This window comes from Canis lupus, chromosome 6 (assembly GCF_048164855.1).
Source record: "Canis lupus baileyi chromosome 6, mCanLup2.hap1, whole genome shotgun sequence".
Taxonomy (NCBI): domain Eukaryota; kingdom Metazoa; phylum Chordata; class Mammalia; order Carnivora; family Canidae; genus Canis; species Canis lupus.
Genome location: NC_132843.1, coordinates 3,719,859 through 3,826,553, shown reverse-complemented (window position 1 = coordinate 3,826,553; position 106,695 = coordinate 3,719,859). Strand labels below are relative to the sequence as shown.

Here is a 106,695-nt window from a genome sequence, read left to right as displayed (position 1 = left end):
CCTGGGGTCTGGACCCTTCTCCCTGGCTACTGAACCGGGGCAGCCTAGGCCAGGGGGAAGGCAGACAGGGTTAGGGGCCTTTTTTGGCTCACGTACAGAACCTTCCAGCACCTCTCCCTCCCTCCCCCCACCCAGCCATCATACAGACGTCAGAAAGTCTGATTGAAAACTCATTGGTTCGGGTAGTTCAGTGGGTTAAGCCTCTGCCTTCCACTCAGATTATGATCTCAGGGTCCTGGCTGGTGGAGCTCCCTGCTCAGTGGGAAGACTGCTCCTCCCTCTCCCTCTGCCCCTCCTCCCTGCTCATACTCTCATGCTTTCTCTCAAATACATAAAATACTAAAGAAAAAAAAAAACCCAAAACTCATAAAAACAGACTCTTAACTATAGAGAACATACTGATGGTTGTCAGAGGAGAGATGGGGGAGGGGGTGTAAATGTGTGAAATTGGTGAAGGTGATTAAGAGGACACTTAGGATGAGCACTGAGCAATATATAGAATTATTGAATCGCTATATTGTACACCTGCAACTAATATAATACTGTATGTTAACTATACTGGAATTAAAATGTTTTATTTTTTTTCAGGTGAAATTAAAATGTTTTAAAGATAGACAAAAAGCATTGATAAGAAACTACTAACAATGCTTTTTCTCTAGGAAGGAGAACTGGGGTGGGAGGGAGGTTCATTTCCTACATATCCCTTTTGATCTTTGGAATTTTATTCATCTGCAAAATTGTTTATATTATTAAAATAAAACCTTACTTTTTAAATGCAGCTGGTTGCAAAGGTATGTTCAGTTGGTGAAAATTCAGTGTGTTCTATGTTTAAGAGAGATGTATTTTTTTGAATATATATACATATACCTCAATAAAAAGGTTTTAAAAAACAAATAAAATCTGTAGGCAAAGAGCAGAGCACAGACCACCATGTCCCTCAGGCCTGTGTGTACTTGGGAAACTATCTAGATGTGTTTGGACGCAGACCAGCTCCTGGCCCCCTCTGCCCCTCCTCTTTGTTGTCTGCCTTCTCTCAATCTTGAAGTCCTCCTGTGTGCACATTCTCAGTACATTCCTACTTTCTAATCTCTCCGCGAAGCCAGCGAAGGCTGGAATGTTAACATTTATATATGTTTTTAAAATGTATTTATTTATTCATGAAAGACACAGAGAGAGGCAAAGACACAGGCAGAGGGAGAAGCAGGCTCCCTGCAGGGAGCCGGATTCAGGACTGGACTCCAGGACCCCGGGATCACACCCTGAGCAAGGCAGACACTCAACCGCTGAGACACCCAGGCATCATCCCTAACATTTATATTTCAATGGAAAATCATTCGTAGCAATTCAGGGACTCAAAATGTAACTGTGTCCCAGATTCCTGCCTTGTAGTCAGAAGGCATTGTTCTCTGTTAAAAACGTTCCACGCTATAGCACTTCAATTAGAGAGAGCATATGTTGGGAGTCATAGCATCCTTAAATCAGGTTTCAAAAGCAAATATGCTTTACTCAATATAGAGAATTTGCTGGTAATAGAATGTCATTCCCACAAAGGCAGGGATCCTGGGACTTAGAACAGGGTACTGCACATAGTAGGAACTCACATGCTTGTTGGATTAATATTTGTAAGTGAACTGAGCCCAAAGTAACTGAAAGAGCCTGTCCCCTCTCTTTTCTCTGCTTCTGCCACTCCCAGGCACAGACACTAAGGTAACAAAATGCAGTCAAAAATCGAAGTGTGGGGATGCCTGGGTGGCTCAGCGGTTGACTGCCTTCGGCTCAGGGCATGATCCAAGGGTCCTGGGATCAAGTCTCGCATGGGGCTCCCCACAAGGAGCCTGCTTCTCCCTCTACCTGTGTCTCTGCCTCTGTGTGTGTGTGTGTCTCTGCCTCTCTGTGTGTGTGTTTCTCAGGAATAAATAAATAAATAAAACCTTTAAAAAAGAGCAGCTCCGGGTGGCTCGGTGATTTGGCGCTGCCTTCGGCCCAGGGCATTATCCTGGAGACCCGGGATCGAATCCCACGTCGGGCTCCCTGCATGGAGCCTGCTTCTCCCTCTGCCTGTGTCTCTGCCTCTCTCTCTCTCTCTCTGTGTGTCTCATGAATAAATAAATAAAATCTTAAAAAAAAAAAACCTTTAAAAAAATCAAAGTGTAGTTTGGTATATAAATATGAGTCGTTCATTTGTAAACAGTTTAATATCAATGCCTGATAGTCACGAAGCATCTTACTGGTTTTGATGTTGGGAGAGATATTAAAGCATATTTACATCTCAGTCTTCTATCTCTAACCCCCTGGGCTCTGGCTCCAAATAGAGTATGGTGATTGTCTAACAAATCCAGAACAATGGCCAAGGAGATGGAGCAGGATTTTAAAAGAGCAAGCAGTCCACAAAAGGGCTCCAGAATCTAAATAGGTACTTGTGTAACAGAAAGGTTAGATGGTGTGATTTAATCAAGTGGTGGGGGGAAATAACTTCTAGTATGATGCATTAAAGTTGGCAAGAGAAGCAAGAGGAGCAATGCCTGGGTGATTCAGTCGGTTGAGTGTCAGGCTCTTGATCTCAGGGTCGTGATTTCAAGCCCTGTTTTGAGCTCCACACTTAGCATTAAGCCTCTTCTTAAAAGAAAAAAAAGTTGGCGAGAGGATATGGATATGTCAGATGAGAGAAGTGGGTGGCTCAGGGAAGGACACATTGAAAATACTATTTTACATCAGACTGCTTTAAATAAAAAGAGAACTCAGTAAAGATGGTGGTAAAATTAGAAACAAAATGTGAACTCATGACATTTACTAAAGTGGCCTAAATCAGTGTCATTTCCCCAGGGCTCCACAGCTGCTTTCACTCAGAGCAGCTGACTCTGTTGTGAGAGAAGGAAAATAAAACCCCACCCAACACAACTTCCTTGCTCTCAAAGATACAGGGGATTTCAAGACAACCAAGGAGCCGGTTTAAATAAGGGGCTCCCGTGGGCTACACTGTGACAATTTGAGCATTAAAAAGAAAATGATCAGGTCGCCTGGGTGGCTCAGTGGTTGAGTGTCTGCCTTTGGCTCAGGGTGTGATCCAGGTTCCAGGGATGGAGTCCCACATCCAGCTCCCGGGAGCTCGCTTCTCCTCAATCTGTGTCTCTGCCTCCCTTTGTCTGTCATGAATAAATAAAAATCTTAAAAAAAAATTAAAGAAAATGATCATTCTGTAAAAAACCAAGAGCCCACTGCGACCTCAAAAGAAGCAAAGAGTATGTGGTGTGCTTCAGGAAAGCTGTACGTACAGTTCTAATACCAGGTTCAGAAAATGGTATGTATTGATAACCCCTAATTATATACCAGGTTTGTATTTTGTTTGACTGCTAATATCAGGCAGTGTGAATCAAGGCATGGAGAGTCGATCTGCAGGTGCAGGACTGACTCTGGGCTCCTCTGATGGGGGTGAGGGGACAGGGGATCAGGGAGAAGGTGGTAGGGACCAGGCAGGGGTTAACTGTAATCAGAGGAAAAAACATTCAGAATAAAAAAAATCCATAAAGGCAAAGAAGCGAGTTACCAGGTGGCACGGGGGTCCTTGGGAGTGAGGGTAGCAGCCCGACTCGCTGGGCCTCTGCTCTGGTCCTGAGACCCCACACCTACTCTCCTGCCTGGGATATGGGATCCCATCCCTTAGCTGAGAAGCATATTTTTAACTGGGATAAAAAAGGAAATCAAGCCCATATTATATGGGACTTGTTTAAGTGGTGTTTATACACTTGCAGTAGTAAGTTTGGGAATCATGACACTATTTTACATGTACTTAGACTGCGGTTAGGATGTTTTATCGGGTTAGGGAACCTGATTTATAGGGTTCTGAAGTCTGATTTATTAGATGGACAAGCACACTTAAGTACACAGGGTGATTTTGTCCCTGAGAAATATAAAAACTCTCAGTTGAAATGGTTGAACAAATTAGATATTATATTAATAATTATAACTTGAACTAAGATAATTCAGTCAAGTTTGGAAATACTGTTGTTTAGGGGAATTTATTTATTTATATCAAAGATTTTATTTATTTATTTATTCATGAGATACACAGATAGGCAGAGACACAGGCAGAGGGAGAAGCAGGCTCCATGCAGGGAGCCAGATGCGGAACTCGATCCCGGGACCCTGGGATCACCCCCTGAGCTGAAGGCAGCCACTCAACCACTGAGCCCCCCAGGTGCCCCTAGGGGAATTTAATCTGTCAAATTTATATACAAATTGAGCATTGATTAAAAAACAAGGAAAAGTTGTCTTTTGACTTTGTAACATTATTAGGTGAATAGCTGAGCAAGACTTATCCACAGACGGTAAAGTTTGAAGAACATTTAGTCTTCAATTTTACAATTTTAGTTCATTAAGTATTGATAAAAAACACATTCTTCTTTTCTTTTTGAAGAATAATGCTACCTCCCCATCAAACAACTCACCTGACAGCTCTACCACAGTTTAGAAAAGGAGAAGACATGCAGTTGCCCATGCCACAGAGAAGGACGAGTCTCTTTTCTCCTAACAATCACGTGATTTTTTCCTCAGCTTAATACAATTTTTGGAATATTTATATAACAATGGTGTTTTCCAGTGGGCTATCTTTATTTTATTTTTTCCCTGAAAGGGCATTTTGTGAAAGATAGAGAAAGCCAGAGAGAGAGGAAGGGAGGGAGAGGAGAGAGAGAAAGAAAGAGAGAAAGAAAGAGAGAAAGAGAGATTCCTGTTTGGTACTTCTCAGCCTGGGAAGTTTTAGGTATTCTTACCAAGGATTTGTTTCTCTGCTCTTCCAGGAGCCACGATGAGGAGCCACCCTGTTGAAACCCCCTGCCCCCAACTCTTCCCCTCTTGGTTAAGACTCATGCGTGGGAGGGGGTGCCGCTGGGAGGGGGGGGGATGCCTTTTATTATGGTTTCCAGACTTCTAGATTCCACACCAGCAATGTCTCAAAAAAATTTTTTTTGGTGACCTGCATAGATCAGTCAGTCATTTATGTGGCCACGTGAGAAGGAAAAGCAGAAATAAAACCCTGCCATTTCCTATCACAACATTTTATAACAGAAACGGCATTTAAAACCCAAATGCAGAAAGGACTTGACTTGGGCCAAAGACAATTTTTTCACACGAAATACACTTAGTTGAATGGAAATCTCACGGGGCTGTCCCTGTCACTCTTCTGTGGCTATAACTGTCACCAGGGGTGGATGGGGCCCACCTGGGAATCACGCCCAGAGAATAGGCTGAGCCGGCTGGGCCCCCCTCCCCCCCACACCACCTCCCACACACCTCTCCCCCCACCCCCCACGCCTCCCCCCACATCCCCTCCCCCCACATCTCCCTCCCCCGCCCCCACCACCTCCTGCACTCCTCCCCCCACACCCTCCCCCACACCCCTCCCCCACACCCCTCCCCCACACCCCTCCCCCCACATGCCTCCCCACACACACACCTCCCCCCACACATACCTCCCACACACACATCCTCTCCCCCTCGTACATCTCCCTCCCCCAGCACCTCCCGCACCCCTTCCCCCCGCACCTCTCCCCCCTCCCCCCCCACATCCCCTCCCTCCCATCACGCATGGGCAAGGACCGGCTGGGGGGCTTGTGGGTCTGATTCTGAGCTCCAAGGCCTTTACTTCCTCTTACTGGACACTTGAAAGTGTCGGTGCTTCCTGATTCATGAGTTATTGTCAGCGTTATTTGAGCCTCCAAAGCTGTCACCTGGGCCGGTGGTGCCCCTCCTTCTGGGGCGGGGGGGGGGGGGGGGGGGGGGGGGGGGGGGGGACCCTGCGGGACTGTTGCAGGCCTCAGAACCCAGAAGCTCCTCCTAGGGCCAACGTGCTTTCCTGGGAGGAAATTTAGGATTGTTTTGCTGTTTCTACCGTCTTCCGTAAAAGAATAACCAACCATCTTTCCCAAAGAAGGTGGAAAAAGAAAAAAACACCATATATGAAAACACCTCAGACCACAAGTATTGTCCATGTGTGTTACCCATCTCATGCAGAGATGAAGGATTTTAAACGCTTTCCAAAAAGCTCCTAATACGTTTGATTACTAAAAGAAGTTATATTAGAGTTTTAGAGGCTCCTGAAAAGCTACCTAATACATGTAATTACTAAATGGATGTTATATTAGAGTTTTCTATAAGCTAAGAAAAATTAAAAAATTATTTTTAAAGTCCAGTATGCTTCCCTTTCCTTCAAAGACTTCCAATCTGTATATTAATGTTGTATATGACCTCTTCCAATCAGAATATCCATGCCACGATTGGGCAAACATCTGAGACCTAGTCATTGACTCAACAAATGTTTTTAAAGTACCAACCCTGTGCCAACCATAGCTTTGGCTTTGGAGATGCAATAATGAAAACTCATCCTTTTCCACCAAGGGGCTCAGGAATTTTAATACGGAGAATCAGGCATGTTGACCAATACATGGGAGGCGTTCCCAGGGCTTTCTCAATGACCTGGGCAGGTACAGTGGAGCATAAGGGAGGTGGGCCTCAACAGTTCTCCCTGAGAAATGGCCAGGAGGGACAGCAACCCTGCATCAGGGTGGGAAGGAGCCAGAGAGAAGGCAGGTCTGCCCAGCGGGCCGGTTGATGAGGGTCTGGGTGCTCTCCTGCAGGTAGGGGAGGCGGTGCTGGTTATTAAGCTATTGCCTCCCGGCTCAGCACCACCCTTCTCTGCTCTGCACTTAGATGCCAAAGCGAAGGCTCTGCGACTACATTTCCCTTTGCCAGCTGGCTCCCCAGTAGGATCTACCAGTGGGAGTGCGGAGAGGAAACTGGGAGGCTGGAGGAGGCAAAGGGCACCTGGTCACCTGCTATTCTTGTCACCATCACACTGGCAAACTCCCAGCTCTCTTCCAGACCCCACACCAGGCCATCCTGCAGAGGGGCAGCACCACTAAGCAGCAGCCCTGCCTCAAGGCTCCTTGTCCAAGCCTCTGTCCTGCCTGCTTAGCAGCCTTCTGAGGAGGCCCAGCTCCCAGCCCCAGGGCACTCCTCCCAACTGGCAGGTTCCAGCCCATCCCAGCCTCTGCCTTGTTTCCCTAACTAGCCCTAAGGTTGGGAGCTGCTTCCTGCCCCTACTATCTTTGCTGACTAAACAATTTTGTTTTTGCCTTTTTACCTGTTTAGCCAATTTCTTGCATTCAGTTCTTCCTACTGAAATGCCTAGGGTTGCGTCTGTTGTTCTGAGAACCATGATCATATTGGGTGTGAGGGGTCCAGGAAAACAGACTTTTGAAGACCAGAATTGGGATTGATACAGATGTGTTTGGCTTGGAATGCAGTGCCAAGCTTTTTCCTGATGAAAATGGGACACTAGTAAGCCACAGCACGTGGTGGTGTCACTATTAGTGAAATTATGGCCAGTGGTTCATTGTGAGGAGTGTCTACTGATGTGCCTTGAAGGACCAGGGGCCACTGCACTTGAATGTTCAGCAGCAACAAACATTATTGGGATGGCGAGGTGCTTGCTACTTCTCTCTGCACTGGAGAGCTTTCAAAAAGAAGATGACCATGTTTCTAGCTGATTTTGAACAAGGAATCCAGGATCTGAGAGCATGGCTAGAGGAGCGGGAGACTAGGAGCCATAGATTAGGAGTCTATTGCAAACTAAATTCACTAACCTTTCCTGGTTTGAATATGTTTGAGAAAGTCCATCCTGAAATACTGAATGCTTTTGAATATTTTTATTACTTTATTATAATACAGCGACTTAAAGCTAGCAAACGAATACGTGTCTGGACTTGGGATACCTGCTATTAATACGCAGCCAAACAAATGCTCTCCCAGTGCTCAGTCGTTTATCTCAGAGATTTTGATTCCTAGAATTGGAAGAGATCATCAGCCCGGCTTACAACACTCCTGCCTCATTCACCTCTACCCAAAGCATCCAGTGACGCACTCTCTGGCTTTCTGCAGCCCATCCCAATTTTTAATAGCTCTAACTGGGAGAATTTCCAGATCTTGAGCAATGTTTGCCTCACTGTAACTTTCTACTATTAATCCTAGTTTTGTCCCAAGGAATCACATTACACTAATTCTAGCTCAGGGGTGGATCCAGAATTAGTGGAGCTAATCTTGTTCAATTTAGGGGCTGAGGGGAGCTCTCTTTCAGGAAAAAAGACTACCAACTATGCACATGATATTAGGTTGAAGGCTTCAGAGAAGCCAGTGCAAGAAGCCCAGGAGCTTCTGTCCCAAAGGAGCCATAGCAAATACACTTCTGTTCCAATCTCTTTTCTTGAGGATTCTTCACGTCACCTTATTCTCCACCATGCTGAAAAGTTTTTCCTTCCCCAAGATGAGCATCCTGAATTTACCCAGTTGGTTCCTTGGACATATTTGGGTTTGTCATAACCCTTCTAAAGAACGGCGTGTAAACAGTACTTGCCTTTGGAGAAGGAAAGAGGGAGGCAGGTGCCCCCGACGAAAGGAGAGCTGTTAGTACCTGCGTTCATGAAGTTTTTGTGTCCTGTACATGCCTGGCTGCACACTGAAATGCCTTTAATAATGAATTTCAGCAGAAAACTTTTTAGAGCATGCCAAAAACTGCACAAGATTCTCCTGGATGACCTACTCAGCCAGAGTATAATTGGATGCTAACGTGCAAGGCTCTAAACATCAGGGAAGCCTCACACTCCCGCATGCTGTCCCTCCAGCCGCTAGGTGACCCTAGGCTCTCACTCCACCTTTGCAGTTACTCTTTGAGACCTAAATAGAGGAGTTTCTATTGGTTTCAGTTAAACTTTCCTTTGCCAAGCTGTCCACGAAATTCCTTGAAGCCTTTTTCTATCATCTGCTGTGAATTGCCTCTCTTAGGTTTGCCATTGTTCATTCAGTTCTAAAATCATTAAGTGCAGGATCCCTGGGTGGCGCAGCGGTTTGGCGCCTGCCTTTGGCCCAGGGCGCAATCCTGGAGACCCGGGATCGAATCCCACGTCGGGCTCCCGGGGCATGGAGCCTGCTTCTCTCTGTGTGTGTGTGTGTGTGTGACTATCATAAATAAATAATTTATTAAAAAATTAAAATAAAAAAAATAAAATCATTAAGTGCCTACTGGATTCAAAGACAAAAAAAGCCAAACATTTTCGTAATGTGACTAGGTCTACTGCCAGCGCAGAGAGACTTGAGCTGCCAGGACCTGGTTCCGTGGGGAGGGAAAGCAGGCAAGGCTAAGAGTGGGAAAGTACTGAATGCTGAGTCCGAGTGGAGAGAAATGTCTTCAAGGCCCCCCAGACCAGGTGGTCTTGGCAGCGTCCTGAGAAAGGCCTCATCGGAGGCACCTCCCCCACAAAAAGAGGCCAGAGAATGGAGGTGCTTGGGCCAGGCTTGCAGATGTACCTGGGAGCATGGCTGGAGGTGGGAGAGCTTACCTCTGAGTCCCTCCGTGCTCCATGGACTCTGCAGTGCCCTGGAGGAGCACCAGGTCTAGCACATGGGGCACAGAGCCCACCCCTCGAGAGACCTGCCAGGTACGCCTTTGTAATTGCCTCTGGTCTGGTCTGAAAAATCACAATAGAAGTTTGGCCCAGAGCCAGACTCCTCAGACTAAAGTTAAAATAAAACATGATGTCTCAGCCTCAGCATTATTAACATTTTGGGCTGGAAAATTCTTTGTTGGGGGGCGGCGGGTGCTGTCTTGTGCATCATGGGCAGTATCCTTGGCCCCTATCTGCTAGATCCTGGTAGCACTCCCCACATTGTGACAACCAAACCTGTTCCCAGACTTTGCCAGATGTCCCCTGAAGGCCCAAATCACACTGTTGAGAACACCGAGAAGGAGGAACGTAAGTCCTCTTGAGACACAAGTAGCTCAGAATCTTACTTGTGTAAATCTCCTTCTGCCTACCTTTTTGGCATTGCCCTAGTAATGCTTCCTCTGCCTGAAATAACCTTTCTCCCCTTTCCTATTTATGGACACTTACTCTTCCTCTTACCTCTCTGTGAAGCCTTCCAAGACCACGCTCTTGCCTTATTGACAGTGAACCCTGTCGCTGCACCACTTCTGAACTACACACATGCTTCTTTGTCTTGGTCTCTCAGCAACACCTCCATCCACACAGGTCTTGCAGTCAGCAGGCACCCAATAAATGCTGGAGAGAGTGGACCTAGACAAGAGGAACCAAGAGTTTTCAAAGGAGACTGAAAAAGTTGTAGTCAGAGTTATGCAAAAAACATACCAGCAGATACAGAGGTCCTGAAAACAAAGAGAAGAGCGTCCCAAGGAGACGTAGCCCCCAGAGTGAAATGCTGTTGAGAATTGAAGTAGGAAAAGGATTAAATGCAGTATCTTATATGCGGGACTCAGGAGGGCACTGGTGACGTTCAAGTGGTGATGGGGAAGGGTGCACAGCCAACAGAAGACATTGAAGAAGACACAGACATCAGATGTCTCTGGGGTGGGCAAGAAAGAAGAGATGGTCAGTGGAAATGATGTTGGGAGTAAACATACCAGAGGAGGTAATTGATGAGGTGAGATCCAGAGGGAGGATGGAGGGAGCGGGTCCAGAGCACAGCAGGGAGGAAACAGAGGAGAGGTGCCTCTTCCTTTGACTCAGGAGGGAATAGGTACAGGAGAAGGGTGTCGTGTGTCACCAGGGTGAATTACCTCCTAGTGACATAGACAATAGGGCATTTGAACAGAGAGCAGAGAAGGTTTGGAAATGTCAGTGAAGTGGGGGAGGAAAAGCACTGCTGAGCAACACCGATGTTGAGGAAATGCGAAGGAGCAGCCAACACTTACTGAGCACCTACTATGTGCCAGGTCTTTTAGACGTTACTTCATTTACTTCTCAAGACTGCCTTCTGAAGTTGGTATGATATCCACTTTATAGATGACCAAGTGAAGACTGAAAGAGGTTAGGTTGTCAGGTAAAGAAAAGCCTCCCCTGATGTCCTAGCCAGTGGCACACCTGGAATTTGAACTCAGGTTGGTCTGAAGTCGTATCCTTTCCAGTCTTCCACTCCTGGAGGTATCGGGACAGTTAAGGCAGTGTGAACAGGTGCAGGAGAGAAAGAAGTATGGACAGTTGAGACAGGGAGTGGAATATGGGAATGGATTGCAGAGGGGCCTAAGAGCCAGGCCAAGATGGCATGCGCGGGAGCCTGGGGAGCTGGGTGGGGATGGGCAGTAAAACACATTGGAGGCAGGAGATCAAGAACCTCTGAGTCTAGGGCGTGCAGTCATTCTTTAAAGGTTGACAAAATCAGGGCACCTGGGTGGCTCAGCAGTTGAGGGTCTGCCTTTGGCTCAGGGCGTGATCCCGGGGTCCCAGGATCTAGTCCCACATCGGGCTCCCCACAGGGAGCCTGCTTCTCTCTCTGCCTCTCTCTCTGCCTCTCTCTGTGTGTGTCTCTCATGAATAAATAAATAAAATAGTAAAAAAAAAAAAAATAAAGGTTGGCAAAATCTAGAGAACTGGGAAAGGTAGAGGTGGGGTTAAATGACTGTCATCCTGGAGACAGACTCTGAGGACAGTGAAGTGAACACTCCAAGGTTGGTGAAGTTGCTGTGTGGCAAAGATCTCCCAGGAGTTGGGGTCTGGCCTGAAGTCAGAAGAGTGAGGTGTGAAATGTGAAGGGATGAGGGAACACTAACTCCTTCTCCCCACTCCCATCCCTCCATCCTCACATGCCTCAGGCCCTGGGGATGTAGAAGATCTTCCAGAAGGGGTGCTTTATTGCTAGAGACAGCCAGGTTCCATTTGGGACCAAAAGAGAGAGGAAGAGCTTTCTGTGAAGATGTTGAGTATGTGTGTGTTGGGGGCAGGGATCTAACAGAGGAGTGGGTATGGGGAGCCTGGTACCCTATCAGCAATGGGAGGGGGTGCATGAGAAACGAGGATGGGCTCAAAGTGCAGAAAGCAAACAGCCTTCTACTGTGTTTTTGCTCTCAGGGCTGCTCTAAGCCTTGGACAGTACTGACCGTGAGGAGCTCAGACACAAAGCACCTCGTCCACACCCTTGTCTTCCTTTCATATGTACATGCACCATTTTTACCACTAATTGCTCTACCTAAGAACAAACATACTAAAGAGAAGTTACCCAAGCCCCATCCAAATACTTTGAAGTTTTAGAATAATTTATCACATTTATATCCAATTCGTCAACATCCTGAATCACTCTAAGAGGAACAATACTGTTTGCTGGATAAATCACATCTCTAGAAAGATTCTTTACGTTCTCTTCCCCCTCCCAGGCTTCATAGGGTATTTCTTCTAAAGACATTTGATTCTTAGTGATCTTAGAAGGTAGGGAAGCTATGAACCATTTTTGCTGCTGCCGTGTTCTGAGTACTGAGCAAATATTTCTCTCCCTGCCTCAGCCTTTTCCACAGAGACAATGTGGCAACAACTGAACAGAAAGACAAGCTGCCTGCACTGAGGGGAGCTAGGAATCACTCAAAGGGTCTCTTGTGCCATGAAGAGCCTGGATCATGATTTGAGTTCCTGGAAGTTGATAAGCAAGTCTGAGTTGACCCTGCTGTCCCATTTACCTTCCTTTCTTGCCTTCCTCTCCTGACAGTAAGCAAACCCACTGGAAGTCCCATTAGCCTTAGGGCAAGGTTGAGATCACACTTTCATAAAAAATCTGATCCTATCCTCTATCCTTGCTCTGTATACTTCCTTCATCTGCATTTTGCGCAGCACACCATTTGATCCAGAATACTTTGGTTAAAAACTAGTTAATCCAAAACAGTAATTTCATTTACACAAAAAAATATCATCTAATATTTTTTTTCAGTTTACTGAGGTATAATTGACAAAATTGTAGGATATTTAGAGGATACAACGTGATAGTTTGATACATGTACACATTGCGAAAGAGTTCCTCTTATTGAGTTAATTAACACATACATCACCTCATATACTTATCCCATTCCTTTTTTTTTTTTTTTGGTGAGAATATTGAAATTTTACTCTCTTAACAAACTTCATTTCTTTCTTTCTTTCTTTTTCTTTTTTCTTTTTTTTTTTAAGTAGGCTTCATGGCCAGTGTAGAGCCTAACATGGGGCTTGAACTCATGATCAGAGCTGAGATCAAGAGTCAGATGCTCAGGGACACCTGGGTGGATCAGCAGTTGAGCTTCTGCCTTCGACTCAGGGCGTGATCTCCAGTCCAGGGATCAAGTCCCACATCGGATTCCCTGCATGGGGCCTGCTTCTCCCTCTGCCTGTGTCTCTGCCTCTCTCTCTGTGCCTCTCATAAATAAATAAATAAAATCTTAAAAAAAAAAAAAAAAGTCAGATGCTCAACCAACTGAACCCAGGCACCCCTTAACAAACTTCACTCCTATAATATAGTCTCATTAGCTATATTCACCACCTTATATATTAGATCCTCTGATCTTATTCATTTTATAGCTGAAAGCTTGTAACCTTTTACCAACGTCGCCCTATTTCTCCCAACCCCCAGTCCCCTGGCACCACTTTATCACTCTCTGTTTCTATGAGTTCAACTTTATTTTTTAGGTTCCACATATAAGTGATACCATGCTTTCTCTTTCTGGCTTATTTCACTTAGCATAATACCCTCCAGGTTCATCCATGTTATCAGAAATGACAGGATTTCCTTCATTTTAAAAGCTGAACAATATTCCATTCTGTGTGTGGCTATATATATATATATATATCCACATTTCTTTATCACATTTTCTTTATCCATTCATCTGTCAATAGCGCTTAGGTTATTCACGCACTATTGTGAATAATGCTGCATTATTTTTAAAATTTCTTATTTGGATTCTTTTTTACCATTTTAAGCTAATTAGAATCTATGTTTTTGATAGTGTCTTCACAAATCTTTTAATTTTGAAAATCTGTTGAAAACAAATGTTTCTAATCATCTGTTCATGTTTGCATAATTTTTTTCTGCACAGTGGGGAGAGGAGTATTATATTTAGAAATGTTTATTTTTTTTGAAGATTTATTTATTTATTTGTTCATGACAGACATAGAGAGAGAGAGAGAGAGAGAGAGAGAGACAGAAGCAGGCTCCATGCCAGGAGCCCGACGTGGGACTCGATCCCGGGACTCCAGGACCATGCCCTGGGCCAAAGGCAGGCGCTAAACCACTGAGCCACCCAGGGATCCTGTATTCAGAAATGTTTAAAGCCATTGTGACAAAGACAGGTGGCGCAGGCTTAAGTTGACAGTCCAGTAAAGCCAAGAAAAGGAGATAGAAACTCCTTGACCCAGTTGGACTTCTGCTTATCCTGTGCTGGGCAAATTTCAGAATCCTTTTGGGTTACTTATTTTCTATGTGCTCACATTGCAAAATTAGGAATGTGCTCTCCTTGGCCCTGCTTGAATCTGGAGCCTGCCACAAACATGTACATTCTTCCAGAGGGTAGCTCAAGAGTGGCTGCCCAGGAGCCTGTGCTCTGCAGTAGCTCTGAGACCGGAGGCTTCAGGTTGGCCCTAACATCGCCCTTACTGTGGGTGGGATCCTGCAAAACCTAGGTAGTCAAAACCTGGCTTAACCTTAACAATGTGGCCTCAGAATGTGTCTCCTTGTTTCTGATTCTAAGACTTAGGGAGCAGTGGGTGGTCCCTCTTTCTCTTTTTTTGCACTATTTCCAGAAGACTTCCTCTTTAATCACAAAACTATTTGGAATCCTGCAGAAATACACTCTCATGTTAAATAAACCCATTTTATAGGACACAAAGTTAATACAACAGTCCACTGATGTGAAATAAGAAGCCTAGAACCCTAGTAACATGAGATTTGAAGTATGTCACTTGTTACAAATGTTAGAAAGCATTGCAAATAGCAAACAAAAGGCCAATTAAGTTCTGGAATGCGGATGACATGAGAACAATGTTCATGATATAAATATGAACACTTTTTTCCCCCCTAAGTAATGAAAAGTAGGATTGTCTTTGTAGAAGTTAACTTTAACAACTCCACGAGAGCTCTCTAATATGGGAATAAAAGAAATACCTTTGTTTTACTTTGTTTTCTGTGTCTGGTCTCAGTGATGGTCCTCCCACAACCATCACCACCTCCAAGAGAAATATGCTTGGAAGAGAGAATCATATGAGTCAGTGAATTCTTTAGTGTCCTCGAGGATGGTATTTGTGCAGATGAAAGGGGTGGCTTTGGTCCTAAGAATTAATATTTATTATGAAGTTTCTAGTTCAGCATAATTCATTTTCTGTTCAGCAACTTTAAACAATCACTTTTAAAAGAGCTTTTTATTATAATATTGTTGTTTTATTAAGTGCATTTAGTCATATTAGATTACATTTATGCATACAATACACACATATTCACAGATAATCCCTTAGTATGGAGATACTGCTGTTATGAGTTTGGTTCTCTTGAGTATTTCTTCACTTGATTCTACATCCTGCTACAGCTAATAGATGTTCATCCACTGAGGAACAATTCTCAACCCAACTCTAGGAAGACAAGGTGTCCACTTCAGGCTTTTGAACCTGATGGAATTCTGCATCATCTTCACATTCTTCCTACTGCTGGGACCACAGCTCTCACTGATGACAGTGACAATGACAGCTGATTGAATTCTGCATCTGCCTCCTGGATTTTTGTATGATGCTACAAACCAAGTTCCAAAGACAATCTAATGACAATCTGTTGCTACATTCATCCACCAGTCCTGCCATCCTCTCTTGAACCCTCCTTAATGTATTTTCCCCCATGCAAAGACATTCCCAACTCAGTTCTAGACCCTCAGTCTGTTCTAGACCCCCGGTCTAGGGAGTCTAGAACCTTCCATGTGCTGCCTTCCATGTGCAAGGCCACCAACTGAAATAACTGGTAATACAGAACCCTAAATCACCCTCTCTTCTCATTGCCCCAACCCTCAAGAGCCCATACGCAATGCAGAAATACCTGTTGAATAAATGAATGCATGAATGAATAAACAAATGTATATGAGGATAAATCCACAGAAAAATATGAAATTTACCTTTGTTTTGCTTCCCCCTTAAATTGGTTTCCTCTCTTGGCAGAAAAGATTCAAATGTTAATGCTGATCAACATTCCTTTTTGTGACAGACAAGTAGAATGCATGTGTCTTATTTAGATCCCATATTCATCCTTCCAGGTTAAAAATATTCTAGTTTAATAGCAGTGGCTGCCTTAGAAATGGAAATTATTTTTTTTTAAGATTTTATTTATTTATTCATGAGAGACACAGGGAGAGAGAGAGAGAGGCAGAGACATAGGCAGAGTGAGAAGTCGGTTCCATGCAGGGAGCCCGATGTGGGACTTGATCCCTGGTCTCCAGGATCAGATCCCAGGTCTCCAGGATCACTCCCTGGGTTAAAGGCGGTGCTAAACTGCTGAGCCACCCAGGCTGCCCAGAAATGGAATTCTTAGTGCAATGCTATATTATTTTTTTTAATTTTTATTTATTTATGATAGTCACAGAGAGAGAGAGAGGCAGAGACACAGGCAGAGGGAGAAGCAGGCTCCATGCACCGGGAGCCCGACTGGGATTCGATCCCGGGTCTCCAGGATCGCGCCCTGGGCTAAAGGCAGGCACCAAACCGCTGTGCCACCCAGGGATCCCTGCAATGCTATGTCAGCTAGCTTTCTTCTGTCAGCTATATATTATTCCCCAAAGGTGATGTGCTCTCTCTGTCTTCATGTGTGTATACACAAACACATATAAAGACACACATATATTCATCTATACTAAAAAGTGCTTTCTATGTTTAAGTTCCAAATAGACTTCTTTTTCTCCGAATAGATTTCTTAAAGCCTAAAATAAAACATTGCCTTAATGAAAACATGACTGATTTTGATAATTGCCAGAAACTCCATCTGCTTTCCAAAGGCTTGTGAACTTCTTAAAGGGCTCCTTGCAACAGAGCTGGTTCAGGAAGCTTGTTTGTTTATTGTTTGTTTAACTCTAAGGATGGGAGTTGATGCAGACTATTAGGACTAAAGAGGGAGTATTTTAAACGAAGAAGGGGCACCTGGGTGGCTCATGGTTGAGCCTCTGCCTTTCGCTCAGGTCGTGATCCTGGGGTCCTGGGATCCAGTCCTGCTCGGGCTCCCCACGGGGGAGCCTGCTTCTCCCTCCGCCTATGTCTCTGTGTCTCTCAGGAGTAAATAAATAAAATCTTTTTAAAAAATAAACAAAGAAGAAGGATATGTGAAAAAATGGAGAACTGTCAGGTGAAGAAAGGTCTGGGAGGACTGAGCACATTCATTGACTTCCCCCTTTCTGCAGTTATCAAAACAACCTGAAAAAGAAAGTGCAAGTATCAACACTTTCAAAAGCCAGTGTCTGTGTAATGAAGACATAAAGCTTCAAGATGAATTTCCTTCATTCGGGGCTGGTCATTGTTCCATCCACTTCAAAATGTCAAGTGTCTCAATAATTGAATTAAAGGCAGCAGAATCTCACTGTATCTTCCTCTCAAATGCTATTAATAACTTTGTAGCATTTTGTATGAACCAACAAACAAACTTTCTCCACCATAATGTAACAATGCTTTCTTAGGTTTAAAAAAAAACAAAACTTTGCAAATGGAACATAAGCTTTCAATAAAAAGGCAGAGAAACGTTTCCCTTAAAGCAATCCAGTTTTAAAATATAGGCAGATGGAAGAGTTTTTAGTAAGGTCTCCTCTCCATCCATTTTCAACCCCAAGAACCTCCCCCATCCAGCAGTGAGATCTGAGGGTGAATTACCCTAAGCCAAGAGTGGGGGGTATTCTCAGGAGAGCTCAGAACAAAGCTTACCCATTTGGTCAGTGAGGACAAAAAATAAATAAAATTTTTGAAAAAGATATGATAAGGCCGAGGCTGTGTCCCTCCCAACCCCAGTAGATGGAGATGGGGGAGGAGCGCTGTAAAGAAAGAGTTAATGTTTTAAGGCCACCCACTCTGCCCCCTCCTGCAGAAAGGCGGAGCTGGGGGTAGTTGGAGAGGAGGTCTTTTCCTGGAAAACTTTAGGAAGCTTGGGCCTCTTCCTGGCAAGACCTGGGAAGCAAGCACGACCTGATTTCCTTCCATAGGACACCAGCTTGGGGGAGGGTGAGCCAGCAAAGGAGAAAACGCCCAAGCTGGAAATACCAGGCTGGGAACCTCCCCTGGGGAGCATTCACTATCTGCAGTGCCCCAGAGAGGGGGTGCCCGAGCCCCGAGGGGGCCTTGGGGTTAAGGCGAAAGCCAGCAGGGCCTATTAGTACTCCATATCAGGATGGCCAAGGCTGTCAAAGGAAGGAATGACCATAGTGGCCTGGACGGGGCAGGTCCCACGTCAGCATCCTGCAGGTATAAGACAGACCAAGGATCAAGGGGCAGGTGTCTTCCCCCGGGGCTGAGCTCCCTTTGATTGGACCTACCTAGGGAAAAGGGCGACAACCCAAAGCCGAATTAATTGAATTTTGAACTTGAAAAGTCTGAAAACTCACTGACATATCTGAGTTGTCCTAGAAGGAAGTTTTCTGCCACTGGCAGGAGGGGAAGCTAGAAAGAGAATCCAGTTATGGGGAAATAGAGAGAGTTGCAAGTAGTACCTCAGAGTCTATGGATTGCAAAATACGATCTGCTCTGCTAGTATCATTAATTTCATGACCTTCCTCATGAAGAATTTCTGATGCATGGAACTAGAAATATTGGGAATTTATTTTACAGAACTGAGGTCTTGCAGGTTACGTTAACAGAATGAATCATCAATGATTGAAGTATAATTTCCTTGTCTCCAGGATCTACGATGGTGGAATCCACAGACATAGAATCCAGGTAAGCAGTGAGTGAAGAAAATAGGAAAGAAGAAATAGAGTCCCAGGAGAACTTTGAAAAATTCTGAATGCCAGGGACGCCTGGGTGGCTCAGCGGTTGAGCCTCTTGTCTTCGGTTCAGGGCGTGATCCCAGGGTCCCGGATCCCTCTCTCAATCCCTCATCATACTCCCTGAGGGGAGCCTGCTTCTCCCTCTGCCTGTGTCTCTCTCTGCCTCTCTCTCAGCATCTCTCATGAATAAATAAATAAAATCTTAAAAAAAAAATTCTGAAAGCACACCAGGTGAATTCTAGGGAATTATCTGGTACAAGGTCATACTCAGCAGGAGGCATAATGCCCACCACTTTGCATTAACCCCTTCCTCAATGAGAATAACGACTTGGGAGGTTTTTCCAGAGTAGGAAAAAGCATCTCTAGTTTTACAGTGGAAGTAAATGAGGAGAAATAACCTTTGGAGAATTTTTTTTATAGAGAATTCCACTGGAGCAGAGCTTTGCAAGGACTCCTAGAATTGTTGTTTGTTGGGTGATCTTTAAATACAGAGCATTTTTTGGTAATCACCTGTCTGACTTAATTTAGTGAGAATGTGGTGATGTCTGACTCGATTATTGCATAAGTGATCCCCCCCACACACACACACACAGCTTGGCAGGGAGCTGGGTGGTGGGCAGAAGGGTTGGCTCTGTTGTTCCATCCTGGAGACCCAGGCTCCCTACTGCCTGCTACAAGGCCTCTTGGCTGAGAAAAGCTCCTTATAACCCTAAGTGTAGTGATGCACAGGCAACCCTCTTTGGCTCCCAACTGTATCAGTTTGCCAAAGCTGCTATGATAAAGTACCCCAGACTGGGTGGCTTAAAAACAGAAATGTATTTTCTCACAGTTCTGGAGGCAAGAAATCAAAGGTCAACGTATCCAAAAGTTTGGTTTCCTGTGAGGCCTCTCTTCTTTCTTTGTAGCTGACCTTCTCCCTCTTTATGCGTGTGCCCAAATTCCTTTTCTCTTTTTCTTTCTTTTTTAAGATTTATTTATTTGAGAGAGAGAGAGAGAGTGTGTGTGCACAAGAGGAGAGGGGAGGGAGAGAATCTCAAATAGACTGCCCACTGAGCACTGAGCCCTGAGGCTCCATCTCATGACCCTGAGATCATGATCTGAGCCAAAACCAAGTCAGACGCTCAGCTGAGTCACCCAGGCACCCCCAAATTCCCTTTTCTTAAAAAGACATCAGTCATATTCGATTAGGGCTCACCCTAAGAACCTCATTTTAGCATAATTACCTATTTAAAGGCCCTATCTCTGGTTACAGTCACATTCTGAGGTCTAGAAGTTAGGACTTCAACATAAGAACTTCAAGGGCAACAGAATTCAGCCCGTAAGACCAACTTTCCACACCTGAGGCTAAGAATGGTCAAATGTTACCTGGGGCCTACTTCTGGGGATTCAGATGAGATGAAACAACAAAGCTCTTCAAATGTCCCAATCAGTGAGTCTTGGCCCTGGAGAATAAGATCAGATTTCAGGGTAATCTGGGAAGCTAGAAAAGTGGGTAGAATAGAAAAACTTTGTTGACGATTTATTTAGACTTTGCTTTTTCCAGAAAGGATATGAGAAGGGACTCCCAGATTAATAAGGATATAAAGGGCAAGGCAAAAAGGAGATAATCTGTCCTTAATGCCCTTCTACCTTCTCACTGACTCCGACCCCACCCTCTCTTCTTTGGCCCCCTGTGCAGTCACCTTACATTCTACCTCCTGGTGACCAGAGCGCCCACTGAGGCTGTACCCTCAGGGTGGGGTATATGGGACAGTGAAGAAGTAGTTTTTCAAGACAGAACACTGTATTCTAGGGGCTTACCAAAGCAAATGTGATTTCCCAGGGCCTCTGAAAGAGATAACAACCAGAGTAGCATACAGGTCATCATGGTGAAGAACTATGTTGTTTCCATGGAGGATTGTCAGTAAAGCATGAGAAACTTGGATGATCTGTTAGACAAAGTTGATTTCAATATTGAATGATTAACAGGTAATTATTAAACACCTATTACGTGCCAAGCAATATGCTGATCACTTCAGGGTACACGAATAAGTCAGTCATTAATAATACTAGCAAACACAAAACTGCCAAACACATGTATACTAACCCATATAATACTTAACAAAAAACAAAAATAAAAATTAAAAAAAACACCATTTTTTGAGGAACAATTAAAACTGAAGCAAAGAAGGTTATTTGTAAGTTGCTCAAATCCACACAGCAAGGAAGAAATGAGGCCAATATTCTCACTTAGGAAAATCTGGCTGGCTCTAAACTTTGTACTGGCAAAAACCACATGATTCTACCTTAAGATACTTGAGAGTTAAGCAATGAAGTTATGAAGTCTTTTTCTCTAGATATTTAGATAAGCTAAACACAAGAGCTTATCTAAATATATAATTGAGCTCCTAGATGGATCCAGGACAGGGAGTAGGGGGGAGATATGTTCAGAAAGGGAAGCTAAGAAGGCACCAAAGAGAAATGTTCTAACTTCCTAATCTTGCTTGGTGTTGGAAGGGACCTCTAATGAAAACCTGCCATGAAGGTCAACAATTGGCTGCATTTAATTTTAAAGTGAAGCATTCAGAACATAGTCTTAAGTATGGAGTCTGAAGTCCAACTCCATAGCCTGAAAACCAAAAAGAATAGGAACAGAAAAGATGGAGCAGAGCATGTCTTTAACTGCCCCCAAATGGCCCTTGTGGGAGATGGGGCAATTCTTGGCCTAGTTTTCTGAGGGCAAGGCTAGAGTGCGAGACTAAAGCCCTGCCCAGCTCTGGCTTCCTAATTCCTCCTTATTGTTTGCAATTTTCATCTCTTACACCGTAGACCTAAATTTTCTTTACAAGATATTTCAACATTGAGCGCTCACAGATACAAAATCTAAAAACATTTAACCCCATCGTTAGGTTAACTGTGTAAAGGACGTCCCAAAGTTCTGGTACAAACTCCCACTGTTCTCCCAGACTAAGAAGTGACACTCCAGAATCAGTTTATATGGGTCAGCATATTTTGTAAAGGAGCAGGCACAACAGCTTATGAAATTAAACTCCTGGACACTAGAGACACCCTCTCAGGAAGAGCCTTGTATTTGTGTTTAGGCGGTTGGTGCCAGTGTGCAGCAGCTCTAAAGAATCCAAGGTCTAAAAGGTCACGCCTCCTGACAAAGAGTAGTCACAGTTTGGGCTGCACATCGGAGTTCTGAGCACAGGCAGTTTGCAAGACCAACTGTCATCGTAGCGTGTGGTTTTTGCTGGGGTGAAGGCTTCTTTTTTTTGTTTGTTTTTTCTTGTGGGGGGGTGAAGGCTTCTCCTTTGCATCCGGACTTTCAGGAACACAGGCGCTTTGTGAAGACGGGCCCCCGCGGGCGTCCGAGCAGGCCCGCAGCCCCCGCGAGCAACCCGAGCAACCCGAGCAACCCGTCAGCCGCTGAAGGCAGCTCCTCGGCCCCGCCACACCCGGCCCTGTGCGCGCCGACCGCCTGGCTGGGGCGAGAGGGCCGGGGGCACCCCCAGCTGGGGCAGATCCGGTGCCCGCTGGAGCCGGGGCCACGGCCGCGCACCGCCCCCGCCCCGGGGCCTTGCTCCAGTCCCGTTCCAGGCTTCCGTCCCAGGCCCACAGTCCCCAGCACTCCTTTCTCGTCCCGGGAGAGCGCAGGGCCGGGTCAGCGCGGAGCAGGCGGGGCGGGGGGGGCCGGACGGGAGCTGGGCTCCGCGCGCGCCGGAGTCCTCGCCGGGAGGGGCGGGGCCTGGGAGGGCGGTGGGGGCGGGGCTCGGGGCGGGGGCGGGGCCCTGAGGGGCGGGGCCAACCTCAGGGGTGGTCTGGAGGAGCGAGAGGCGCGGCTCGGAGGGGGCGGGGCCAGAGGCCGGGAGCTGGGCTCCGCGCGCGCGCGAGTCCTCGCCGGGAGGGGCGGGGCCTGGGAGGGCGGTGGGGGCGGGGCTCGGGGCGGGGCGGGGCCCTGAGGGGCGGGGCCAACTTCAGGGGGGATCTGGAGGAGCGAGAGGCGCGGCTCGGAGGGGGGCGGGGCCAGAAGCCGGGAGCTGAGCTCCGCGCGCGCGCGAGTCCTCGCCGGGAGGGGCGAGGCCTGGGAGGGCGGTGGGGGCGGGGCTCGGGGCGGGGCGGGGCCCTGCGGGGCGGGGCCAACCTCAGGGGGGATCTGGAGGAGCGAGAGGCGCGGCTCGGAGGGGGCGGGGCCAGAGGCCGGGAGCTGGGCTCCGCGCGCGCGAGTCCTCGCCGGGAGGGGCGGGGCCTGGGAGGGCGGTGGGGGCGGGGCTCGGGGCGGGGGCGGGGCCCTGCGGGGCGGGGCCAACCTCAGGGGTGGTCTGGAGGAGCGAGGAGCGAGAGGCGCGGCTCGGAGGGGGCGGGGCCAGAGGCCGGGAGCTGGGCTCCGCGCGCGCCCGAGTCCTCGCCGGGAGGGGCGGGGCCCCGGAGGGGTGGGGGCGGGCCCGGGGCGGGGCCGGGGCGGGGCGCGGGCAGGGCCGGGGCGGGGGGCGGGGCGCGGGACACACCGCGCGGCTCCCGGGGCCACGGCCCGCTCCCTGCCCTTCCCGCGGGCGCAGCTGTGGGGCGGGCGGAGGCCGAGACGCCGAGTGGCGGGACGAGGAGAAAGCGGTGCGGAGCCTGGCGTCCGGGCGGCGGGAGCCGGTGGGGGCCCGGCGAGCAGGGCCGGAGGTGGCGGGGCCCGGCGAGGCCACGATGAAGCCGAACGGCGAGGACGAGGCGCCGCCCGCCGGGGGCCCCTGGGAGGAGTGCTTCGAGGCGGCGGTGCAGCTGGCGCTGCGGGCGGGACAGGTGAGCCCGCGGGCCCCTCCCGGACGGCGCGGTCCTGCGAGCGCAGCCCCGGAGGGCCGGGCCGGGCGCCCCTCGAAACTTGGCAGAGTCCGCGCAGACTCCCGTGGACGGAGGAAGCCCTCCGGGGCTGGGGGAGCGAGCAGCTAGACGCGCGGGGCTGCGGACCGGGCGGGGCGGCCCGGGGTGCGGGGAGGCCCCCGTCCGGGGTCGGCGGCTGGGGGTGAACGAAGCCGTTGTTGGTGCGGCGCAGGAGCCGTCCAGGAGCCGGGGGCTGAGCGGGGCCGCCACCCCGGAAGCACGCCCCACGCGGCCCCTGTCCTGTGTCGGTGCGATGTCTAACTGTGGGTGACTTGACCCTTGGTCGGAGGCCGGAGGCCCGAGGTTAGAGCGCATTGGCTGCGCGGACCAGTGCCGGGATTTAAAAAGCCCCCCGGGCTTGAATGCCGCGGCTGCTGTTTGTGTTTAAGGACCTTTGAGAAGAGCCTGCGGCCGGGACGTGGGTGCGCTTCCCCCACGTTGACACCCCTGGCGCAGGAGCTCTTGGCCCGCTTGCTGTTTGATGGTCTTCCCTCCAGCATCCTGAATCTGGACCTGGAGGGACTTGTTACACTGACCAGAGGAAGGATGAAAATCAAGCAGCAGAGCGAGAACGTGTGACTCGAGTTTGAAAAGGGAGTGCAGTTCGACTTTTCTCACTTTCAGTTTTGCGTGTGGTTACCCACCTTCTCCTCAGTACCCCAGTCAGTGCCTGGCGCATTGTAGGCTCCAAGTCCTTGCAGTGAAGGAGCCCTGGTGGTTGTCCCAGGACCATCATGGCCCGTTGGACTGGGAAGATGGCTTACTCCTGCCTGGCTTGTCAAGGCATACGATGCTTCCGGTGATTTGGAGGGTCGGAAGGACAGAAGCAGCACTGTGAGCAGATTGACTTTTTCTATCCAAGCATCATTTTCTTCTTCAGGTCTAGCAGTATGAAAATGCTCTGCAGGTTTTCCCGGGGTGTTCAAGTCAGGCTCTTACCCACCCTGAATTTGTCACGTGCTCAGGGGACAGTGCTTCACCTTGGTGTGAATCCTCTAATCCCCTTTAGAAGTTCATTTCGACACTGAGCAGACCCATTTTGTGTTGGAGGGCCCTCCTTCTGTGGTTTTAAAGATGCAAGATTCAGCCTGTAGGGAAGGCATGACTGAAAAGGTGGGTTGTGAAACTTCATCCTGTGGCTCTGTCACCTTTCCTTCCTATGGGAGGAGGACTCCAAACTTTGAGAGCTAGAATGCTGAGGTTTGTAGTTACGGGGCAAACATTCCTACTGGAAAGCAGATCCACTACGTGCAGGGAGCACTTGCTCTCGCCCTCCTCCCTCGCTCTGAGGCCCCTCACTTCCTTTCCAGAGTGAGCATCATCAGGATATTTAGTAACTTTTAGGTTCCACCATAAAACTCTTCTTCCTTGAGACTTTAAGGAGAAGCCAGCTTAGGATTCTGATACTACACTGTAAACCCTGGTGAGTTGTGATGGCTTTCTATGGTTTTTCAAATTGAAATCCTTGAAGACACAGAAGTGTCTTTAAAACCTTTATTTTATTGAACAGATGCTTATACAGAACTTGTAATATGGCAGGCACAATTCTAAAGGCCTTATTAAGAGATATCTTAAGTTTTCTCAACTTGCCAACAACAAAAAAACTTTTTGAGAGTGGGAGAGGGATAAAATAAAGATTCTGCTATTAGGAGTCCGATCAGGGAGCCCAGGACTCTGGGCTCCCTCTTGGGCATTATGTGATGCTTCCTGCCTGCTGGGCAGTGGAGGGAAGAGTGGCCGGAATGGTCTATGCCTGGAACAAACAGAAGCCACACAAGGTCATTGCAACCTGTGTAAAAGTGGGACAGATCGTCTTAATAATGTTCTCACAGGAATCGAGTGCTGATTGGAAAAAAATCTGGTCTTTAGCCAGATACCCCAAAGAGGGATGAAAAGGTAGTTAGTGCTGATCCATTTCTGAATCCTCCTTAGCTAAGGAGTATTTGGCAGAGTTACAGTGGCCCTGTGGCCCAACATGCCCACCCCCTCACCAGTACCCAAAGTTCTATTTTATTAAGTTTGTTCCTCTCAGCTGCTCCTGGGACAGTTGTGTGTGCTGAATTCCTGAGTCTGGGTTCTATATGCTGAAAGTAGTGTTGTGGGTCTGGGGGGGGTGGGGAGAGACCTCCGAAGAGATGAATGTCTCTGCCCTTCACCTTTCAGACATAGGTTTGGGATCAGGGCAGCCCTGCACACTTTGCTGCCACCTCCCCTTTACCCCATCCTGAGAGGTCTCTCTAAAAGCCACTTGCCCCAAAGTGCTGCCCTGTCCACAGTGGCTGCCCGGCTCCTCCTCCCTTCTTCCTCGCGTCTCCCCAACCCATTCCTTTTTTTTTTTTTAAGATTTTATTATTTATTCATGAGACACACACACACACACACACACACAGAGGCAGAGACACGGGCAGAGGGAGAAGCAGGCTTCACACAGGGAGCCCGATGTGGGACTCCATCCTGGGACGCAGGGATCACACCCTGTGCTGAAGGCAGGCACTAAACCTCTGAGCCACCCAGGGATTCCCCCCCACCGCAACCCATTCCTGCAGGGCCCAACCACTCATGCTGGTGCTACGCAGCAGTGCGTCCCTGGCTGTGGGGCTTCAGGGGGAAGACAGTGGCTTTAGTTCCACCGCTGTCACCACCACAAATACAAATAGTAATATTCACTGAAATGGGTGCTTATTATCTTTGATGTATGAACAGAAGTATCTCAGAAAACTACTTCTTTTAATTGTCCCATAGAGTAGATCCAGGTTTTGTTGGACCTGAAGCTTAGACAATTTAGGAGCCTTCTTTAAGAAAAAAAATGCAAAATTAAATTGAAAATTAGGTATAAACATTGTTTAGAATAAGAAAAATCACAACAGTATACATTTTTTAAAAAAAGATCTTATTTATTTGACAGAGCACACAAGCAGGGGGAGTGGCAGGCAGAGGGAGGGGGAGACAGAAGGCAGAGAGAGGCAGAGGGAGAAGCAGGGTCCCTGGTGAGCAGGGAACCCAATGTGGGGTTTGATCCCAAGACCCTGGGACCTGAACTAAAGACAGGTACTTAATTGACTGAGCCACTCAGGTGCCCCACAACAGTATAAATTTTAAGATGCTAACAAATATAACAAAATGCATAAAAATAATTCTTTTTTTAAAAAAAGGTTGTATTTATTCATGAGATACACATAGAGAAGCAGGCTCCCTGTGGAGAGCCGGATGCAGGACTTGCTCCTAGGACCCCAGGATCATGACTTGAGCCAAAGGCAGAGGTTCAACCACTGAGCCACCCAGGCACCGCATAAAAATAATTCTTTAGCTGCTTCTCAATCTTCTGTAATACTTTTTTCTCACATTTTTGGCTTCATATTTATGCCTTTGAATGACAAGGATTTTGTGGTATTTTTAAAAATATTTTATTTATTTATTCATGAGAGACACAAAGAGAGAGTCAGAGACACAGGCAGAGGGAGAAGCAGGCTCCATGCCGGGAGCCCAATGCGGGACTCAATCCCAGGACCCCGGGATCATGACCTGAGCTGAAGGCAGAGGCTCAACCATGGAACCACCCAGGCACCCCGATTTTGTGGTATTTTAAATGGAGCCAATAGATAAGTCCAGGTTTTCCTGTAGCATGACTAATTGAAATTGATTACTGATAGTCTAAACAAGTTTATTTAGGCTTCAAACTTATTATTGGTAGGATTATTGGTAGGATCCTATAAATTTTTAGGATTGCCGTCAAATTTGAGAATCCCGTCAATTTTCTTCTATATGTTAGTTGTAAGACATGGAAGAATTTTCTGCAGACTTCTAGTTCCATGTGGTTGCCTGTTTCTTTCCACCATCCCACGTGCCAGTTTGCACAGCACACACGCGCATGCTCCTCTGGCCCTGCCTGCCAGGTCCCCAGGCCAAGTCAGTCAGCGTGGTGGACAGTAGAAGCATTTCTGGAAGCCATTCCTCCACAGGATGGCTAATAATAACTTACAGACAGGTGTGCTGCAAACCCCACAGATCGTTCCAGTCAGGCCCAAAGTAAATTTCATGTCCACTCAACTTGCCTTTAGCCAAGTACGCCAGGACCCACTCCAGTGCCACCTGACACACAATTATAATGGAGGTCACGGCGGAAAGAGACAGTGCTTCCATCTGCAGTTAGAAAGCTGACTTTTGCAAACTTGCAAAAGGTGTTCATGTGCGCCCTGGTGAAGGCTGTGCTAAGGGCCCTCACTGAGCCTCAGGGTGGGCCCGAGCCTTGGAGCCTCAGCTTCATTAGCCTCACAGTAAATTCACCTCTGTTTGCGGTAATAGAATTTCGGGACAAGGCAGAAAAAGCAAAGCGCAGGACCCACCCTTGCTCAGTGCTGCAGGCCTCCGGCTCTCCGGCGGCCTCGTGTAGCTGCGGGTGCTGCTTCCCGAAGCCCAGTCCCGGGAAGCCGGGCTGCTGTCCCCACGGCCCCTGGGTGGAGCAGCCCTTTGGCTGTCCAGACTGAACTATCTGGCATTTTCAAAACACACATTGCATTTTCCTGCCTCTCTCATGCTCCTTGAAATCTATACTCTCCTTCCAGGGTTTGGTTCCGGACCCTTTCCTTCACACACCTCCCCGTGTGACCTTCCCGGTCATTCCTGCGCTTCCTCCCAGCCTTGTTTGTCCCCGGTCTGGTCAGGACCAGAAGGTGCTCTTCTGCCCACGTGCCTCCCCAGGGCAGGGAAAGCACGTCAGCAGGCTCTGGCTCCAGGGAACCCCCTTGTCTGGCTGGCCTTGCCACCACCGCGAGGTTTTTGATTCGTGATTTTAATTTTTATCAGTGATTCACACAGGGAATGTGACTGAGGGAATACTCCTGAGAGGACTGTGATGAAAACAGCAATGCCCCGTCCCACAACATCCTCATCCTGCTCCCTAGACATCTCTTTTTTTTCTGATCGTTGTGCCTGTCTTCTAAATCACAGGCTTCCACTGCTCATTCTGGAGCCTGTTGTAGACGTTGTGCTTGTTATGTTGTTGTTATGTTGTGTGGCTGCATTACCTGATTGGTCCCATCCCTGTCTGTGCTCACTTTCCAGTGACCGTACAGTTGTAATGCACGGTCGAGCCAGGTATATGGTGGTATTACATATTTTCTTTCTTACGCAACTTGTATTTTCCTTTAAAAAAAAAAGGCATTTTTTTTTTTAATTTGCTTATTAGCTTTCTGTGTACCCATCAACAGTCATCAGCCCAACTTCCTGACAGAATTTTTCACAATCTCCTCAGTGTGGTCAAACTCATTGGGTCCATTGCTGCGGGGATGGGGTCCTCACACACTCACATGCATCCGAAGTACCTGGAATGCTTGTTAGGGTAGACTCTGTCCCATCCCCAGGGTTTCCAATCCACTAGGTAAGGAGTGGGCTGCGAACTGGTGTTCCTACCAAGTTCCCAGCTGATGCTTCTGATCTGGAGACGGCACACTTTGAGAACCACTGCTGTATTTTGTTATGTGTTAAATGACTGTTTATCCAGCTCTTGAGGAGAGGTTGGATCATGTCCAGTTTGGAGTTAACATGGACAATGTTGCTATGAAGATTCTTGCACGTGTCTTTTGGTTATGTATGTGTGCGTTTCTGCTGGGAATATTTTAATAATAGGAGTGGAGTTATTGCTGTGTCATCAGGTGTGAAAAGCTGCCAGGTAGTGTTCTAAGTGCATGTAACAATTCCCACTGCTACCAGCGTGTAGGCTTAGGGTTCCTGTTGCTCCACATCTTGGACAACACTTGGTGTTGTCTGTCTTTTCCATTGTAGACGGTTTTATGGGTTTGAGGTGTTGTTCTCATTTGCTTGTCCCATATGATTAAGGAACCTAAGGGCCTTTTTGTGTGTTCCTTGGCTTGGCTATCCCTGTTTTTATGATGGTGGTACTAAAACATCGATTAGAAATGTATTCATCCACTGAACAAATACTGAGTAACTCTGGAAAGGACTGTACCTTTACTCAGTGTGATAATGAGGCCCGGGCCATCCTATCTGGGGCCCTACAGGGCAGTAGGGAGCCCGCCCTGGCTGCTGTGTGGGGCCCTGCAGCTCCACAGGGGACCAGAACTGGATATCTGAAAGGAAGCTGTTCACGTGGTACAATGAAAAATGAGGGTGAATTGACTGGGCTGTGGTGAAGAAGGTGGTAGAAAAGCTGCATTTCCAGGGCTAGGCTGCCAAGCTTGCTGTTGGCTGGGAGGCGGGGGGCGGTGTGGGGAGAGCAGGGATGCCTTCCAGGGTGTGCGCCTGCAAAACTGGTTGAATGGACTTGCCATCTCCCAAGGCGGGGAAACGGCAGGAGGAACAGGTTTGGAGGTGGAAATCAAGTGTGTTTCCAGCACATCAGGCTTGACTTGCCAGTGGGTTTCTCGTGGATGTGTAGAGTTTGCATCCACAGTTCAGGGGAGAGGTTGATGGTGGCCACACCAATTTGGGAGCCCTTGGCCTGGGGTGGGACTTAAGGCCAGGTCCTTGGACCAGGAGAGAGCCAGTTTGTCCACCTATGGGCTCCACTTTAGTATGATCCCAAGCCAAGCTCCTGGATGTTCTCTGGGAGATTCCCAGATGTCAGTATGTGGAGGCCTCAGGTCACTCATTTCCTTCCGAAGAGACTTCCTGTTCCTCTCCCACCTGGGCTCAGTGTGCCCAGCTGCTGGAGGAAGGGAGGTGGTGGGTGGCTTCCTCGCCTCCGCTGGCCCCATGCTGCATTTTGTGCCCCAGGTCCAGGCCTTCTGTGTCTGCTTAGCTCCGCAGTGGTGGGGCGGGGGGGCGGGGGAGGCAGCCAGCACTTACAGTTGTAAAACCTTTGCCAACATTTGAAACCTCAGCCAAGAGAGGACTCCCGAGAGACAACTGGCAAGCGCAGAGTAGCAGCTGCCCTTGGTAGGGCACACGTGGTCCCAATGTCCAGGGCCCACCCCTCCCTGACCTGTGTTTGAGGCCAACTGCCATTTTCCTGTATGCCACTGTAAGGAGAGAGGCTTGTTTCTTATGCCCACTCTTTGAACAGGAGCTGGGGTAGGGGGTGAGAAGGAGCGCTTTGTTTCAGGGGCATTTGCATCTGCACTGGCAGCAGGAGCTGTGAAATCCTGCACCGGACTAAAGGGCTTGAAGCAAAGGCTGGTGTCACTCCCACACGGAGGCGAATCGGCCCCTGCAGCCCTGAGAGATTTCCTTGCTAACCTAAACACAGCGCTCATTCGCGGAGGTTCCAGTCATTAATGGGGGCTGAGGGGAGAGTAGGCTGAAATCTTGCCACTTAGCTAGAGAATGGAAGTGATGCTACTGAGTTCCAGCACCCCCCCACTTCCCCAACCCCCGGCCTAGCCCTAGAAGTTGCAGGGGGCTGGCTGGAGGAGCTCCGCCCTGAGACCCTGAGGGGCAGAGAGAGAAGGGGACTTTTTTCCCCCAAGAAACTGTTAAAGAAAACTTTTAATATTAAAATAATTATAAATTCACAGGTAATTGGAGAAATAGTACAGAAAGGTCTAGTTTCTGATTTCATCCAGTTTCTCCTGATGGTTATATTTTTACATCATGGAATATTACATAAGACTAAAAAAGGAGGAACTATTGATGCACCCAACAACGTGGATGGCTCTCTGAGTGAAAAAAAATCAGGTTTCAAAAGGTTGACTAATGTCATAGAAAATTCATATAACATTCCCCAAACAACATAATTACGAAGATGGAAAAGTGGTTATAAAGTGGTTGCTGGTGATTAGGGATCCCATGAGGAAGGTGGCAGGGTGAGGAGTGTGACTATAGCAGGAGGGAGATCTTTGTGTTGATGGAATGAATGGAATGGTTCTCAGTCTTGCTTGGGTGGTGGTTACATGAATCAACACATGCAGTAAAATGGTGTCCAGCTACAACACCCATTTTACCAACGGCAGTTTTTAAATTCTGTTATACTATGGTTATCTAAAGTAACTTCTCCATGAGAAGGGAACTTGAGCACCCAGGCTCCTCTCTCTCTTGGCCTCATGAGGCTGGAACCGAAGGCTGGCTGCTTACATTTTTCTCCTATGGGAGGTGAGGGAAGAATTCAGCTGAGGGGCAGTGATGTACCCAGGTGTTAAGCCAGTTTCAGGGTCTCCTTATCCACTGTCCCAGCTCCCAACCCCAGGGGGCCAGGCCAGTGCTTGGGCTACCTTCTGGTGCACTCAGCATGAAGCAGGGATCGCAGCCCCATCCCCCACCTTGGCCTCTTGGGACAGAAGCCTAAGCCATTAATCACCATAGAACATGGGGTGGCTGTGGCAGCCAACTTCCCGGAGCCACCTTCCTGGGAGGATCCATACCTGCACCATGACTCTCAAAGGAAAAGCAGGATTCACTGGAGAAGTTGGGGGACACGCTGGGGAGGGGAAGGGGAGGTAAGGGGCTCAGGGCAGAGAGAGAAGATGGACACCCTGAGGGGAGAAAGCCAAGGGCATCACTCAGGAATGCCAAGAAAGGCATCTTGGCTAAAGCTGAAGATAGAAGAGGAAAGTCAGGCCAGTGGGTGGGTGGGCTTGGGGGGCACAAGGAGGCCCTCAGTGGGGGGTAAGGTTTCAGGGGGGTCTCATGCTCAGACTGACCAAGGTGAGTCTCAATGGTGTGCTGGGCAGCCTTGGCCATGGACTGTCAGGTGACGGAGACCTTGTTGTGGAGAGCCCCTGGCTTCCTGGCTCCAGCTGGGTGAATTCCAGTGCTGGAGAACTCCACACCATGAGGGAACTAGGGAGTCCTAGGGTGCTGCCTCCAGGCAACAAGGCAAGATTTGGAGTGCTTGTTGTGGAACCTCTTTACCTGTACTCACAGCTGTGACCATGGGTCACTTTCCTCATTTCTTTGTGCCTCATTGTCCTCATCCTTCACATGAGAAGATCATTATTACCGTCAGTTATTGTGAGAGTCACTGGTTGGTATGTGTGACTGCTTGGAATGGTGCCGGGACAGAGTGAGCCCTCAGCAGGTGTGAGTGCCAGCAGGGTGATGGCCCGGCCATGGGCCAGTAGGTGGGGGCCAGGGACCAGTGAGCTCTTGGACACTTGTAGGGAACGGTCTGAAGTGGAGAGAGTCAGACAACACAGAAAAGGCCGCTGAGGCATGGGTGAGGGTGTCCTCAGGATATGACACACGAGGTGGCCAGGTGCCTGATGGAGCTTGTTCAGAGTCATGATGGGGTGCAAGGAGGACCATGGACAGCGGGGTGACGGGAGTGTAGAAAGTAGAAATGGCAAGTTGCAGGAAACTTAGCCGTGAAGCTAGAGAGGGAGGCAGTTACATGGAGAGCTTTGAGATTCGCTGGCCTGGGACCCCAGGAGAATCTGATGTCCATGGCCCTCCTCTGCTTTAACCAGCTCCTCCTCCTTCCCATGGCTAAAGGTCATTTGTGAGGTATTAGCAGATGTTACCTGCTGCCCCCTGTACCATGTGATAGCCAGGCAGGATTCACTTTGTAGGTTTTACTGATTGTCCTGTGTGTTAGGGTTCTCCAGGGGAACCGATGTTGCAGATGAAGTCCAACGGCATTTGGCGGGAGAGTTCTCTCGCAGAGCAGCAGCATCAGTCTCCCTCTGCTCAGGCCTGCAACCGATTGCATGAGACCTACCCACATTACAAAGGTCAATCAGCTTTACTGGTTAAGATGTTAACCTACCCAAAAACACCCTTGCAGAAAAACCCAGACAACCATTTGACAGAATACTTTGGGTACCCTGTGGCCCAGTCAAGTTGACGCACAAAATGAGCCATCACATCACACTCACTTGTGCTCAGATCTGTCTAGAACCTGAAGTGTAGGGACACCTGGGTGGCTCAGTGGTTGAGCATCTGCCTTGGGCCAGGACCCTGGGATCAAGTCCCAGGCTGGGCTCCCTGCATGGAGCCTGCTTCTCCCTCTGCCTGTGTCTCTGCCTCTCTCTGTCATGTGTCTCTCATGAAGAAGTAAATAAAATCTTAAAAAAAAAAAAAAGAACCTGAAGTGTACAGTCAGTATCACTAGGACTACGCCTCCAGTAGCTGCCTTTTCCCAGCCCAGCAAAGGAAAGACCCGTTGCATGTTAGAAGCCCCACTTCCGGCAGAGTTCTTCAGGGGTGCTGTTCTGTGGCTTCTGGAGCACACACAGGTTGCTCTGTAGTTCTGGGTACTTGCTGTACTGGGTACTTGTGTTACTGCTGGGGGCAGTAATACAAAGTCAGGACGGAGTGCAGGCAAGAAGGAGGATCAGGACAGGACCGTGTGTGATGCCTCTGACACTGTAGCTGGGGGCGACCCTTCCTTTAGTTTTGAAATGCAGGTGTCAGTGACTAAAGGCCCGTATTTTATGTATTACACAGTAATGGAATGTTATCTGGAGGGAAAGACCCAGGCCAGGAGGTCTATGAAGCATGCTTCATTAGTGAGCTGCTGAAAAAACATTAATTAAATAACAGCACATGCTGACTTACTGCTGGCAGAGTGAGAAAGTTTAAGTTCCCTAAGAGCAAAAATAGCTGTAGTAAAGGGCTTTAGCAGGGCCTGTCCCAGCAGCCCCGTGGGCCTTCCCCGGCAGATGGGCCTGTGGCCAGAGGCCCGACCGCTTGAGTCTACTGGTGATTTATTGAGAAAGCACAGCACTCTCTCACCACCATTCCTTGCAGTGTAGAAACGTTCATGAATTACACTTTTCTTAACCCAGCATTTTGTCATCCCACCTGAGATCTGTACATTGTGCACAGGCTTTTGTTTTTTTTGTTGTAAGTCATGAAGGTCTGGCAGGATTTGCTCTCAGGAACATCAGGGCGGCACAGAACTTTGCAGGTGTGTATGTCATTTTGTGTTCGAGACCATTACCTAGGAGTCCTCTTTTCCTGCCTGCAACCTCCTGGTGTCTGAGGTGAGGCTGTTACTGCAGAGGAGGGCACTAGGGCTCCCAGGAGCTCAGTGACAATTCCCCGCCTTGGTCTCCCGAGTGGAGCTGGAATTCAGACCTGCGTGATTCCAAACTGTAGGGGCACCGTCTGTTCTCCCTACTGATGTTATGAGATGGGCCCAAGTAGGAATTGCATTCCATACAGGAATTTCTCACGTGCAGTTCCTCCCCGAAGAACTAGAGCTTCCGAGTCCTGGGCCACTGAAAGGAGGCTAGTTTACACAGCTTCCCCACACCTGGGAATCCGCTTGAGTGTAGAAGTCCCATTACGATGCCTTTTGCCTTGTTGGGCCTGGGGCCTGAGGGGCGGGGCAGGACCTGTCCGGTGTCCCCAGGGGCGCTCAGGTGGTAGGCAGAGCCCTCCTGCCCTCCAGAAGTGTCCAGTGGATGAGCCTCGGCAGTGCCTCCCCGTGATGGTGTGTGTGGTGACTGGGATGTGTCAGGTGCTGCGGGAACCCCTGAGCTGAGCAGAAGGGCCTCACCCGGGCTGAGAGGGTTGAGGGCTCCAGGGGCGGCTTCCTGGAGTAGTGGGCTGCGAGCAGGTCCTCAGGAAAGACGGGGTCAGCCACTACAGGAGGAAGGGACATCGCGTCCAAAGACAAAACTGTGGAAGGGAGAACTAAGAGTGACAAGGGGGATGAGTGCTGTGCAGACTGGCCACAGAGGTTCTCCCCAAAGGACACGGGCCTGCCGTCCTCTTGGGGGGCCCAACAACGCGCAGGGGGTTCCAGGACATAGAGCTGCTGTGCTTGAGGTGGACAGCGCTTCAAAGGAGCAAGACAGAGAAGGTGGGGAAGCAGAGCAACGTGGGCAGGTGATACAGGCAGTGCGGGAAGGTCAGCATAGTTTGGGGATGTCACTCAGAAATGGGATCTCGGGGCTCAGTCGGTGAAGCATCTGCTTCATCTCTGGTCATGATCTCAGGGTGCTGGGATGGAGCCCCACGTCGGGCTCCCTGCTCAGCGGGGCATCTGCTTCTCCCTCTCTCCTCACCCTGCTCGTGCTCTCTCTCTCTCTCACACTCACAGTCCTTCTCTCTCTGTCTCAAATAAATAAACAAACAAATACATAAATAAATCTTTTTTAAAAAAAATGGAATCTACATCCTTGAGTGTGTAACTGGATGAGAGGGAGGAATTAAGGTGTCCCAGTGGGTGGGATCCAGGCCCTGAAGGAGCAGCAGCCAGTGCGACAGGGCTGGCCCCAGCACCTGCAAGTTGCCGGGGAGCAGGGTAGGCGGTGTGGCCTGCTGTGCTGTGAGGGGACATGGGCGTATGGAAGCTCCGTGACACGTGCCCACATTGAAACAATCAGAGCACAGGAGTAGTAAACATTAATAGACCTGATCCTGGAGACCCAGGATCGAGTCCCACGTCGGGCTCCCTGCATGGAGCCTGCTTCTCCCTCTGCCTGTGTCTCTGCCTCTCTCCGTGTCTCTCATGAATAAGTAAATAAAATCTTAAAAAAAAAAAAAAAAAAAGAACATGATTAGAGACTCTCCTCCCAAATGCATAAATCTCCCCTTCCCCGATGTGATCTGTAGTGAGGGGCCTGGGTCCGCCGTGCCCAGATGACATCGGACACTGCCCACACTGCCTACACAGGCCCCTGAGCACGTGTCTCCTCCACACAACAGAGCCGGGTGTCTTCAGGATGGGGAAGACCAAATGCGTAAACACCAAGGCCGTTAGATACGGCTTCTAGAGCGCACTTGCTGAAGTCTTCAGCTTTCCTTACCTGTGAGCTCAGTGTGTAGCAGCTGAGAAATCGTCATTCAGATGTTTCCCAAGACCTAGCCCCTCCCTAGGCTGCAAAATCTACTTGGGGGAGGTGGATACAGGGGCCAGGCGGGGCTCCTTCACCCGTGTGGACGGCTGCGGAGTCTCAGAGGCCAGCTGTGTGGTTTACACACTTGGAGGGCGAATGCCCTGCTCTGCCTGCAGGAGTCGGAGGCTTGTCATAGAGGAGGTGATATCTGAGCTGAGTCACAGAGAACACACGGGCAAGGAGGAGGCTGGCGGTTCTGTGGGGGCAGGCTTGAGGGTGAGTGATTACTTGGGCTGGGGCATAGCAGTCATGGAGTGAGGAGGGGCAGGACAGGAGAACGCAGAGCTTAGGTGAGACCCGTGTGGTAAGTTGGTGCTTTGGCTTCCTTCACAGACTGGTGACAGAAGCAAGGCTGGTTCCTTTCTCTTCCCCACAGCAGCCCAGTTAGAAGCCTGGGAATGGGGCTCTGCTTCTCCAAGTCACTCAGGTGACTGTCAGGTCCCTGCCAGGTTCCCTGTCACTTGTTGCCTTAAGGAGTTGCTCTCTTCCCATGTGACCAAAGCTGACCTCTCACCACACATCATCAGCTGGTGGCAAGGGGGGAAGGACAGGAGGGAGTAGTGTGCAAATAGTGGCCTTTTAAGGATGTGACTCAGAAGTTGCACATATCCCTTCTGTTCACATCCTCCTGGGCAGAACCCGGGGCCGGGCCTACCTGCACAAGAGGCAGACAGATGTGGACTGTTGACCTTGCTCAACCTGGGGCTTCTGTTCCTGAAAGGAAGAAGAGGATACTGGCTATTTGGGATCAAATAGTCTCTGCTAGGAGGTCAAGTCTCAGGAAGCTGTGGTTATACCACCATTGGGAGGGTTTTTTTGTTGTTGTTGTTGTTGTTTTCCATTGGGAGTTTTGTATCCTCAGAATGCTAGGGAGCCGCTAAGTGCTTTATGCTGGGGAGATCCGTGATAACGGGCAGGGGTTTAGCAAGCCCTTCTGGCTGCTGTGCAGTGAGTGGACAGGAGTGCCTAACGCAGATTTGGGCTGGCTCCAGGAGGTGGGGCTCGTGGATGGAGGCTGGAGGAGGAGATGCCAAACACATGTTAACTCTCACAGGGTAACCAAAAAGCCTTAGTAAGACAAAACAGAGACTGAGGTGGTCCGTGTTCATACAAACTAGTGGTCCAGTCGGGAAAAATGTGCAGTCTATTCAAGCAGGCTGAAGTGTATTTTCTTCACAATCCAAAAAAATTTTGTGCACCTGCTCTATGCCAGGTACGATTCTAGAGGCAAGGAGTATGTGATAGGGAACCAAAGGGAACAGCCTGCTCCCTGGGGAGACGTACTACCAACAGAGGGACAAACAAGATGACTTCAGATGGCATGAAATTTTGGATAGACTAGAAAATATGAAGTCCCTGGAACAAAAAGAAATTTGGTTAGCATCAGCCAGAAAACCGGAGTGGCCGAAGGATAGTGAACATGGGGGTGGCCTGTGGGAGGGGAGATTTGTAGGTCTGGGGTTTTTCCTAAAAGCCATGGAGGTCGTTGGGCAGCTCTAAGCATTAAAGTGTTAGGAGCTGACGTATGTTTAAAGATCACTGTTGCTTCGCCACAGAGACTACAGGGCGCGTGGTTGGAATTGTAACATTGAACTCTACATACAATACATGTGGAGAGGGGCAAGGGCAAGAGGAAACCCGTGTCCTCTCAGGGCAGAGGTCCCAGGACACCCCAGCTCCTGAGGACCTGTCCTCATTCTGGGGTTTGAGAACCTGCTCTCAGCCCAGCAACTCCTGTGTGGCCCACAGGTCCGGTGTCACCACAGAACTTGTCAGAAATGCAGACGTCAGACCTCAAACCCCACACCTTCTTAACCAGTTTTCACTTCAGCAAGATCTCTGATGACTCATGCACAGTGAACTTTGAGAAACTGGTGGCATGTCCTCTGGTCTTCCTCTCTCCTTCCCTAGAACTATATGCATACATACCCCACACACAACCTTACACACTCCCTTCACACCTCCCTACACACATGTCGCACAGGTATCACACACATACACATATACAGACCACGCACATCACATGCACACGTACAAACCACACATATATCACAAATGTGCACGTACAAACACACCACAGACACCCCGACATGCCACACTGAATTGTCATACAAGATACAAGCTCACTGCCACATGACCTGTGGAACCAAGGTCTGGACTAACCCAAGATTTAGGGATCCTTGGAGGACAAGGCCATGATACAGGGGTTAGATTTGAAGAGTTTCAAATTTATAAGCAAGGAACTTGTGGAGATTCCTTTGGTGGGAACTTACTGTGTGCAAATTGATGTTTAAGAAGATTAGCCTGACAGTACTAAGCAGGATGTTGCGAATAGAAGGGACAGGAAGGGGATCCCGGGGCGGCTCAGTGATTTGGTGCCTGCCTTCGGCCCAGGGGGGTGATCCCGGGGTCCTGGGATCAAGTCCCACACATTGGGCTCCCTGCGTGGAGCCTGCTTCTCTCTCTGCCTGTGTCTCTGCCTCTGTGTGTGTGTGTGTGTCTCATGAATAAATAAATAAAATCGTTAAAAAAGGGAGGGGGGGACAGGAAGGCCACAGTGGCAGTGTGGGGACTGGCACAGAAATATTCACAGATTTTGCAGGAGTGCTATATGCTTTGTCTTTTGCATTATTTACAAAATTACCCTTTAGATTTTCTGTCGTATGTGTCTGTGTGCCATCAAGATGAACAAGAGGAGCCCCCTGTCTAGGCCTAGCGCTTCTGGGGGCTGGCATTAGAAGGGGGACATAATGTGAGCCGCATAAAAACAGGGATCGCTCCATGTCTCGGGGTCTCTTGCACAGTCTTTAAATTCCATGGGCAGCCCTCATCTCTACAGACTAGGGGGTCGTCTCCTCCTGCCATCATCCTCTTCGACAAGTGGGACGTGAAACAGGCACTCAGGAGACATTACCTAACATGGAGTCTAGGTTGCTGAGTGAGTGATGGTGCTCTGGAAGGAAAGGCGGGGTCTTGGGGTAGCAGCCAGTTTGGAAGGCAAGGTCTGAAGTCTTTTTAGGTGTCCTGACTTTGTCATCGTGCTGAGGGAAACACTGGGTCGTGACAAGGCCTGGGCTGGAGAAGGCGTAATTTTTATTACATAGAGTAGACCTGGTCCTTCTCAGGGTGCCCTGTGACTGATTAACCACTCCAGCTGCCCTCCCATCTGGGCCTTCCCGGGGTCCCTGGGGAGGCCCCCTCTTCCCTGTGCCTCTATACTTGCCCGCAACAGGTCTGGCCCAGGAGTGCCGGGGCTCGCACACCCACAGTCTACCTGTGAGCCCAGACCTGGGGTCAGAGAGGCCCTGGCACCTGCGCCAGCCCACGTGTACATCCGCTTTGGCCGCTCAGTGGTACCCTGACTGAAGCAGCAGGGAGAGTGCCTTTCTCTTGGTGGAGTACCCCTTACTCTCTCCGAAGGCTCCCCATTTGAACGTTTATAATCTGGATGCAAGAGCATGGTCCACTCCACATGATGCAAGATACTTTTTTTTATTATTTTTATTTTTTAAAGATTTTAATTTATTCATGAGAGACACACACACAGAGAGAGGCAGAGACACAAGAAGAGGGAGGAGAAGCAGGTTCCATGCAGGAGCCTGACGTGGGACTCGATCCCAGGTCCCCAGGATCACATACTGGGCTGAAGACAGTGCTAAACCACTGAGCCACCCAGGCTGCCCAAGATAATGTTTTTATAATGAAATCAAATTCTTGGGACTCTGAGGGCAAAGGTTTGTCAGCGACATCATCTTTCATTGAGAGGAGCTTCATGCTCTTTAGAACCACTGTTTTTCTTTTCCTTCAGAGAAAAATTGCTCCACAGGTAGGACAAGTGAGCCTCTTTCTGGTGAAAGAATAGTGGATAGTTAGGCTTGCTAGATGCCCCGAGAGACGTTCTGGGGTGTGATGTAAGGCCCCGGCGGCCGCCGTGATGGAAGCAGCCCATGGCCCTCAGACCCACACCCACCGCCTACTTCGGTTCAGAGCTTGGGTGCAGGAGGTGAGAGCACATGTGTTGGGGGACCCGGGTGCTCGTCAGGTAACTGCCTCCTGTACTCTTCTGTACTTTTATTTCAGATCATCAGAAAAGCCCTTTCTGAGGAAAAACGCGTCTCAACAAAAACATCAGCTGCTGACCTCGTGACAGAAACAGATCACCTCGTGGAAGGTTTAATTATTTCTGAGCTGCAGAAGAGGTTTCCTTCACACAGGTAGGTGTGTCCCTCGGGAGGGGACTCAGTAACATGCTGCCTGCGGCTAACTCAGGGTGCCACGCCACTGGTTGCAGGGGGCAGGCGTGAAACAGGGGGCCTCACAGTCTGCCTCCCCTGTGTTGATTGCCATGGAAAACACAATGTTTTCATCCACCCTACTGTCATCTTGACAACACTCACGTCAATATGTTACCTTATAAATACCGAGAAGCCTCCAGTTCTGTAACATGCTCAGGGGAAGTGTTTTAGAGTGTTGCGCAAGTGTCCCCTCTGCTAGGCCACTTGGCTTATTTCTGGAGGGACTTGTAGCCAGTTCTATTCTGTTCCCTGTCTGAGTCAGCCTGGTGGCCCCAGGTCTACCACCTGTTGGTGCGCCCCCGCTGGTGCTCTGTGAGGCCTTCTTCCCGGCAGGCTGGCGTCTGCCATAGGGAAGGCTGCTCTCCAACCCTAGCAGGTCCTCATGAGGACTCCACCTTCTCCAGAGCAGAAGTGCTTAACCCTTTTGGGGTCACCGTGTGGAGACTCCAATGCAAACCATTAATGTCTTCCCCAGAAAAACTGAAATATGTATGCAGTATTTTGCATCTAGTTCCAAGGGAACCCTGGACCTCAGCGGAGGACTTCCCTTGAGCTCTCAGGTGGAGATGGGGGCTTCTCAGGCCCTCCCTCATCCCTGGAGCTCTACAGAAGAGAGTTGGAAAACCACTGCCTGGGTGGGAGGGCTCCCTGTCCTCACGGAGGAGGCTGGATAGGGACTCTTGGATTTCTAGGTATGTATCGCTGATGGGCTTACAGAGCAGAGACATGGAAGGCAGTCTCCCTCAGCATCCATCTGACACAGGGTGGACACAGTAAAGTTTTTCCCTGTGAATGATTAAATGAAAGAAGGGTCAAGCCAGTGTTCAAACATACCTCCTTTCTTCCCTGTTGTTTCCTCCTAACTGGTTAGGTCATCTCAGGGTCACCAGCTCTCCCTTCAAAATTCTCTCTGCCAATGGGTCGTGTTTGTTTTGTTTTGTCCACAACCTTTGTGTGTGAGCGTCTGTTATTTCCTATTTCCTTATTCAGTGTGAAGTCAGGATTCCTGACATCTGTTGTAATATTTTAGAAGCTCGGAAATGTTTATGATTTTTTAACTTTTTGAAACATGAAGTTAAATGGGAATGTCAAGCGAATTCTATAGATTGCTTTTATTCTTTGAGAGGGAAAGGCCGCAGTAACCAAGGAACTGTTTCTAGTTGAGGAGCTATTTTGGTACTTGAGGTTTCTGTGGTACTGGCCCAGGTGGCTGTGGCGGAGGCAAGGGCTGGCTCAGCTCTGTGGAGTCCTAGTAAAGCCCTGGAGGTCGCCGCAAGACCAGACGTAGTCATCGGGCTCCCGGCAGGTTTCATTTAGATCACTCTGGACAAACCAAATTCTGAAACGACATACACATTGTGTGTGTTGGCAGCAGTGGTTTGGGTCCACTCTTGTGTCAATATGGGACATGGATTCCATTTGACAAAGTGTATTTAAATATTCATTGCTGCATATCCCGGGACAAATATGTTCTATGAGTGATCGAAACACCTCCCCCAGCAACGCCGCTCCACCCTGCAGCCTGGATTCCCCAGAGGATCACCAAACTTTGAAGCTCCTTTGGAAAACCATTGACCCAGAGCACTGGCCCTCACCCAGGGTGTGTGCCAGGCCCACCTGGGCTTCTGTAGTCGGCTAATGCCAGGCCTCCATCTCTGAAAGAGCCCTGGGAGAGTCAGATGCACACACCTGACCAGGTATCTGTGATTTAGAGTGGTACTTCCCAAAGTGCCAGTCGGGCTGTGAGGGATGAGATGCGGCTGCCCCATGGTCACCCCTGGCTCTTTGCCACTTGCTTCTCAGCTCTGAGGGCAACACCAGGACCCAGAGAAAGGCTGGATGTCCTTCTTCTACTCTGTTCAGTTTGCCTAGAAAACTCAAATAGATAAAATAATTTTTCAACATATCTATGCCAAGTGTGGTGTGGTTTTTTTTGCCAATGACTAGGATTCAAAAGAATTTGGGAGGATTTAATTATGATTTAAATCATAGACAAATTGATGAATTTGCGATGAGAAAACTGCATACACATTGTAAAATAGCATACTGTAAGCTTTCTGTATTCAAAGTATTTACATATATCCCTTAAACAATGAATTAGCATAAATTTGCCTATCATCCTTTTTTTAGGAAGGACTCCGTGTTATTCTGAGCTTATGCCAGTCCCCATTTTTAGTCATTTATGAAATAATATTAACGATTGCGACTGTTTTATTTTGAATAAAATAAGAAATAACCTGGTGTAGGCTTCCTGTTATTTATTTGTTTGTTTGTTTGTTTGTTTGTTTATAAATATTTTATTTATTCATTCATGAGAGACACAGAGAGAGAGGCAGAGGGAGAAGCAGGCTCCATGCAGGGACCCTGATGTGGGACTTGATCCCTGGACTCCAGGATCACACCCTGGGCCGAAGGCAGGTACTCAACCACTGAGCCACCCAGGTGTCCCTGCTCCCTGTTTTATTATCTTATTGTACTCATTTGTGAAATCCAAAGTCTGGGTCCCCAATCTGGGAGACAGGAGTATGCTAAACCAAGGAACTGTAAGATTTCCATTTACTACTGCCCACAGCTTTGGCAATTCACCCTGGTTCCTGGGATCTCAGCCTCCTCCTCTAGGACTGAGGCACCCAGCCAAGGTCATCCTGTGGTGGTAAAGACATAAAACAAACGAGCAGGTCCAGGTTGACAGTTAAAACCCAGTATTGGCATTGACCACATTAGCCCGGTCTCCATCCAGGCCTGCCTTTGTGGGGTGCCTGAACCTGTTTCTAGTTGATGATTTTGACTCAGATCCAAGTTCTGCAACTTTGGGAATGTTCAGTAGTATCACCAAACCATATTTATATACACGTTGTCCATGTCCCTTTTGTCTGGGTTAGCAGAGGCAAAGGGAGGAACTAACTGCCCAGGACACCTAGCTGCCTCCTCTGTCCTGGCCTGGGCTCCCCTTTGCAGGCACGGCCTTGTCTATCGTGGTGACTCCTATGCCTTGCAGCGTGCCCTCTGTGCCCTGGACTTGGAAAAAATACGTTCCTAGCCACCACCGGCTATACACTTGTTTTCCACCCCTTTCCCACTGAGTTTTGTGCTGGGCACTCATGTCATCAGACAGCGGAGCCTGCTGCGATGCTGGCCAGGCCCACGAGCATTAACTGGCTCCCTAGTGAACTGCAGGGTGACCTTGACCTTGTCACAGAGTAAACAAACCAGCCAGAGAAAAAGGCCTCCATGCACTTGGCCGTCAGAATTATAAGAAGGGTTTGTTAGGACTATAAGGAAAAAAGAGTAGTTAAATTATGCAACAGAATATCATTCTCTTACCCTGCTTTGAACCTTGCCCCAGGGGCTGCTTTCCTCTTGTATGTTAGATAGGCTTGTGAAAGGGCCCTTGAGCTCCCTAAATTTAGGCACGTGGATTTTTTTTTCTATTGATGTTATGGATCTTATGTAGCTGTCCAAATGCTTTTATTAAGGTCTCTGTTATTTCGCACGTCCATCTGCAGAGAGCTGAAGAATGGTCTCGCCCATCCTGTAGGTGCTGGCTCCCCACAGCGAGAACAGTCAGGTTTCAGTGAATAAACTACATCTCTCCTCACATAACAGGGAGGTATTTTTGGTGCCTCAGAAGAGTCAACACAGTCCAGGGCCCTGCCCCAAAGTGCCACGCACAGGTGCAAAGCAAATAGCAAGATGACGGACACTCCTTCCCCTCTGTTGCCCCGGGCAGCTGAGTAGAGAAGAGAACTCTTGGGTGTGAATAATCAGTCAACTGCTGGGAAAGTCCAGAGCTCCGTGTGATTTCTTTGAGTGCTTATCGGAAATGCTGTGCAGAACAAAAGCTGTGTCAACAGAAGCATTGTGGGTGCTGCCTTCCCCGGGCCGCCTGGTGACCCTGTCGACCATGTCGGTCCCACCTGTTGGGCTAGTGAGCCAGCAGCCCTCCTTGCCTGTGTGTCCTAGGAAGCCCCGTTGGTGCACTGCAGGCTGTGCTACCTGACGCTTGTGTTAGCTGCCAGTCCTGTGAAGACTCCCCTCTTCCTTGCCAGGAGACCCCAGCAAGGGCTCCCCCCAACTCTAGTAGGTACCAGCTTCCCACTTAAATCAGGTTCAAAAAGAAATAAAACTCCACATTCCTCCTCAGCTCCTGGGAATTTTTCTTTGGATGTGAGTCACTTCCATTTCTATCTTGACCTCACTGCTTTATGGACCTTGTGCCCAATTTAAGATTTGGCACCTGATCCCTGTCTATGTGTGTTTTTAGGGTGTGATCCCTTTTTCTTTTTTTTTCTCATCCTTTTTTTGAAATTTATTTATTCATGAGAAGCACACAGAGAGAGGCAGAGGCACAAGCAGAGGGAGAAGCAGGCTCCCTGCAGGGAGTTCAATGTGGGACTTGATCCCAGGACCCCAGGATCACGGCCTGAGCCACCCAGGCATCCATCCCATGACCCCTTTTTCTTTAGAAACATAATCACAAGTCATGGCATGGGAGGAAAATCATGTAGCTATAGAAGAAGACATTGAAAGGAGATTTAATTCCTTGTCTTTGGCCAAGAAAACTGACAGAGCTAATGCCTTGCGTAATCATCAGTGATTCTGCATACCCATCACCTGCCTTCCTGCTGCAGTCAGGAGTGCAGGCTTCACTGCCTGGCTGCATCCTGCCCAGGTTGGCTTCTCTGACTTCATGTCCTTCATCACGCTCTGTCTACCATCTAGACCTGCCAGCCTGGATCACAGGATACAAATGACCCAAACCCCGAGGAGGGCGAATGATGGTAGGGAGGCAGTTCCCAGTGGAGGAGGGGAGGAGGGGACCAGAAGCAAACAGAAGCTAGAACTGGCGTCCTATGCATCTCTAGATTGTAGGCTTTTGGTTGCAGACTGTGCTCACCCAAGCGTTTTCTGCACGGGAGCCATTTGTTGGGATATGGATTTCTCAGGTGTCTTACTTCCCCATCCCTGGTGCTCTGGCTCTCCTGCATGGGTTCTCCAGGAGGCCGCACCTGGGTGGAGGTGAAATACATAACCTGAAGATGATACATGTCCACTCATCATACACACTGACAGATTTCAGATCCTTTATCAGACAGAGGGGGTAGATGGTTGTGTGTGTACACATAGGGCATGAGTTTCCTGATGTGTGGAATGGGAAAGGTGGTCCCAAATGAATTATGGGACATGTGACAGTGCTGTAGTGATGAACAGGGACGTCACAACGCATGGCACTGGTTCTTCCCTCTCAGTGTTGCAAAGACAACACTTGAGATGTAGCCAGTGGGAGTTAAGGAACTTCATAGCTTTTTGAAATTGCATTTAATTTCAATTATTTAATTTCAAACAGCCCCATGTAGCTAGGTGGTACCACATTGGATGGAGCACTTCCAGAGGTTTCTAGCCCAGTCTTTTTACTGGCAGTACAGTATCCATCTCATCTGCAAGCTTATTGTTGCCACATCTTAGGATAGGCGGTTCCTCTGAAGAAAGTGGTTCTGGGAGCATTTCGAGGCCCAGCAGGAGGGCCCCACTCTGGCCTTGTCGGGGGCTCAGCAGCTGCCTGATGGCCACAAGTGACAACACACCAGATACCAGCAGGAGGACAGAAAATGTTTCTTGTGTTTCACTCATTTATCCTTCTTATAAAAATATACTGCCTTCAGGTCTCCTTTTTCTCCAGTATAGACATGGACATAGCATTGAGAAGCTAATGGAAGGCTCTCCACAAGGCCTTGGGTTCACACATAAGCAGGTGTTTGCTCAGCACCTGCTGTGGTCTGGGGCCTGGTGCGACAAGGCGGTACAGGGGCAGAGGCCCCCCCTCTTAGTGGACCTGGGTTTGTTACATGAGTCATGGCCCAGACACTGTCATGTAAGCTTTGGATAGGGATGTGTTTTCCTTGTTCAGGTTCCTGACGGGAAATAGCCTGCTAAGTGTGGGTGGTCCCAAAGGGGCTTGTCTACAGAGGACTAATTATAAAGGAGGGGGCTGGGAACGGGGTCCACTGTAGCTGGTACAGGGCAGTATGAGCCTGAGTGCTGGGCTGGCCCTGTTCCTACAGGCTGTGTGGGTACCAGAGCATGAAGGGGAAGATGTGGCCTACTGAGGGGCTCGTAGGCCAGACACCAGGACGGAAAGGGCCTCTGAGGGGATACGGCTGCTCCTTTTTGAGCCTGAATGGTGGGCAGTTACAGTTGTCACCTTGTCTTCAGTTCAGAGGAGGCCAGGCTGCAGACAGACCTGGAAGTGTCAGCTATAGGTGACATCGAGTGCCTCAGGTCCAGTGAAGCAGTCCACCCCAGCCACAGCACTACCGACGGGAAGCTAAAGCCGCCGGAGCCCTGGGCCCTGCACCCTGGCCAGCCTTCCTCTATCATTTGTCTTCAACCTTTTCTCTTCCAGACTAGAGTGAGAGCAGAGTTTAGCTTTGCCTTAAAAGGTCTGTTTCTTTATTTTCTTAGTGTCCTTTATTCTTGTATTTGTTCGCCTGGCCCCCTCCCATGCCTTGATGTTTTCCCAAAACTCCTGCATCAAGGTGTCACTTCATGTTTTCTAAATCCTTCTGAGCAGGTAGGCCAGCAGACAGATCGAAAAATAGATGGGCTTTTACAGAGTCGGCCTGTGTTTGACCTAGAGAAACCATGATGAAATCTCTGCTGTGTCTGCTTTGTCTTTGATGGGACCGGAGGCAGCTTGAAGTACTTTGTGTTGAGTTCTTGGTGAGTTTTCTCAGGCTAAGCTCCTGCCCGCCACAGGTTCATTGCAGAAGAATCTGCAGCCGCTGGAGCCAAGTGCGTGCTCACCCCCAGCCCCACCTGGATCGTCGACCCCATTGATGGCACCTGCAACTTTGTGCACAGGTGAGCATAAGCATGGGTCACCCCTATTCTGGTCCTAACCCATCCTCTTCTTTTTTTTTTAAGATTTAATTTATTTATTCATGAGAGACACACAGAGAGAGGCAGAGACACAGGCAGAGGGAGAAGCAGGCTCCATGCAGGGAGCCCGATGCAGGACTCAATCCCGGGACTCCAGGATCACACCCTGGGCAGAAGGCAGGTGCTCAACTGCTGAGCTACCCAGGCGTCCCATACCTGTCCTTTTCTTTAAGACTGTCTTCCAAACAGCATTTTTTGAGGGAGGAGTATATAAACCTCTAGTAGGTTGATGGTCTCATTAAAAAGGTAATCATGTGTTGATCTTTTTTATTTTTAGTTCATTTATTTTTTTAAAGGTTTTCTTTATTTGAGAGTGTGAGAGAGAGCACGAGCCAAGGGGAAGGGCAGAGAGAGAGGGAGAAGCAGAATTCCCACTGAGCAGGGAGCCCGATGTGGGGCTCAATCCCAGGACCCTGAGATCATGACCTAAGCCAAAGGCAAATGCTTCACTGACTGAGCCCCCCAGGTGATCCTGTACTGATCTTTTTCAAAAAGGTATTCCAGCGTAGGTGAGATGCTCTCACAGTATATAGGAAATACTCATTTGTTTAAAACTATTGTGTTTGTCAGCTTTAAAATGTTAACGTTGAATGAAGAAGGACCCCTTAAGAAAGCCCCTGGAGAAACAAGCATGTAGCAGCCGCAGGAGCCCGGGTGTAGACAGCAGCACCTGAGGGTTGGCGCTCCAGGGCTGCCTTTGGGGATGAGAGCAGACCTCATGCAATCACGAGGCGGGATGAGGAAGCCCCCACTGGCAGCGGGCCAGGCCTAATCTGACTGAGCAAATAACAGCCAAAAGCAGTAGGTTTTCAGGAGGTCAGAGATGTCCTTGGGGAGAGGAGAGGAGAGCTGCAGAGCTCGGGGAGGTGATAGGGACGTGGCCTCTGCTTGGGAAGCTCTGCCCAGTGGGGCGGGCATCAGAGCTGTGCAAGGACACGGGAGCAGCGAATGTGATGTGGTTTCCACAGATGGTTGCTTCTCCGACACGAACACACGTCAGGCCTCCTGGAGAGCTGGTTGGCACAGGCTCCAGCCCCCTCCAGGCTGGGCAGCCCGGGGCGTGCATTTCTCACAGGCACGCAGCCCAGACGAGGGGCGCAGGACCACATTTTGTAAGCCCCTTCTGCAAGTGGCTAGGAAATACTCCGTTTCCCAGAGTAATGTGAAAAAGCATGAGCACAGCTGGAATGGGGGGGCTTCGCTTCCAGTGCTGTCCTCAGTGTCTTGCCTCAAACAGCATGTTTATGTGTAAGTGTGTAAGGTAATCCCGATCCATCGTGTTAATCACCGCCCTTTCCTCAGTGGGGGCTGTCTTGAGAGTTTAATTTTTTTTATTTATTTTATTTATGATAGTCACACACACAGAGAGAGAGAGGCAGAGGGAGAAGCAGGCTCCATGCACCGGGAGACCCACGTGGGATTCGATCCCGGGTCCCCAGGATCACGCCCTGGGCCAAAGGCAGGCGCCAAACCGCTGCGCCACCCAAGGATCCCGGTTCTGCCCTTCTTACACTTACACCAGGGATCCCTGTCTTGAGAGTTTAGTCTGTGGTGCCCACACATTGCCTTTTGAGGCAATGGAAGAGTGCCATCTGCTGACAGCAACGGCATCAACAGACTCCTTTGAACTGCAGCGTGCCCACTGCCCCACCCTGGGTAGCGATTCCGCCCCACCCTGGGTAGCGATTCCGGGGACCCTCAGGTCTCCCCTCATAGGCGTGTGGTGCTGAGTGAAGCTGCCCTTCCGTCTGGCTTGTCACCTCTGTGTGCCATCCCTGGGCCAGGGCAGGCTGAGCCCTGAAACGTGCTGGAGCCCACACATCCACCTGTGGGCCCTGGTGGCCCCCAGGCACATGGGACCTGGGGACAGACAGGCAGCTAGGAGAAGAGTGTCATTTGGAAACCAGCTGTGGTGCTGGCGCTCAGATTCCAGAATACCTTCAAAGGGCCGCAGTGTCGCAATTCTCATGGCCCAAGGACATCAGAAGCCTTTGGCCACGGCAGCTCAGATGGTTCCTGTTCGTTCTTGTGTCCAACAGCGTCAGGGCTGAAGCAGGTGGGAGAGAGCTTTCCTGGGTATGAAGTGGAGCCTGGCGTGTGGTGTGCTTGCTCAGCGAGCCGACCACCGGTGACCGTGCTGGCTGCCACAGCCTTGGTCAAGGCTCACCTCCGGGCAGGCCTACTCTCAGAGCTTCCCTGTGGGTGAGTGGACCCACCTTCTCCTCCCCGCTTGCTGCTAAGCTCTGAGCCTCACATAAGAGAGAGATTATTTCAAAGGGGTACAGCAGCGGCAACAAAATCACAAAATAAAAACCACATACCATCTCCAATGTCACAACCTGCCTCCGATGGCTCTGGCGGTTGGCTGCCTGAGAGCTCACTCAGAAGACAGGGTGAGGAGGGGTATTGTCACGCAGACTTGGCCTCTGCATGGAGGCTGTGATGCCGCATCCTGAGGGCCTGAGGGCCTCTCCTCACCAGGGACATGGGTCTGGCCTTTTCAGAGTCTCTACTGTCCTTTTACGTCTGGAAACCAGAAAGCTGATGACTCAAGTCCCTCTCGACTGGGTACCTGATGGTGATAGTTGGATCACATCAGTCTTGCATGACTTTCAGAATACTGCTTTCTTTCAAGGCTGACTATCACACACCCCACAGTCTGCTAAGCCTGTTTGTCTTGGAAGCAGTTAGCGAAATTGTGGGAAGTAATTTTAAAAAAAACAAACAAACCCACCCACAGTGTAGAAAGGTCCTTCTGTGCTTTCAGTGACAATACTGCATAGCATACTGCACACAGGCTCCTGAGAGTTTACGTGAGACCCATTTCTGTTTTAGAGTGTGAACCATTCTGTTTTTCTTTGCAGATTTCCCACTGTGGCAGTAAGCATTGGATTTGCTGTAAACCAAGAGGTATGCAGTGGATGGGTCCCCCAGCCAGGGCTCCTGAGCCCCTTGGGCCTGGCTTAGTATTGTCCTTCAATACTAAGGGGGTTATTGGGTTCAACCCTTATACTCCTATTTTTCTTTGTCAAGTGCCTTAATCATGACTAGTAAATCCAAGCATCTGTTTTTCAGATATGAGAAAGTAAACAAATGAAAGCTGATTTGGGGGGTTGTGGGTTTGGAGCTCTGTGGCCAGCCCATCCCCATGGTGATGGGTCCTTGTTTCCACCACACTCTTTCTGTGATGCTGCTGGAGAAACGTGGGAGGGAAAGTTCTGAGCAAATGGTCCACGTTAGTGTCCCTCCAACCCCTGGGGCATGTGACCTGGTCACACACAGAAGAAAGTCCTATTTTTGGAGGACGTTTTGAATCCCAGTCTTTCACCAGTTCTTCTTCGTCTTTCCCTGGCTGTTAGCATGAGAACATGGCTGCTTCAGGGTTCCCATCGCCCTTGCAGCTAAGCAACATCGTGGGACCTGCATAAAGGGCATTAATCAATTTAAGCAGTAATGCTTCAGAAAGCCCTCACTTCTGTGTGGCCACCACAGTTATATTTAAATAGGACTGGGGGTTCAGCATTTTCCAAAAGCAGACCTCGCCTAGGGCACTGTTTCCTCGCCTTCCTCCTCAACACTAACATCCACTCCCTACCTAGCATGGAGGCCGAGGGAAGTTCACACCTGTGTAAAAGTACTTAGGGTGAAGATAGGTAAAAATTTTAATATCAAAATCTCATTAAGGAGTCAAATGCTCTCTTGTTTCTCTGTTAGGTGTCATTGAGACCAATTAGGAGTTGAGCTGTAAGCTCCTGGGGTGACGCTCAGCTCACAGGGCTCATGACCACATGTCCATAACTGGGCAGGGAGGACAAAAATGCTGTGGGTGGGCAAGGTCTCTGATGGCAAGGCCTGCAGCGCTAGTGAGCCTGGTGTGAGTGACTGCATGCAGGTGGGCCGGCCATGTGGAGGGTTCTCCTCACCCTTCCTTCCTGCTAGCAAAGACCTCCAGGCCACCTTACCACCCGGGGGGCACAGGTCTAGAGGCCTACCTGGTTCTAGGGGAATCCCCTTAAAGCCAGGGTGGTGGGAAGGAGGGAAGATAATTAAGCATTGCTGGAAGGCTGATCCTCCCCAGAAATAAACCCTTTTCCTGCATTGTTGAGGAGTCCATTCTACTGTGGTCGATCTCACCCCAGGCCAGCTGAAACTCTCCCAAGAGCCTTGGGCTGGGTCTCTCTTCATTTTCCAGAGAGATGGAAACATGGCCAGCCCCTAGACCACACGAGGTTGCTCTCATTAACCCTGACTAGTGATGAGTCGGTAGAGGAAAGAAAAAACACATGAGAGAAGGCCGCATTTTTTCCCCATCCTCACCTTTTAAAAAAATTTTTGTACTTGTACTGTTTCCGATTGGGAGGCTGCTGTCCGCCCACTCCGTGCCGGGCACCCCTCCTTGGTGAATCACCTCCTCTCCTTGGCTCTTCTTGAGTTCTGATTCCATAAGCTTTACAGATGTATTCTTCATTCTTCACTTGTCAGCAGCTTTGAGGGTTCCTTGTGGGGATGCATGAGTCACAAGTAGCCTTCCCCAGCCCCCAAAACATAGGCTTTTCTGAAGAATTCAGCTTTTCAACAACTTTCAGTTACTAATGCTTGATTATGAGGTTAATTTTTTAAAAAGATTTTGTTTATTCATGAGAGACACACAGAGAGAGGAAGAAACACGGGCAGAGGGAGAAGCAGGCTCCATTCAGGGAGCTGGATGTGGGATTCGATCCCTAAACTGGGATCATGCCCTGAGCCAAAGGCAGACACTCAACCAACCACTGAGCCACCCAGGTGCCCCTTGTAAGGTTAATTTTTAATAAAGTTATATGAGTTTTAATATATGTTTAAGTATGTTATTTTCATAAAGACATGTGCTTTCATGTCCAGTTTTGAACTCAGACACTATTTTTTTCAATCCCCTTTGGAAAAGGAGTTTCCATCATATTGGTCATAACACCTCGAATCCTTCCCCTTTGAATTACTGTGTTATTTTCTGTGTCAAATAAGTGAAGCACTTTTGTTTTCCATCCTGCCCTGCACCCCGCAGCTTGAATTTGGAGTGATTTACCACTGCACGGAGGAGCGGCTGTACACAGGCCGGAGGGGCCAGGGCGCCTTCTGCAATGGCCAGAGACTCCGGGTCTCTGGGGAGACAGGTGGGGCTTCACGCGGCTCGGCTCATTTCAGGTTGAGAAGTATGAATGGAAAATGCCCAAATCACCATTCTGGGAAGGACAGCGCTGGAAATCTCCTGCTGAGGCTTCAGTTCCTTTAGGGACATTGCGTCCCTGAGGAACTGGAAATCCAGCCAGGTCTGTGTCTCCATGTTTTTGCGGATGTGGCCAGGAGCTTTAAATAGCCTCACTCTGCTTTACATGCACATCTTTAATCTTTAATGCTCAAAGAACCCCAGACCCCAGTACACCTTGGCCTCTAACGATCCAGGGACAAGGCCAGAGTCGGAAGGCCGCCTCTGCCCTCAGAGCATCCAGGTGGGTGTCAGGCATCCCAACATCAGCAGGGCGGCTCCCCCAGGAGTGTCTGGGGCTCCCTGGGTGTGGAGTGTCCACAGTCCGCTTCAGTTTCCCTGAGAAGACGGGTGGCCCTAGGAGTGAGTCGTGTAAATAAGTGATGTTTCCACATACTACAGCTGTGTCACTGTCAGTGTCATTCCTCAAGGACACCCAGTAGCTTTTATAAAGCAACTGTGGTTGTGTTAAGCTGCACATAACTACATAATATTTTGGGGGCTTGGGGGGTCTTTTTTTAAAAGATTTTATTTATGTAGTCCTGAGAGACACAGAGAGAGAGAGAGAGAGGCAGAGACACAGGCAGAGAGAGAAGCAGGCTCCATCCATGCAGGGAGTCCGATGTGGGGCTTGATCCCGGGTCTCCAGGATCATGCCCTGGGCTGAAGGCGGTGCTAAACCGCTGAGCCACACAGGCTGCCCCATAACTACATATTGTTAACAGTAGGCCAGTTAGGTTTTTCAGTCTTTTTGGCCTTTCTTTCACAGTGATTAAGTTGGGGATATTTTATCTTGTGGTGGGAGAGGCACTATACTCTAGGGGCAGAAATAAAGAGCCCCAGCCTCAAAGCAGCTAGATTAGGAGAAGACTTTGAAAGCTCCTGCATCTCCATATTTGGGCCTGAAAAGGTAGAAAGCACAGTTCCTGCCAACTTCTCACTTGCACTTTTCTGCAGTGGGACCTCATGTGGTATCCTTCCCCATCATGGCTGCAGTCTAGGGTGTCCGTGTACCCTCTTTTTTCATTCTTCCTTTTCTGCCCTTTCTTCCTCCCTGGATGACGTCCACGTGCCTAGATGGCCTATGAGGCAATGAAAGGAGTAAGGTATGTCCATGCCTTCCAGGTGAGACCTGTAGTCTGGTGAGAGTGTCGACAAGCAAGGAGCCCGGGTGGGTGGGTGGGGGACAGGGGCCCCGTGTGCCTGGAGCCAGCAGCCCGGCGCAGTGGAGAGACTGAGGAGGTTCCCTTGGGGGTCCCTGTGAGTCACTGAGCACGCCTAGTGGAAGGGGCAGGGGAAGATCACATGAGGCTTCAGACAGAGGTGGGACCAGCAGGACACACTAACCAGTTACCACTTCTGAGTCCCACAGAGATTCCAGGACAGACTCCAGCCTTGCCCCATGCCCCCCTCTCCCAGAAATGTTTCGTTTGGCTGCATGAGAAGTAGCTTTAATTGTAGGTACTCATGCCAAGAGGTAAGCACTCAGGCCAAGTTGTGTAAGTCAGTAGTGAGGAAACATGTCATTAAACACGCTTATGTGAACTTTGCTCTATATTCCATTTGATCAGAACACTCAGCTTCATTCACACACACTTGGCTTCCTGGGCAGCTGCCTGTGTGGCTCAGGCGTGCATGACAACTTCACGTCCTCCACAGGGCTCTCAGACCCACATGGGCAGGGACTTTGGGTCACCTCTGCATTTGGCCCAGCATCGGCCCTCTAGTCCCATGCAAACCCTGTCATAAACTCCTTCTGCCACACAGCTGGGCTCCCATCTTCACGTCTCTCAAATTGCCCATCTTCTGGAGCTCAGTTTTTAGAAATTCTCACTAAAAAGAGCCTGATGTGCTGCTTTCATTGCTGAATGTTTTGTACTGTGAGGTAACTAGATTTCTATGGAGACGATGGAGCAGACCCCACAGCACAGTCGATGGATGTCATGCAGACCTGGTTTCAGTCCCAGTTCTCTCACCCACCAGTGCTGGGAGCTGCTCAGTTAGCCTCCTGAACCTCTGTCCTCGTGTGGTAGGTGGGGTGATGTGAGGAGTAAACTGAGGAGTAAATGCAGTTCTGCGAGAGAACGCTCAGTGATGTCCCAGGTACGTGGCATCCAATAGTGAGAGTTGTTATCAAAGAAGAAACTTCAGTCTTTGCACAAGATCACTAACCCCCATTGGTAAGATCAGGACACATTTCTAGGGGAAACAGGACACCCACCATTCATCTTTCTCTCTCCTTTCCTTGCTCCTATTACACCTTTCCCAATGGCTTCTATTCACAAGGTAAAAAGCAAATAGAACAACCCTGGATGGGGTAAAGGATTGAGGCCAGAATTTCCTTAGTACTTTTTTCTTCACATCCCACCATGCAGAATTTCAAACGTGTATGGTAGAAAAAGCAGTGAACCCACATGACCCACTGTGTGTCCAATATTGTCAGCTCACAGCCAACCCTGTGTCAGCCAACCCTGTCCTCACCCTGCACTTCAGTATGGATAGCTAAAACATACACGGATTCTTTGAAAAGCATAATTCCAATATCAGTAACACACTGTTTTAAAAATTATCAGTTATCCCTAAAGTTAATAAATACCCAGTGTTCAGACTTCCATTAGTCTCATCCTGTGGAAAACAGCCCTTCAAAGCCTCATTCTGAGTTCTCAGGGCTCCTGGGGGCTCCTGGGTCAGTCTTTGTTGCTCAATGTTCTCAGTGGACACAGCTAGGAGTTGTCTTTATTTTTTTTTTATTTTTCTTATTCTTTTAAAGATGTTATTTATTCATGAGAGACACACAGAGAGAGGCAGAGACACAGGCAGAGGGAGAAGCAGATTCCCTGCAGGGAGCCCCATGCCGGACTCCATCCCCAGGCTCACACCCTGAGCCAAAGTCAGGCGCTCAACCACTGAGCTATGCAGGTGTCCCGGAAGTTGTCTTTAAATATAAAAAACATAAGTTCATACTGGGGTTTTCAGTTCATATTCATGACTACAAGGCTCTCTACTCTTTGATTTATGTCTCTTCTCCCTGTGCTGGAACCCTCTTGTGCCCTGACACTGTGAATGATAAATTCAGAAATGTCCACACAATCACTTTTCCTCTTTATCCGACAACATACACCAGTTACAGTCCCCGAATAACAATACTAGCCCACTGTCAACAAACCATTACCCAAAGCAGTTGGAAGGAGTTTTGTGTTGTTGGTCTTCTGGAGCACTTTTCATCCTAGTGTCCCACCAGGGTCTGGAGTCAGGATTGCTGTGAGAATCCCTGAAGTAGTTCCTTCTTCCCTTTCCTTATGCCACCAGCTGAGAATCATCACTTAGATACATTTGTTTCACTTTGTTTTTAATTTAGGAAGATTAGTTTTTAAAAATCTATTTTAACTTGTAATTATAGAGAAGGGTACATTCTTACAAAGTCAGATCTATAAAACAAACTATATTTGAAGAGGTTTAGCTTCTGTTTTGTCCTTTACTCTAGTCTCCTCCTTCCCCTAGAGATTACCATCTAAAAGTGGTCATTGTTCCATTGTTTATTTGGGGGGGGGGGTGTATGTGTATTTTATATAAGCAGCTGGGGATTTTTTGGCTTCTATTCTCTGTTTTAGTATAATTTTTGGTATTTAGAAAGGTTTATATTTTTGCTCCAACGATTTCCTTTGTATGAAGATGTTTCCATACCATCCCTTGTCCTCTCTTTTGGGTTATTGTCTCTTGGTTCCCTATCAGTATTAAGTATCAGTAATACTTAAGTTAGCTTGTAACCTCTTCTTCCCCTCCTCATATACTCCAGTATACGATGAAAGCACAATAACCTTTTACTCTCAGTTATGACAAGGCAGTTGACTAGCTCATTCTACTAACCAAACCCTCTGCTGGTTCCCTTTCCCCCTTTGGATGGTTATGCTGCATGTATGTTGCCAGGGCAACCAGCCACCTGTATGATGCTCTTGCCCTAGGACTATCAGGGCATGGTCTTGGTTCCACAAATAAATTAGATTTAATATCCCCCACCAGTACTTTATGGTGATATAGCTCCAGTCGTTTTGATTGGGTGAAGTTAAAGCTCAAGCTCATTCATTAGTACAACATTTCTCAAATTTTTTGATCTTAGGACCAACCCACCCACTTAATACTAATGAAAAATTATTGAAGATCTCAGAAGAACTTTTGTTTATTTAAGTTATATCTATTGGTGTTTATGTATTTGAAACTGAAACAGAAACTCTTAAAATATTTATTTTTAAAATAAACAACTCAAAACATGTTCGCATGAATAGTGTATTTTTTTTTTTTAAGAGAACCATATTTTCGGGCAGCCTGGGTGCCTCAGTGGTTTAGCGCCGCCTTCGGCCCAGGGCATGATCCTAGAGACCCGGGATCAAATCCCATGTCGGGCTCCCTGCATGGAGCCTGCTTCTCCCTCTGCCTGTGTCTCTACCTCTCTCTCTCTCTGTTTCTCATGAATAAATAAATAAAATCTTAAAAAAAAAGAGAGAGAGAGAACCATATTTTCCAAAACAAAATAATTTTTCATGAGTGGGCTTGTTTTACATTTTTTCCAAATCCCTATACAATGTCTGGCTTAAGAGAGGACAACTAGATCCTCACATCTGCTTCTATATTCAATCTGTTGTAATGGGTTATCTTGTTGTGTGAAGATCTGGTCTTACATGGATAAGTAGTTGGAAGAAGGACGAGTGAGGAATATTTTAATAGACTTTTCAGATAATTGAAGATATATTTTTCTTTGATGCCAAACTCAAGAAGTGGTGGTTTCTTTTTTTTTTTTTTTTTTTAAGGTTTTATTTATTTATTCATGAGAGACACAAAGAGAGAGGCAGAGACACAGGCAGAGGAGAAGCAGGCTCCTCACTGAGAGCCGGTTGTGGGACTTGATCCCAGACCCCCAGGATCAAGCCCTGAGCCAAAGGCAGACGCTGAACTGCTGAGCGACCCAGGCGCCCCAAGAAGTGGTGGTTTCTAAAAGCTTAGTCACAGTGTGAAATCTACTGACATAAGAATTTTTTTACTCTGTGACCATGAAATCCCTTGGGCAGTCTCTTACTTTGAATGACTCTTTTGCTCATGAATGATTTTATAACATCATGTATTGGTCATTTGGGTAATATGAGTCCACTGAGATTTTCAAGCCCTTTTAAATATTGACCTATTTCATCTTAAAATAGTAGGAAACTCATATTCATTAGTATCACCACTCTTAGGAGAAATCTTTAAGTGTTGGGAAGGTGTCAAGCTTTTGGTGGTAGATATAAGTCTTCCCAAATTCTGATTTCCACTTGAAAGCTTGAATTTTATCATTGGCAATCTCAGCCATTGAAGTAATGGGCTCACTGCTTTCATTTTCAAGAAAATGTCTTCCAGATACCCAACTCTGAATAACTATTGCTCATTAAAACCCTTCATGTGTACTTCCCATTTCATCACACAGAATACTGAAAAGAAATGAGCCTAGGTTTCAAGCCTAATATAATTAATAATTTTTGCAGCTTTTTCATTCTTAAATAAAACTGACACATTTTCCACCAGAATGTGAGTGTATCAGAGAAGACTGCATTGACCACCGGAACAGGTGGTGCCCTGCCTCACTTTGTCTAGTCTGCACAAATGTTAGCACGGTGAAACAGGCAAATAATGCCTTAGTATTATTATGAAAATTATTTTAAGTTCACAGATTCCCGAAAGAAGCTCAGGGACCACACTCCCAGAACTTCTATTCCAGTTGGTTTCTCAGGAAGGCCTCCTGGGAATAAAAATCATCAACATCATCATCATCATCATCATCATCATCTTTTTCTGCATTCTTATGTGTCCAAAGCAGTTTATCAGTGGTCTTCATACTTGGAAATCCATTCTTCTGGTAATAAAACACATAGCTCACATTTTTGTGTGTTGACCATCTTAAATTGTCTCTGTCATCTTCTGGCACAACTATTTTGTTGAAAAGTCTGAAAACAGTTTCATTTTCTTTCCCTCATAAGGACTTCAGTTATTTGCTTGAATGCCCAAAGGATTTTTTTTTTCTTTTTTCTTTAGAGTACAGTCATTTTAATAGAGTAGGTCTCAATGTTGTTTGTTTTCAGTTTCCAAAGCACATCGTGGTACACCATTTCAATGTGCAATTTCAAGACTTTTTTTTTTTTTTTTTTTGCTTTCAGAAGAGTTTTCTTGAAGTATAGTTTTTAAGTATTTCTTCATTCCCAATTTCTTTTGCTTTGTTTTTATCTTCTGGGCATTCTATTGTAAGTATGTTAGATCTTCTCTACTTATCTTTTCTATGACAATTTTGCTTTAATCCTTTTTACCTGTTCCACCAGTTTTTTTGGTTCTCCATTCCTTTCTTTCTTTTAAAAAAGACTTTATTTATTTATTTATTTATGAGAGACACACAGAGAGAGGCAGAGACACAGGTAGAGGGAGAAGCAGGTTTCCTTCTGGGAGCCTGATTCAGGACTCAATCCTAGGACCTGAGATCTTGACCTGAGCTGAAGGCAGACGCTCAACTACTGAGTCACCCAGGCGCCCCTGCCCTCCATTTCTTATAAAGCACTGTTTATGTATTCCTTGTTCCTTTGATTTAATCTTCTTTGCTGAAATATTTTCTTTTCCAATTCTTCCTGAGTTCTGTCCCTCCACTTTCTAGGTAGGCTTGGTTTTTTATGTATTCTTAATTTCTTTACTTATTTTCCTACATAACGTTCCTTGTTTTGTGGACAAATCTTGCAGTCGTTGATTGATGGAGACATGTTGTTCTTCTCCTTACTCTTTTCATTTTTTTTTCCCATGTAAGTGTGTGTGGGATTCACTATCATCCTTTTTAATTACTTATTTCTACTTGAAATCTGTATTCCTGAAATTGAGAGGGGCGTGTGGAAGGTTATGGGGGGGAGGAGGGTAATTCAGGACATTTTTTTTGTGGCTTTTTCTAGTTCTAGAGTTCCCTCTTCTGTTGTTTTTGTGAAGTGTTCAAAAACTTGGCCTTAGCCTTACATATATAGATATTTTGGCTTTGTTCCCCTCCTTAACTGTTACTTGGATCTTCTCTTTGCCTCTATTATTCTTAGTAGCTATTGGTGATTTTGAGGTTCTCCTGTTTTGAGGTACAACAGATGCTCAGCGTTTCTCTCTTCCTCCTGATGCCCCATGGTCTTGTAGCTGTTGGAGGTTTGTCCTGCCCACTTGTGTTTTAGGGCTTGCATATGCCTTGTGGATATATATATTTTTGTAGATGTCTACAGTTGTGCTTTTTTTGCTCTCCTAGTTCTATTTTTATCAGAGGGGGTTTGGATAAGTTAAAAACTATGTGGCCATTACAGAGGTTTCCAGTTCTTTCCAGTTTTAAACAATACTTTTCCCCCCTCAAATTACTTGTTTTTTCCCCGCTGAGCAAGGAACCTAACACAGGACTCTACCTCACGACCCTGGATCATGACCTGAGTTGAAGGCAGATGTTTGACTGAGCCACCCAGGAGCCCAAATTACTTATTTTTTAAGAACAAGTTTTAAAATATTTTGAAACATTATATTGAACTGAAAGTCAAATACTATAATATTTACCATTTTATTTATTTATTTTTAGAGAGAGAGAGTGTGCACACACATGCAAGGGGTAGGCAGGGGAGAGAAAGAATCTTAAAAACAGGCTCCATGCCCAGTGCAGAGCCCAACTCGCAGCCTGATCTCACAATCCTGAGATCCTGACCTGAGCCAAAATCAAGAGTCAGAAGCTTAACTGACTGAGTCACCTGGGCACCCCTAAAATTAACCGTTTTAAAGTGAGCCATTCAGTGGTTAGTACATTCACAGTGCTGCACATTTGCTTGGCTTCAAGTTCTAACCCTGTGCCCACGGAGCCCCTTTGCCCTACACTCTGTCTCTCCCCAGTCCCCCCAAAACCACCAACCTTCCACTTGTCTAGTACTTAGTTTTTATCCTAGTATTTATGTTTTTAAGTTAAATGAAACTTTTATTTTCATATGACTAGCTGTTAACAGTTCCTAAGAAGTCTGAATTAGGACATGTATGTAAAAGTGCACACTGGTGTAAGCGCTGTCACGGTGGAGCTCTGTGTTCAGTAAAAGCACTTTGTGTTTATAGGGGATGTTTCCCAGACTTTAAAACATGATCGCCTCCTTTGAGGAGTACATATGAGTACATATTTCAGGGTATACAAATGACTTGCTTCTCTTAAGACAACATCACTCTTTGATACTTGGGATATTTTAACTTTGCTCAACCAGAAGAGTTTTCAAACTGTTGGAAATCTATTCATGGACAACATTTTTTTTTCATCCTAAAATCTGTTGAAAAAATATACAGAGATGCCCTACTTCAGAATGTATTGGATTTTTTATGGTGGTAAAATATCTATAACAAAATTTATCATTTAAAATGTGTAATTTAGTGGCATTAATTACATTTACAATGTTTTCCAACCATGACCATCTATTTCCAAATTTTTATCTCTCCAAATGAAGCTGTACCCATTAGGCAATAACCCCCATTCCCCCTACACACATACTCGTGAAGGCACAGAATATTTTAAATTAAAAAATATATACATTACCAGGGCACCTGGGTGGCTCAGTGGGTTGAGCATCCATCTGACTCTTGATTTCAGCTCAAGTCATGGTCTCAGGGTCCTGGGATTGCCCCCCACCTTGGCCCCATGCTCAGTGGGGAGTATGCTTGGGATTCTTTCCCTCTCCCTCTGCCCTTCCCTCTGTGCTCTCTCTCTCTCTCTCAAATAAAAAAGTCTTTGGGACACCTGGGTGCCTCAGCAGTTATGTGTCTGCCTTTGGCTCAGGGCATCATCCCGGTCCTGGGATCAAGTCCCACATCGGGCTCCCTGCAGAGAGCCTGCTTCTCCCTCTGCCTATGTCTCTGCCTCTGTGTGTCTCTCATGAATAAATAAATAAATCTTAAAAAAAAAATAAGTAAAACTTTAAAAAATACATATGTATGTTAGCATTTGATTGAGCTAAAATATTATGGTAAATATAGTATAAGGGATCATAAATTGCAAAAATAGTGATTATGGATAACTAGAAATAATCATAAGATGTTCAGTAGAGGAGATTGTTTTATCTGTGGCAAAATGAAACCCTTAGAAAGTATTTTGCCTGTAAGTGGCAGCACTCAGGCTTCCTTTTCCCTTGTTCTTGATTTCATTGTGGGGGGAAGAATAACAGCCGATATCTAGATTGCAGTTAGAAGAAGTGGAAAGAACTGGACACAGACATATCTCTTCACAGATTTAAAAACTATGAGAAGAAATGCTTTCTTTCACATAATCCTTGGACAAGCTTGAGTTTAAGCCTGGGCCTCACTACCTAGGCCACGTGACCTCATACAGGTCACTTCTCCAGGCTTGATTTCCCCATCTGTGAAACAAGGGCAGTGCAATAGTAAAGGCAAAAGAGGAATAGAGGCATAAATGTATCATAAGTGTAATGGAGGGATGGAGACATAAGTAGGAAGTGCTTAGCACTGGTCTGTGTGGAACAATTAGGAGCTTGGTGAATGGGAGCTACTGTTTCCACACTTTGCTTAGTTTTCCTTTGTGAAATAGCCTTCACTTAGTCTGAAACCACCTACCCTTCCTGGACTAGCCCTGCATGTAGGGGTGTCTGCTTGTCTGGGCTGGCACTCCAGGGATTTTCCTCTCCACTCACCCTACAGCCACCACATCCCTCTGATAAGGACAGATTGGGCTAGGCCTTGGCCTGAACAAGTAGTCACATTTTTTCAATGAGGTATAATTGCCATATAGCATTATGTTTCAGGTGTACAGGATCATGATTCAACATTTGTATATATTGCAAAATGACCACCATAGTAAGTCTAGATAACATCCAAGTAGTCACGTCTTATGAACCTGATTTTTAAAAAAGTAAGTGCTTATCTCCCTGTCGAAATTGCTTGGGCTTTCTAGTTCCTGGAGGGAAAATGTCAGTGTCTTCCTTAATATCCTCCCAGGGTGACTGAGATCCTGGGGCCAGGAAATGCTTTGTATGTAGGGATTATTCATTCTCTTGATCTTAGCTCTCTGAGGGAAGCAGTCTTTAAGTATATACCATGGAGTAAGGGATAGTGTTAGGGTCTTGCAAATAGTACAGAATCATACCTTAGTGGGGAGGGGGACCATGGTCCTGCTGATACAGCTTTGGGGGGGGGGTGGAAAAAAATTATTGAAAGCTAAAATACACATCCTCTTTGGTTTAGAAATCCCACTTCTATCAGTCCATCCTGAAAACCACCACTATGAGTGCACAAATCTATAGAGAAAAAGAGATAGCATTGTTTATAACAAGAGGAATTAAGGATGTTTACCTGAGGGGGGGTTGAAGAACCAGCGGCAGTTCTTCCATCACGTGGAGCAGCACGCAGTCCTCACAAGTACGGAATGGTGAAGAAGGATGTGCTTGATACGTTGTGTTATCAAAAGAGCAAGTAACAGAATTAACTGTTTTTAAAAATACAGTGTGTGGGTGTAAGGTTCGAGGTTAGCTAAGGAAATCAGAAGCAAGATCAGGCAATGTGCCCTGCCGCTTCACTTCCTTTTTCCTCCTCGGCCTCCCGGAGGGACAGCTCATCCTTTTTTAATTTAACAGTCACTCCCCAAATTTCAGTATGTTATCTTTCAATGATGTTTTGAACGAAAATATTGATCATTCAGAATTCACCCCCCTCCACGAAAATAGTGTCATCCTTAGTGATTAGATTCTTACACTAGCCACCCAAATTCTACTCGCCTCAAACGTGCCTCTCATACATTTAAAAATATTACTAATTGAAGAAATCAACCCAAACAGGAAGACTCTTAGCAAAGTTTCCTTAGTGCTGGTGTCTGAAGGAAAGTGCTCGTGGCTTTTTCAGTGACTATTTATTGAGCCCTCACCCTCACCCTCCACCCCCAGCCCCCCCTTCTGTTGAGATCAGTTTCCTCAGGGGCCTTGCTTCCCTCTGCCTCTGCCCCCCTCCCCGGGATAAATACCTTCTGGGTTTTGCAGTCCAGAGAGGGAATTAGGAGGGAGCTGGGGCAGTGACCTGTGCCCTGAGATCTGAGCAGTCACCCTGAGACCCCTGCTGTGGGCAGAGCCCCTTGCCTGCTCCCTGGACAGGCAGGAGACACGTCGTTAGCTAGGCCATGGTGCTGCTGTGCCAGGCAGGGAGTGGTCCACACCTTGTCTCCTGGGCACAGGACCTATGGTGGGGAGCCAAGCGATTTTCAGAAAGTGGTTTATTATTTTTTTTAAAGATTTTATTTATTTATTCATGAGGAACACAGAGAAAGAGGAGGCAGAGACACAGGCAGAGGGAAAAGCAGGCTCCATGTGGGGAGCCCGATGTGGGACTTTATCCTGGAACCCCAGAATCACACCCTGAACCGAAGGCAGGCTGATGCTCATGCGCTGAGCCACTCAGATGTCCCTGTAGTGTTTAAAGTAGAAAATGAAAGCCTCTCGCATAAGAAAAGGGGGAATGGATATAGATTCCGTCTGAGAGGAGATGGCCCCCTCATGGTCATCCAGCCCCTCGGGGAAAGACTTTGCAGGGAAAGACTTTGCAGGTGTTGACATAGGATGGGCCCCTTGAGTGACAGAACTTGTGGAGTGTTTCCTCCACATGGAGGGCCTTCTGTCATCAGAACTTGTGGAGTGTTTCCTCCACATGGAGGGCCTTCTGTCATCTGAACACCGTGGTGTGGCTGACTGCTCAACCAGAAGGCCTGACAACACATGACAGGATAAGTGTGGTTGTGTTTGGGCGGGTAGCAAAGACAAACCGCCTGTGAGTCAGGTGCGGGAAGGGAGCTCAGGCATGTCCACTGGCACCCTTGGGCCAGCTCCCTGCTCCTGTCCTGGAACCGAGTGCTTGGCCTGACCTGCCCGCCACTCACACTGAGGTGGCCACACTGCCACGGTATTGGTGGGGTCACTCCTGACAACTCCCTTTCCAAAGTCTCCTTTAAAAGTTGCTTTCTCTGCAGGGATATTTCCATCTTCATGATCATAGCAGTTAGAGAAAGGTTTTTAGGTTTTTTTGTTTTTTAAGATTTATGTATTTGAGAGAGCGAGAAACCCAAGCTGACTCCACACTGAGCAGGGAGCCCGATATGGGGCTGGATCTCACCACCCTGAGATCAGACCTGAGCTGAAAGCAAGAGTCGCACACTTAAGCAACTGTGCCCCCAACAGGCCCCTAGAGAAAGGTTTTTAAAGACAGATTTCTAAGATGAGGCTTTTTTGGTCTTTCACACATGTGGGTGGTCCCAGTTTGGAGTCATTTTGTTTTTATTTATGACTGATGATGATTTTCACTAGCCACCTGACTCTTCCAGGTTCTTCAATGCTAACTATCCCTGAAAAGAAAGAGAACTGAGAATCTGCTCCCTCTGAAATCTGAAACAGAAAGCAGCCTTAAAGGAATGAGGATGGAATAGTCAGGTGCAGGTTTTGTTGACTTCTCTTTACCGTGTCCTTAAGTTTCAACACAGCTGTCAGAAGAACTTCCTAACATAAACCTCTCAACAGATGGTGCTCGTTCTGACTGGATAGGAGAGGCCAATACCTGAGGTTTGCTTCACAGGGTAACCTGACTATTCAGTTAGAACCGAGACTTGATTTTCCTGATCACGGGATATTCTTTCTACTACAGATATCTCCAAGGCCTTGGTTCTAACGGAAATTGGCCCCAAACGTGACCCAGCCACTCTGAAATTGTTCCTCAGCAACATGGAGAGGTTACTGCACGCCAAAGCTCATGGGTATGACTTCTCAGTTCCTGGGACACCCGGAGCCAAAAAGGAAAGTGCCAAACACACAGGCTTGCTCTCAGCTCCCCCAAGGAAAGAGGAGAAGATCCCATGGGAGGGGTGATGGCCCACCGGTGCCCCATGTGGAGGCTGGGAGAGCCAAGTGATGTTCATGGGCCGATGTGCTACCTCATGCATCCAGCTGTTAGGAAACAGATGGGGGCTTTTGTTCTTTTCCAAGCAGCGCTTCCAGAATCCAAGTGATGGATCTTCAGGCACCCAACCAGTGAATCCTGTGTGGACTTAGAACCCTTCATAAATGACATCACTCCAGCAAACATTTAGGAAAAATAAATCCAAGTCCAAGTGGACCTGCCCTCGTCTCCCATCCTCCCTAGGTCTATGCTATACTAGCCACATGAGGTGATTTAAATTTACATTAAAGTTTAGTAGAGTTAAGACTTGAGTTCTTCAGTTGCAATAGCCACATTTCAAGTGCCCAACAGCAACCAGTGGCTAGTAACTTCCACGGTGCAGAAGGTTTCTATCCTCACAGAAAGTTCTCTTGGATGGTGCTGCTCTGCACCCCAGATCTTGAATCTAGAGCTTATTAGAGAAGCCCTGTGGCTCATTTTTAATGACTGGGAATGTCCAGTAGAGGGGTGATGTTGGATGACGTCAGCTATTTAAGAGAAATCTGGCTTGCACACAGTGCCACTCACAGGAATGTTTGCCCTCTTCCCTCTCCTCCAGGGTCCGAGTGATCGGGAGCTCCACCTTGGCGCTCTGCCACCTGGCCTCGGGGGCCGCGGATGCCTATTACCAGTTTGGCCTGCACTGCTGGGACCTGGCTGCTGCCACAGTCATCATTAGAGAAGCAGGCGGCATTGTGATGGATACCTCGGGTGAGCCCCTCTGACCTTCGGTCTGTTGTCCATCCCCAGGGGAATGACAACAGAGACTAGACCCAGTAATGCCACCAGACCCAACGTCCCCCAGTCCAGACCCCGCAATACCACCAGACCCAACGTCCCCAGTCCAGACCCAGCAATACCACCAGACCCAACATTGCAAGTCCAGACTCCGCAATACCACGAGACCCAACGTCCCCCAGTCCAGACCTGGTAATACCACCAGACCCAGCATCTCCCAGTCCAGACCCAGTAATACCACCAGACCCAACATCCCCAGTCCAGACCCCACAATACCACCAGACCCAATGTCCCCAGTCCAGACCCTGCAATACCACCAGACCCAACATCCCCAGTCCAGACCTGGTAATACCACCAGACCCAACATTCCCAGTCTAGACCCAGTAATATCACTAGTTGCAATGTCCCCCAGACTAGATCAAGTAACACCACGAGACTCAATGTACCCCCTAGTTCCTCAGAGTCTGTTGATGAAAGACCATGTGAGGATATTGGGAAAACAGGGGGCCAGTGCTTTCTCAGCTTTCCCGCCTTCCTATTCTATGCCTCTAGGCTGGAAAATAGACCCCAGGATCAGGATATGGCCAGAGAGTAGCAACACCACCACTGTACACTTACATAACATTTGACAGACTTCTAGAATACACATTGTGACCACCAAATCCTGTGAGATGAAGGGGAAGATAACACCCCTCACACCCTGTAGCCCAGCATGGGGTCAGTGTGGTCAGCATGGTGTACAACACAAGCACTCTGTGACCGTTTAAGAGAATGGACCCATAAAGGTGACCTGTTCTTCTACTTCAAAGTCATCATGTCCCAGTGACTGACCCCCCTGGGGGGAGAATCCCGTAGCATATCTGCCCCCCCCATAACTCTGCTTAACTTCAGGCAGACCTCTCATCTAATATTTAGGAACAAGGAGTCTAAGACCAGGTGAATCTTTTTAGATCCCATTGTCTAGCTATTTAGTCACAACTTGTTAGGCAGCCTACATCGGGTCACTGCTCAGATGGGCCCCACCCAGACCTGCTCAGTTGGGACTTCCATCACATGGGGTCCCCGATGCCACCCAGGCAGCAGGTGTCTGAGAACTCCTCTCTGCTATATCTTGGTCTAACTGATCCTGTGAACCTCAGTCCTGATGGCTAGACCTCAGCCTATATCCCCCCCAGCACAGCCTCGACTGTGCTCTTTCGCTCTTGTGGGAGCAGCAGAGTGGAGGCTGCGAGGCCACGCCCGCACCTCGGCCAGGCTCACACCTAGACCTCACCCTTTGGTCCCACCTCCAGCCTGGCCCAGGAGTTTGTTTTCCTTGGAATGTGTGTGTGCCCAGTCCTCATTCAGGACTGTTCTGGCCCCTCCAGTAACTCAGGTGCCCTCTGTTCTCTGTCCTCAGGCGGACCTCTCGACCTCATGTCTTGCAGAGTGGTTGCTGCGGGCACCCGAGAAATGGCAACACTCATAGCTCAGGCCTTGCAAACAATTAACTATGGGCGGGATGATGAGAAGTGAAAGGGAGCAAAGGGGCCGAGAACTGCGACCCAAGGCCGGGGCCTTCCTGGGACTGTGGGGGCTGGTGGCAAGCCCCAGGGACGAAGCTGCCTCTAGCCGCCTGCACACGTCCTGCGTCTCTGACCACCGCCAGAGGGAGGTGTTATGCTCAAGCATGTGGCTTTCTGGGTAAATCCACGTCTTTCACCGGGACTCGGTGTTTAGCTGGTGTCTCTTCTTGATCTCACATAGCCTTTGTCAGGTTAGTACCAGTTCTTCTGTCAGGGCCAAGACCCAAATCTTGTATGGTGTACGTATCGAAAATTCAGTTTCAACTTTTTTTCCTCCAGAATGCAAATCTCAGGTAATAAGGCTTTAGAACTGCTGATAAAGCGGACTTGTTCTCAGGCCCTCCCCCACGGTACTTCGGAATGCAATAAATCAAAATAATGGCACTCTGCTTATCTGTTTCCCTCCATGAATGTGTCACCTCTTTCCCCAAATGACCCACAACCCTCCACAGCTGTAGATGCAGGCTCTTGGGGAAAGTTCTCATATTAAAGCCCAAAGTTGGCAGTGTTTGCTGTCTGCTGCCTTTGGTAAGCACTGTGAAAACTATTTCAGTAATTATCATGTGTGTGTTAGTAGGTAAAGTATGGCATATGAAAATTTTAGGAATTTATTTGAACATAAATCAACTCAAATCAAGCGGCACCAAAGAGAAGAGGCTGGAAGCACTCTGTCCACGGCAGCAGGGGAAAGCTTTTATAGAGAAAAGGCGAAAGCAAAGTAAGAAAATTATCAGTGGACTATAGTTTAAAACCTCTTTGCCTGTTTGTGATTGGTTGTCCTTAGATTCACCTTATAACCTTGAGAACTTACCAGCTTAGGTTTTGGTTTGCTTATGTAGGTGCTATGCTTGTGAGATGCGTTAGGCCTCCTCAGTCTTATGGCCTCATTTTTAATTAATTTAACAGTCCCCCTTTTTGGTCATCCTCTCATACTTGAGAGATTACCCAAAACCTTGGTGTTAGTGTTGCTCTGTCACCATCAGAGTTAAATTGCTCTTGTGAAACTCCTTGATTACGGTGTCAGATCCATGGAAGAATTGCTTTTGCTATTTTTTCCCATTGTTCAGCTTATTTCTGTTTCTCTAAGCGCAGTGGGACCATCTAATGTGCTGATGGCTACAAGCATGTAAGACCTTTGAGACAACACAGCTCACCAGATTGACTATGATACTGACTATGAGGAAGACAATACCACGGCACTGAAGTACATACCTAGCCCTGGGCCCCATGAACCAAACCAGTCGGTTCAAATAAATCAAAGAATGTATCAGATAAGGAAGGTATCAGCCTGTGTAAAAGGAGCTTGTTTGTCCATTTCTTGTATTGGAGTTTCTACAAAACCAGAGATGTTTATCTAGGAACAGCAGGAGGTATTTGCTATGGCACAGACTCCCCCTTGTTCAGTCAACAAGTAATCTAAAGCAATTCCACTGTCTAAAACCACCTCAGCAGGAGAGCCTGGGGACTTTTGTTGTGTGGCCATGGCTTTTAGACTCAGCAGTGGTTGCCAGAGTTAAGGGTAAGTGTCTAATCATATGTTCATTTGTAATAGCTCCAAGCCAAGGAAGAAGGGACCTGCCAAATGATCTGCATCCAGAGGGGTTAACATCTGCTAGTAAACTTCTTTTTGGTAAATTCAGGGGAATGGAACACTGTTGAGTTTCCAAGGTATTTGAAGGGATAATGGAGCAAATACAGTTAGGGCACATTGTTCTTTCATCCTCCAACTGTCAGGACAACAAATTGCCCAAGCATAGAAGCCATTGCCCAAACCTCCACATGTAAAGGTGTAGCAAGGAGGCACACATTGGGCTCACTCAAAGTATTAGCATCCATAGACCCATTGCTGGGTGTAGAGGTATTAGTGTCATTCATCCAAGACTCAAATAGTCTGTTATCACATGTTGTAAGACCACCCAGATGTATGGACCTAACAGCAAGCCTACAATCGACCTGATTGACATTGGCTGCTCTGCAGCATCTTTTTTATATGCATTCACTGAATCTTGTTTTCCCATTCTAGGATTGGGTTAAATTGAGGCAAGAAACAAGTCTATGTAGATTTAGTGTGTTAACTTTATAAAATGGACCTACAGAACAATCTAGGCATATAGGGGCCTTCAGGATTTCCTTCAAGTCCTGATTTTGGTTTAGTGTGACATCCAGTTAGTATAGTTTCCTACAGTAGCTATTGTTTGTGAGATCCTAATTATAGCGTTGTCTTCCCATGCATCAGTAGACAGAAAAGATAGATAGGAAACAGGCAAAAGGGATAAAGGTTTTGTACTAGAGATAAAGATTTGGATCCGTGAATTTGGGAGAGCTGTCCACCTCAAGCTGTCATATACTTCTGGGGAGGAACCTCTGTGGTCAATCTTAGCTTTACATCTCTGTCTGGTGTATAGTTTCGAGAATCTGGAGGATCCCTTTGAACTATGAGTTGTGGCCCGAGGGTTCAAGTTCCTGAAGTTTGGCTGCCATCTCGGTTGTGAGGAGAACCGATATGGTCCTTTCCAATGAGATTCAAGGGCAATCTTTCTTAGGTGTCGTTTCCAAAAGACCCACTCTCCAGGTTCTAAGTTGTGGAAAGTTCAACCATGTGCAGGAGGGTCATGAAAAGCTTCCTTTACCTGGTAGAAATACACTGTGGCATAATACATTAAAGCTTTACAATACTGAGTCACTGAGTCAGAATTTATGTGTACAGGAGACACATGTGGTTCTATCATTAAAAGCATAGGTCTTCCTATTAATATTTAATGAGATGCTAATTTATGTTTTCCCATAAGTGTTGATTTAATTGCCATCCAAACCAATAGAACTTTTGGCCCGGGCAGTCCAGTCAATGCTGCTCATTTAGCTAGCTTTAGTTTTAAGTTACCATGTGTCCACTCAACTTTACCAGATGACTGAAGATGGTAAGGACAGTAGTAATGCCATTGCGTCAGCAGCACCCTATTTGTTTAGTTATTTGCCCAGTGAAATGAGTTCCCCATCACTGGAGATCTCTCTGGGGATACCCTATAAAGAAAACTATCTTTTCTAAGAGTTTCTTAGTCATGATTGTGGCATCTGTGCTTCTGCAAGGTTTTAGTCTGTTCTGAGAAAATTCAAACAATGACAAGGACATATAGATAACCCATTGTGGAAGCAATTGAATGAAATCCATTTGTAAGTGTTCAAATGGCCCCATAGGTTGTAGGAGTGCGCCATCTAATGAGCCATCTTAATGGTCTTTCCAGAGTTAGGAGTTTGATCAGTCAGACATTGGTCATAAACCAGTTTTGCCTTGGAACAGTCACCCACCAATCCTTTTTCATAATTTAGGTCATTTTTTTCCTCTGCCATGATGAGTTGCAGAATGTAGCACTTCTAGTAATGGCATTTTTAAGGACTCAGGAAGAACCAGGAGGCCATCAAGCCCCCCCACATATCCTCGTCTAATACTAAATTTGCACTCTTAGTCTCAACATACGTTGGCCCAACTCAGGTGCCTGATTTTGTCTTCTATATAGATTGTCATAAATAATTTGGTTAGAATCAATCTGATGGAGTTCACTCAAGCTGTATATTGGAATATTTTTAGTGCTGGCTGATTTAGCTTGGAAGTCTGCTAGAACATTTCCCTGATACTCGGGTTCTGTTTTCTAGTATGAAGTTCATTTTTAGTAATTCCAGTTCACTCAGTCAATAGAATGGCAGAGAGCAGTTCATTTGGTCCAGTTTTCCAGAAGTGAGGAACTCTATTTCCATAATGTAGCAAAGTCAAATTCCACCCCAAAAGCATATGTGCTTTTGGTGTCTTTGGGTAGCTAACAAGCCTAAGTGAGGGCATGTAATTCTGTTGGTTGCAGACTTAAAGTCAGGAAGAGTCCCCTTTCTAGAAGTTCATACTGAGTTATTGTAGCATTCCTGCTTGATACTTCCCTTCTACATTCTTAGCATAGGACCTATTGATGAAGAATATTAAATCTGGGCTTTCTAATGATTTGTCCTATAAATCATAACCATGACAGCACATCTGCACATTTACGAGGCTCTGTGCTATCATCAGCCCAGGGCAGCAGGGTTGAGTGAGCTGCAGCACAAGAGATGGAGGTTAGAAGGTGAAGAAGGGAGCAAGTTCTCACAAGATGTTCATCTACTTGCTAAAAATGTTGAATCTGATCGCAGTGTAATGGACTCTGACCAGCATGAGGTACTTGTAGTGTTGGGTCATGTCCTAACACCAGTTCAGCTGAGGCTCCCACCAGTTTAGGCACTGTGACTACCACTTTCCGGCAGTTTGGATGTGTTCTGGCCACTGGGTCTCACTGTAAGATGGGGTCAGCAGTAGGTCTGCGTTTTCCTCCATGCTCTAGGTTAGAATTCCTAAAGCTGGTTATCACTCTAACAGACAAATAAGGTAGATGGTCTAGTATGGTTTGGGAGCCCTAGGGCTGGAGTTTGTTGCAGGGCTGATTTTAGTTGGCTGCAGGCTTGTTCATGATTAGCTTCCCAGGATAAGGGCTCTGGAATTGAGTTCCTTGTAAGCTCAAACAGAACGATGCAATCAGAAAAATGTGTAACCCAAGACCTACAGTATCCTGCAAATCCAAGAAACTGTTATTAGTTATGGTTCTGGGGGAGTTTTGGGTGGTCTTTATTCTTTCAGGTGAGAGGGAAAGCCTTCTACATTCAAATCATATCCCAGATAATGAACCTTGTCTTTTGAGAATTGAGTTTTTTTTCCTTGAAAGTCTTATGGCCTTTACAAACTAACTGCTATAATAGTTAAACTGAATCTGAATCAATTTCTGAGTCCTCCCTTAGAGGGGAGCATAAAGATAAGGCATATATATATATGTGTGTGTGTGTGTGTGTGTGTGTGTGTGTGTGTAGCATTCTTAGAGAACTGTAAGCTCTTGATGTAAAACCTTTAAAAAACAGGATGGGGCTTCAGTGAATCCTTGTGGCAATATAGAACAGGTATATGTTGATTTTTCCAAGTGAAGATGAATAAATATTGATTCTTGCTGTCAACTCAGATACTGAAGAAAGCAGAGCAAAGATCTACCGCTGTGATGCATTTTACCTTAGATAACAAGGTGTTGAGATTTGGAACTACAGGGAACCTGAGTATCACAGTTTTATTGTTTGCATGCAGATCCTACACACCTCCAGCCTTGTCCATTTGGTCTTTTAATGGGTAAGGTTGGAGCATTACAGGGACTAGTGCACAGGATTCTAAGTCCTTGCTTATTAGTTAAATCTTTTATAGATTCTGGTCTTAGTGAATATTGAGACAATTTAGGCAGGGGTTTGGAATGATCTATTTGGACTTTTATGGGTTCAGGACTTTTTTTTTTTCAAGGAACATTTAATAACAAGGTAGATAACATACTTATTTAACATGGTACTTTTACATCACTGAAGCTAAAGCGAAACATCTGGTTCACTGGGTAAAAATAGCCTACTTAATGTGTGTACACTGCAGTGCAATTTAAAAAAATACTGTAATTTTAATTTCAGAACTTCAGAGTTTAAGTGTCAGTATTCTCTTTTAATATGGGAAAAGAAAATGCTTTTTAAAATTATTTGAAGCTTGGACAAAAATTCCATAGCTATATCCTTAAGGTCTCTCTGTAGTCTTCATGATTCAGATGACACAAAGGAAGCTTCAAATTCAACCTTTCAGAGAAGACATTCCAGCTCGCATGATCTCGTCAACCAGGAGGATGTTGGTAGCAATCACAGTGCAAGAGTGAAGAAGCTGTTTCTTTACACAATAGTTATCCCATATGCCTACTTCGGCGGCTACCATTGGCTCACCTGTGTTCAAGTCCACACCCACAAGTTGACCTGATTCTGAATGTTCTGCTTGAACTTTAGTGTTTCCTGAAGGTCAAAACCAGAGTTCTGAGCAAGAACCTTGGGACTAATGAGCGATGCATCAGCAAATGCTTGAACTCCCAGCTGGGCCCTCCCCTTTACACTGGGCTTATATTTAATCAAGGCTTCTGCCATTGCCACTTCCGCTGCACCCGCACCCGGAACTACACAGCCATCATCAATAGCATTTTTAACAGCCCTCAAGCCATCTCTTATTGCATCTTTGATTTGAGTGAGTGTGTGCTTATTTGGTCCTTTGATCAATAATGTGACAGAGCGAGGATTGTTACACTTCTCAATAAAAGTGAATTTCTCTTCTCCCAATGTATACTCATAGACAAGTCCTACATGTCCCAAACAATCAGGATTTAGGTCATCGAAAGAATTTAGAGCTACTCCACCACAAGCAAGAGTCAGCCTTTCCATATTTCTCCTTTTAGCTCTACGCAGAGCTACTATGCCTTCTTTCGCAAGAGCATCTAAGGAAAAGGAGTCAATTCCCTTTTGATTAATAACAACAAATCCTTTATCTGAATCACCACAGACTTTCTTTTTCAGTTCTATTATTTTTTTAACTCTATCTTCAATGAATTTTCTTTCAGCTTTTACGAGTTTCTCTCTCTCTTCTGCACTCTTGTAAAAAAAACCCAGAATTCACTTCTGTTTTTTCATACTCTAACGACACATTGCATGTGAGGATGTATGCATCTTCTCTTTTTTTTCGTATCAGGATGCCGTGCCCCATGGTCCAAAACAAGACCTCTGATTAAGCTTGTATCAGTTTCAGATTTATGTTTCATCTCCATGATCTCAACCATGAAGAGATCAATAGGTTCATCTGTTTTTTTAGTGGCCAAAATCGAGTCCACTACAGCCTCTGTTAAGACATCAGCAAGTTCAGCATGCACTTTTGTACGTAGAGATGTTCTGGCCACATCTATAAGTGTTTCCCTGTCCATTTCTTTGCTTACTTTGACTTGTTCCAAAAACTGAAGTGCCTTTTCCTTTGCAGCTTCAAATCCTTCTGTTATTATTCCGGGATGAAGACCTTCAGAAATGTAGAGATCCGCCTGTTTCAGTAGCTCTCCAATGATTAGGACATTGGATGTGGTACTATCACCAGTTATGTCATCCTGGGCTGTTGCTACTTTGGCTATTAGGGAGGCTGTTGGGTGTTGAATTTGCATTTCATGAAGCAGCACATTGCCATCTTTAGTAAGCTTGATGTCTCCAGCACCAGACACGAGCATCTTCATGGTGCCCTTAGGCCCCAAGTTGGTCCTCAGCATGTCCTGCAGCCCCCCGGGCCGCGCTGATGTTGACCGCCAGCGCCGCCTGGGCGCGGGCCACCTCGGCCTTGGGGCTCAGGGTCTTCACGGCCACCATAGCTGACCAGAGGAAGAAGAGGAGGTACAGCGCGCTGAGGGCCCGCAGCTGGCTTGGCCAGGTTCAGGACTTTTAATTTTGCCTGTGTCAGTTGAGGAAGAAGCCGGTAGGCATTCAGGCACTTCTGAGAGATCGGGGCTCTCACACTTTGCATCTCAATTTCATTAAGTCTTGCTTGGACAGAGCAGAGCACCTCAGGTAATTTCTTCTCCTAATTACATTTTATCTGACTCCTCAATTTAGGAACCCAATCTAATAATGCTGGGGCAGTGCCGCACAAAAGGAATGTATGGTTTCCTGGAAATGGCCCTAATAGCATCTGGACTGGTTTAGATACAGGTACACTTTGAATTTGGTTAAAAACCCTTACTACAGGGCAGCCCGGGTGGCTCAGCGGTTTAGCGCCGCCTTCAGCCCAGGGCGTGATCCTGGAGACCCGGGATCGAGTCCCACATCAGGCTCCCTGCGTGGAGCCTGCTTCTCCCTCTGCCTGTGTCTCTGCCTCTCTTTCTCTCTCTGTGCCTCTCATTAATAAATAAATAAAATCTTAAAAAAAAAAACCCTTACAACACAAAAATGTTCTTTACTCTGAGGGATTTGCTATTTTATGAAAGTGGGATTTATTGTTGATCAAACTTAATGTATACCCACCAATACTGTATAGGATTCTCCATTGATTTTTATCTTCTTTTTTATCTTCTTTTCCCCATGGGGAGCAATTTCCTGGAGGATCCCTTGGAACTCCATTAATGCTTATTATTATTTTGATGATTAAATTTTTTAAGCCTTCCCCCAATGGAAAAACAGTGTGGATTAATAGGTGGAGGTCTATAAAATGATAGGTTCAGCATCAGGCATTCCTTTCCCAGTGCCCTTGTTTACAATGAAAGACACAGTATTCCATTTTTTTTTTTTTTTTTTTTTTTATGAAAGACACAAAGAGAGAGAGAGACAGAGACACAGGCAGAGGGAGAAGCAGGCTCCACGCAGGGAGCCCAATGTGGGACTCGATCCTGGGACTCCAGGATCATACCCTGGGCCGAAGGCAGGCGCCAAACCACTGAGCCCCCCAGGTGTCCCAGGATACAGTATTCCTGAATGGAAGACGTCTGAGTTCTGGCTTAAAGTTCATATGTTGAGGTCCTCAGCCCTTGGAGCTGTTGTAAATATAGGGCCACAAGTTTATTGGTTTTTGAGTTTTATCTTGGCCCTGAGGTTTTTCAAAATGCTCAGCTAAGGCTGTAAATTCAGCAAGAGGGGCTGTTGCCCACCCCAGTTTGTGTGTCATTAGGCCACTTTAGGCTGATACCCCCTAATAAATAAGGAAGTCAGGGCATTTTCTAGGTCTGCATTTAATGAAGAAAGCACAGAATGTTTTACAAAAAAAGGTCTCCAATCTTGTCTATAGTCTGAGACTGGGTTCATCCTTTTTTTGTTTGTTTGTTTGTTTGTTTGTTTGCAAGACTGAATGATAGATACCAGTCGGTCCTTGGAAGAAATGCCTTATCAATACTTTCAGGTAGGTCTTTTCCTAGTGCATTTTGGTCCATTCCTGGCAAAGAAATTAGTAAATGGGTATTTAGTATTGCCTCTAGGATTTTCCCATTTGGCTTCAGCCACCCATTTGCTAATGTCATATGAATAAATCAGTAGAGACTCAGGAGCCCCAGATCATAAGCTCCAGTTAGAATTCCAAATTCCTCGGAGGACCTGGCTGGCTCAGTCGGTAGAACATGCAACTCTTAATCTTGGTGTGGTGAGTTCAAGCCTTGTGTTGGCTATAAAGATTACTTAAAATCTTTTTTAAAAAAAAATTCTGAATTCCTCATAAATTTTTGAGGACTCCCTTTAGTGTTTGGACAATCTTTGAATCCTCAGCCTTTGACCATGGAGAAAAGTGGTTACATCTGGTATTGCAGGCTCTGCAGAAGACCTCACTTTCAAAGGCATTGGTTTAACTTCAAGCTCATCTTCAGACTGGAAAGGCAATGGAGGGAGGGACTCGTAGATTCAGAATATCTAGGGAAGGAGCACTCAGACAGTATACACTTCTTTTTAGATTCACTGCCATTGTTGCATAAGCTTATCATTTGCCTTTTGTACAGAATCTTTTAAAGAAACATTTTTTTTATTCATTCAGTTTCTTAGAAACTTCTGTATACCAATGAAAAAATGTATTCCATTGTTTTGGGGAAATTCAGAAATTTCTTTCCTCTAGAGCACTTCATAAATGGATACACTTATCTAGGTTAAAAGTTCCCAAATCATGGGATCCTTGGGTGGCGCAGCGGTTTGGCGCCTGCCTTTGGCCCAGGGCGCGATCCTGGAGATCCGGGATCGGATCCCACGTCGGGCTCCCGGTGCATGGAGCCTGCTTCTCCCTCTGCCTGTGTCTCTGCCTCTCTCTCTCTCTCTCACTGTGTGCCTATCATGAATAAATAAAAATTAAAAAAAAAAAAGTTCCCAAATCAACTACTGTAATGCAACGAGATCTTGGGTACATATAGTTAGCCAGGGTCCCAGACGGAGGAGTCCCAAATTGTTGGGACTCAGAGGAACCCATTTTTCTCCTCCTCCCATTCCCTGAGGCCTCACTGGGCCCAGTCTAGCTTAAATTGGACCTAGGCTGACCCTAGACCTGGTGTGGTTTCTTCTGGGTGATTCTCAGACCCAGTCTGGAAAAACAAATGCTCAAATAAATGCAGAGAGCTCTTTCAAATGTAGAAACTGCAGAGCTGAGATCTTAACCACCGGCTCTAGATGCAGTGAGAATGCAGTGAGGCCACTGGGCTCCGTGGGCATGTAGGCCTGGTTGCTCCTTGCTCCTGGAGCCGTGGGAAGGGGGCTGAGGGTCACCTTCAGATCCCACTTCTGACACCAAAGATGTGAAAAGGTCAACTGAGCATGTTAAATTTTAGTTTACTTGAGCAAAAATGGATTCCAGCAGGCAGTTCAAACAGGAAGTGGTTAGGAGAGATCCATTGACAGGAACTGATAGGGGGAACCTTTTCTAGGGAAAGGGCAGAAGCAAAGTGAGGAAATATTGCCTGGCTGTAGCGTAAGGCCCAGCTGTCTGCTTGTGGTTGGTTGTCCTTGGGTTTGGCTTTTGTAACCTTGAGGCATTTACAGACTTAAGACAGTTTGGTTGGGTTTGCTTACCTGGGCCCTGCAGCATTAGAGCCAGTCAGTCTGATGGCCAACATGTTAGTATTTGAAATCCAAGACATGGGCTGAACTGAAGTAAAATGAATACTTCAAGAACAAATCTCTGAAGTGATGTTGTTTCTGTGATCCATTTATTCGATGAGAAGAAATTGTATTTTCTGGGCCTTATTTTTCCCTTCGTAGGAGGTGGAAATACATAAAGGAAATACATATTCGCTGACTAGCCAGGTACCCTTTCTCAAGTTGAAGAATTGAGAAGGCCAGGGATGCCTGGGTCGCTCAGTCAGTTAAGTGTCTGGCTTTGATCTCAGGCTCCTGAGTTCAAGTCCCGGGTTGGGCTCCACTCTGGACCTGGAGCCTACTTAAGATTTTAAAAAAACTGAGGGCACCTCAGGTGGCTCAGCGGTTTAGCACCACCTTCGGCCCAGGGTGTGATCCTGAAGACCCGGGATTGAGTCCCACATTGGGCTGCCTGCATGGAGCCTGCTTCTCCCTCTGCCTCTCTCTCTCTCTCTCTCTCTCTCTCTTTCTCTGTGTGTGTGTGTCTCTCATGGATAAATAAAATCTTTTTAAAAAATAATAAATAAATAAATAAATTAATTAATTAATTAAATAAAATTGGGAAAGTCAGTCTTACCCAGATGCCTTATCCCCTCTTCCCTTCGGGTTATTAATTGGTAGATCTGCTATCAAAAAGACATTTCTGGGATGCCTGTGTGGCTCAGGTGGTGATCCCAGGGTTCTGGGATCGAGTCCCACATCGGGCTCCCTGCATGGAGCCTGCTTCTCCCTCTGCCTGTGTCTCTGCCTCTCTCTGTGCATCTCTCATGGATAAATAAATAAAATCTAAAAAAAAAAAAGTTTCCTTTTCTGATCTGAATGTGGTGACCAGGAGAACCCCTAGAAGGTGCACAGGTACAGGGTTCAGATGTGTGAGGACTGGGATCTCCTTTGGGACTAAGTCTCAGTGCAGGGGCACCCTCACTTTTGGTACGTGCAGCACGTTGGCACCCAGCATGTACAGCCACAGAACTCCCGGGTCAAGGGCCTTTGCTACTTGGTGCTTCTGTCACCCCGGGCATCTCGAGTGTCCGGCATGCCCTGCTGACCAGCACCCAGCCTCTTGCTGACCTCCAGGAGATGCATACCGTTCCTCCAGAGAGCACCCCTCACACCAAGATCTTTCATATCATTAAAATGTTCTGTGTTCAAGTTAACTTGGGGCAACTGAAATACGTAAGCGCTCACCCAGGGTTTCTGAATGAGGAGGTTAGTTTTAATACATTTTAAAGATTAGTGACGCGGGGCACCTGGGTGGCTCAGTCAGGTAAGCATCCAACTCTTGATTTCCACTCAGGGCATGATCTCAGGGTCGTGGGATCGAGCCCTGCATCAGGCTCTGTTCAGTGGGGAATCTGCTCCTCTTCCTCTGCATGCATTCTCTCTCAAATAAATCTTCAGGAAAAAAAAAAATTAGTGACATAAATGGAAGCAAGCTAGTCAAGCGAAGGCTATGTAGACCTGGCCGGAGGACAAACAGGACAGGGTTCCAGGGTTCCGGGAGACTTCAGAGCTCAGACTGATAGAATAACTGCCCAGAATAGAACTTTCACATTATTACTAAAAACAGTTATGTAAGCAAATGAGACACTTTGTAAATTTAATTTTCTAAGTTGTGTAGCTAACTTAATTTACAAAGTTTTCCATAGGAGAAGATTACAGTCACTTTTAAAAACTGTTTTAGTGAGCCCCCTCCCGAAAATGTGCCTCATGCCATGACCCGCCCGTGCTGTCCTTGTCACAGGGACAGGCTTCTCTCCTCCCGTGTTAAGCAGACGCTTAACGACTCAGATGCAAGATACCAAAGACGCAAGCTTTGGGGCCGCACAGTCGGGGTGTTCCCATTGCCTTAACCAGGAACCTGAAGAAAGGCGTATAGCTCAGTGGGCTTCAGATACGGATGTGAGATCATTGCCTTGTGCAAAAACACCAGGTGTAAAAATAAATGATAATTGCATTAGGGGCATCTCCAAGTACAGCTGCCTCACCACCCTTGCAGTGACCGTGTCCATACTACAGACACCCAAAGGCAGTGGCTAATAAAAGCAAGCTCAACACACCTGCCCTCTTGATTCTCCAAGCTTCCTGGAAAGCTCTGTGCACTGAGGGCTGCTGGTGGTGTTCAGACTGCTGTTTTATCACCTGGGCTCAGAATGTGCGGTGTTGGAAGAGATTGTCCGGTTCCCCGACAGTGATCATTTAAAGACATTTTTCCTGGGACGCCTGGGTGGCTCAGTGGTTGAGCATCTGCCTTCGGCTCAAGGCATGACCCTGGAGTCCTGGGATCGAGTCTCACATTGGGCTCTCCCCGGGGAGCCAGCTTCTCCCTCTGCCTGTGTCTCCGCCTCTCTCTCTCTCTGTGTCTCTCATGAATAAATAAATAAAATCTTAATTAATTAATTTAAAAATGTATCCCTGGGTGGCTCAGCTGTTTAGCGCCTGCCTTTGGACCAGGGCAGGATCCTGGAGTCCTGGGATCAAGTCCCATGTCAGGCTCCTGCATGGAGCCTGCTTCTCCCTCTGCCTGTGTCTCTGCCTCTCTCTCTGTGTCTCTCAGGAATTTATGAATAAAATCTTTAAAATAAATAAATAAATAAACGAACAAACAAACATATTTTTCCTATCAAGTCTCCTAATCTTTACATGTACACATGGACAAACTTTAGCCATTTTTATACCTTGTGGCAACCCACTTATGACATGAAGGTACTAGTAGAATGAACTCTAAGGGAGTTCTTCCTTGAAACCCACATGTATTGAAAGGGAAAAAAGAGAAACTCAAAAGCAATACCAAAATATTATGGTAAGGTTAATGCCATTCTGAACATCAATTAGTATTTTTTAGACATACATTTGTGACTTTGAAAACACTGATGTGGGCTATTGAGCATACACATAAGATTCAAGGGGAAGTATATGAAGTGTGGGTAGCACACTGGACAAGGATCAGAACTGGTTCTGTATTCAAGTCCTGACTCTATACCAGCCATGTGACCCTAGGCAAACCACTGAAGGAAACCGAGGCCCCAGTTGATACCTAGCATTTGTACATGACAGTTCTCCGGGGCTTTTCCCGGATTCTATTTCCTCAGCCTGTTAACTAGTAAATACCACACCTCACCAAAGATCCCAGCAGGGATGGAGAAGAGGTGTGTGTTACCCAGCTGGGGTAGCAGATACATTTTGTTTTTAAATAACTCTGGGTTTTTTGTATACTTCCATAGGTTCACCTTATTGTGAGCACCGTATCTTAATTACACTTTGTAGGGCAGCCGGGGTGGATCAGCAGTTTAGCGCTGCCTTCAGTCCAGGGCATGATCCTGGAGACCCAGGATCGAGTCCCACATCGGGCTCCCTGCATGGAGCCTGCTTCTCCTTCTGCCTGTGTCTCTGCCTCTGTGTGTGTGTGTGTCTCTCATGAATAAATGAATAAAATCTTTAAAAATAAATAATAAATAAATAAATCTTTAAAAAATAATAATAATTACACGTTGTAATAGTTGTGTCTTTGAGGCTAGGAGCCTACTCCATGTCCGATCACCCTCCAGAAGACCCAGAACTGCTCTGAGCGCTCTGTGTTCCTGGGCCCCAGTGCCCTGGTCTTGCCAAGCTACTGACTAGGTACAGTCCTCTTTGAGGAGACAGGGTTTTCTTTCATTTCTGGAAACAGCCCAGTTTGCCATTTTATTACTTCATCGAATGGGACTTTCTAATACAAGGGATAGTTTTTTTGAATGAAACTTTAAAATATATGTTCATGTGTCACCAAATTGTCAAAGATCTTAAGCTTAGATTTGCAAGATTTTATTTGCTCAGGATATACTCAAACAGTTCTAAGTAACACACAAAATTCCTTATGTTTTTCAACATGCATTTCGAGGTCTAACGATCATTAATCACATGCTGTCTTTAAGCTCTTAAGTGTCTAATGGAAGGTTTCTTCAGAGATTTAACTCCCCACAGGAAAAGCCTTTGAGAGAGCACCGTATGGGGCAGCCTAAGTAAATGGCTGCAGACACCCTGGGTGTCTCCACCTGTGTTTGTTTCTGCGTTCCGCACTTTCTGAGAGTCCATAGCTGGGAACTCTGGGAAGTTTTTGACATGAGCATTGTCACTGCCTCTTCAGAGAAGTGGAGAGACCCCCTGGAAAACAGGGGGGTGCCAAGCTGGGGCACAGAACACAGCCACCATGGAACATGACGCTGGGATGCCACTGCCTGGATAAACCTCCCAGAAGCCAAGTGAGCTGCCCACTTTTGTGATCTTCAGAGTCAACCAAACTGTTTGCCATATCATTGACTTCTTTACAAAATAATGTTCACCTAGTCTTTGATGATCAAGCCCAAAATAGAAGGGAAAACTTGTCCTAGCACATCACTAAATGTCACTATCCAAACCAGGAGTCAGGAAACATGGATTCTGGTCCCAAGTTCACACTAAAGTAACTGTGTGACCTTGAAGTCACTTGCCCTCTTTGGAGCAATAAGTAACGTGGAACTTGTCCAGGGCTCTCCCTGGGCTATTGAGAAGATGTCACAGGACAATATGTACCAGCTGGGTGAGCCCAAGCCACTGGAGGAAGCTGTCTGGGCCTTTGTGTGAAACCAGGTCAAGTGCTGCTCCTGGGGTGGGGCGGAGTACATGAAACTGCGCACACATGGCTGCGTCAAGCAGACGTACATCAAACAGAAGAGCAGAGCACTTGCAGGAGCCAGAACACAGAACCCAAGGGCGAAGGCTGCCCACGCAGCTCCCTGGCCTCTCTCGCTGCCCCTGCCCCAGCCACGCTTCCCTTCCCACCGGGAAGGCCTCAGGGCGCAGTGCCACTCAGCCACTCATACAGGCCTCCTGTACCGGTCACAGGAAGACAAAATCCTGGATGTCGGGTAATTCTGTCCGGTGTCAGTGGGGGTTCACCAAAAACACTGGAGACCCCCGTGGCTTCCTGGCATTAGCCTGGCCCTGCCCCCGCCCCTCAGGTGCATTCCATCACCACACATTCAGCACGTCGGCAACCCCGAGAGTAACCCCAAACAGTGAGAGAGGGGGTGACGGGAACTGAAGGCTGAGGACCCAGTGTAGGAAAGGAGGGGGATTTTTGCGAGAGGTCCCAATGACTGCTTTAGATCCAGGTGTGCGGATTGTAGGCCCGGGGCCCGTGGAAGCGGTCGAGGGGCAGGACGGCCACCACCATGGGCTAGAGGAGCCCAAAGAGCCTGAGCCTGGGGTTGGGAGGAAGAGGGAATCACAAGGGGGGACATGATTCTGGCCTCGGGGGATGTTGTGACCCAGAGGACACACGTTCACAGGCAAGGAGCAGCCCAGCCCTGCTTCCTAGTGCAGTAGGCGCTCAGGCCCCTGGAGCTCACAGCTTCCACTTGACATCCGCCTCTGGCTTGGCTGCACCTACTGCACGAATGAAGACCATTCTCGGCAATTTACGTTGACATCACTCCAAAAGGACACGCCGTTACTATGAAGGGCCCCGGAGGAACCTGCAGGGGGACTTCCATCACATCAGTGTAGAAGTCCATCTCCTTGAGAAGAAAAAGGAGAGGCTCGGGCTGACAGTCACCGGTCCAGGGTCCTGCACGGCCTCTGTTCTGCAGATCCTATCAGTCACTAGCCTGACGGTAGATTGCAGGTGTACCTGACACACTCACCCGCTAGAGGAGCAGTAGCATCAGACATTTAGCCTCGGAAGAGGAGGAAGTGGTGCAGGCTATGGATGGCTCAGGGCAAATGCGCAATCTCAGCATCCCTGCCAGGGTCCAGATGGCCTGACTCAGCATGGGCACGTCCTCTGTCTCCTCCCCATCCCCTGGGATGGCCTCATTTCTCACCCCCGAGTTGGCCAAGCTCTGTGCACATCTGGCACCTGGACCAGATTCACCAAGACCATCTCAGGCCCTTTTTCCTTGTTTTGGGTTTCAGCCTCCAGCTGCCGCTTCCCAGAAGTGTTTCCATGTCATGACTTCTTTGGTTCTCTATGTCTCAAGTGGGACGTCAGCAGGATGCCTCCGAGGCCTCTGCCACAGACAGGGAGGCAGCCCCCCACCCTCTCATGCTGTGGGCCCCACATGGCACAGAAGGCAGGGTCTGCAGCCTCCCTGGCTTGGAGAAGAGAGCGTGTCACTAAGACACTAATGACTTAAGGAGCACCTGGGTGGCTCAGTTGGTTGAGTGTCCAACTCTTGATTTCAGCCCAGCTCATGATCTCAGGGCGCTGAAATCCAGCCCCTCTGGGGCTCATTGCTCAGCAGGAGGAAGTCTGCGTGAGATTCTCTCCCTCTGCTCCTCTCCACCTTGCTCACTCTTTCTAAATAAATCTTTTCTAAAAAGATATTAATAACTTCAGGTCACACACACAATAGGTATGCGGTTTTCTTTTTCAGTGTTCAACAACAAAAAGTGAAATGAGGGGGATCCCTGGGTGGCGCAGCGGTTTAGCGCCTGCCTTTGGCCCAGGGCGCGATCCTGGAGACCCGGGATCGAATCCCACGTCGGGCTCCCGGTGCATGGAGCCTGCTTCTCCCTCTGCCTGTGTCTCTGCCTCTCTCTCTCTGTGTGTGTGTGTGTGTCTCTCATGAATAAATAAATGAAATCTTAAAAAAAAAAAAAAAAAAATCTGTCTTTAAAAAAAAAAAAAAAAAAAAAAAGTGAAATGAACTAGGGGTGGTGGAAGGGGAGGAGGGCAGGGGGTGGGGGTCAATGGGTGACGGGCACTGAGTGGGGCACTTGACGGGATGAGCACTGGGTGTTATTCTGTATGTTGGTAAATTGAACACCAATAAAAAATAAATTTATTATTAAAAAAATAATTTAAAAAAATTGAGAAAATTAAAAAAAAAAAAACAAAAACAAAAAGTAAGTCAAAATCCTTAATATGTGTTGCTATGAAGATAGGCCTCCCTGGGCAGGTCCCTGCAGAAGTAGCTTTTAGACCTACACGCAGAGCTTTTTATTTTCCCCGGTAGCAATCTTCACAGCACGGCCTTTGGCTCTTTTGGGATTCCGATTCTGGTTTCCTTTTATTGAAATTCTGCCGGCACTAAGGCACCCAGGTGGAGGCAGGTGAGTCTCCCCCTCCCAACTCGGGTCACAGGGAGTGACCGAGCCCCACCCCCACCCCCAGTCGCCCCCCCAGCTCAGGGCCAGCCTGCCTGTGAGACACTTATGCTCCAGAGCAGGAGGGTTTGGCCGCTGGAGAGAAATCTGTCCAGGGTGCGTCCTCCTAGGAACCAGCTGCAGCTGCACCGCCAGCCCCAGGGCTGCGAAGAATGTCGCAAGCAGCTTGCATGGCCCAAGGGGCGTCCCGCGTGGTGGTCTCACTGCAAAGCACGCGCCCAAGAGCTTTTGCACGGCCGTCCACACTCATCCCGCACCCTCACGTCCACAGCCGTTCCCCATCCCCGTCGCGGAGGCGGGACGGCCGGGGGGCGGGAGGCGCAGCCCCGCGGGGACAGCCACCGGGCAGTGCCTTCGGGGCCCGATTCCCGATTCCCGGAGAGGAGCTTAGCTCGCGAGGGAGCTGGCCCAGCCGCCGCTCCCCGTCCCCCGCCCCGGGGGTGACTCCGCGCCCCTGGGCCTGGGCCTGGAGGCTCGGCCTCCGACCCGAGGCCGCCCCCTGCCGTCCGCGGCCCGGGCAACCCCTCGGTGCGCAGTCGGCCCCGACCCCAGGGTGCGCTTGGAGACGCGCTCCCTGCAGGCGGCGGGCTAGACGGCGAGCGGCGGGGTGCGGGGAGCCCGCGCGGTGGGCCCGGGCGCTGGGCAAGAGGCTGTTTCTGGTGTCCGTGGCGGCGATACTCCCTTTGGAGTTTCGGGGCGACATTTCCGGGGGAACCGCAGCCCTGGCTCTGGATGCGCGCGCCCGGTTCTGTGCTGCTCCCTCCCGTGTGGCCGGGCGGCCCGGCAGGGGGCGCTGCCGCGGGGGGCCGCTCCTGGGGTGCCCTGGCCGCCCCGCCCCGGGCCCCGCCCCCGCCCCGCACCCCGCGGCCGCAAACGCCCACGCCCCGGGTTTTGCGCGAGTGAAGCTGCCCCCCGCCCCCCAACACTAGCGGCGCCATCCAGAAAGCCGTGCTGCCGTTTGTGGCCAAACCAGTGTCCCCAACAGTTGGTTCCTTCCTCCGGGACCTACGAAATGAAGCTAAAGAGGTCAAAACTGCAGCCACCTTCACAGCAGAGGACGGACAGACTCCAGCTTCAACCTTGATGGGAAGCCTGCTGATGACTGATTTTAAACTGGTCATCGACAAAATGCCCTGTGATGTCCAGTGCTCCCAGGAAGAGACGGAATTGGGAAAATGTGAAATCTTTGGTTCCCAAACTGTTTACCTGTACAATACAGGTACCTCTCAATACAGCTTTGCATTGGGAGGAGTTTCAGAAAAAGAGAGAGCACCATTGACGGCAGAAAACTGACCCCCCAGAAAACTGACAGCCCCAGCCTCTCCAACAGATAAAAGGTGAAGGGAAGCCTGCCCAGAAGCCCAACCCAGCAGCCGTCGGGGGGGCCTGGGTTGGCGCTGCTGTCCATCCTGTACTCCTGGGATGTGATGGAACCAGTGACAAACCTCATCATATTTGCAAATCCCATGGTCTTTTTTGCATACCTCATAGTCACTCAACAGGATTATATGTACTCAACCGTTAAGAGTAGGCCGTTTCTTCACTTCTTTTGTAGAAACCAAAGCAACGACATGCCGATGTGGTGCCATAAGCCGAGTGAAATGATCCTGCTAAGGCTACAGAATCCCTGAAACAGAGATCCCTGAAAAGGAACTCACTGACAAGAGTGAATCTTACATTTTTAAAAGTCATTGAATTTTTCCAGAATGTGCTGATTCTGTAACTTAGAAACTAGAGCTTTTTGAGTCCCACAGTGCCTTTGAATTTGAGTCTTTCAAATTTTTGTTGGTTAAAAAAAAAAAAATGCCTGGAAAAAAAAGTGTTGCCCATTAAGTATTTCAAGGACAGGGACCATGACTTTTATTTATTTATTTATTTATTTATTTATTTATTTATTTATTTAGCTATTTAGCTATTTAGCTATTTATTTAGACATCTTTCCAGAATAAGAAAAACCTTTTTTTTTTTTTTAAATTTTTATTTATTTATGATAGTCACAGAGAGAGAAAGAGAGGCAGAGACACAGGCAGAGAGAAGCAGGCTCCATGCACCGGGAGCCCGACGTGGGAATCGATCCAGGGTCTCCCGGATCCGGCCCTGGGCCAAAGGCAGGCGCCAAACCGCTGTGCCACCCAGGGATCCCGAATAAGAAAAACCTTAATTCAACTTCATTCAACATGCTGATAATCATCTATTGAACATATCCCAACAATACTACTGACTTGCTGTATAAGACTATAGGCTTCTCATACTCTCTGTGCCTCAGTTTCATTATCTGTAAAGTAGGTAATAACATCGCCTACTCATAGGGTGAGGAGGAAAGGAGATGTATCTGTATGGCTCTCAGCAGTGTTCCTGGCCAGATGGAGAACTCCTAGGAAATGTTTGTCATTATTTTTACATCTACCACAGTTAAGTTCTGAGCTAAGTGCTAAGTTACTCATAATAATCACTGATGATTACTGTCCTCCTGATTACTGTCCTCAAAACATTTACCATTTGAAGTAAAGATGTATACAAACAGGCATGTAAGATTATAAATGACTGATGCTATAAAAAAAGGTAAGAGAGCAAGGTGCTAGAGGATGGTGGAGAGGAGGAATGTATTATGTCGGAGAGGAAAGACACCAGAAGGTCTTATGGGAGGGATTACATCTCAGCTAGATCCGGAAAGATGAGTTAGAATTTAGATGGACAAAGAGAAGCTGTCTCAACAGAAGAAATCGCATGAACAATGATGCTGAGACAGTGACAGTGCCCAGTATAACTGGAGGGTAGGAGACAGGAGTGGGGGCAGCAGGCAGGGAGGCCAGAGAAATGATCGCCGTCAGCAGCGAGCATCTGGTAAAGGCTCACTCAATGCCAGGCACCACAGACTGGAAGAAGATCACAGGGCCTGAGGAGCCTTGCTAAAGGCTGTGATTTGTCTTATAGACCATGCGGCACCCTCAAAGCTACCTGAGCAGGTCTCTATTTGCAGAAGGATGGAGCACACAGCAGGCTCTTGGTAGACACCTGTCAGATTAAATTAAACTGGATGGCAGGAGAGTATAAATGGTGACCAGTCCGATACAGGTATGAAGCTACACAATAAATTCTTAGTAATGACGTAGTCCAGATGTCCTTGGTACTTAGAAGGGCTCAGTAGGTACACATTTAAGACACATGCTTGCTTTAGAATCAAGGGAGACTATAAAGCCAAGTAGGGAAGCAGTTTCTACCCCAGGTCACTGCTCTACAAAGCTTAAACATAACAAGTATAGAATGTCTAATGTAGTGTCTTATTCCTGAGGCAGTGGGGAGGAGATTAACCCCTGTACTACGACAGAATGCAGTCGTTTGGGGGCTGTGGCCAGAAGGGATGTGCATTCCCCTTTCTGGTGGTAAGGATATGGGGAAATGGTATTTCCAGTGGAGGCCAAATTCCTAGCTTCCCAGCCTGTAAGTGTACCTAGAGCCGGTCTTGCGCTCTCCGGCTGGCCTATAGGTCTTGTTCAGAAACACAAGAAGCTGTGCCTGTGTTGGGCCTGTGTGCAGGGCATGCAAAAATGACATGATTGCTACTCCAGATTCTGAAAAGCCCTAAGCGATCAGATTATGTTGGCCATAATCTTGTCCAAAACATTATAGAATATACAAGCTTGCACACCAACCTCAGGGCTTCCCCAGGGGCATCATCAATTCACCTATTGGCAGCAATGACTAGAGAAACTTTATGCAAAGCCTAGAATGTGAGAAGGAGGACTGGTGTGGGGCAAGAGAAAGGCTAGCAGATGGGCAAAAAAGCTAGTCATGTTGGCAGGACACTCTAGGTCCTGCAGTGCCTGGGAGAGTGGCGTGTCTACTGCCACCTGGTGGCTGGCAATAGCTACACACCTTCTCTGCAGGCTTTCTGGGGCATCTGGGGCAGGGGTGAGGGCCCAGCCAGGAGCCAAATGGGGCCAGGAGTTAGAGTTATTGTGTAAGAAAGTTAGAGCCACTATGCCTACAATCCAGAAGGTCTTGTCCCTGGGCGCATACAAAAGATGACCTTTGCTGTCTTTTGGCTTGAAATAACCTCCAACTGTCTTTCTACATTGCCCCCAGATACATTTTAGGCTTTGAGAAAAGCATGAGCTTTTGCTCACCCAGGGTCACTGTCGAGAGTCAACACGTGGTATGGGTGTCTTACTCTGTTACTGCACCAGCCTCTGATGAATTCCTGATCAGTGGAAAAGTCAGTGCAGAAAAGGGAGCAAAGGGTGACAATAAGATAGTCCATGCTACTCCAGTTTTACATTAAAAAAAAAAACGCAATGCCACATTTTTATACTCATGTTTTTATAGCAGCATTATTCACAATAGCCAAGAGGTGGATGAAACCCAATTGTCTATTGGTGGATGAATAGATAATACAAAGTGTTATACATTCACACAATAGAATATTATTCAGCCTTAAAAAGGAAGGAAATTCTGCAATATGCTACAGCATGAATGAACCTTGAGGACATAAGCCAGTAAGAAAAAGACAAATACTGTGTGTTTCCACTTATCTGAGGTCCCTGAAGTAGTCAAATTTATAGAGACAAAGTAGAATGGTGGTTGTGGGGGCTGGGGGAGTGGTCGTGGGAGATTACTATTTAATGAATGTGGAGATTCAGTTCTCTGAGACGAAAAAGTTCTAGAGATCCGTTGCACAGCAGCATGGATATACTAAACACTACAGATCTGCACTCTTAGAAAGTGGTTAGGATGGTAAATTTTATATTATGTGGTTTTTTACCACAATTAAAAATATATTATAAAACAAGATAAAATCAGAAAGGGAAACAAACGGTAAGAGACTTTTTTTTTTAGATTTATTTTATTCATTCATGAGAGACTTTTTTTTTTTTAGATTTATTTTATTCATTCATGAGAGAGGCAGAGACACAGGCAGAGGGAGAAACAGGCTTCCTGTGAGGAGCCTGATGCAGGACTCCAAACCAGGACCCCAGGATCACGACCTGAGCCAAAGGCAGAGACACTCAACCACTGAGCCACCCAGGTGCCCCAGAGGCTCTTAACTATAGGAAACAAACTGAGGGTCGCTGGAGGGGAGGTGGGTGGGAGGATGGGGTACCTGGATGACGGGCATGAAGCAGGGCACATGATGGAATGAGCACTGGGTATTATATGCAACTGATGAATCACTAAACTCTATATCTGAAACCAACGACACACTACATGTTAATTGAATTTAAATTAAAATTTTTAATTTTAAAAAATTTGATGCCTATTAGTCTTACTACTGTTCTCTCTTTTTTGCAGCATTATTATTTTTCTATTTTTGTATTTTGTATTGAAGTATCATTTACATACAATGAATCACACTGTTCTTATGTGTTCAGTTCAATGAGTTTTGATTACTCCAAACAAGATATAAATACTTCCATCACCCAGAAATTTCCTCATACCCCTCATGCTGTCAGCACTTACTGACTTCTTTCACTAGATACATATTTTTTTATTGAGGTTAAAGTTACATACCGAAGCCTGCACAGGGCTTAGGTGTACCATTTGTACTTTGACAGAGGTCTATACCCATGTAACCAACACCCTAATCAAGACCCAGATTTCATCATGAGTCTACAGCCTTCCCACTGTTCCTTTCTAGTCTGTGACCTCCTCTACCCAAGACAACTGCTGTTCTCATTTCTCTCCCCACAGATCACTTCATCCATTCTGGGACTTCACACAAATGGAATCCTGCAAATACATGCTCTTTCCTGCCTGGCTCCTTTCACTCAACATAATGTTTTTAAGAGTTACCCATGTTGCTGAGTAGATCAATACTTGGTTTCTTTTTTCAAAGAGTAGTATTCTATTGCATAAGTGTACCAAAATGTGTTTATCCCATCCTGTTAGACAGTAGAGCTATTTCTAATATGGGGCCATTCTGAATAAGGATCCTGTACAAGTCTTTATGTGAACAAATGTTTTATTTCTCTAGGGCAAAATACCTGGGCCTAGGGGATTCACTGGGTAATAGGACAAATGTACATTTAATTCTATTTTTTTAAAAACTGCTGAAATTTTTTAAAAAATTCTGGAAGAAAATTCCAGAGTGATGCCATTTTTCACTCTTACCAGTCTTCTTTTTATTGAAGTATGATTTACATACGGTAGAGCTCACCCTTTTTAATGTGCATCTCTGCAAAATTTGACAATGCATTCAGTTGTGTAACTACCACCACAACCAAGAGTTTCAACCAGTCCACCACTCCCCAGCCCCCACCCCTGGCAAATTCCCCGCTATACCTTTTGTAGTCATTTTTCCCTCAACTCCAGTTTCTGGGGTTGCTATATTTTTGCCTTTTCCAAAATGTCATATAAATGGAATTACACAGTCCATATTCTTTTGAATCTGGTTTCTTTCACTTAGCAAAATGAATTCTGGCTCATGCATGTTGTTGCACACAGCGGGGATACATTCTGTTTTACTGCCAAGCAGTAGTCCCTAGGTTTTTTTGTTTGTTCAAGATTTTACTTATTTATTCATGAGACACAGAGAGAGAAGCAGCCTCCCTGCTGGGAGCCCGATGCGGGACTTGATCCTGGGACCCCTGGGATCATGACCTGAGCCAAAGGCAGATGCTCAACCACTGAGCCACTAGGTACCCCTCTTCTGTTTGTTTGTTTGTTTGTTTGTTTTAATAAACTCCACATTACACATGGGGCTTGAACTCAACCCTAAGATCACACCCCCAGGCACCCGTGTCAGATTTGTTTTCAATTTTTAAATTTCACACATCCTGGGGCACCTGTGTGGCTCAGTCGGTTTGGAACCCAACTCTTAATTGCATCTCAGGTCACGATCTCAGGGTCATTGCGCTGAGTGTGGAGCCTGCTTGGAATTTCTCTCTCTCTCTCTCTCTCCCTCCCTCTGCCTCTCTCCACTCCCACCCCATCTCACACTACCCCCACTAGCACGCATAAGCATGCTCTCATGCTCTCTCTCCTTCTCTCTCTCAAAAATAAATAAGTAAATGATTTTCACATATCCCAATAGGTGGTATCTCATAATTCTAATTTGCATTTCTCTAATGCTAATAATTCTTTTAATGTGCTTGTTTGTAGGTGAATTATCTTCTTTAGTGAAGTATCTCTCCAAATCTCTTGCCCATTTTCTATTGGGTTGTTTGTTTTCTTGTCTCTGAGTTATTTATTCTAACAGTTTTTTTTTATTGTTGTTGTTAAGATTTTATTTATTTATTTATTTATTCATGAGACACACACACAGAGAGAGAGAGAGAGAGAGAGGCAGAGACACAAGCAGAGGGAGAAGCAGGCTCCACTCAGGGAGCCCGATGTGGGACTCGATCCCGGGTCTCCAGGAATCACACCCTGGACTGAAGGCAGCGCTAAACCGCTGAGCTACCCAGGCTGCCCTGAGTTATTTATTCTAGATAGAAAACCTTTATCAGATATGTGATTTGCAAATATTTTCTCCAAATCCATGGCTTGACTTTTCATTTTCCTCACAATCCCTTTTGAAGAGCAAACATTCTTAATTTTGATGAAATTCACCTTATCATTTTTTTTCTTTTATGGTTCATGACTTTGACATTGTAGCTAAGAAATCTCTCCCTAACCGAAGCTCAGAATATTTTTTCTCCTATCTTATATTCTAGAAGTGTTATAGTTTTAGGTTGTACATTTAGATTTATGATCCAGGTTGAGTTAATTTTGTTTATTTGTTACAAGGTATGGTACAAGGTATGGATCAAAGTTAATTATTTTTAAAGACTTTATTTATTTATTCATGAGAGACACAGAGACATAGGCAGAGGGAGAAGCAGGGTCCCTGCAGGGAACCCAATACAGGGTTCGATCCCAGGACCCCGAGATCACGACCTGAGCCGAAGACAGACGCTCAACCACTTAGCCACTCAGGTACCCCTCAAAGTTCATTTTATCATATGGATATCCAACATTCCAGAATCATTTGTTGAAAGACTACCCTTTTTTCGTGGACTTATCTTTACATTTGTTGAAATTCAGTTGACCATATATGTGTGGATCTATTTCTGAAGAATATATGTCTGTTCTGTTTTGATCAATGTTCCATTTTGATCAATGTGTATTTCTTTTCACCAGTATCACACTGTCTCAATGACTAGCTTAAGTCATTAAGTCCGAGTGATTCTTTCAATTTTATTCTTCTTTTTCAAAATTATTTTGGCTCCTTTCAAAATTATTTTGGCTCCTTTGACTTTCCATCTAAAGTTTAGAATCACCTTATTGATTTCTAAATGAAAAAAATCCTGCTAGAATTTTGGTTAGGATTGCAATAAATCCATAGATCAGTTTGGAGAGAATTGGCATCTTATCAATATTGAACAATATTGTATTCACAAATAAGATATCTGTCTGTCCCCATATATTTATATCTTCTCTGATTTCTTAGTTTGTGTTTTGTGAATTTCAGAATACAGGTCTTGAACATACTTTGTTAGATTTCTACTCAAGTATTTTACTGTTGTTTCATCTATTTTTTATTGTAGTAAAATATATATAATGTAAAATCTACCATTTTAACCATTTTTAAGTATGTGGTTCAGTGGCATTCATACATTCACACTGCTGTGCATTCATCACCAGTAGCCATTTTCAGAACCTCATCATCCCAAACTGAAACTCTATATCCATCAAGTGTTAACTTCTCACACTTAATCATGATGGGCACTGAGTACTGTAGAAGATTGTTGAGTCACTATATGTACACTTGGAACTAACACTGTATGTTAACTATATTAGGATTGAAAATTAAAAATTAATTTAAAAATAAAAAGTCCCCCATGGGCACCCCAGTATCTCAATCGGTTAAGTGCCTGACTTGTCCTTGGCTCAGGTCATGATCTCATGGGTCCTGGGATTGAGCCCCATGTCCTGCTCTGCACTCAGGGAGTCTGCTTGAAATTCTCTTTCTCCCTCTCATTCTGCCCCTCCCCTCGCTTGTGTGCTTGCTCTTGCTCAAATAAATAAATCTTAAAAAAATAAAAAGCCCCCCAAAAGAATAACTTTTCATTCCTTCCCATTCCCTGACCCCGGTTACCTCTATTCTACTTTCTGCCACTAAGAATGTGACTACCCTCAGTATTTCATACAAGCTGAATCACATAGTATTTGTCCATCTATGACTGGCTTATTTCATTTAGTGTAATGTTCTCAAGGTTATCCCATGTTGTAGAATGTGTTAGACTTCTTTCCTTTTGAAGGCTGAGTAATATTCCATGGTATGGGTATACCACATTTTACTTATCCAATCGTCCCTTGACAGATACTTGGGTGGCTTCCACTTTTTGACTATTGTGAATAAGACGGCTAGAAACATAAATGTACAGATAACTGTTTGAGTGTTTGAATTCCCGCTTTGGATTCTTTTGTGTTTATACACAGAAGTAAAGTTGCTGAATCATCCAGTAATTCTGTTTTTAATTTTTTGAGGAACCACCATACTGTTTTCCACAGCGCCTGTACCATTTTACATTCCCATCAACAATGCACACAGCTTCCAATTTCTCCACATACCAACACTTGTTTTCTGTTTTTCTGAAAGTTGTTATCCTACTAGGTATTAAGTGGTATCTTGTGGTTTTGATTTGCATTTCCCTAATGTTTAATCATGTTGAACATCTTTGCATGTGCTTTTTGGTCATTTATATATCTTCCTTGGGAAAATGCCTATTTATATTCTTTGACTATTTTCTAAGTGAGTTATTTTTATTGTTGAGTTGTTAAGATTCTTTATATATTCTGGAAGTTAGACCTTTATCAGATATATGATTTATGAATATTTTCTGCTATTCTGTGGGTTGTCTTTTCACTTTTCTGTCAGTGTCCTTTGATGCATGAAAGTTTTAAATTTTCATGAAGTCCAGTGTAATTGTTTTGTTTTGTTTTGTTTTATAGATGCCCTTAATCAGCTTGTGGAAATTGCTTTCTATGTTCATTTTGCTAAGAGTTTTTTTTTATCATGAACGGGTATTGAATTTTGTCAAATGCTTTCTCTGCACCTACTGAGACCATTGTATGGTTTTTCTTCTTTAGTCTATTGATATGAATTATCCTGATTGATGTTCACTCACTGAAACTGCCTTGATCATTAATGACTAGTATCGTTGAGCACCATTCATGCATTTACTAGCCATCTGTAGATCTTCGTGAAGTGACTGTTCAAGTCTCATGTCCAATTTTATTTGGATTGTTCATCTTTTTATTGTTAATTGGTAGGAGTTCTCTAAACATGCTGGTTAAAAGTCCTTTGTCAGATATATTTTTCCAAATATTTCCTCCAGTTTGTAGTTTGATTATCCAATTTCTGAAGATTATCGTTTGATAAGCAGAACATTTTAAAACTTAATGAAATGCAATTTATCAAATTTTTGTTTTATAATTAGTGCTTTTTGTCATGTCCAAGAAATCTTTGTCTATCCTAAAGTTGCACGATTGTTTCCTATTGTTTTCTTCTAGAAGCTTTATGGTTCTGGCTCTTTTTTTTTTTAAGATTTATTTATTTATTTATGACAGACAGAGAGAGAGAAAGAGAGGCAGAGACACAGGAAGAGGGACAAGCAGGCTCCATGCCGGGAGCCCAACACGGGACTCAATCCTGGGACTCCAGGATCGCACCCTGAGCTAAAGGCAGATGCTCAACTGCTGAGCCACCCAGGTGTCCCAAGCCCTATATTTTCTATGTAAATATCAAGCTGCCCTGGCCCCATTTGTTAAAAAAGGATTTTCCTTTTACCTATTAGACTGATTTACCAGTCAGTCTTAGTTTTCTTCTTAGGATTTCTCCATAATTATGTCTTTATATTTACACAGAAACAACTGAAGAGCATTTGGAGCTAAATTTTAAAAAACACTGATCGGGGCAGCCCAGGTGGTTCAGCAGTTTAGCGCCGCCTTCAGCCCAGGGCCTTAGAGTCCTGGAATCAAGTCCCATGCCAGGTTCCCTGCATGGAGCCTGCTTCTCCCTCTGCCTGTGTCTCTGCCTCTCTCTCTGTGTCTCTCATGAATAAATAAATAAAATCTTTAAAAAAAAAATAAAAAACACTGATCAGGAAGCCTGGGTGGTTCTTGATTTCAGCTCAGGTCATGATCTCGACTCAGGTCATGACCTCAGGGTTGTGAGATGGAGCCCGTGTTGGGCTCTGCACTGGACATGGAGCCTGCTTGGGATTCTCTCTCTCTCCCTCTCCCTCTGCCCCTCCCCTGCTGTTGTGAGTGTGCTCGCTCGCTCGCTCTCTCTCTCTTTCAATTAAAAAAAAAAAAAAACACTGATTGGTTAATATTTTGAATTGGTAATACACTTATGTGTTCTATGTTAAAATGTACAAAATTCAAAAGTTACAAAAGGTTATAGAATAAAAATTAAATTTCCTCTTCGTCTCTGTCTCTCTTATCCCTAGAGCCATCCACTAAGGCAAATGCTATTAGTAGTTTTCTGAGCAACTTATAAAGATAGGCTCATGTAATTCAATACAAATTCTGACTGAGGCCTGTGAGTGTGTGAGTGTGTGTGTGTGTGCATATGTGTGTGTCACAGGTACAAAGTATGATTTGGATATTACAAATCGTTCCCAGCTCATTTTAAGGGAGTCACCTAAGACATTATAGTCCTAAGAATTTTTTACAGGCCTTATTTAATTCTCTTCTTCACACTTAGGTAGATAAAGAGAAACGTGGTATGACTGAGTTTTAAATTCATACAGAAGGAAAGGTGGCAAGCTTTTTCTCTTCTCTTCTTTTTTTCCTATTTTTGCCAATATTTCTTAGGACTATTCATCAGCTCCATATACCAAACGACTGTCCCAGATTGGAAATTTAATAGAAAAAAAAATGGAGGGGCTCAAGAAGACAATAATAATTAGGATACATTCATTAAAAAAAAACAAAGAAAAATTTGCATGTTGTATATAAATTGTGAATGCAACCTATAGACAACTTTTATTAATGGATTCCTGGGTTTTTTCCTCTCCCTTAAGCAATTACCATCTATTGGCATGATCCTTGGGATTCCACAATCACAAATTGGCTTCATTATAAGATGGAAATGTAGGAACTGCCTGTTTCTAGGCCAATCCTAGGCATTATATAACAATGAAATAGAGAAGATACAGAAGATTCTGCTCCAGCACAACTCCTTCTATTATTATTATTATTATTGTTATTATTATTATTATTATTATTATTATTATTATTGAAGTGTAGCTGACATACAAGGTTATATTAGTCACATACAACACAGTGATTTGCCAGCTGTCTAAGCAGTGCTCACTATAAGCGGGGTCACCATCCATCACCACACCATGTTATTAGTCTTATTGACTAAATTCCCTAGGCTGTGCTTTTCACCTCCTTGATTGATTGATTTTAGCATTGGGAGTTCATGCATCTTGGTCCCCTTCACCTGTTTCAGCTCCCCACCCACCCCCAGCCACCTCCCCTTGGCAAACACCAGTTTGTCCTCTATACATAAAAGTCTGCTTGGTATTTTGTTTGTCACAATTTCTTTTGTATGAAAGCTTCCCTCTTTCTGAATACTTGGCTCTGGAATCAGACACCATTCATTTGATGAATGCGCTGACCAATTCATACGGTGATAGAGCTTGAAACACATGCTTTATTTATTGCTCTACTATAAATCCTCCTAAAGTGTCAAAACTGCACCATTTTCAACAAAGTCTTGTTCTGTCCCCAGGGCTGCAGTAAGGACTTGGCTCTCCTCACCTACGAAGGTAGAGTCTGTCCTGAGAACATTAACAATCCCATGAATGTGCTGAAGCCTTGAGTCCTCACAGCCAAGGTGCAACCTTCCTGGCAGGGGGTGCCCCAAGTCCTGGAGCACTTGGACATGCAGGAGCTGAAGCTGCCCCCCTCTCCAGGCCCAGAGATCTGTGTGCCATCCTTCCCCTGAGACACTGAACCACTCAAGGAAGAGGCCAGAGCAGGTATCCAGCCGGGGCCACCTCAATCAGACAAGGTCATAGAGGATCATTCCTGCAGAGCAGAAGTGGAGGTGGTGGGCTGCAAAGGGTGAGGCCTCAGTCCAGGGACCCACTGCAGGGAAGCAACAGGGCAACCCAGGGGTGTGGGTGCATCTCCTGAGCTGCACAGCCGTGACTGCATCCCCCTGGGGCACTGGTCTGCATGGGCTGCAGGGAGCTTATGGACTGATGGAGAAGAGAAAACATGTATAAAGGATGCCAGTGTTTGCCAGAGTAGATTCCCTGAAGTGGAATGAACAGATGAAGGGTAATGATCATTTTTCATGTCCATGATACATGTTCTTTTCTTTAAAGATTTTACTTACTTATTTGACAGGGAGAGAGCACACTCAAGCACAAGCAGGGGGAGCAAGAGAGGAAGAAGCAGGCTCCCCACTGAGCAGGGAGCCTGGACACGGGGCTAGATCCCAACATGGGGTTCGATCCCAGGACCCTGATATTACGACCTGAGCTGAAGGTAGACGCTTAACCCACTGAGCCACTCAGATGCCCATGCTACATGTTCTTGAATTATTTTCCAAAGAGGTGGAACAGTTTCTACACTGACCAGCAGGAAGAGTATAAATTCCTATTTTACTGCTCTCTCACCACTCTTGGTTTTTAAAAAATCTTTAATTAAGGACAGGAGGCAGAAGATGACATCCAGTTACTTTTAAAATTTATATTCCTTTGATCATTAGTGAATTTGGACATTTTCTTTTTTTTTTTTTTTTTTTTGGACATTTTCTTAAGCATATTCCTACAAGTCACTCTTTCCATTTTTAGAAACCATTCTTACATGTTTTGAAAAGGTAAGTGTGTGTTTTTTTTTTTAAGATTTTATTTATTTATTCATGAGAGACACACACAGAGAGAGGGGCAGAGACACAGGCAGAGGGAGAAGCAGGCTCCAAGCAGGTTGCCCAATGTGGGACCCAATCCCGGGTCTCCAAGATCGTGCCCTGAGCCGAAGGCAGACGCTCAACCGCTGAGCCACCCAGGTGTCCCGAAAAGATAAGTTTTTGAATAAGTTTTGAAGGAAAGCATAAATGGCAGCTATTGAACTATTATTGTAATAATAACAGTTATAATAGAAGTGGGAAGAAGGACCGTCCAGGGAGGCCTAACAGCCAGCTTAATGATCGGTGCAAGAAGGACAAGGACAGGGCCTGCAGAGGTGCCAATAACCTGTTAGGAATAAAAAAGTAGTAGCTACTCACATTTTAAAATGTGCATACCCAGGGGCGCCTGGGTGGCTCAGTGGTTGAGCGTCTGCCTTCAGCTCAGGTCATGACCCCGGGGTCCCAGGATCGAGTCCTACATCAGGCTCCCGTGTATGGAGCCTGCTTCTCCCTCTGCTTGTGTCTCTGCCTCTGTGTGTGTCTCTCGGGAGTAAATAAATAAAATCTTTTAAAAAAATAAACTGTGCATACCCTTGGGAGTCTAGCTGGCTCAGTTGGTGGAACATGTGACTTTTGATCTCAGGCTCATGAGTTCAAGCCCGAGTTGGCCTCACTATAGCTATGGAATCTACTTTAAAAACATATATATGTGTACCCTAGGAGCCAACAATTCTATTTCGTGGTATTATACTCCCGAGAAACACCCATGCACACAGGATGCATTCATGAGAATGTTTAGCACAGCACTGTTTCTACTCACGAACCATTGACAACAACTCAAAATGGAGCAAGATGGGAAATGTTGAGAATAATATGTTATATCTGTGCTGTGAAATATTATGCAGCAGTTCAAAAGTCTGAGGTAGGTAGATGTATCTGAAGACAGGAAGAACTACATATTGGTGAATGAAAAAGCAAGTTGCAGAGCATTACCTATAATCCAACACCAATTATGTAAACAAATCACAGAGTAATACTTACTTGTATGTAGTTACATAGAAAAAAGGCATAAGGATTCAGGGCCAGGATTAATGACAGTGGTCTGAGATTTTTCCCTATCTAAAATGTTTTAATAAAAACATCTCATAATGACAAGGTATTTGGGTATGATTTACAGGGTTAAAAATTTCATGAAAACCTTTTAAAAAGATCAGGACGCTGAAGAGTCCGGTGCTGGTTTCTCTAGACATGTTGTTGTTGATGTTTGCACAATCATTGCAAAAAGCAGAGTTCGGCTTTGCCCTTCTGCCCAGTTGGGAAAGGCAAGGACCATTCACCCTGGAATTAGCCCCAAACACAGGCTTGTCTGGGCACTTTCTTTAGAGAGAAAAATTCAAATCAAAGTCAGCAGAAAAGAACATCACCTTTGTTCTGATATTTGGAAAGCAAAGAAACATCCATACCCTGTAATGAGAACAGCCAACACGGGTGTCGGGCAGGGTCTGGGGGCGGATGACCCCAGGTTGTCCCCAGCCCGGCACAGCCTGCTCACGCAGGGCCGGGGGGGGCAGGGGAATAAGCCGTTGCCCCCAGCTGAGCAGGCTTCACAGCCTGTGGTACGTGGGACCCCATAAAGTGGGTTGATCATATGAGACTTTCTGGAGAAAAGGTCTATAGCTTTCCTCAACTGTGTCTGGGATCTCGAGCCCCAAAAGGTTGAGAATCACTGTATTGGGGTGACATGGTGCCACAGGCAGGCAGTAACTCCACACTGAAGTTTCCATGCAGGCAACACATGAAGCCAGGAGAACCTTAATACCCATTCCAGAATTTAGAGGCACTCTAGCTTTTAATTGCATCGGAGAAAGAGTTGTCTGGCCTGAGGGCTCCTCAGCCCACAGCAGTGGCCCTCCGGCCCAGCCTCACTTCTTGGGGTGCCTTGCTCAGGGCTCAGATCCCTGGCTCCGCCTCACCTCAGCCAGACCTCCGGTGGGCTGGGCAACTCTTCTTGGCCTCCCTTGCACCAAGTGGCCAAGTGGGAACACGTCCCACAGTGTGCCTGACATTCAGCCCTGGTTACGGTTCCTCTGGGATGGCATGGAGGCTGCTAGAATACTGAAGAAAGACCATGGCCTGGCTCTCTGACCCCCTCTTCCATACTGCGGGGCTCGGCAGCCCCTGGGGCTTGACAGTGTGAATTGACCATTGCCCCTCCTCACTACAAACACATCTGTCTGACCCCCCAGTCCCTCTTTCCTAATTGCGATTCCTGGTCTCCTTAGTTAAAGCATGAGAAAAAAAGACAGTGTAGTCGATCACAAGCAATGTTCCCCAATTTTGCGAAAATTCACCTCGAATATTTGTCACCTGATTCAGGGCCAAGGCATTGTTCTCTGCATTCATGACTTGGTTTCAGAGGCACCAGAACCCCAACATGTGCTGGTGAAATGTAGATGCACCGGCCAGACCAAACAGACAAGCCCCAGGTCACACCTCCAGGCTTGTTCCTGAGACGTGGCTTTCCGTCAGAACCACATTCTTGAGATTGGCAAAATCTTCCCTCTGTTCAAACGTGTCCCCTCTCCAAGTCACTCTGTCCCTCTGACTGCTCTGCCTCCAACCAACTCAGCGACCCTTTTTATGTAGAGTGGGCTGTGCACTCAGCCTCCATGTCTCTAGATACACTACTTATGCCCCTTGGATGGCTCTTTGCTTTTTTCTAGACAACTCCCCCATTCTGTCATGACTCAGCTCCTCTCTGAAATCTTCCCTGCTTTTCTAGAGGGGAACATGGATGCTTTCCTCCTTCCTCCCATGACACCCTGTGCTGTGATTATCTGTGGACATGTCTGCGCCCTTAGTTAGGGTGAGCTCCCAAAGGGAGGCCTGCCTCTGACTCATTTCTCAAGCCTCATTCCAATGAGAGAAACTGGAATACACCATGGAATTCTACTTGGTTATAATAAAAATGAGCAAACTACTAATTTATGCAACGATGTGAATGAATTTCACAGACAAACATGGAACAAATAAAGCCAAATATAAAAGAGAAGATCCTGCAGGATTCAGTTTATCTGAAGTTCAAGAGCATGCAAAACTGATCTGTGGTGATAGAAGCCAAAATAACGTTATAGCTATGGGCAGGGGGGTGTGGGGGATGGAGGGTAGGGGGTGGGTACTGCCAAGAAGGGGCAAGAGGAAGCCCACTGGGGTGTTGCAAATATTCTATATCTTGATGTGAGTGTCTTATAAACATACAAATTCTGAGTTGTACAACAAAGAACTATGCACTTTATCATATGCATATTTTCTGCAATACAATAGTTTTTAATTTTAAAATAAGGCAACCAGTACCTCCCATTAATGAAATGAATCAGAAGCCAAAGGGCAAGGCACCTCTAGTGCAACCTCAAGGGTCAGCATCCTGGAGCCCAAGGCGGGGTGAAAGGGAGCAGAGAATGGATTGGGGTGGGGGAATAACTAGTGATGCTCAGTAAATGTTTGCTGAGTGGATAGCAACCATTATACCCTAGTGTAAATAAATATATGGGATTTTTTTCTCTAATAGTAAAGCAATATGGAAATAGGAGAATACTGGGCACTTTGGCTACAGGAAATAATGGAGCAAATTGAAAGAAATTCTTTACCTTACCGGCATCTGCAGAAGATGCCCTGGTTATATGGTCAGCATAATTCGAGTTAGCCTATTTCCAGAGCTCAACTTCCTTATCAGTGCCATAATAAGACCTAACACTTCCTGGTGCTTGACAGCTGACAATGTATTTCAAAAGCTTATCTCATTTAACCCTCATTGCAACCCATTGAGAGTTGGTAAGGAATACAAATGGCCAGGGATTACTAGAAATAAAGTGAAGCTCATAATAAAAGAAATGTAGGGGATCCCTGGGTGGCGCAGCGGTTTGGCGCCTGCCTTTGGCCCAGGGCACGATCCTGGAGACCCGGGATCGAATCCCACATTCAGGTTCCCAGTGCATGGAGCCTGCTTCTCCCTCTGCCTGTGTCTCTGCCTCTTTCTCTCTCTCTCTGTGACTATCATAAATAAATAAAAATTTTTTAAAAAATGCAAAGAAAACTTACCCACTATCACAGAAACTGGAGGTTGCAAGAGCAGACTCAGTGTTCATTGTTTTATCCACTTTGTTATAAAAAACATAAAATTGGGGATGCCCGGGTGGCTCAGTGGTTGAGCATCTGCCTTTGGCTCAGGGTGTGATCCTGGAGTCCCGGGATTGAGTCCCACATTGGGCTCCCTGCTTGGAGCCTGCTTCTCCCTCTGCCTGTGTCTCTGCCTCTCTCTGTGTCTCTCATGTATAAATAAATAAAATCTGAAAAAAAAAATGGGTTAGATGCTTGCTCAAGTGTCTCTGAGAGCTTTAGGCATCTGCATTCTCCATATTGTAGTCCCAATAAATGAGAAGCAGCTTCCATATCAGGTACTGACCCTTGGCTGGGAGCTGAGGTCCAGCTGTCCGTCACCTGCAAGGCGATGGCCTTGGTCACCCACACGATGAAGCACTGTGCCAGGCACTGTATCTACGCGGCCCTCCCCTTACAGGACGTGATTCCCCACCCACCTGAGAGAAGGAGCCCTGCACCTTGTTACGGATGAAGATCTGTGGCCTGAGGGACATTAGGTGACCTGCCCATGGTCACACTGGAATGAGGTAAGGCTAGGAGCCCAGATTCCAGAGAAGACACTCAGTCAGGACTCTGAAAGGAAGAAGTGAAGCCCCACGTGGGAGAAAGTGTGAGACCAGGCTGCATGGACTCCCAGATGGAGCTGCAGGGAGCCAGGGAGGTCAAGTGCTCACAGATGCTATAGGGACTCTGTCAACAAACTGTGAAGTCTGCACAAAACATCGGATTTCCAATCTCTCAGTTACCCTGGAACATAGTAGTTGCTAAATAAAGATGTATTAAATTATGTTGCATGAGAAAGGAGCTTATCTGCATGACAACCAGAGGTTGGAAATGTGCTAGAAAGGCACCTTCCCCCACAGCTGGCCCCTGCAGTTTCTCACCCGCTTTTGTCTCCACCGTCTCCTGGGCTTGGCTGCCACACGCTTAGGAGCAAAACATGCCTCTGCGCTCCCTTCCTTCTCCACACACCCTCCTGGGATGACCCCCCCACTCGTATGTATGGCACAGGTTCCGTCTTGGGAGCAGACAGGTAGCTGGCCAGCCTTGGCTCCCAGCCGGGACCTCTCCCGGAGGGCCATCGGAGTGTGGGCCATGGGCCCAGGGTCCCGGTGTCCTTCTCTGCCCAGGAGAGCCCATGGGCCAGGGGGTTTCAGCATAATGTCAATCTCAGCTACAACCTTGCTTCTCCACCTGTTTCTCCTTTCAGTGAGGGCCTCGCTGCCTCTCCAGCTATCCAAGCTAAAATCATCAGAGTCTCTCCAAGCTGCTTTTCTCTCTGTCCATTGCTGGGTCCTGCAAAAAGTTCCCTGCCCGCTCCACCTCCCTCCACCACCATCAGTGCCCTTGACATCTGTCAGGTGGATCACCTGCAGGCCATCTGGCCCTGTCTGGCTTCTGAGCCACCCCAGAGTGGCCTTCTCAAATCTACATCTGAATAGGTGACCCTGCTGGTTCCCCTCTGAGAGCAACAGACACTGTACGTTCAGAGCTGTGCAAATTCACTCCAGCTGGCCGCCCTGAGTGATCATTGGGCATGCTCCTCTGGAAGCCCCCACATACCCACCCAGGATGCCAGATACGCCAAGCAATGCAGGGTAGTGTCCCCGTGCTCCACTTGCTCTCTCACGCTCCAAGCCTCAACTCCAAGGAGCCTTCGTGGACACCCTTCGGGCAGAAGTCATCACTTGGTTCCCTTTGCAATTAGCATTTGCATGTTACTCCTAATATAGCACTTCATTCATTCATCGGTGCCTTGGGATCCCAATGCATGTCTAGACCCTAGAAATAGGTAAGTTAATTGCACCTGTTGCCCTGATTGGCCACTGTGGGGTCAGGATCTCCTTCACTGTTCCAGAGCAGATCTAATACATTTGTATCTCAGCACAAGAAAAGTGCCTTACATGTAAGGTGGGAGTGTTTGGAAAGCTTGACTATGGACTGAGTATCAGGTGCTAGTAAGAGATCATTTTTATTTTGTTAGGAGTGCTAACGTCACTGTGGTAAGCGTGAGAAAGTCAGTGTTGCTTCAGAGATGCAAGCTGAAGAATTTTATGTGAAGGGGTTTGATAAAAATACAGATAAATAACAAGCAGTTATATCAAAATGCTAACAGCCCAGGCCCCAGGCGTAAGGGTATTCATATAATGTTCTGCTGTGTGTCTTTACATTTGAAATTTTTCACAATAAAAAGTTTCCTGAAAGGTGAATTGAGTTGACTTGCCTGGACCCCTTTCTCATCTATCAGACTGGGAATATTTCAGTCTGTGTGGGCTGCTATCACAACATACCACAGGAGGGATAGCTCAGAAACAACAGAAGTTTATTGCTTCCAATCCTGGAGGCTGGGGGCTTGAGATCAGGGTGAGAGCTCTCTACCTGGTTCATAGCCGGCACCTTCTTGCTGTGTCCTCCCCGGCAGAAGGGGGAATCTCTCTGGAGCCTCTTTCAAAAGGCACTAATCTCATTCGTGAAGGCCTCATCCTCATGGCTGAAGCAGCTTCCTAAAGTCCCACCTTTTAAAATACCATCACATTGGGCATTAGGACTTCAATATATGAATTTGGGGTTGGGAGACAAACTCTCAGTCCACAGCAAGGTATCAGTGGGAGGAGCCCTGTTGATCTCTGAAGGTACAACCAGCCCCCCATGGTGTGGAGCAGAAAACAGCTGTGCTCTGGGGCTGGGGAGTTCCCAGCAGGCCCTGTGGAGTCCAGGACTCTGGAAAGACATTGCTTTCAGCTTGAACACCCCTTCAAGCAAGTCAAATGAGGTTTGTTGACCCCAGGGACCCTAAAGGGGAAGAAATGTGTGTTGTTTCTGTGAGCTAAACTGAGGAATGAAGACAGAAGGAGACATGTTTTGGGTGACCAGGTCAATGTGCTAAAACCGAGATGAGTCAGGAGCAGGAAGGCACAGGTCAGGCCACAGCTCTTTGGAAAC

The 106,695-nt window shown here is 46.8% G+C and overlaps 1 protein-coding gene, 1 long non-coding RNA gene and 1 pseudogene across 4 annotated transcripts; 1 reads left to right on the top strand and 2 right to left on the bottom strand.

Moving 5' to 3' along the window:
- Positions 1-15,209: 15,209 nt before the first annotated feature.
- LOC140634920 (uncharacterized) lies at positions 15,210-22,489 on the bottom strand. Its single transcript, XR_012032237.1, has 2 exons — positions 20,591-22,489; positions 15,210-20,232 (listed from the first exon to the last, which is right to left on the bottom strand). It is a non-coding gene; the product is annotated as an uncharacterized lncRNA (long non-coding RNA).
- Positions 22,490-23,280: 791 nt separating this feature from the next.
- Positions 23,281-68,518, top strand: IMPA2 (inositol monophosphatase 2). Of its 3 annotated transcripts, none has more exons than XM_072828667.1 (8): positions 23,281-23,560; positions 40,459-40,592; positions 47,430-47,534; positions 50,477-50,522; positions 52,651-52,759; positions 65,536-65,644; positions 66,386-66,537; positions 67,964-68,518. In XM_072828667.1, the coding sequence occupies exons 1-8, from the start codon at positions 23,465-23,467 to the stop codon at positions 68,077-68,079; spliced, it is 867 nt and encodes a 288-aa protein (XP_072684768.1). In that variant the 5' UTR covers positions 23,281-23,464; the 3' UTR covers positions 68,080-68,518. The 3 variants fall into 3 exon arrangements, with proteins under 3 accessions (XP_072684768.1, XP_072684769.1, XP_072684767.1); XM_072828668.1 differs by lacking the exon at positions 23,281-23,560 and adding an exon at positions 24,725-24,751; XM_072828666.1 differs by lacking the exon at positions 23,281-23,560 and adding an exon at positions 36,460-36,594.
- A 5,132-nt stretch (positions 68,519-73,650) lies between these two features.
- Positions 73,651-75,418, bottom strand: LOC140634918 (T-complex protein 1 subunit zeta pseudogene; annotated as a pseudogene).
- Positions 75,419-106,695: the final 31,277 nt, after the last annotated feature.

Bases quoted from the DNA above. Each gene is read 5' to 3' on its own strand.
- IMPA2 (XM_072828666.1), top strand. From the start codon at position 36,475: ATGCCCTGCTCTGCCTGCAGGAGTCGGAGGCTTGTCATAGAGGAGGTG. The intron at 36,595-40,458 runs GTGAGTGATTAC...CTTTTATTTCAG, and splicing joins CTGTGGGGGCAGGCTTGAGG to ATCATCAGAAAAGCCCTTTC. The intron at 66,538-67,963 runs GTGAGCCCCTCT...CTCTGTCCTCAG, and splicing joins CATTGTGATGGATACCTCGG to GCGGACCTCTCGACCTCATG.